Source organism: Moschus berezovskii, chromosome 22 (genome assembly GCF_049115385.1).
Source record: "Moschus berezovskii isolate FMDL1 chromosome 22, NW_MosBer_1.0, whole genome shotgun sequence".
NCBI classification, from domain to species: domain Eukaryota; kingdom Metazoa; phylum Chordata; class Mammalia; order Artiodactyla; family Moschidae; genus Moschus; species Moschus berezovskii.
In genome coordinates this window covers 17,591,579-17,713,474 of record NC_142481.1, presented here as the reverse complement: position 1 = coordinate 17,713,474, position 121,896 = coordinate 17,591,579, and the positions used below count along the sequence as shown (strand labels likewise).

At 49.5% G+C, this 121,896-nt stretch overlaps 7 protein-coding genes and 1 long non-coding RNA gene across 24 annotated transcripts; 5 read left to right on the top strand and 3 right to left on the bottom strand.

Moving 5' to 3' along the window:
* The first annotated feature begins 7,471 nt into the window (after positions 1–7,471).
* LOC148774367 (uncharacterized) lies at positions 7,472–11,942 on the top strand. Its single transcript, XR_016035949.1, has 3 exons — positions 7,472–7,730; positions 8,153–8,268; positions 11,850–11,942. It is a non-coding gene; the product is annotated as an uncharacterized LOC148774367 (long non-coding RNA).
* Positions 11,943–14,658: 2,716 nt separating this feature from the next.
* Positions 14,659–21,391, top strand: FXYD3 (FXYD domain containing ion transport regulator 3). 3 transcript variants are annotated; one of them, XM_055410998.2, is made up of 8 exons: positions 14,659–14,778; positions 17,767–17,829; positions 19,559–19,591; positions 19,698–19,721; positions 20,293–20,367; positions 20,450–20,486; positions 20,807–20,844; positions 21,186–21,391. In XM_055410998.2, the coding sequence occupies exons 2-8, from the start codon at positions 17,781–17,783 to the stop codon at positions 21,203–21,205; spliced, it is 276 nt and encodes a 91-aa protein (XP_055266973.1). In that variant the 5' UTR covers positions 14,659–14,778; positions 17,767–17,780; the 3' UTR covers positions 21,206–21,391. The 3 variants fall into 3 exon arrangements, with proteins under 3 accessions (XP_055266973.1, XP_088686892.1, XP_088686893.1); XM_088830766.1 differs by having other exon boundaries at positions 17,637–17,829; XM_088830767.1 differs by lacking the exon at positions 21,186–21,391 and adding an exon at positions 21,003–21,030.
* A 1,468-nt stretch (positions 21,392–22,859) lies between these two features.
* Positions 22,860–36,203, bottom strand: LGI4 (leucine rich repeat LGI family member 4). Of its 3 annotated transcripts, XM_055410823.2 has the most exons (11): positions 36,067–36,167; positions 33,097–33,126; positions 31,059–31,118; positions 30,582–30,774; positions 30,257–30,328; positions 28,821–28,892; positions 28,643–28,714; positions 28,243–28,412; positions 26,021–26,185; positions 25,433–25,938; positions 22,860–23,813 (listed from the first exon to the last, which is right to left on the bottom strand). In XM_055410823.2, coding segments are annotated over exons 2-11 (1,626 nt in total). In that variant the 5' UTR covers positions 33,098–33,126; positions 36,067–36,167; the 3' UTR covers positions 22,860–23,498. The 3 variants fall into 3 exon arrangements, with proteins under 3 accessions (XP_055266798.2, XP_055266799.2, XP_055266800.2); XM_055410824.2 differs by lacking the exon at positions 33,097–33,126 and having other exon boundaries at positions 36,067–36,203; XM_055410825.2 differs by lacking the exons at positions 33,097–33,126; positions 36,067–36,167 and having other exon boundaries at positions 30,582–30,653; positions 31,059–31,854.
* On the top strand, positions 35,483–39,964 carry FXYD1 (FXYD domain containing ion transport regulator 1). Of its 4 annotated transcripts, XM_055410997.1 has the most exons (8): positions 35,483–35,616; positions 36,788–36,852; positions 37,311–37,343; positions 37,884–37,958; positions 38,478–38,514; positions 39,432–39,481; positions 39,663–39,714; positions 39,832–39,964. In XM_055410997.1, the coding sequence occupies exons 2-7, from the start codon at positions 36,792–36,794 to the stop codon at positions 39,683–39,685; spliced, it is 279 nt and encodes a 92-aa protein (XP_055266972.1). In that variant the 5' UTR covers positions 35,483–35,616; positions 36,788–36,791; the 3' UTR covers positions 39,686–39,714; positions 39,832–39,964. The 4 variants fall into 4 exon arrangements, with proteins under 4 accessions (XP_055266972.1, XP_055266969.1, XP_088686891.1 ...); XM_055410994.2 differs by having other exon boundaries at positions 39,663–39,964; XM_088830765.1 differs by lacking the exon at positions 35,483–35,616 and adding an exon at positions 35,982–36,211 and having other exon boundaries at positions 39,663–39,964.
* A 119-nt stretch (positions 39,965–40,083) lies between these two features.
* On the top strand, positions 40,084–49,071 carry FXYD7 (FXYD domain containing ion transport regulator 7). 4 transcript variants are annotated; one of them, XM_055410991.2, is made up of 7 exons: positions 40,135–40,286; positions 44,811–44,840; positions 46,771–46,845; positions 46,987–47,020; positions 47,192–47,232; positions 47,474–47,564; positions 48,672–49,071. In XM_055410991.2, the coding sequence occupies exons 1-6, from the start codon at positions 40,262–40,264 to the stop codon at positions 47,557–47,559; spliced, it is 291 nt and encodes a 96-aa protein (XP_055266966.1). In that variant the 5' UTR covers positions 40,135–40,261; the 3' UTR covers positions 47,560–47,564; positions 48,672–49,071. The 4 variants fall into 4 exon arrangements, with proteins under 4 accessions (XP_055266967.1, XP_055266966.1, XP_055266965.1 ...); XM_055410990.2 differs by having other exon boundaries at positions 46,987–47,029; XM_055410992.2 differs by lacking the exon at positions 47,474–47,564 and having other exon boundaries at positions 40,084–40,286; positions 46,987–47,029.
* A 425-nt stretch (positions 49,072–49,496) lies between these two features.
* Positions 49,497–60,990, top strand: FXYD5 (FXYD domain containing ion transport regulator 5). Of its 7 annotated transcripts, none has more exons than XM_088830758.1 (8): positions 49,497–49,633; positions 50,357–50,417; positions 52,269–52,343; positions 52,953–53,051; positions 56,187–56,300; positions 57,393–57,422; positions 57,501–57,601; positions 60,691–60,990. In XM_088830758.1, exons 2-8 carry the CDS (start codon positions 50,357–50,359, stop codon positions 60,760–60,762), a joined length of 552 nt encoding a protein of 183 aa, XP_088686884.1. In that variant the 5' UTR covers positions 49,497–49,633; the 3' UTR covers positions 60,763–60,990. The 7 variants fall into 7 exon arrangements, with proteins under 7 accessions (XP_088686884.1, XP_088686883.1, XP_088686885.1 ...); XM_088830757.1 differs by having other exon boundaries at positions 49,533–49,688; XM_088830759.1 differs by lacking the exon at positions 49,497–49,633 and adding an exon at positions 50,059–50,267.
* A 46,156-nt stretch (positions 60,991–107,146) lies between these two features.
* Positions 107,147–112,599, bottom strand: LOC129546128 (protein FAM187B-like). The gene is made up of 2 exons (XM_088830741.1): positions 111,830–112,599; positions 107,147–107,548 (listed from the first exon to the last, which is right to left on the bottom strand). The coding sequence occupies exons 1-2, from the start codon at positions 112,597–112,599 to the stop codon at positions 107,161–107,163; spliced, it is 1,158 nt and encodes a 385-aa protein (XP_088686867.1). The 3' UTR covers positions 107,147–107,160.
* A 5,862-nt stretch (positions 112,600–118,461) lies between these two features.
* On the bottom strand, positions 118,462–119,178 carry LOC129546127 (protein FAM187B-like). The gene has a single exon (XM_055410966.1). It carries the CDS (start codon positions 119,176–119,178, stop codon positions 118,462–118,464), a length of 717 nt encoding a protein of 238 aa, XP_055266941.1.
* Positions 119,179–121,896: the final 2,718 nt, after the last annotated feature.

Sequence of the window (121,896 nt, the reverse complement as noted above, 5' to 3'; positions counted from 1 at the left end):
CCTAGCCCCTCACCTCTCCCCAGAGGAAGGCAGTGGGGATGGGACTAAAAGTTCCAAGCTTCTAACTATAACAACAAAAGCTCCTGATCTTGGTTTGATTTTTCAAGTGACCGGAACTCATCCAGGAGCCCACCAAACATTGCCTCGTTAGAACAAAAGACACGCCTAGTGTCCCAGGAATTCCAGACGATTTAGGAGCTCTGTGTACCAGGAACAAGGGTCAAGGACAAAATAGCAGGACGAAAGACGCTCCTGGCACCCCAATCACTCAGGAAATGCAAGTGTTTTAGGAGCTATGTGCCAGAAACTGGGAGCAGAGACAACATACAGCAAGTCCCCTACATATGAACCTTCAAGTTGCGAACTTTGAAAGATGTGAACGAGTGTTCATATGTCCAGTCACTTAAGTTAGTTCTATCTGAGAAGAATCTGTTAGCTTTTGAGGCATAGGACCCGAATGTAGAATAGGACTCAAAGTTTGCAGCTGCCATTCAATGCAATCAAGTGCTACCATGTCATCTATGACTCGAACAAAAGAGCTACTACCCACATATCACCAGGTCATTTTTTTCAAGAGAGTAGATAGAATTGAATCCAGCAAGGAACCAGAACCTGGGCCATCAACATCAGGAGTGAGTGAAGTGGCAGCTTCCCCCATCTCCTTTTCTGACGATCCTTCAGCTCTACCATCTCCTACCTCCTCTCCCTCCTCCGGTCAGAAACTCTTCTCTGTTCACTCAGTTCCAGCCCCTGTGTGCCAGCTGTTGTACTGAACTACTGTACTATTCAAGGTACTGTACGGTAAGATTAAATATATTTCTTGATTGTCTTTTATGTATTATTTGTGCGAGAAGTATTATAAACCTATTACAGTATGGCACTATACAGCCCAATATGTCATTGGGTACCAAGGCTAACTTTGTTGGACCTACAAACAAATTGGTCTTAAGAATGCACTCTTGGAACAGAACTCATTTGTGTGTAAGGGACTTACTGTATGTATTTCTGAATATGTCACGGGTGCCTACCTGTATGTGAGCATTAAAAGGTGTAAATTGCCTAGGACAGGGTATTTAGTAAGGGGATACAATGCTTGATAAATAAATAAAACATAACTGCAAGGGCAAACCAGCTTCCTAGTGGTGCCCTGCCCCCCACTGCAGGCAGAGTAAAATGCAGTCTTTAAAACTCCCAAGTCAGGTCATAGAGGTCCTATCGCAAAGCCCTCCCATGGCACTGTCTTACCTGGAGGATAACTGTGATCCATGTGACCCCACAAAACTGGCCTCTGTGACCTCTCTGACTTTACCTTCTCACATTTGCCCTCTTACTCACTCTGCTCCAGCCACACCAACCTCTCTATTGCCCCTCCAACACCTAGGCAGCCTCCTGCCTCAGGGCCTTTGCACTGACTGTTCCCTCTGCCTGAAACACTCTTCCTTAAGAGCCTCACATAGCTGACGCTTTCTTATTCTTCAGGTTTCAGCTCAAATGTCACTTCCTCTGAGAAGCCCTTCCTCACTACCCCCATGGAAGGAACCACCTCTCTCAAGTCTCTATTATAATCCCCCATTTTCTTTCCTTCAGAGTAATTTGTCCGTATCTTAAATCATCCTTTCTATTAATCATTTCTTTGTTTCATGTCTGTGTTCCTCTTGACTGGATAAGAAATCTCCAAGGGCAGGGACTTTGTTCATTTTGTTGAATAAATAGACAAAAATCCGAGCACAAAAGTAAACTTCTAGTACATCAGAAGGTGATATAGATTGTCCTGTAGACAAATTAAGCAGGAAAGGAGACAAGAACATGCAGTGGGATATTACACTTTAAGACAGAGGACAGGAAGGCACTGGGGCAGAGACATGCAGATGAGGGAGGGAGTCAGGTAGCCATAGCAGGGAAGGGAACCAGGCAGAAGGAACAGCCAGTGTAAAGGTCCAGAGGTTGGAACGCTGCCTGGTGTGCAGCTGGGGCAGGGTGGGCAAGGGGGTGAGTGAACGATGATGAAAGAGGGGTGGCAGAGGCTGGTTTCACAGGGCTGCACAGGCCATGGGGAGGAATTTAGACTTTATCTGAGTGTACTGGGGAGCCATGGAAGGGTTTGGAATAAGGGAAGGACAGGATCTGATTTTCTTTTTTTGCCTAAAGCAACAATTTATTTGGTGAATGAACAAACAAGGAAATATTCTCAATTTACTGCAATTATATATTCCCATTTCCAGTTTGCTTTTATCCTTATTAAGATGAAATTCCCTTAATTTGATTATATATGAAAAGATTTTCTGAATATGTGGCAGGAAGGGAGGTGGGGAGGTGAAATTGCCTTTTGTACCTTTTAGTACTTTTATTGAAGAGTCTAAATTAGACTCGTGACAAAGTATGAACTGAAAACTTTGGGCATAGCAATTAATGCTTTTGAAAGCAAGTTCCCGAAAAATAAGTTCTGAGTAATGTTTTGAATAACATTTTCCAGGATCTGATTTGTGATTTTTAAAGGATTCAGTGGATGCTACATGGAGAGCGGATCATGGGGACAGAAGCGGGGGGCCCAAGGGTGCTGGTGTCTGGGCAGGACTATGTCACACAACTTGGGTGCCCGGGTTCCAGGCCATCCTACCCCTTACCCCGGCTGGGGGCACACTCTGAACCTTCTCCCCATCCTCAGCCATCACAGTCCAGGCAGCCCCTGGCTTCTCTGTGGCCTTCCATGAATCCTGTGTCCTCTGGGTGAAAGTACCTGAGAACTCTGCCGGCACCTTCTATGGCCTGGCTGGGGACTTCCACACTGGTACTCCATGCGGCTCCTGTGGCTCCAAAAGCACGTGGCTCTCTGATACCCACAGCTCAACAATGGGCCTACACCCCTCTGTGTCCAAAAGACACAGACCTGACAAGGCAGCCCTGTTCCAGGCCTTCTGCAGATTGCTGGGCACCCACAACGGGCCCTATAGTGAGGACACAGAGTCTTGGGTCCACGTGGAGAAATGTGTCCATGAGCTCTGTGCCACACAGGGGTCAGGGCAGACTTGTGTGCTGGGCTGAGGAGCTATACCCAAGAATGCCAGAGACCAGGCCTCCTGATATAGCCCTGGACACACCTGATGGCCTGCAGTGAGTGGGGGTTGCCAGGAGAGGGTCCTTCTCAGCCTGCTCTCAGCAGCTGGCCCAACACCACCTCCAGGAAGTCCTCCTAGGTCAATGCCGCTCAAATAAAGTCACTGTGCACCCTGCTGGCAACTGTCCCCTGAGGAAGACTGCTTCATTGAAAACAACGGGAGACATCGAGTGGCATCGAATCAGCCAGGGTAGTCTAGGTCACGCTGCGGTAACCAAGCCACCTGACATCTCCATTCCTGAACATGCCCAAGGGTTAGTCTCTCTCCTACAAATTCCACAGAAGAGTCCAGGGCGCCATTCAAGTCCATTTCCATCCTGTGATACCACCCTGGTCACAGGTGCGCCCACCAACGCTTCAACCCTCACCTTGGAAGTCACAGTACTTTGGCTAGATCTTGTCGTGATTCCCTCCCCCACCCCACTCCCCTACAAGAGTGGGGTTGGGATGGGGCAGCGTGTGGGCCTTCAGTGACCATCAGTGACTCCACAATATGCATTGGCTCGTTCAGTCCCCATAACAACCTGCCGAGGGGAGGGTTAGAATTACCTCTGTTTTATGGATAAGGAAATTGAGGCACAAGGAGGAGTTTCTGTAACTTGGGCGAGGTCACTCAGAGTCAGCAAGATGTGTGCTGCTTTGATTCCTGCTCTCCTTCGGATGAAGTGCCAGCCCTTGACCGAGCACCTGAGCCCTCACGTGGACTGACACTTCTGACCCCTGACAGCTGCCTGTCACCTCTCTTTACACTTCAGGATCCTGCTATCTGCTCAACTATCCGTTCCGTTCCGTTCAGTCGCTCAGTCGTGTCCGACTCTATGCGACCCCGTGGACTGTAGCCTACCAGGCTTCTCTGTCCATGGGATTCTCCAGGCAATAATACTGGAGTGGGTTACCATTTCCTGCTCAACTATAGGTAGTTATTTTGACCAGGGAGATGATAATGACCTTGCGTAATTTCTGGCTAACTCAGTTTTCTTCAGTGAATTCAGGAAAAAATATTAATTTTCCCTGAGGAAACACAGATCAGAGCCTGGTGTACAGTAAGTGTTCAGGAAATGCTATTTCAGACCATCTTCAGGAGGTAATGACCCTATCATCATATCCATGATCATCTCCAACATCACCTCCATTATGATCATTACCACCGCTGTCCTCCTCTCCATCAGCATGATCTACACCATCACTGTCACCATCATTGGTACCCTCATCACTATCACCACCACTATCATCACCACCATCATGGGTACCATCATCATCGCTATCACCACCGCCATCGTCAGCATCATCAGCGTCACCATCATTGGTACCATCACCATCATCCTCACCATCATCACCATCACCATCATTGGTACCATCACCATCATCCTCACCATCACACTACCATCATCACCATCATCAGCAACAATATCATCACCACTCCATGACCTCCTGATTATGCCTCCACCTTCCTCCCTGCCCTACGACCTGCCCTTGTCCCCCTCAACTCTCTCTCTGCTCCCTTGGCCCTCCTCTGGTTGGATGTATTCCAGAATAGTAATTCTGGGCTAGTTATTAACTATTAATCTGTCTTCCTCCAGAGCTGGCCTGTCCTGCCCACAGCCACTTGAGCTCTGCGGCTCCTCATGTCCCAGTTCCTGTGCTGAGCCCGCCCTGCCTGACAGCTGTGACACGGGCTTTGTGCTCAGCAGCACTGACGGCACGCCCCTGCCCCCTCATGCCCTGCACGGCAGCTGCTCCATGGCGGGGAGGGGGCAGGTACCACCCGGCTGGGGAGCACAGTCAGCAGTTCTGCCGCTGTAAAAGCTTTCCACTTGCACTGCTCCCCCGCCTCCTGAGGGTCTGGGCATCTTGGGGTGCCACCTGCTCTCCCATGCACGTGCCAGGCCTTCAAGCACTCGAACATCACCATCTTTGATGGGAGAACTGCTGAGTTCCCAGGAATTTGTGTTTCTGTCTTTGCCAAGTCCCATGGCTCCTTCAGCTCATTGCCCTTTTTCAAAGTGGAAGTTGGGAAGGAGAACAGGTCCATTTCAAAGATTTCTATCCAAGTGAATGGGATGCAGATTTGTTTACAAGCAGAGGGCATTGGCCTGGTTGAGGTAAGCACTCATTGACCCCCGGAGACACTCGAACTGATTAAGCTAAAAGAAATGCTTTGGCTCAAACTCAGCAAAAATTACGCAACATATCTTAGTGAAAATGAAGTGATTCTGGGTCCACAGAATTTTTATGTATAACAATTTTGTTGGTTTTATTTATAATTAACAGGAAATATTATTAAAACTAACTCAAACAGGTCAAGATTTTAGATTGCATAAAATTCCAGAGGGAGAGCAGACATGGCTTGATCAGGGTGCAGACTCTGTTTATCAGCATTTCCCTTGGTTTGTGGTCTTCCATAGTGTTAGCTTTGTCTTCAGGCTGGCTTTTGTGGTGGTGGCAAAATGACTGCAACTTCCAGGTTTCACACGTACTTCCTCCACTCTCCACAGCAAAACCCAAGTCTTTCCTGCCCTCAACTATGAAACAAAATCCCAGTGCTTCACTCTAATTGGATCCCTTGTGCCAATCATTGTGGCCCAGGGATTGTCTTAAGCTTATCTGGTCCTAGCCTCAGGAGCTATAGGTAAGAGAGGTCCCTCCAACCCTCACAGCTGCTCACTGCCGAGAGAAGGGTGCTTTGGAAGCCCACTCCAGTGGGCTCATATTTCCAAACCAGTATTTCTTGTTACAACAATCTCCAAAAAATGTAAATGCCCTGGAAAACCTCCCATTTGAGACCTGAGACTTTTGTCTGAAACCCACAGGGGTGGATGTGTTTTCCATGCCTGAGGGCCCCTGCCTACAAGAGTTCCATTGTTGCCTGTTGGAAAACACACAGCTGTGCCCCTCCCACTACTACCCACCCCCCCACTTCCAGGAAAGGAACCCGCTTTCAGAATTAGTCATGCTGTCAGCATCCCACACAACAACCCCATTGAATCCAAAGGGCAGCCTACAGGGTGAATTCTATTTTTAACCCCATTGTATAGATGGGGAAACTGAGGCCCAGGGAGGAAGAATTGCTTGCCCAAGGTCACACTGGGAGGAAGAGGCAGAGCTATGATTGGAACCTAGGCTTTGAACCTCTGCTCTGAGTTCCTTCCCTCTCTACTTGTGGGTTTGTGCGCCCCCTGAATGTGACCTGCTGAAGGAAAGGCAGGTACCTGATTCATCTGTTATGGAGCCTGGGATGTAGTAACACTCAAGAATGATTTTCAGGTGGTCCAGTGGTTAGGACTCAGTGATTTCACTGCCAAGGGCCTGGGTTCAATCTCTGGTTGGGCAGCTAAGATCCCACAAGCCACGTGGCCAAAACAATAACAACAAAAGAAAAGGGGGAAAAAAATCAGCCTCCATGAATCTTCAGGACTTCCCTGGTGGTCCAGTGGTTAAGGATTCACCTTGCAATGAAGGGGACATGGGTTCAATCCCTGGTTGGGGAACTAAGATCCCACAGGGCTTGGGGCAACTAAACCCATGCCGGGCAACTACTGAGCCCGCAACTACAGAGTTCTTATGCCACAATGAAGATTCTGCTTGCTTCAGCTATGACCCCATACAGCCAAATAGACAAATAAATGAAGTATCAAGCTTAAAAAAAAAATAGTTTTCATTCATTCACTCAGCACATTTTATTCAGTACCTATTATGTACCAGACTTTGTGTTCAGTGCTGGGGACTTGCAGGGAATGAAACAGCCTAAGAAGGTCCCTTCTTCCCAGAGTTAACATTACAGAAGTGGGAGGGAGAATAAATATAACCAACAAGTGTGTAATTATTCAGTATGGCAGGAGGCGATATATGCTAGTGCTACAGAAAACAAAAATAGAGAATCAGGTGGGGTGCAGTGGTTTCCAGATGGAAAAAGTAAGTGATTTTAAATCAAGTAGCCAAGGAAAACTTCATGAAGATGGTGACATTTGAGCAAAGCTCTGAAGGAAGGAGGTGAGGGGAGTGACCCATGTGACATCCGTGAGAAGGGTGAGTTTGGTAGTGAGAACAGCAAGTGCAAAGGGCCTGGGGCTGGAAAGGCACCTAGTGGGTTGGAGGAGCAGCAGAGTTGTTAGGGGGAGCACACAGACTGAAACCACCCACCCTGGCCAGGCACCATAGTAACTACTCGCGTGAGTTATTTTAAAACGGGAGGTCCTGGTGAGGAACTCGGAACTAATAAGCCATGACCAACTGGAAGAGTTTAGGAAAGGTCAAAAGAAGACTCCGTGTGTCCTTCCACCTCCCAGAACCCTTCTCGTTGGCATCCATCTGGGCTGAGCAATGCGTGAGCCATCAGGAAGAACCCTGAGTCAGAATGATTGGCCAGAGACAACCGGGAAACTTATCCTCTCACCATAAAACCTGAGACTTCGAGGCAGGTGGCAGAGCCGTTCTCCTGGGTTCCCTTACGCTCCTGCTCTCCCCGCCGGGCGTCCCTTCTCAGTAAAGTCTCTTGCTTTATGAGCACGTGTGTCTCCTCAGACAATCCATTTCCAAGCATTAGACAAAGCCCTGGAAGCAGCCCCCTGTTCCTGCGATAGGGCAGCCAGTGGGACTGGAGCTGGGGAGTGAGTGAGTGAGTAAGGGGTTGAGGGGAAAGAGAAGTGATGGGGGGCCAGGCAGGGGAGTGGCTCACAAGTTGTGGGTCCTGGCGAGGATCTGGCTTTTTCCAGGAAAGAGATGCAGCCAGAGGAGGGCCCTGAGCCAGGGGGGCCCTGACCTGACTCAGGGGTTCACAGGTGCCCTTCTCTGAGTGTGGGGAGCAGGCTGTAGGGGATGGGAGGGAGCAGGGAGACCAGGGAGGAGGCTGTGTGATGGTCCAGGAGGAGAGGATAGAGGCAGGGCCAGGGTGGGGGCAGGGAGGGGAGTGGGATTTGGTGCTGGCAATATTCTCTGGTGTCTAATTCCCTCTTCTAACCTGCGTCTGTTCTTGGGACCCTCAAAGATACGTGGGACCCGTGGCCCTTTTGTCACCACTCCCCTGCCCCACACGCACAGGGTGTGGAGTCAACCTGCCTTGGAATCCCAACTTTGACCCTAAATGACTCGGGAGGTGACTGAACCCCTCTGCACCAGTTTTCTCCACCGGTAGAACAAGGCCTGCCCAGCAAGTGGTGAGTCCTGCAACCACACACGCTGCGGGGTTGTTAGTTGACAATAGAGAAGGGGTTAGCAATAGTAGCTGATGACTCAGGGATGTACCGGGGCGTGCCCTTGGCTCTCTGCACTGCCTTCTTGGATGCCAAGGTGCAGGGGGAAGGGGGATGGGAAGGCTGAGATGTCAGGGCCCCTGGTTGCCAGCGGGCTGCCTGGTCAATGCCTCCCCAGGGCCGCGGGCACCGGCCAAGCTCTTAGAACTGCAGACTCATTTCTCTGCATCTGCAGCCAAGCAGGAGGCTACCAGCCCTAGAATCTGCCTCAGAGCCTCAGGGGTCCCCCCAGACTGGGCTGGGCAGCCACAGCAGGATGAGGCACCCACAGCTAGGGAAAGGCAGAGCAGGGTACCCACGAGTCAGGGAAATGATCCGCAAGAAGGAAAAGGAAGCTATTGGGGGAGGGCAAAGAATGAACACAGGCTTTTATCTAAAAGGGGAAAAATGTGTGTGTGTATATATATATATATATGTATATATAATGTATGTATTTTTATTATACATATATAAATGGACTTCCCTGGTAGCTCAGTGATAAAGAACCCACCTACGAATGCAGGAGAAGCAATCCCTGGGTTGGGAAGACCCCCTGGAGAAGGAAATGGCAACCCAATTCAGTATTCTTGCCTGGGAAATCCCATGGACAGAGGAGCCTGGCAGGCTACAGTCCATGGGGTCGCAAAAGAGTTGGACACAACTTAGTAACCAAGCAAACAATGAACAAATACACATAAATACATGATAGCCAAAGTTCAATTAAATTCTGTTTGACGTTTAGATTACCCAATTCTGAATTTATTTTTTCCTCCATTCTATTGCTGTTGTTTTTGACCTTGTGTTTTGTTACTTTGTGTAAATGTTTATTTTAAAAAGTTTTTTTACTGATTTCCCCCAACTTTTCTTTTGAATTATTTTTAACTACAGAAAAGTTACATAAACCAGTACAATGAACCCAAAAACCCTTCAGAGAGATTCACTAATTCTTGGTAGTTGGCCTCATTTCCCTGTCTCTGCCTATGTTTATGATTTCTTTCTGAGTTCCTGCATCTCAGAAGTCCTCTCTGGCCCCTTCCATGTGCAGGCATTTCACAAGGCTCAATTTCTTCCGATATTAGTTGCCTGTCAAAGGCTTTTCAGGAGGAAGTCACAAAATAAGACCAGGCTTTTTGCTAATCATGCCTTTTCCCCTGACAGCAGGCAAACAGCCCTGGGGATCTTTCCTGCGGGACTGTTCCCATTACATTCCCCAGGGGTCCACCACCTGGACATGTGTGTCCAGGGTCAGTGCTGTAATAGTGGTCACGTAGGAAATGGCAACCCACTCCAGTGTTCTTGCCTGGAGAATCCCAGGGACGGGGGAGCCTGGTGGGCTGCCGTCTATGGGGTCGCACAGAGTCGGACAAGACTGAAGCGACTTAGCAGCAGCAGCAGCAGGCAGAGGGTGGGTCTCAGATGGAAGGTGATAGGAGCAGGCCTGGGGCCAGAGCAACCGTGGATCACCCACTGCTTCTCTTCCTCCCATGGAACCTCCTATCAGGGGAAGATAGGGCCAGGGTCACCCCGAGAAGACAGACCTGTCCCTCCAACAATTAGTGCCAAGGAGGGATGTGGTTCAGTTAAGCCAGATCTTCCACTAGAAGCCTAACACGTAGCTTTATGTTGAAATATCCTGTTTAAATGTTGACAGCTATAAATAGTTGCAATACTTTTGGAACTAAAGCAAACACTACAATAGTTGGGCTGGCCCAGGGGCCACCGATTTGAGATCCTCGTTTCAGGGATTGAGACGGGCTGGGAGGAGGCTGCGGGGTGTCCGCCTTGAACACCTAGTCCCCTCTCACACGATAACTCTTACTCACACTCAGGACCTCTAGCCATCAGCCCACGCCCTCACCCCCAGAGATGAGGAAACTGATCCAGGCCTGTCAGCAAATGTGGTCCGCCTGCTCACCTGCCTCCACTAGCAGCTCTGCCCTCACTACCCCCGCCTCACTGCAGAAAGACTTCTGTGACGGTGAGGGGAATCATAAGAGTTCCTTTCTCTTACTATTTAAGAAATACTTCACGAGCACCACGATATGCTCGATGTATAATTCAGATGAAAATTTGGGGGGAGGAGCTGATGTGCCAGCAGGGGAGGCAGATAATCAAAAAAGCAAAGAGAAGTTTCCTAGAATATGCTTTGAAGATAGATAAATCAAGAGGGAATAGAAGGACTTCCCTGGTGACACAGTGCATAAGGATCAGCTTGTCAATGCAGGGGACATGGGTTGGATCCCTGGTCCAAGGAAGATTCCACATGCCATACAGCAACTAAGCCTGTGAGTCCCAACTACTGAGCCTGTGTTCTAGAGCCCATGAGCTGCAGCTACTGAAGCCCAGGGGCCTAGAGATTGTGCTCCACAACTAGAGAAGCAATGAAAAGCTCACACACCGCAGTGAAGAGTAGTCCTCACTTGCCACAACTACAGAAAGCCCGCACAAAGCAGTGAAGACCTAACACAGCCAAAAATAAATAAATGAATAAAGAAAGAAAGAAGGGAATAGAAAGGGCAAAGGTGGAGACTTTCCTGGTGGTCCAGTGGCTGGAACTTCATCTTCCAACACAGGGGGTGCAGGTTCAATCCCTAGTCAGGAAGCTAAGATCCCACATGCCTGGAGGCCAAAAAAACTGAAAACATAAAACAGAAGCAATATTGTAATAAATTCAACAAAGACTTTAAAAATAGTCCACATTAAAAAAAAAAATCTTAAAGAAAGGTGGTGAGAGGGTCAGGGAAGTCCACATCTTCAGCCAGGATTTGAAGAAGGTATCAGAATGAGCTCTTACCTAGTAACAGGCAGAAGAATCCCAGGCAGAGGAAGCAGTTGTTGCAAAGGCCCTGAGGCAGAAACATGCTTGGGGAGGGAGATGGGGTGGCAGGTGGTGGTCCCTGACCCTTCCCCAGCTTGCCTAGTCCCTAAGATGGGGACTCACTCTAGTGACCGTAGGGCCTGATCCAGCCTTGGACACATTTTACTTACTCCACAAAGTGTTAGGGAAATTAAAAGTCAGTTACCAACATTTAAAAAAATCAAGAGGTTTCATCCTAAAAATCAATGTTTCCGGCTTCTTTTGGTGGGAGATGACATCCGAGAAACTCGTGCAGACCTCTCTCTCACATACACACAAAAGAGCACAAACCTCCAGGTAACAATATGTGTGTGTGTGCTCAGTTGCTCAGTCATATCTGACTCTTCGCAACCCCATGGACTGTAGCCCACAAAACTCCTCTGTCCATGGGGATTCTCCAGGCAAGAATACTGGAGTAGGTTGCCATGCCCTCCTCCAGAGATCTTCCCGACCCAGGGATCGAATCCATCTTTCTTGTGTCTCCTGCATCTCAGGCAGATTCTTTACCACTGAGCCACCAGGAGGCCCATGAGTCACCCTGTCTGGCACCTCACGTGACTCCTGGAGGCCAGGCAGACAGCAACATGCCCACAGCCACACCCCCAAAGTGGCAGGACAGGACTTGACAGTTCCCACTTTTCTCCCACAGGTGCTGAATTCTCATGTCACAGGGAGCAGCTCCACAAAGCCCCAGGAGGCGACATTCATCTGTCCATGGATATCTCTGATCCCAGGCTTCCCCCATGACTCTGCGGTAAAAAAGCCTGCCTTCCAATGCAGTAGACAGGTTCGGTCCCTGAGTTGGGAAGATCCGCTGGAGAAGGGAATGGCAACCCACTCAAGTATTCTTGTCTGGGAAATCCCATAGACAGGGAAACCTGGCGGGCTACAGCCCATAGAGTTGCAAAGAGTACACACACACACACACACACACACAAACGTATTTGTGTATAATGATATATACATAATGCACACACATATGTAAATAAGCGGACACACTTTAAATATGACTAAAGTCAAATCAACCTGGAAGACTCATCCCCCAAAAATTCAAACCCCAAAGGATGAAAGCAGTTACATGCACTCAACTCTCTACAGACTTTCCCCAGGTTCTCAGTGTTTACATCTGTTCCAACCACACAGGGGTCTCAAGTCCTGCCTTTCCCCACCCTTAGCCCCAGCCCCAGCTCAACACCCACTTGGATGGGGCACATTCTAGTCCAGCCTGCTTTGGGTATAGCCTTATAAACATCTGTCTATCCAAATGCAAGACCACGTGATTAAAACTTCAGGGAACAAAGCTGGCAGAAGGCTCCAACTGGTGGTCCCCTCAGGCTGAAACCAGCCCTTAGATGTGTTTTGTCTAACCTGCATGATTTTTTTTAAAAAAAAATGGGAGCTAACTTTTAATACAGAGAGTGCTGCATAAAGATCCAGGTTGCTGACATCTTTCGAAAACATAGAAGCAATTGGCTAGAACTGTATAGAGGTTATCCTGAAATTCTTTTCACTAAACTTTTTTCCTCAAAGTAGTACATTTGCAGGATATAAAATTCAGAAGGTACAAGAGGCTGTATGAGGATAAGTGAGTCTCCCTTCCCAAGCATTCCCCCAGCCTCTGGGTCCTCCTCTTTAGAAGCAACCATGAGTGCCAATCTCCAAAGATACCTCACTCATTCATAAGTACATGGATATATATTCTTTCTCCCCCTTACAAATGGTAGCATACTTCTCAACACCTTGCTGTTTTTCCCCCATAACAAGACGTCTGGGAGATACTTCAGTTCTGTTCACCAAGTTGCCATCGTGACTTGTAGTCTCACACTTGTCTTGCTTTACTTGTTCATGATTCTTGTCTGGCCCTTTTGGCAACTGAGTGTGCAGACTCTGGCACAGGTGAAGGATGGCCCATCCTTCCTAGCCACCCTGCTCTGGTCCCCACTCAAGTTTGGGTGCATGCAGTTCCCTGACTTACCAGCAGAGGGAGACACCACTTCATCCCCAAGACCACCAAAGGGGTCTTAAAAGGGACATGGCAATCTTGAAATGTCTGGGAAAGAGATGTTGTCTGCCCAGACACAAAGACCCCCTTAGCTGGACTGGGATCCTCCCCAAATCAGGCCTCCCTTTCTCTGTTTCTGTCTCCCTCTGAACCTCCTGCTTTGACTGAGCCACTTCCTGAGCCCTGCTCTTTGTAGGGACTGGCCTCTCCTTGATGAGAACTGGGGGGAGAGCTTATCTTAGTCTAGGGCCTGGGATTGAGAATTTGCCTGAGGGAACCACATAAAGAAAGTATGTATCTGGGCGGTATTCCTTGCCCCACCCTTGTACTTCCCTGCTGAGAAGTCGGTGGGTCCTTTCTCCCTGCCCGCAGCAGACAGCCTCCAGCAGAGCATTGACCTCGAAACCTCCTGTCCCTGTCCTGCCCTCCAACACTCGCCATGGCACCCTTTCTCTGGCCTGGCTCCAGCGGCCTTCTTCCCACCCCCACAATGGTGTTGGGGGTCGCCTGGAGTCCAGCTGGTGGCCAGCGCAGAGCCACCCCTTTCTTGGCCCTGCCCCTCCCCATGACCCCAATCCTCTGCCAGCCACTCAAAGGCGCCTTGTTCTCCATCCAGCCCCCAGACAAAAGTCCCTCTGTCTAAAAAGGAGGAATTGGGGGAAGGGGGCACCCCAACGGGAACCAAGTGGGGGCCTGCACAGACCCCAGCCGGAAGGAATGCCGTGAGGAGGAGGGGCTGGGGGGGCAGGAAGGGAGGTCGGCACAGTGCAATGGCCTTATCCAGGGTAACAGGCAGCCACCACCCCAATGCCCACTGCAGAGACATGTGTCTCCCAGGACCCTAGGGAAGAGCCCTGGCTGGGAAGGTCTGCCTTGAGCTGGGATCACATCCAGCTCCCTAGGCCGTGATGGACAGGATAGGGGAGAGGTCATGGTCTAAGGCCCAACAACCCCCACCCCACCCCCACCCTTACCCCTTGGGCATCCCACCCCCACCTCATGACCTTGGGCCTATTGGCCCATTTTGTTGACCCTCCAACTGTGTCAACAGCAACAAGTAGCCCGGAGGGGGACCTTAGATCTCCCACAATGGCCACCAATCCCTCTTCCAAGGACAATGCTCAGTCTAAGTAAGAGAGATTAGGTTATTACAACCAAAGCATGGCCTTCCCCAATCACCCCGCCAGGCAGCAGTTCTGCTATGAAAGACTGGAACATCTCTCCCTTCCCTGTCCTTTTCTGAGGATCAGGAGATTGGAGAACGCACCCTCCCTGCATGTGAGGGGCCAAGTTCCAGCCCTCATCCTGTTCTCCTTCTGCCCTGCCTAAGGTTGCTGTGATCTTGGAGACCCAGGGGAGCTCCCTGCCACTGGAAGTGGGGGTGGGGGGTGAGTGGGAACTGTCTCTTTAAGAGCAGGCATGAGGTGAGAGAACCCCTGGGCTTTAGGGAGTCAGACTAGTTCTCTACCTGCCCAGGTTTGCTTAGGGCGTGGTGGCTGTGGATAAAGGCAGGACTGAGGCTAAGCAGCCCACTCTCCCGGAACCCGATCCTCCAAGCAGCCTGGGAAGCACGCAGGTGAGGGGCTGGGGCCCTCTCCCTCCGATTCCTTCTTGGCTCTGCCCATCTCTCTACTGCTTTCTGTTAAAGACCCCTAGGACCTTCCCACATCAAGGTCCTTCTCTGGGCGAGCAGATTAGAGAACACCCTCCCTCCCCATCAATCTCTGTACAGGAGGCTGAGTGAGCCAGCTGGGGTGAGGGTAAGGCCCACAGATGGGACAGGGTGTCTGGAAGACTGGTGGGTCTGGGCAGATCGGGGTGTCTGCATAGACCCCAGACTGGATTGGGGGATCAGAGGAAATGGATGATGGTGGACTCTGGGTGTCCTCGTGTTGGGAATATGCGGGTCCTGAAGACCTCTAGGGAAAGGGGCTGGAGGCTTCCTGGGGAAGCTGTAAAACAGGTGGGTAGGGAGGAGATTTCAGGGACACGAGGGAGTCATTTTGCTCATGCCTGAAGGGCCTGGCCACTATCATGGAGAAACAGAGGGACAGACGGTAGGGGGTGGATGGCGGAAACGGTCCTCCCCCCACCACTGGGATCTCTGGGGTCGGGAGAGAGCAAAGAGGGGGGGGTTCAGCCTCCACTGCAGGCTGCCTTCCCCTCCAAGTCTTCACCCTGACCGCAGTCAGTTCTGGAGCAGTCGGGGAGACCTCTTTCCACAACAGCCTGAACAGGGCAAGGGAGGGCGCATGCCCAGACACCAGCTCCCAGCGACCAGCAGTGTGGGACAGTCAGGTGGCAACGTGCAGGGGCTGGGGTGTGGCTGAGACCACCCAGCAGTGCCCCCTGTGCTGGGCATGCTGGGAGATCCCTGGGGGTGGGGCCTAGGGAGCCCCCCACCAGACAGGGGGGTTTGGAGGCTCCCATGGAAAGAAGCTTAAGCCCCAAGACTCTGAGTCCTGCAAGACAGTATAGAGCATGAAACTCAGTTCACAGGGGTTCTAGGGTTGTGACAGCAACGTGGGCTAATCATAGTGCCAGTTTCATCAAGCTGCCAAGATTATATGCATGAATAAGTGCAAAGAGCTGAAAAGTGTGCCCGGCGTGGGGTAAACACTCATCAGACCAGCTCTTATCACCAGCATTAGTGTTACCATGGGGGGACAGAGCCCCACGTGTTCATTTTAGACAAGTGTCCTTCCACGGACCTGAGCTGGGACCCCCTAAGCTGTCCTGCCTACACACCCACTCCAGCTCTGCCCTGCCCCCTATTTGGGGGGAGGTGTCCTAAACCCCTTAATAATGTATCCCAAAGTGACAGGCCCTTTTCTTGCAAGAAATGGATTTTCAGACTGACATTGTGGGTCTGGAATACAGGATAAACGAGGAAGCTGAGAGGGCTTCCCAGGTGGCTCAGTAGTAAAGAATCTGTCTGACAGTGCAGGCCACATGGATTCAACCCCTGGGCAGAGGAGGTCCCCTGCAGAAGGAAATGGCAGCTCTCTCCACTGTTCTTGCCTGGGAAATCCCATGGACAGAGGAGCCTGGTGGGCTATGGTCAGGGGGCTGCAGAGTCGGACACGACTGAGCAACTGAGCACCAACACAAGGACGCTAAGAAGGTTCCCAGGACCTGGGGTGGGCACAGAAAATAAAGGCATCTGTAGAACATGCTGGAAACAGGAAAAGAAACTCAGGGTAGGGGTTCTATGGAGGTTAGAGGAAGTAGTGGGTGGGGGGTCATCCCAGGTGGCTTATCGGTAAAGATTCCACCTGCCAAGCAAGAGATACAGTTTCAATCCCTGGGTTGTGAAGATAACCTGGAGAAGGAAATGGCAACTCACTCCAGTATTCTTGCCTGGAAAATTCCATGGACTTAGGAGCCTGGCGAGCTACAGTCCATGGAGTGGCAGAGAGTCGGACACGACTGAACATGCAGAGAGAGAGATAAACAGGGCTCCGTCTCCAGGTGTGCACAGGAGCAGAGCAGGGGATGGCAATGGGCTTCCTGCCAGGCTCAGGGGAGGCGGGGGTATGCTTTGCCATCTGTGAAATGGGGTCTCCAGGATTCTAGGGAGGTTCCATGAGTGAAAACCCAGCAAGGTCATTTGGCGGAGCCCAGCAGCGGGTGGATCTAAGTGTTAGCTCTTGCTATCAAGATTGGGACAAGCTATGCTGTGCTATGGCAGTGGGGCAGGGGGAGGGGAGGGGACAGGGGGACGCACGGGGGACTGAACGTGAAGAGGAAGGGGATGGTGGAGTGTTCTTCGTGCTGGGCAGACCTACCTGGGGAAAGAGGAAGTGTTTGCTGCCCCAGGAACTTGGTGGGAGCAGAGGCAGGGACAGGGGTTGGGGCTGGGACTGGGGTAGAGACAGGACCCGAGGACCAGGGTGGGATGCGCAGGGGTGGGGCAGAAGCAGGATGGTGGGGTGCTGGCAGCGTGGGAAGATAAGGCTGGGGCTGCAGCCAGGCAATTCTTTTCCAGGCCTGCCCCCCACCCCTCCCTGAGTTCTCTCTACCCCATATCCTGCCCTGAGCAGCCCAGGCTCCAGCCCTGGCCCGGCAAAGTCTGGGCAGGGCGGGCATGCTCCAAACTGTCTATGGGAGACACTCCCGGATACCGGGCCTCCTGCCACCTGGCTCCCAATGCTCCATTCCCCACAACACTCAAGGCCCTGAGAGAGTCAGCCAGGTCTGGTTTAAATCCCGCCTTCTGGCAAGGTGACCTCGAGCACCCACTTTCACCTCTGGACCTCAATGTCCCCATCTGTAAGATGGGGATAACAGTGGGCAGCACCATCCTCATTTGGTTTCCAGGGTGATTTGCTTAAAGCCTCCAGTCCACATCCAGTGAGTTATTATTGCTCCTCCCTCTTCCGGTCTGAGTTCTCACCCAGCCCCCACTGCACTTTCCCACTCCTTATCTCTCAGCCCAGTGAGTTTCAAGGCCAGGCTTTCTGCCCTGGGGTGAGCTGTGTACCCTGGGTGGGGAGCAGAGTAGCAGGAGATTGGGAACCAGAGGCCTCCGGGGGGCCCTTCTGAAGCTGGTCGCTCCCCCCAGACCCCACCAGGCCAATGATCTACATGCAAGAGGTGGCCCTGAGCCTGCTCGTCCTCCTGGCAGGTGAGTGTCCATTCCGGACTGCCTCTCCCCACAGCCCCTCCGCTGGGTGGTGATCATGTGTGCATGTTACTCTCACACTTTCTGCCTCCCCCACGGGGTGGGGAGCTTCAGGACAGTATCTCCTAGAGAGGAGGGAGTGTCACACTGGTGATTTTAAGGGACACGTAAAGGAGGACCTCTTACAGCCAAGGCTTACACAGCTCATCATCGTCTTAATGTCTCCTTGATGACATCTTGGAGAAGGCTCGGCCCTGGGCTACACTCCTAAACACTTTAGTACGAGTACGAAGAGCTTCGTGGTTATGTGGCAATTACCAAAAACCCCCTGGGCCTCAGTTTCCCCATCTGGACAATAGCAGCACCTACTCAGAGAGTCACTATGAGGATTAAATGAGTTACAATTTGCAGAGCACTAAGGGTAGTGCCTGGGACAGAATAAGCACCATGTGTCTATGCTTTAAATATAATTTTAAAAATATGAATATCCCTTTAACAAAGGGTGAATAGAGCTTAGGCCCAAAGTTAAACAGCCGACTGCCTCTAGCCAGAATTCAATCCTAGTCTTTTGCTTTCATTGTGTTTATTTTTATCCATTATATCAAGCAAGACTGGTATTCCATTCAGGATAGTGATATAAAGTTCTTTTTTAAATAAAGTGTATTAAGTTTAAGGTGTACGGAGTTTAATAAGCTCCAATACTCTTGACCACCTGATGCAAAGAAAAGATCCTGAGGGCAAGAGAAGGGAGTGACAGAGGATGAGATGGTGGGATGGCATCACTGACTCAATGGACATGAGTTGGAGCAAATTCAGGGAGATGGTGAAGGACAGGGAAGCCTGGCGTGCTGCAGTCCACGGGGTTGCAGAGACATGATGTAGCAACTGAACAACAAATTATGTATGGATGTGAGAGTTGGACTGTGAAGAAAGCTGAGCGCCAAAGAATTGATGCTTTTGAACTGTGGTGCGGGGGAAGACTCTTGAGAGTCCCTTGGACTGCAAGGAGATCCAACCAGTCCATTCTAAAGGAGATCAATCTTGGGTGTTCATTGGAAGGACTGATGCTAAAGCTGAAACTGCAATACTTTGGCCACCTCATGCGAAGAGTTGACTTACTGGAAAAGACTCTGATGCTGGGAAGGGTTGGGGGCGGGAGGAGAAGGAGACGACAGAAAATGAGATGGCTGGATGGCATCACCGACTCTATGGACATGAGTTTGAGTGAATTCTGGGAGTTGGTGATGGACAGGGAGGCCTGGCGTGCTGTGATTCATGGGGTCGCAGAGAGTCAGACACGACTGAGCGACTGAACTGAACTGAACTCACTTTCAGGGAAATGGGGGTTGGGATGTGGTTGTGGCAGACCCAGGAGATGAGGGCTGAGAACACCTGGGAGTGGAAACCATCTGTCATCCCCACGAGACTCTTGCTTGTTTCTACAGGGGGTGTGGGTTAGTCAGGTGTCTGCAACATCAGGCCAAAGGCTGACTAGATGATCAAAAGCCACCCAAATGAAACCTACTTCAGGGGTGGGGCTGAGTGGGGGAAACCCTCACTTTCAAGGTGGAATGTGCAGAGATAACTAGTTTGGGGTTGAAACCCTGTGTCCTCAAGAGGTGAACTGTCCATCAGGGGACCCCTTGCTGAGGCCAAGGTTTCCATGGCCTTGCTCCCAGCTTTGCCGAAGCCAGCACCTCCATCTCTCTCCTTCCCTGCTTCTCCCCACCAGGCCTGCCTCCCTTGGATGCCAACGACCCAGAAGGTGAGCCAGACTGACTCCTCCACCAGTCCACCTCCAAAGTCTCCCCAACGAGCCCTGCATCCCAGCTCTTGTCCTGGATTCATGTTCTTTATTTTTTTCTTTGCAGATAAAAACAGTCCTTTCTACTATGGTGAGAGCCTCTGCCCCTCCCTTTGCATCCCCCACCCACCCCTCATACCTATTTTGTGCCAAGGGTCCCACACAGGTTGGGTGAGGGTCTGATGGGGGTGACCTCAGGGGTGAGACTAATGGTATATTGCTCAATGGCCCAGTTGAACAGTAAAAACAATGGATTAAGGGAATAAGATGTGCCAGCCTGGTCCTTGGGACTCCCCACATTTTCTTCCACATAGCCCCACACATTCCCTCCCTCTGCTCATCAGGTGTCTATTCAAATGTGCCCTTTCAGAGGAGTCTTCCTTCCCTGGCCACTCTCCCTCAAAGAACTCCTCTCTGACTTTCTGTCTCCTGGACCTACTTATTTGTCTACAGACCTCTTCTCTCTACCTAATACCACATTAAATCTCTGTTGCTTGCTGTGTGCAAACTGGAAAGTTAGCACAGGGGGCTGGGGGAGCCATCTGTTCTCTCCACTGCTATAACCCACATCAGAGATGCCCAAGGGATATTGTCAAGTAGCTGGGGACTCGGATGGGGAGGGCATGGACTGGCACCAAGGGCCCCCTCTGGGTTTCTCCTAGACTGGTACGGCCTCCGGGTCGGCGGCCTCATCTTCGCAGGGATTCTGTGTGCCATGGGCATCATTGTCCTCATGAGTGAGTGAAGGGGCTGGCGGGGTGGTGGGCAGGGCAGGGCTGGGGGTGTCCTCCCCTGACACCCCCCCTCTCCCCCTAACAGGTGGGAAATGCAAATGCAAGTTCCGACAGAAGCCCAGGTAAGATGGGTTCCCGGCAGCATGCCTGCCTCATGCTGGAGATGCCCTTCCAGGGTAAAGAGCTAAATCTCACAGGAAAAAAACAGGCCTCCGGGCCCTGCCCTGGAAAATTCCTGCTCCTAAGATTTTTCCAGGTTCATTCTTCAGAGCCATGAATCTTCAGAGGGCCTCAAATCCTGAAGTGCTTTTGGTCCCAGGGATGGTATAACCCTGTGAAAAAATAGTTAGGGAGCTGTGTCAGGACCAGTTGAGAATCCTCTAGCCTTGAGGGAGAGGAGGAACAGGAGGGATCAGAGATCTCACCGCTTTTCTTTCCCTAGCCACCGTTCAGGAGATGCCCCACCTCTTATCACTCCAGGTAAGACAGGGACAGAGTAGGGCTGAGAGGGACTCGGCGGGGTAGGGGGGAGACGGGGTGTGTGTGTGTGTGTGTGTGTGTGTGTGTGTGTGTGTGTGTGCAAGAGACGGTGTGTGTGTGTGTGTGTGTGTGCAAGCTGACCCTGTCACCTCTCCCAGGCTCCGCCCAAACCTGTTGAGAAGGGACTCGGCGGGGTAGGGGGGAGACGGGGTGTGTGTGTGTGTGTGTGTGTGTGTGTGTGTGTGTGTGTGCAAGAGACGGTGTGGGTGTGTGTGTGTGTGTGTGTGCAAGAGACGGTGTGTGTGTGTGTGTGTGCAAGCTGACCCTGTCACCTCTCCCAGGCTCCGCCCAAACCTGTTGAGAATGGATCAGCAGAAAGAGCTCCAAGGACCACTTTCTCCAAGTCCTGGCTCTGCAAGGGAGCCTGAACTCCAGGATGGAATTCTCCACTCCCTCCTCAGACCGCCTGGCCAAGGCTCCATCTCACCTCTCCCTGGAGGGGTCTCTGTTCAATTTTTACTCTAAAATGATTTTGTCTCATGCCCAAGCCGCCTTGAGACTCCCTATATTTGCATTGGGGTTTGTGGCGGGAAGGGTAGGAGAAGGTTGATGTGCATAGGGGCTGGCACGGAAGCTGGCAGCTGAATCTCTTCACTGGGATGAGACCACAGAACTGCTTCCGCATGACCTGGTGGATGGCATGGCGCCCGACCTCTGCCTCTGTGGCCATGGGAACCACACGTGCAATTTAAAATGCTCTACTTGGGGGATATTTTTGAGAGTGAAAGGGAGCTCCAGCCAGATGAAATACTGGATCCTCAAGTGGACACTGGGACCATCCCAGGAAAGCTAGGATGTGGAATGATCCTAGTACCCAGGAGTACCCAGATAGCTTGATTATAATAGTGAGGCCCTATGACCCTCCCAGAGAAGGAAATGGCAACCCACTCCAGTATTCTTGCCTAGAGAATCCCGTGGACAGAGGAGCCTAGTGGGCTGCTGTCCATAGGGTCGCACAGAGTGGGACACGACTGAAGCGACTTAGCCTGCATGCATGCATGACCCTCCCACTCACCTCAGATCCCACTTCATTATAGAAGATGCTTCCTAACACCCAAATGTTCCTATGAGAACTTTAAATTATTCCCCACGAAATCCCTAATAATATATAATGGCTACATGGTGTGAGAACCTCTAATCAGGCTTGAACTTCCTTACACTGTCTCCAATACCCAATAAGACTTCCAAAAAGTCCCCAAGAGCCACAAAAATGCCTAAAACCCTTCAGTTCAGTTCAGTCGCTCAGTCGTGTCCGACTCTCTGCGACCCCATGAATCACAGCACGCCAGACCTCCCTGTACATCACCAACTCCTGGAGTTCACTCAAACTCATGTCCATAGAGTCGGTGATGCCATCCAGCCATCTCATCCTCTGTCGTCCCCTTCTCCTCCCACCCCCAACCTTTCCCAGCATCAGAGTCTTTTCCAGTGAGTCAACTTGTCGCATGAGGTGGCCAAAGTACTGCAGTTTCAGCTTTAGCATCAGTCCTTCCAATGAACACCCAGGATTGATCTCCTTTAGAATGGACTGGTTGGATCTCTTTGCAGTCCAAGGGACTCTCAAGAGTCTTCTCCAGCACCACAATTCAAAAGCATCAATTCTTCGGCGATCAGCTTTCTTTACAGTCCAACTCTCACATCCATACATGACCACGGTAAAAACCCTTCAAAACACCTCCAAATATCTCCTGGAATACACAGACCAACAATAAGCCCATGACCTAACCCCCTAACAATGCCTTTATATCCCCTGCACACCCCACAAGGCCCCCCATATGAGCCCACACTCCTTAGAGATCTCGTGAAAGCTCACCAAGGGAAGCCAGAATGCACCCTGGGACACCTCCCCTCTCCTTAACACAGCTCCTGGGACACTCCTCCTCCTCCCCTAACCCAACCCCAACCCCAGGCCACAGGAGACACCTCCCAATAACCTCAGAACAACCGGTGGGGCGGGTGCACAGCGCGTTTATTGAGCCCATGCACTTTCCGTCCGCGATCGTGGCACCGACCCGGGAGAGGCAACCCTGGATCCCGGCTAAAATTCGCTCTTTCCCACCTATTCCTCGCGCACGCGCAAGAGGAACAACACGCTGGGCTTCCGCCTCGGCAGCAGGCGTGCGCACAAGCAGTAGAGGAAGTTAGCAGGCCCGGCAGGGAAAACTGCCCAACGACTGATGACGTCACGAAGGCGGGCACTAAAAGCGATTGGCCGGATTGAGTTTAGAAGGAAAAGGAAAGCTATCGCCTTCTCAGTGCTTTTACAGGGAACAGAAGGGGTGGGAGTGGGTTGAGGGGGGACTTCTCCAGACCTCGTGGAGCTCTTTACATTACCCACCCACCATGATTTGTCTACCGGCTCCATGCAGCAGTCCTGAGCCCCCAAGTCATCTTTGATGGGTGTCATCTCCCAGCCAAGATGTTGCTAAAGACTGAAAGGGCAGCTCTTGCCTTGAACTTGGCTTGTGGTCAGCATCTCACAGGATCAGCTGTCACTTCTGAATAGGGCCAGGAGGCCAGTAAAGGGGACATCCTGAGGCCCAGGAATCCCCATGCCAGCCCCCTGCCGGCCGTGTCTGGCGTCCCTTCCAGCCTCAGGCACTGAGGTCTAACTCATGATGCTGGTAGATCTGTGTGGGGCCCTTGAAGCAAGCAGCGAAGAGGAAGCGTCTGCCGGCCATGGTGATGTGGGCAAAGGCCCGAGGGGCCACTATCGCCGGGGGCCCCAGCTCCTGCAGTGGTTCCAGGAGCCCCTTGTCAGGTTCAAGGCGGAAAACCTGGCTGAAGGCGAAGTCACTGCCCAGGATGGCCAGCTGGTCCTTGGCAATGAGCAATGGCTGGAAGACGTGGGCCCCTCGAGAGGGAAGTTTCTGCAGCAGGCGAAACATGGAGCCATCCCAGCGCATGACCTGCGGGAGGAGGGCCGCTCGTTAGGGCTGGGGTCCCCAGGGCCAGGCCTGCTGGTCAGTGGTCCCCTAGGCTCCAGAGGCCTTAGAATAGCTCAGGAACAGAGGCCTGTAGGTCCACAGACTCCCACAGCTTTCTCATCTTCGTAAATGTCACCAACCGGCTGCTCAGCCCACAGACTTGGACTCGCTCTGGACCCTTCTCTCCTTCAGTCCCACACAGAATCAGTCAGCCCTGGAGTCAGTTAGTTTCACCTAAGACGGTCTGCACTTCTCCCATCTCCTCAGGCTGTGCTCCGGTCCAGCCACAGTCACCTGCCTCCTGGACCATCACATAAGCTCCTCCCTGGTCTTCTTGGTCTCCTTGCTCCTGTCCCTGTGCCTACAGTCTGCTCCCCATGCAGACACCCTGTGAACCCCTGAGTCATATCAATGCCTTTCAGGCTCAAAGCCCTGCCCCTGGCTCTATCTCGCTCCAGAGAGTGCTGGAGGGAGTGGGCCATCAGCCCTGAGGGTTCAGGGTGTGGTGGCTGTGGTTAAATGTAAGTCCTGGGGACTTCCCTCGTGGCACAGTGGATAAGAATCCACCTGCCAAGGCAAGGGACATGGGTTCAACCCCTGGTCCGGGAAGATTCCACACACTATGGAGCAACTAAGCATGCAAGCCACAACTAATGAGCCCACAAGCCACAAATATTGAGTGTGTGTGCCCCAGTACTGAAGTCCAGAGCCTAGAGCCTGTGCTCTGCAACAAGAGAAGCCACTGCAATAAGAAGCCTGTGCACTGCAATGAAGACCAGCCCCTGTTCACCACAACTAGAGAAAGCCTGAGCAAAAAGCAGCGAAGACCCAGAACAGTCATAAATAAAAACTTAAAAAAAAATGTAGGTACTGGAGTGTATCAGTTTGGGAGTAGAATCAGAATCTTGGGGCCGGTGTCAGTGTTGGGAGATGTAGAGTGGTTCAGGGTCAAAGGTCCATCTAGTCAAAGCTATGGTTTTTCCAGTAGTCATGTATAGATGTGAGAGTTGGACCATAAAGAAGGCTGAGCACCAAATAATTGATGCTTTCAAACTGTGGTGCCGGAGAAGACTCTTAAGAGTCCCTTGCACAGCAAGGAGATCAAACCAGTCAATCCTAAAGGAAATTAACCCTAAATACTCATTGGAAGGACTGATGCTGAAGCTCCAAAACTCTGGCCACATGATTTGAAGAGCTGACTCATTGGAAAAAGACCCTGATGCTGGGAAAGATTGAGGGCAGGAGGAGAAGGGGACAACAGACGATGAGATGGTTGGATGGCATCACCAAATCAATGGACATGAGTTTGAGCGAACTCCAGGAGATAGTGAAAAAAAGTCCATAGGGTCGCAAAGAGTCAGATACGACTGAGTAACTGAACAACAACAGTCTTGAGGGGTCACAGTCTTGGAGTTTGCACTGGTATAGGGTCAGAGCTCAAAGATCAGCATATTAGGAAGGTCAGCTGTCAGGCAGGTCAGCCTTCAGAGGCCAGCGTGTAAGGTTGGGTCAGTGCTTAAGAGGCCAGCCTGTAGTAGGAGTGAGCTGCTGCCAGTCAGGTGGGGCCTGTGCCCACCCCGTAGGACTGCACCCAGCCTCACCATGGAGTCCCCGATGTAGCGTGTCAGGCACAGGAACACATCCCCGCCGGCCTGGAAGTGGCGCGTGGCATAGACGTCCTCAGCCTCGGGGATGTCCGTCCGCCTCTCGAAGCGGCCCCCGAACCAATGGAAGAGCACGGGCCGCTGCGAGGCGGAGGCCAGCAGCAGATGGGGCCGGCCGTCTAGTTCGAGGGCCTCGACGTCCGTGTCCCGGTGCCAGGCATGCAGGCTCTGGCGCGGGTAGAAGCCAGGCCCATCCCGGCACAGCAGTGTTGTGCTGCCCGCCTTGGAGGCGTCGGCCACCACGAAGCAGGGCTGCCCATCCAGCCACAGGAGCTCGGCGTCATTGGGCCGCAGCAGCCGCAGTGGGGCCAGGGCCTGCAGTGGGGCTAGGCGCAGGTCGGGGCCGGGCCGGGACCACAGCTGCGAGCCTCCCCACAGGCGGGCGGCCAGCACGAAGAGGCGGGGGCCCAGCACCAGCGGCTTGCAGGACACCACAGAGGGCGCTGTGGGGAGCAGGGGAGCAGGGGCCCTGTTAGACCAGCTGGGCAGGCTACCCGGCTGGTGGGAGGATGGGAGGGGGCTTACCAGACAGCTCCTCCTCCTGACGGAAGCGCTGCAGGCTGTAGTCCCAGGCCAGGATCAGGCAGCGGCCGGCAAAGGGCTGTGCCAGGACAATGTAGGGCTCCTCCTGGTAGGAGAAAGCCTCTACGCCCAGCGCTGACTCTCCCACCATCTGGAACCAGGACAGCTCTGGAGGTAGGGGGAGGGGAGAGAGTCAGACAGGCCAGGGGGACCCCCAAGGGTCCTCATCACCTAGCCTCAGCTTGCGCATCTTTGAAGTGAGGACCGCCACGGTGCTGACCTCATGAGGATACACAGTGGAATCTTTTTATCTATGGACGTATTAACTCACAACCACACGGTAATACTCTATTTTCTAAGCTGCGCGGCATCATCAAATAATTCGAAACAGCACTTTCACCATTCATGTAACTTCACATGATCCCTGTGGGCTTTATTCTGTTATTATATCCACTTTGCAGAGGAGGAAACTGAGGCACAGGGAGCCAACTGTCCAGCCAAATCCATCCTTCCTGTTTTCCATCACACAGGGTTGCATCTGGCCACAAAGCCACCCAATCAGAGGCCGTTAGCCCAGCACCGCCCCCATGCCACCTCCTGACATGTGGCCATGAACAAGAACAGAGTGATGGTTCTAGTGCTCGCCTTGCTTCTAGGAGGACGGCTTGTCCTGGACTAGGTCCCTCCTCCTGTGACCTGGCAGGTGGATGGGGTCACGACTTGGTTTCAACCATGGAAAGCAGGATAACACCCAGGGGCTGCCCCACCAGCCTGAACTGCTCTCGTCAGACCCTTCTGTTTTCCTTGTTTCATGGTATTTAGAGCCTCTCTGTCACAGCAACTTAGCATTGATGGTAACAATTCACCCAGATTGCCCAGTGTGGTGGCAGTGGACTCCAGGTGACAATACTTCATTCTACATGCCAGGACCTACTTCTAGGGGCCCGGGTTGAATCAACGAACCAAACAGCTAAGGATGCCCATCCAAAGGGGATCTTTTAAAAAATGGCCATCAAATCATGTTACTCTGTCCTCAAAACCCTCCCTCTGTGGCTTCCCACAGTCCTCTGGATGAAGTCCACCTTCTTCTCTGTGACTTTCGAAGTTCTGCAGAGTGAGGCCCTTGCAGGTGAGACACCGCATCTGTGACCTTCCCTTCCTGACTCCTCCAGGCCAGACCTTCCTTCCATCCTCAGTCAGGACGAGCTCTGTGCTGCCTTGGGGGGTCGCTGCACATGCTGACCCCGTTCTCTGTCCTCCACTTCACTACAGTCACAGCTGGTGCTACCTCTTTGGAGAAGCCTTCTCCGATGCCCCAGGAAAGGTAGGACCACCCCCTACACTCCCTCATCATCCTCTGTGTTTATCACAATGGGTACCATGCATTTACTGTGCAATGTTTTATTTAATGTCTGCCTCCCCACCTCCAGGACTGTGACCCCATGAGGCAAAGGCCCTGGGTTATCTTGGTCACCACAGTGTGCCCATTGCCACTCACAGGGCTGGTCATCAAGTGGACCTCAGTAGATGTTTGTTGAATAACTGAACAAAGAGTGACTAAGTTAAATTTCCTTGTTCTATGAATTCTGAAGACCAAAAACTTGTCTTACATTTTGAGGATGATGATGTTAGTAATGATCTTCAGGTCTGAACTCAAAGTTTCACTCCTTCCAGACCCTCCAGCTATGCCTGGCCCCCACTCTGACTCGGGGCTCCCACATCTCCATGGGTTCTCCCTTCCAATCCTGGCCCTGACCCTTCTGTGCTTCCCCCATCTTAGCCCTGGTCATTCTAGGCCAGCCCTCTCTGCTTGCCTCTGGCTGTGGGCTCTGTGAGGACAAGACCCAGGGCTGGCTTCATCATTCCTGTACTCTCTGCTTTGCCCAGTACCCATAAAGGTACCAGAATATCTTTGTGGAAAAGCAAAGTCATCGGCGGAAATACTTTTTACATGGTCAATGTCATATTAATAACAACAGCAAGGAGAATGAACATTTATGAGGGCCTCCCCTCCCAGGCCTCTTGCCAAATATATCACTGAACTCTCTTGCAGGAATCCTGTGTCACAGTGTATTACCCCTACTCACAGGTAAGAAAACTGAGGCTCGGGGAGATGCTTGCTCAGCAGACTCTCAGCCAGGAACTGGCAGGGCAGGGAAGGAGGTGAACCCCTCAGCCCTGGCCGCCCCCTGCTGTCCCTCCCACCCCGCCGGGAAAGCCCCCACCTATGGCTCTGCACTTGAACGTCTTGGGGTCCACGTGGCGGAGCTGCATGTGGGCCAGGGCCGCGGGGCCGGCGCAGGCCCCGGTCCCCACGCTGGCGTTCACGGTGGGGATCCACTGCAGCAGCCAGAGCACGCGGCAGTCACACTGGAACGGGTTCCCGCGGAGGTCCCTGGGGCAAGAGGCCGGGGAGGGGCTGCGACCCGGCTTCCAACCCGCTGGGGGCCACACTCCCCTCCCCTTCCCAGGCAAGGGCTCAGGCTAGGGCCCTACCGTGGTGTGGAAACTATGTAAAAACCATTGCAGTCATACTCGTGCCAACCAGGAGTGGGCACAGATGCCCCCTTCCCCCACCCACACATTCCCAATCCCCCCAACCCTCCCAGTCCCCCTGGGCCTCACACATGAGTCAGGGTCTCCAGGCCCCGGAACAGGAACCTGGGGAGGGTCTCGAGATGGTTATTGGCCAGGCTCCTGGGGGAGGGAATGAAGGAGAAGCCATCAGCAGCTCCTAGGAGGAGGCCAGGGTGATGGGTGTGGGGTGCCCCCCAGGGCGGGCTGGCGCAGTGGGAGCACGCACAGATGTGTGAGTGAGCGAAGTCCTCTGAGGGCGTTCTTAGAGATGGAACCAATCTCATTGTCCTCAATAAAGCTGTGGAGGGAAGATGGGGTCAGGGGGAGGTCCCCCAGTTCCCTGCTGTAGCCCCACAGTGGTTGGGGAACTCGCCCCATGGCAGCCTCAGGCCACGGCAACATGTGGAATTCTCTCCCAACACCTTGCTTAATCCCAAGGAAAGACCTCCCAGGAGCCTCTCTCTTCACCAAGGTCCCAGCCTGCAATCCCAGGAGCCAAGAACCTGACCCTATGGTCCTTGCCAGCCTCACCAGGAACCATCTCCACCACAGCCACCACGACCAACACCAGTACTAACACCAGTATGACCACTCATACCTGCACCATCACCCGTTATGTCCAATGCCTCTACCACGGTCACCAGCCCCAGTTCCAAAAACTGCCATCGTCACCAACCACATACCACGCCACCACCATCACCAACACCAACATCACGCACTATTCCCATCATCAGTACCAACATCAATAGTGTAATCATCCAGCCTCACAGCAGCAGCACTGATAAGCATCGCCAAGAACATGTCCTTCATAATCAACACCAAAACCACCGCCGCCATCACCAACAGTGCCGCCATGATCATGAGCACCCGCACTGCCAGTCCCAACATCGTCACCCTCAGCGCTCACATCGTCACCTGCCATCGGCACCACTGCTGCCACAGTTTCGTGCATCTACCTTTACCATCACCACCAAACCCAATGCCAGCAGCACTGCCATTACACCAACATCCTACCCCAAACCGCTGCCACCACCAACACCAATATCATAATCACCAGTGTCCACAGCACTGATGATTATTGCTAACACCAGCCCTCAGACTTCATCATCAGTGTCCATCTGATGGTCCAAGAGCACCATCACCATCGGGCCCACCATTTTTATCAAAATCACCCCCACTCCGTCATCCTCAATAATGCCAGCACTTCCCTGTGAGCACCATCCCCATTATCACCACCGCCAACGCTACCGCTGACATTGTCATGCCGTCAACACCGCCACCACCATCAGTACCGCCGTCCCCAACTAACTCAGAGTCGCTGCCTCTTAGCTTCAAACATTTCCTTATCTCTGGCCTCTTTGTACCCACCCAGTCTCCTGAAAGTCAGGTAGGACCAGAAACAATCATGGGTTACCCAGGACTCCATGCAGCTTGAAACAGAGAGGGCCGTGGAGGCAGGCTGAGATTACACAGCTGAGCAGGACCCCCAACCCCACTCAAGAGGCCGGCCGTCTTGCCCCTCCGAGGCGATCCCTTGTCCAGACACTTCCTCCCCAGGGCAACAAGCTCCTCCCTTCCCCGCACCCTAGGAGCCATGGAGGTGCTCCTCCTTCCTCTCCCAGGCCCCCATTCTGCCTGCCCCCCTCTCCTGGCCTCACTCACAGGTACTGCAGGTGGGATAGGCCCGCAAACGCATCATCCTCAATCACGGAGAAGGAGTTGGATGTGAAGAGGCTGGCAAGGAGGTAAGAGAAATTTTTCCAGAGTCACTGCTCCCCACCTGACACGTTAACCTTGGCTGCCCCCAACCCCAGCCCACGCAGGCATGATCACACACACAGGCATGCAGTGTGAGGATGTGGATCACACAGATACTTTCACAGACATGCACAAACACGTAAGTGTGCACACTCGCCCCGCCCCCCGCGTGCATGTGCATGGACAGCCCCTCCCTCGGGTGGTCTTCACTCAGCCGGACCCCACTCACAGCAGGTGCAGTGACGGTACCCTCAGGAAGCTGCCGGCCTTCAGCTGGGTGATTCGGGTCCTAACGAATGAGCTGGGGACGTGGGCAATGGTGGGTGAGGAGAAAACCGCTCCAGTGCGCCACTCCCATCCCAGAGCCGGCTCCTGTCCGAGGGGGGCAGGAGGGAACCTGACCCTGGGTGTGTGTATTTCCCCTGCATTCCAGGGGAGACGGGCAATTGACCTCCTGGCTTGGCAAGGATCCTGGCAGCACTCTGTGCACCCGATGGTTCTCCCTCCCCCAGACTCCCCTCCAAGATGCCCCTGCCCTCTGGAATTCCCATCCCCACCCCTACTCCCTTTCAGATCCCAGGAGCCCCCTCCCAGGACTCCCAACATCCTTTGCTGCCCCCTCCCAAGATCCTGACGGGCCCTCCAGCCCCCCGGGGTCCCAGGACTCCCATCCCCAGCCTCAGGCCCCCAGAGGGCTGACACTCACAGCGACAGCAGGGTCGGGGAGAGGATCTCGGGCAGGTCCACGGAGCCCTCACACAGAGCACTGTCTTTGGAGCAGGAGCAACTCAGAGGACACTTTCCCTTTGGGGGTCTCCAGGCCTCCCCCACCCCCAGCCCAGCCAGCAGCAGCAGCAGCAGAATTCCGGCCCCTCCCATGCCCCCTGACCCCCGCCGAGGCAGCGGCTTCTCTCTGCCCTCCCAGCTCGGCCCAGGTCTGGGCCACTACATCTCCCATGCCAGGCGACCCTGCATGCCGCAGCTGGCACGCCGTGCCCCGGCCTCTCCTCTGTCTCTCTTCAGTCCGTCTTTCTTCCTCGATGTCTTCGGCGTCGAAATTTCTGTTTGTGTCTCTTCCCCTGTCTTTGCGTCTCTCTCCTTTTCCGTGTTTCTGACTGTTTGTCTGTTTCCCACTCTCTATCTCTCTCTATCCGAGTTGTCTTTCTCTTTCTCTCTGTCTGTCTATTGGCCTCTCCTTCTGCGTGTGTGTGTGTGTCTGTCTGGTGTCTTTATTTCTGTCCCTCTGCACCCCCCCACCAACCCTTCCAGCTCCCTGGAACTTTCTTCCCCTCCTCCCACGTCCCTTCCCCCCGGAGGTTTGGGAAAGGGACTCTCTGGGCACCGGGCGCTCAAGGCAAAGCAGGGAAAGGAGGCGGGGGTCAGAGGGCATAGGAAGAGCAGCCCCTGGGGAAGGGGCCAGAGGGCCCCATGGGAGGGGAGGGGCCACTGGGGGCTGAGCTGCCCTGGCTCCTCCCAGCCAGCCCCCTCCCCAGACACCCCACTCCACTCACGGAGGGTGAGGATGTCACCAGGGTGGGGACCGGATGGCTCTGTCGGCAGGAGGGGGAGTGGAAGGAGAGACCACTAGGGGCTGGAGCCGTCCAGGCCACTCCCAGCCAGCCCCCTCCCCTGGCTCCAGGAGTGTGCGGTGGGCGCTGGCCCTGAGGCTTCAAGGGACCAGCTCAGGTCCAGCTGCTCCCTCTGGTGGCGATGCTCGGCAGGACACCCACCCTGCTCCAAACCCACAACCTTTCTTGCCCCTCCCGAAGTTAACCCCTTGAGTGCCCACCACCCACTATGGGTAGGGAGTCAACCCAAGGAAAAAAAGGATGAGGATGCCACCCCTTTCTTTAATATTGACTCTGTACCATGCCGTGTCCTACCAGTTCATCTGTTAGCTCATGCTGCCTCACTACAACCCTCTGAGGTTGGGACGATCATACAGCTATTTTACAGATGGAAATACTGAGGAGAGGGGTCCAGTCATTTGCGATCTAGGTTATCTAACTGGAGCAAAGCCAGGGAGCAAGCCCAGGCAGCTGGCTCCATGGTCTCTCTTCCTTTGGAGGTCAGAACCTATGGATATTGGCTGTTTTCATTTTGGACCAAGCTTTTTAGCAGTCTGGATAGATTCTATCCATTAAATAACAAAAGGAAATAAATGACCCTTGTTACTCAACAAGCAATGTGAAATAGCAGTAATAATGCTCATTGAGAGCTTACTGTGCATCAGCCTTGACACGAATTTACTTGGCTCTCCCCCCTGCCAACAGCCTGTGAAGTGGGTAGTATTACTAACCCCCACTTTACAGATGAGAAAACTAAGGCATGAGGAGAACACAGCCTCTGTTGGCACTGCTGTACACACCCAGAACCCTTGCAGGACAAGGGGCTTAGCAGCATCTGCTCTGGTGGGGCCACTCAGATCTGGGTCCCTATCCTTAGTTTGCCCATCTGTCAAATGGGACAATTGTGGCATCCACTTCTCAGATGTGTAGAGAATTCAGGGAGAGGATAGAGAGGGTTTAGAGCAAAGTGGGTACCCAGAAGTTTGGGGTGAATTTTGGACCAAGTGCCTATCCAGCACCCGAGGAGCTCTGTGATTTGAGCAAGGCCCTTCAAGTCTCTGGTTTCAGATGTAAAGCAAGGATGAGAAACTTCTTTACAGGGTCTATGAAAGCTAAATAAAGAACTTAGGACCAGGGACACAGAGTAAAGACAGACAGGCTTAAATCCATACTCACTGAGTTCTCAGCACAGCTGGGCTCTTACTCCTGTCTACGATAAGAAGAATCACAAGGATGATGATGGTGAGAGCTTTTTTTTGGGGGGGTCACTTACTGTGTGCCAGACTTAACTGTATTCTAAATGTTTTCCACGGGTCATTTCAGATAATCATCCGGACCTCCCTCTGAGTTGAATACACTTATTATTTTCATTTCACAGAAGGAGAAACTGAGCCACAGAGAAGTTAAGTCATTGGTGCATCACCAGCTAGAAGGTGGCAGGGCCTTTCCTCTCTGGAGCAGCTGGTTCTGAGAGGGGAGGAAACCAGGTGCTGGCTACAGCTGGCCAGGTGTCCCCTCCCTCCTGTCCCCCTGACTCCTTTCCACCCCTCCCCAAGGCTACGTAAACATCAGGGTTATCATTACCCGGGACTGCTGGTGACCCTGGGGTACAGGGCCATCAGGGGCAGAGGTTCAGGCAGATGGGGACGAGAGAGCTTTTTGAAGCTGCCAGGGTCCTGTGAGGCCACGTGCACATGCGCACATGCGTGCGTATGTGTATTTGTGTGCGTGTGAGGGCCACTTGTGCCTGAGTGTGAGTACCTCTACCTGCTGCTGATCTGTGTCCTGCAGAGTGAGGTACCTGAGCCCAGGTCTCTTTCAGGCAGGGGCAATTTCTACCCTTAACCACCAGAGGGACCCTGGGAGAAGGATCTCCATTTTGCTAACCCTTGGTTTGCAGATCTCTAAAATGGGGTTAATAATAAGACAAGATCGGGTTCAGAGACCTCTGAGCCCAGCCCAGAGTGATATGTGTGGCCTTAGTGACGTCTCCTTTTTGTAGGATGGGAAACCGAGGCACGGAGTAGTCTCTTGAGCTGCTCAAGCTCTCTCACTCCACAGGGAATGGCAGAGTCCAGAGCTGATCCCCAATTTCTTGGTCACCAGAGCCTGTGAACCCAGCCCACCCATGAGGATGCCAGGTGCGTTGTCCTCCACAGGGGCCTAGGGGGCCACAAGAGCTCAGGGACAGGGTGGTTTGGGGCTAAACAGATCAATGCAGGTTTGGTGGCGTCTCTGAGTGTGTGAGCACAGTGTGTCAGCCTGTACATGTGTCACTGTGTGGCCAGCGGTGTGCCTGTTTGCCCATGCGTGAGGATGTGAACACAAGCATCTGTGTGTGTGTGTCTGTTTTTATGGTTATGAAACCACAGCATGGCTGCTTGTATGACTGTGTCCTTGACAGTGTTTCTGCTTCTCTGTGAGCCCACATAAATATGTGTGTGTGTGTGTGTGTGTGTGTGTACAAATGGACGCAGTTTGTGTGCCTTCACATGCCTGAGATTGTGTAGGAGGGCTGACCTTAAGCCCGGTGACCTTAAGCCCAGGCTGGGCCCAGTTCCTAGGGAGCAGCGCAGAAAATCATCGACACCCACCCTCTCACCCTAGCTCAGAAGCTGTAGCATGCTTTTGAATGTATTCAGGTGTAGTGTGTGCGCATTGGTGCATTTCTGTACAGACAGTGTGTATCTTTGTGACCATCTGTAAGTGTGCTTAAAGCTGTGTGGCCAGCTGGGTCTTTGATTGTGTCTCTAATGGCAAGCCACTCCAGTACTATTGCCTAGAAAATCCCATGGATGGAGGAGCCTGGTAGGCTGCAGTCCGTGGGGTCGCTGAGGGTCGGACACGACTGAGCGACTTCACTTTTTCACTTATGGGCACCACTTTAGTGAATATGTATGTGCTGGGTGTGTATACAGATGTGTCTGTCCTGATATTTTGTACTGGTGTAAGAAGTGCTGGTGTGTGTGTGTGTCTTTGGGCTTCTCCCTGGGTGTGTAGTTCTGAGTTTGTATTTATGTACCTGCATGTATTTGTCTTGTTTTGTGCCTGTTTATCTGGGTCTTTGGGTTTCTGTGTGTGTGTGTGTGTACCCATGTGAGACCTCATACTCAGCAGCAGACAACTTACTCACACACTGAAATGCCCCCCAGACAGCCCTGTGGTGCTGATGAGGGCCCTTCAGGGCACCAGGGTCAAGGGTCAGTGGACTCCTAAGCTCTTAGGCCAGGTGACCTTAAGCCCAGGCTGGGCCCAGGTCCTAGGGAGCAGCACAGAAAATCATTGGCACCCACTCTCTCATCCTAGCTCAGAAGCTCTCTGAGCTGTTTGTGAGGCTGGTGTGTGTGTGTGTGTGTGCATGCCTGCCTATAATCCAGCCTGCCTGCCAGCACCTCCTCTCCCCAGCTTTCTCCACCGCTGACAGCCTACTGTTCCTCCGTCCATCCGTCCATCCGAGCTGAGAGAGTTAACCTAGCGGGCCAGGGCGGTCTGGGCTGGGGGCCGCCCCCTGGCCCCCCTCCAGCCCGGCTCCAGTTACAGCCTCGGGTTGGGGAGGGTAGGGGTGGGGTGGGGCTGGGAGGGGAGACCGCTGAGGGCAGCGCGGCCAGCTCTGGGCCAGGGGGTCCAAAGTGCTCGGCCCCAGGGCACAGCCGGACGTTTGGGGGCCTTCTTTCGGCAGGGGACAGTCTGACTGGGGTGAGAGTCCCCTGCCCCTCCCCTCCAGGGCCTCACCCATGGCCTGGCTGGGCCGCCTATTTTGGGAGCAGGAGCCGCTTCCCAGACAGGCCAGACCCAAGAGGAAGGGAGTGTGGTTGGGACGTCGGGGTTCCCTCAGGGGTGGAAGTGTGGGTGCAGCTCTGCCCTGCCCCTGCTGTGGCGCGTGCACACTGGCGGGGTGTGGGTTTCGCACACTCATGTGTGTACGTTGGGTTGCGTCACTGATTGAGGGCACCGGAGGCCCAGATGGGGACTAATGTGTGCCTGTGTCTCCACCCCATGCCTTGCTCCAACCAGAAGTTTGGGGAGCGGGCGTCATCCCCATTGTAGCCCCACTGTGCGTCTGTGTGCATGTGCGCATGCGTGCATTGTCCCCGCCCCTGGCATCTGTCTTCTGTCTCAGCCCCACTGGCCCGGGCCTCATGTCACTTGCCTGGTGCTGTCCGCTGGTGAAAGATGTCACCCAGAGGCAGGCCAGGGGATGTTTTCCCTGTTCTCATTGCTTCCAGAAGAGAAGGGGTGGCCTTTCCCACGGGGGCAGCTGGTGGCAGTGTGGCAGCCCGGCCTCACCCGGGCAGGGTTGTGCATGACCCCCGAGTGGGGGGAGGAAGGCTGTTGCCATGGTGGCCTGTGTGAGGCAAATTCCTCCAGGGTGAAGTGGGAGATATTTATACCCAGGGTCAGGCAGAGAGCGGGCCAGCAGCCGGGGGCAGGAGAACCGGGCTATTACAGACACAGTGAGGTCGTGGTGTGCGGGCAGGTGGCCCTTGGGCGTTTCCTGGCTGTCTCGTCCCTGGCAGTGTCTGTCTCTCCACCTGGGTGGGGTGAGGCATCTGCTCTCCCCTGCCAGGGTAGGTGCGGGGAACCTGGGGCCTGCAGTGGGGGAGGCCCCGGCCTGTGGGAGATCCTTGTGGACTGTGTGTGCCTCACCCCTGTTCTTGCTGCTGGGTGACCCTCATTGTGTGGGTTGTTTTGGTGACGCTGTGTCCTGGTGAAGCAGGGGGCGCCTCTGTTTCTCAGGGTGACCAAGCCAGATGATAGATGCTTTTGGAATTAAGTCCCTGGACTGTCTCTGGCTTAACCGCTTGTGTTCAGGCCCCAGTGGTGGGAGAATGAGGGCACGCATTTCCTGACCTTTGGTATTCCCCAGGACAATGGCATCTCTCAGCCACATCTTGGTTCTTTGTGTGGGTCTCCTTGCCATGGTCAACGCAGGTGAGTCTGGGGGAGGCAGCCCACTACCACCTCAGCCCCAGGGGTGACAAGGGTAGGGAAAAATTCTGCAAGAGAACCAGCTGGAGCCTCCAGTCTGAACTGAGTCTCAGTGGGGTCTCACGTGGGGTGCAGTCACAGGCTGGTATCTGGGGGAGGGGAGAGGATGCCCCAGGTTGGGCAAAGGGGGAGGGTGGGATGGAGGCCAGCTTCCCGTGAATGATGGAATCATAGACAACCTGGAATGAGATGGAGAACTGAGGCAGTCAGGTGCCTCCTGCCCCACCTGGGACAGTGCAGAGGGGCAGCCAAGACCCAGAGAGGGTGGGCAGCCTACTCAGAGTCCAACAGTCCCCAGACTCCTGCCCCGAGAATGTAAAACCCCTACAGGGTCTCGTGATGCCGCTCTCTGTCCAGGGTCCCAGGAAGCATCCAACCCTGATTTCTTCTTCTCTTTCCAGAAGCACCACAGGAACACGACCCATTCACCTACGGTGAGGGGGGCGCATCTTTCTCTGGGTGCTGGGCTTGGTTAGCCTGCCCTCTTCTCTCTCCCTCCCTCTCTCTGTTTCTGTCTCCATCACTCTCGAGACTCTCGGTGTTTATCGCTTTGTCATTCTCATTCTCTCTTAATTCGGCTCTCTGACTCTGTCTCGATCTCCCTTTGTCTCTGTCTCTCTGTTTGGTCCCTCTCTGTCTCTCTGATTCTCTCACCTTTTACCTCTTAGTATCCCACGGCCCATCCTCTGTTGCCACCTGCCTTTCTCCTCTCCCTGCCCCCCTTACCCTCTCCACATCCTTCCTTACTCGATTGCTTCCTCCCTCCTCCTTGCCCTGTCCACCTCCTCCCTATTCTCCCTGATCCCCCTTCCCCAACATCGCTCCCTCCTCCTCTCACTGATGTCCCTTGTCTCCTCTTCCCCATCCTTCCTCTTTGCCCCTTCCTCCCCATTCTGCCCCTTTCCTATCCTTCCTCCTCCCCTCCCTGCATTCACCCTCCTCCCTGCATTCACCCGCCTCCCTGCTGCCCACAGACTACCAATCCCTGCGGATCGGAGGCCTTATAATCGCCGGGATTCTCTTCATCCTGGGCATACTCATCGTCTTGAGTGAGTCCCCCTACCCTGCCTTCAGTCGCTTCCGGCGTCTGCCCCAGCCCCGCCCAACCTCCCGCTCCGCCTTCAACCCCGCCCCTATCTGTGCCCTTGGCCCCGCCTTTGTTTCTGCCCATCCCACTTTCCTCTCTCGGCCTTGCACCTGTTCTGCGCCTGCCCTCAGCCACGTCCCAGTTTCCGCCCTTCCCCCATTCCCGCCTCCGGCCCCGCCCCGTTCTTATCCTGCCTGCCCTCGGGCCCGCCCCGCCTCTATCCCCGCCCCGCCCCGCCCCCACTTCTATCCCCGCCCCCTGCCCCGCCCTCACTTCGGTTCCCGCTCCCGGTCCCGCCCCGTTCCTATCCCCGCCCCAGACACGCCCCCACTTCTATCCCCGCCCTTGGCCCCGCCCCTGCCCCTGCCCCACCCTTATCCTCAGCCACTCCAGCCCCGGCGAGAGAGATCTGTGGCTCTCTGCGCGCTGTGAGTCTTAGAGCGGAGTCTCAGCACACTCCTCTCCACGCCCCCACCCACAGGCAGAAGATGCCGGTGCAAATTCAACCAGCAGCAGAGGTAAGAAGCCTCTCTGGACCCTCATCTCCTCCCGCTCTAAAGGAGCGTTGAGGGTGAGGCTAGAAGTTCACTCAATCCACAGCCAGACCAGACCCTTCGGCAAATATGTACTAAGCACCTACTACGTGCCCAGCCCCAAGCCAGGTCTTGGCACCAAGCCACGAGTTAACTGCCCTCTCTGTCTGTCTGAGCTTTCAGCCAAGTGGGGGCGGTGGCAATGGGTTCCAACAGACCCACAAATATAAAACCACAAAGCGTGATAAGTGTTGTGAAAGAGTCGCGGCGAAATGAGATCACCTCACTTGGCGGCCCAGTTTAGCTCAGAGTCCTGTTCCTAGCTCTTTGATTCATCGTTAAATAAAATTTTAAAGCCCAAGCAACCTATGAATATCTTCTTCCTATTAAGATACTTGTAGATGTTATCATAAGTAAAGGTAGTATTTTATTGTCCCACGTGCAAGATGCTATTTCATTATGTTATTTACCCCTCACACCATCTCTGTAAAGTAGGTGCTGTTATTAACCTCATTTTACAGATGAGGAAACCGAGACATGGGAAGGTGTTCACAATGCCCCAGATCATTCAACTGGAAGATGAGGGCTCTGGGTTTCTAACCTAGGCCGTCTCCAGGCAATCTGCCCTCAAGTCGCTTTGGCTATATACCTCCCCTTCCAAATTCTAGTTCCTTCCTCAGCACTCTGGGAGGTACTCGCTGTTATCGGCTTGGAGCGCCTCCTGCCAAACACTTGCACTGCTCCTGGGTTGCACTGGATTTTCTGGCGGCTCCAACCTGCTCCTTGCCCATCTGTGGTCTCAGTGGAGTCGTCTGTGAAATGGGTCCGGCATTGGGGTCTTCCGAGTGTAGCTGTCTCTCTCCTTTTCCACCCCCCAATTCCTGATGCATCTCCTTTCCCAGGACTGGGGAACCTGATGAAGAGGAGGGAACTTTCCGCAGTTCAATCCGCCGTGAGTTTGGGAAGACTTCGGGTGTTTGGGAATGCGAGTTGGTTCCAAGAAGCCCTTTGCTGGCCCTCCCTGGGCGCGGGGGGTCGGGGGGAGGGGCTTGACCTGCCGTGCCGTACCCCCACTTTTCAGAGGAGCTGGGGTGCCCCTCTTGACCTCCGGATTCTCTGTCTTCCCCCCTCAGGTCTGTCCACCCGCCGGCGGTAGAGACACATGGCGCGATGGACCCCAGCCAGATCCCGCAGCTTTAACTAGGCTGGGGGAAGGAGAGAGGAGGAGGAGGGGGCAAAGGGCTGGGGTAGCGGGCCTGGAAGGCTCTCCTGCCCCTCACCCTTTTCACCCCTTTTCACCAGGATTCCCCTGGCACTTGACGCTTCCCACCCACCTTCTGCACGCCCACCACCACCTGGACTGCCCTCTTCCCTAGCCCTGCCCCCACAGACTCTGCCGCTCAGATTTCCAATAAAACGTGCTTTTCTCTCTTGACAGGCTTGTGCGAATCTGTCGGTCCCTTCGCGGTGGAAAGCCTGGGTGCCCCCTTGGCCCCGGCAGAGGGCGCCCCCACCCTTGGGGAAGGGGCGGGGACGTCGGCAGTGGGCGGGGGCGGGGGCGGGGGTGGCCGGGACGGGGGCGGGCTCTCCGGGCCCCCATTGGCTACGGCCCCCCGAACACCAGGGCTCCCCACCCCATCTACCCCTGACAACAGTCGGTCCGGCTTCCAGCTGCTGCAGCCAGCGCTCCTTCACCGCCTCTACATCCAGCCGCCCCTTGCTCCGGCCCGGAATGGCGACCCAGGTCCCCACAAAGGGTGAGCGTCGCCTGGGGAGAGGGCGCAGCGGGGCTCCGGGATCTTAGAGCTTGACAGAGGATCTGGGGGAGAGCCCAGTACTGAAAAGGGAGGGGAATGGGGAAGGGGATGTCCCCTCCTCACATGGGCGGAGGCCCCTGCATTGCACCCTCGGTACTCCATGGGCACCCTCTCCCGGTGGTCTCGGTTCCTGTGCGGGACCGGTGGTTGGAGAGCGGCAGTCCCGGGAGAAAGGATGCTCAGACCGGTAGCTATAGCAACCGTGCAGCTGGTCCAGAGCAGCGGTGGTAGTGGACTCGGAGAAATGGGATTAGAGGGTGGGAGCCGCTAGGTTTGCAGCCGCGGGGGTTCGCCCAGATTTCATGGTCCCTGCGGAACGTAAGGGGACGGGGTCCATGTCCCTCTCCCCCCACACCCCCGCCCCTCTCTAGGGCTGGCACCTGTGGTGGGTGTTTCCTGAAATCTCTGACAGGCAGGTTCAGAGGGAAGCGAGGAGAAAGAGGGAAAGACAGGAGATGTAGGAAGTGAGAAATGGAGAGAGCAAGAGAGAGGGGACAGTAAGGAATATAGAAAGAGGCTGAGACAGAGCCTGAAAGAGATAGGGACCGAGAGACAGGGAGGCGTAAAGACTCGGGGGAGAGAGAGCAGGACCGACAGCATGAGACGGAAACGGGAAAGAGAAGGAGGGGTAGCACAGGGTGGGGCCTGCACCACCGCAGTGAGCCCCCAAGGGCGGGGATGGGTGGCAGGACCCTCCTTCCCAGCCCTCATTCAAGGGTGTTGTCCAAAAGGTGCATTTGGGTGTACACACAGATGCCTTCCCACTTCCCTCCAGCCACACAGAGATGGACATTTCACACCATTAGCCCGATTCGGCACCCCCTGAAATACTCGCTCCCCCCAACGGTCCCCCTTTCTTGAGCTTACTTCTGCAGAGGAACAGGGAGAAGAATGCTTTCATGGTGGGGGAGAAGTGGGCAGGGAAGGGGTTTCCAGCCCTCAGAGCAGGGTCAGGCAAGAGGCCATCATTGCTGAGGAGCCTCTGGCACTGGAGGGAACCCCGGTTCCACTCTGATCTCTCCTTCCCTGCCCCCTTTCCCGGCAGGCGGGGGCTGCTGCACTGAACCATATCTGCAGAATTTGAAGCAGGGCGGGGGGGGCAGTGGGGGGGCGGCTGCAGAGGCTGGAAGCCACCCTAGGGAGAGGGGGCAGGGTTGAGCCAGCAGCCCTGGCGGGAGCCCAGCGCTTCTTTTCGCAGAGATGGTGGTTAGCAGGATCGATGGCAGCAGACGGGCAGAAGTGGGAGGAAGATGCCCTGCCTCCCCTCCCCCCACACACACCCTTTCCCCAGTCACAGCAGGAGAGGGGACCGCAGGTCTTGGGAAACCCCGGGGGGGAGGAAACGCATGTTGCCTGTCATAAACTGCTTAATGAAATTAATTAACAGATCGTTAGGGAGGGGGACAGCTCCCTTGCACCCCTAGCCTCCACCCCCACCCTGTCAGAGAGCATGAGGGTGTGTTGGGGGCAAATAGAAAGGAGATGGAAAAGCACAACTGGGCCTGGGTCTCTATCCTTAAGGAGGACCCTCGGCTTGGCCACGAGCCAGTTGTTCAGGGGCAACAAAGGGAACAGAGGGAATCAGGGTTGGCCCCAGAGTCAGAAACCCAACCCTCAAGTCCCACACAGGACCCCATCCAACCTGGGGTGTTCAGATCCATCACCTCGCCTCACCTCTTAAGATGCTCCAGTTGCCATAGTAACCACCTCCTTCCTGATTCTCCCTGGCAACTGGCCAGGAGTGGTGCACTTTCCTTCTCCTGCCTCCTGGCACCACCCTTAGCTCAGTCTCGCCTTGAGGACCCAGATTGCTGGGACAGCAGGAACTAGAGAGGAACTTCTGCATGGAGCAAGGAGCACCCCGGGGAGGTGGAACCAGAGAGGAACCAAAGAGGATTCTAGGACAGGTGCTCACTTCTGGGGCAGGGCTTCTCAGATGGTTTGGGGAGGCAGGATGTGTGGAAACACAGGAGACAAAAGTAGGATAATTTGACTGTTCCATCTCTGATGCTGCCTAGCAAGGGTTCATTCACTCATCCATCCATTCATTCTAGAAAAGTTTTTTGAACAACTTTATAAATGCCAGGATTAACAGCATAGATGAGTCAAATAAATCTGCTCTCCATCTGGTAGGGGAGCTAAGACAGAGCAGAGATGATTCTAAAATAATATTTTCCCATCTTGATGCTTATGAGTACCACCTTCATGATTTTTGCCCTGTCCAAATGTTCCCCACAGTGATATTTAACATTTTTTCTTTCAAAGGATTAACTTTTAAAAAACTTTGTTAGCTTTATTTTATATCACCTCCACAAATGGAAAAATCAGGATTTTTATTTTTTTGTCTTACATTGAAAGCAAGTATTAAAATTACCTTAAACAACCAATTTCACTTTTCTGGGCCTCAGTGTTCCTCTTTAGTGGAAAGAGAATGAAGATAGTGCCTATATTGGAGAACTGCTGTGAAGATTAAGTGTGGTAATATCTGTAAAGTGCTTAGAAGAGAGCCTGGCATGGAATCAGTGCTATCAAAGGCTACTTAGATAAATAAATAAAGGAGAAAATCAAATAATGTTATAACAGTCTACTTAGATATTATTACCTGCTGAAGACCCTGAGCCCAATGCCTGTTTTCTCTTGAGAGAGTAACAAAGGTTGGAAGGTATGGAGATATATCAGCCTCCTTTTTAAGACTGTCTCTTTGAAGACTGGACGGGAACTGAAGAGGGTGAACTTACGGTGACAGTACTATTCAGGGTCTTGCATCAGTCAGTTTAAGCTACAGTATGCAGTACCAAGGGCTTCCCTGCTGGTTCAGCAGTACAGAATCCGCCTGCAGATGCAGGAGACACAGGTTTGATCCCTGGGTTGGGAAGATCCCCTGGATAAGGAAATGGCAACCCACTCTAGTATTCTTGCCTGAAGAAATCCCATGGACAGAGGAACCTGGTGGATATGGAGTCACAAAAGTGTCAGACCCAACTGAGCTACTAACCAACAACAAATGGAGTACCAAAAATCTTAGTGACTTCTGACAATCAAAGCAGATCTCTCACTTAGACTGTGTGTCCACCACGGGTTGACTAGAGGTCTCTACTTCCCAAAGAAAACTGGAGCAGCCACAATCTTGAACGTTCATATCACCAAGCCAAAGGCTAAAGAGAGCTCTTGCATGGGCAGTTAATGCTGCAGACCAGACTCACAGTTCACTGGCCAGAATTAGTCACATGTTCTCCTTCCCAACCTCAAGGTAGCCATCCTTGCTGAGCCTGGATGGGGGAAGGACATTAATGACAACATCTGGCGTCACCCTGGCACTCCCGGTACACCTCCCTCCCCTAGTGGGGCATGTTTTGCTGAATTCCACTCTAAACAAGGCAGGTTGTATGTACTAAAAGCTGTCAGTGTTTGGGGGAAGCAGCAGGATGGGTTTCGTGAATGGGAAGGATGTTCTGAGTTCTCCTGGAGGAGAATACCATTTGAGACAGGGAGGTGGGAGATAGGGAAAAGTAAATAGCCACACACACTCACAAAGACACACACATACATACACACATTAGTGAAAGTGAAAGTGTGAGTTGCTCAGTCGTGTCCAACTCTTTGCGATGCCATGGACTGCAGCCCGCCAGGTTCTTCTGTCCATGGAATTCTCCAAACAAGAATACTGGAGTGGGTTGCCATTCCCTTCTCCATGGGATCTTCCTGACCCAGGAATCGAACCCAGGTCTCCTGCATTGAAGGTGGACTCCTTACCATCTGAGCCACCAAGGAAGCCGCCATACACATTATCCATGTTAACATTTAGAAATCAGGGTGAGTCTTCTAGTGGATGAGTATGTTTTTATGATATATATACATGCACACATGCACACACTGGGGAAGTTACTACAAAATCAATTTTGAATCTTTAATTTGATGGTGTCTGAGAAGTAAGTAATATAGGGATAATATGAATTTCTGAACAGTTCCTCTCTGCTGGATTTGATGGCAGGAACAAATGGATGAAAGCAGCGGTCACAGTGCCCACCTTTTGGAGCGCTCAGAAGACTGAGAAATTGTAGGGAGTATTCAGGGGAAGCTGATACACTGACCAGTTAGTTCTCCCGTGGGATGCAGCATCATATGCAAAAGAGTGTATATGTGTCTCTCAAGAAATGAGTCCATGCTTGTATTAGACTTCCGTAGGGGCCTAGGGTCAGGACTGCCATGTACAGTTAGGTAGGTTGGGCATTGTATAAGGGAAGGTATTCACCAGTGGAGTGAGTTGGGGCTGGAATCCAGCTTATGCTCCAGTCTTTAAGTTTGGTGTCCTGCCATGAGGCTACATTGTCCAGAGCAAGGGGTCTCAATGATCTGATTTCTACACAGAAACCACTGGGCCAGTGGCCCCATTAGGATCCTCAAATAATTAAGAAGCCCAGTGTTGAAATGTTTTTTCCCCCTCTCTCTGCCTTCTTCCCACAGTTCCTCAGGATCCCGACCCATTTTACTATGGTGAGTGGCAGATTCTGCGACGAGGGTACCCAGGGGCTGGATGGAGGGGTGGCTGTAGATCCCCACAGATCACTGCTAAAGTGGCTTCAGCTATGGCTTACGTATTATGTGCTGGGTCACTGGCCACATGACCACGTGGATATAATTGACATCAGCTTGGCCTATGGAGGGTTGAATCAGACCTGGGGAGGGAGTACCCTCTATGGACCTTCCTCAGGCTTCACCAGCACTCTGGGTTAGTTTGCTGGGGTCATCAGAGAATCCAACAACTCTGACACCAGGCTGGCTGAATTTGAATCCTGGCTGATCTACTCACTAGCTGTGTGGCCTTGAGCAAGCAACTCTGTCTCTCTGGGCCCTTCTTTAAATAAGGAACACTAAGTTTTCACCCATAAGGACTATGGGAAAGATTTACTCGGATGTCATTAAGTCTTTCCATAGCACTGAAGCTCAAAAAGTGACTCCAAGTCTAGCAGACCTGACCCAGGTCCCTCTCTGTGTACCCTCCTACTCTCTCCCTGTGTTCACTCATGCTCTTCTCCATGTTCTAAGTTGTCTCCTGCCTCAGGACCTTTGCACTTACTGTTCCCTCTGCTGGAACACGCTTTCTCTAGCTCTCCACACAGCTAGCTAAGGCTCCCTTTTCTTCTTCAGGCCTCAGATCAAATAATGACTGTCAGGAGCCATATGTCAGGAGAGGCCTTCTTGCGTCCCCCAAGAGAAGCCACACATAGATCTAGGCATGGTCGCATGACTGAGATTTTTGGTTTTATTTTGTTTATCACAATATGAAAGACAACTCCCTGAGGGCAGAGGCCTGGACCACTGCTGATCCAGAGTGAATATTTCTATAGATATGTACTTAGATAAGAATAATTCTTATGAAGGAAAATAAAACAAAGCCTGAGGTTAAGAAATGTTGAGAAGAGGATGGGGAATTCTAAATAGGACAGCCAGAGAAGGGGTCACTAACATTTGAATAAAGTCCAGAAGTTGGTAAGGGAGGGATATTTGAGAGAGGCGCTTTCAGGAAGAGGGCCCAGCAAGTGCAAAGGCCCTGAGGTAGGACCATGCCTGAGAGGCTCCAGGAACTGCAGGGAGACCCGTGTGCTTGGACAAGGGAATTGAGGAGGAGAGTGAAGTGGAATGAGGTTTGAGAAGGGATCAGGACAAGGTGGTACAAGGCCTCATGGGCTGTGGGGAGGACTTCGGCTTTTCTTTGCCATGAGGTGGAGGTTAGAGGGGGTGGAGCAGTGTGCTCTGAGCTCAGGAGGACCCTGATCAGACTCAAGTGTTAACAGGAGCCCTGTGGCTGAGGCGCTGAGTGGGGAGATGGGTGATGGAGAGACCACAGACAAGGCTGTTTGCCGAAAAGAGTAAATATATGCAGTAGAACAAGAGTTCCCAATGCTTGGGCCAAGGACTGGTACCAGTCAGTGACCTGTTAGGAACCGGGTCGCACAGCGGGAGGTGAGCGGCGAGTGAGCAAGCCAGTGAAGCTTCATCTCTATTTACAGCTGCTCCCCGTCACTGGCATTACTGCCTGAGCTCCGCCTCCTTAGATTCTAATAGATTCAGGAACCCTATTATGAACTGTACACACAGGGGATCTAAGTTGCCCTCCCCTTTTGAGAATAATCCCAAAACCATCCCTTAAACCCTGTCCATGGAGAAATAGTCTTCCATAAAATCAATCCCTGGTGCCCAAAATGCTGGGGACCATTGCAGTAGAAGAAGGCCCTATCTATATCTATGGTTGATGAATCCAGAGTAGGGTAAAGGGAGCACTTAGTGTCCAAGGGCCATGTCTTTGATCCTCATTTGAACCCACAGGAGGAGCCTGAAGCCTTGAACTGAGGACAAGGCTCCGGGGTGGGGTTAGGGGCTGAGGAGCTGCCCCCACTTTGATGACTTCCAATGTCTTCCCTAGACTATGACACTGTGCAGACGGTGGGCATGACTCTGGCTACCATATTGTTCCTGCTGGGCATCCTCATTATCCTCAGTAAGTGTGACCCTTCCCTGAGCTCCAAAGCCCCTCCAAGAGGGCCCCTCGGGGTCCCCAGGCACCTACAATTCCCCTACTGGCTTTTGTCCAGACCCTTATGTCCTGTCTCCTTGTTCTGTTCTCTGTCTCTCCTAACAGGCAAGAAGGTGAAGTGCAGAAAGGCGGACTCCAGGTCTGAGAGGTCTGGCAGCAGATGGGAGAGCAGGGGAGGGGTGGGAACAGCCCGGGAGCCCCCAGGGGTGCTGCCATAACCAAAAGGATCCCAGGGCCAGCCAGGTGTTTCCCAGAAAGCCTGCTCAGTTGAGTCTCTTGATGCCTTTCTCTCTCATCTTTGCTTCCACAGCCCAACATGCAAATCCTGTAAGTCGGAGCTACCCTCCTCAGGTGAGGGTGTGAGAGAGTGTGGTTCTGGGAGGGTGAGTGGGAGTGGGGAGGAGAGTCCAAGGGGACGTTGTGCTGGATGTCCCTAAGAATGGGGCCGCCAAGAACGCAGCTGAGATTCCACACATCAAACCTGTGAAAGCATAAAGTTAGTGGGATGTAACATGGACTCCTAAAGAGTCCTTGAAGCTGCCCAGAAACAAGTACCTAACCTTATAAAAGCAAGGATGAACTCATTCCCCAGAGGAGAGAGCCACAGCCTGTGAAGAGAGGGGTCCCACGTGGGAAAAGAACGTTGGCAATCAGAATGAAGGCAGAGTTGAGCACTAGAGAAGGTAGGAAGATAGAATGATTTCTTGATTTTCCTGTTCAGTGAGGATGATCAAGTATGAAATGACTGAGAAAAAGGAAGGGAAGAAGGAAGGAAGCAAGGGGGAAAGGGGATGGAGGGAAGAAGGCAGACAGGCAGGCAAGAAGGAAGGGCTTCAGAATAAGCGTATCAAAAAAACAAAGGAGAGACATATAGAATGCAGATTTTAACAATTGATATTGGAGAAGAAAAGAGAGAATATGGGAGGGAGTGGGGTGGAGGGTGGTGGAGGATGGGGGTGGGGTGGAGGGTGGAGGCTGGTGGTTGGAGAGGGAAAGGCAGTGCAGGTGCACAGAGCCTATAAAGGAAGATGGAGAGAGATGCAGGATGTAGGAGCAGGGATAAGCACGTAGATGAAAGATTGTGACTCCTTGGGGGTGTTCCTTTTAATTATGTAAAAATATCTCGACCTGTTTTTGGTGGAACTGTGTCCTTTCCAGGGACTTTTAAAAAACCAGAGATGGGAATCTCTTTGGCTCTTTTGTTTTTAGAACTAAAAAAAAAAAAAAAATGAGCCTTGGGGTAAGCAATATTTGGAGGATTTGCTGTTGAATTTCATGTGTTTCATTTCATGTTTATTTCGTGAGATTTAAGAACATGAAGGGGTCACTTTGTGAAAGATGGAGGGGTTGGCCCAGACACCTGCCCACAGTCTAAGAGTATATATGAGATTTTGACCCATGACAGTTAATGGTCCCAAGTGGGTAGGAGACAGGAGAATTCCTGTTGTATACACAAGTTCCAGAGATGGGGTGTTGGGGTGTAGGAAGAGGTTGGGGCCTTGGCAGATGGATCGAGACTCTTCTTCTGGCAGGGGGACACCCCAGAAGAGCCCAGAGTGGGCCAGGGGTCCCCAGCTTCATCACAGGTGTCCTGTAGGATAGGACAAAAGCCACCAAGGTATCTCTATATGGACCAGACATTGGGGTGCAGGAAGGCGAGACAACATCCGAGGGCTAGCTCACGGGTGACAATCTGCAGGCCTGACCTCAATGCTGGGGATGAAGGGCCACCCCTCTTGCTGCCGACTGAAGCTCCCCGCCTCTGTCTTTCTCTCTCTCTCTCTCCCCAGCCCCCGGAGGTGGCGGCGTGTAGAACCAGTCGCGGTCACCTCCACTGCAGTCCCTGCCTGAGAGCGGGAGCCTGAGGATCGGGTGGAGGCGGTGGGGACCCCAGCCTGGCCCCCCCCCCACGCCGGCAGCGCTCCCCTGAATGAGCCGCCCCACCCACTCCAAGGCTGGAGCCGCTGCACCTCCCTAGGCCTTGGCAATGACGACCCCCTAGACAGCCCGTCTGCATCCCAGATCCGGAGACTCAGGCCTCCGTATCCTGGGGTCCTTGAGTCCACGCTCAGCCCCTCACCGTCCCGGGGTGCTGCTCCCCAGGACCACCCCGTCTCCTCTTAGGAGATCTGGTCCCCTGCACCCTTGGTGTCTATGTCTTGAGCTTAATAAATCTGCGTTTGGTTTTTCCCCCTCTTCTGTCTGTGTGTTCTCGTCTATGGGGAAGAAACGGGGGAGGGGGCAAAATCGAACTTGGGGAGCTATCTCCCCATCCCCAGACGTACCCCCTTCCTCTCCTTCCCCTCCGCCAGCTCCCTAGTGGCCTCCTCCTCTCTCGGAACCCCTCAAACTTCCCCTCCCTTCCCTCCATGCGCCCCCCCGCCCCGCCGCCCCCAACCCAGTTGCCCATCCCGGAGACCCCAGAGTAGAGCCCTTCCCCTGCTCCCCTGGCCTCCCGAAACCCCACCCCGCTTAGACCTGCCCGCCCCGCGGTTCCCACCCCCAGCCTCCCCTCGGCGGGGTGGGTGGAGGCCTCCGCCCTGCCTCTCACCCCAGGCCCCGCTTCGCCCTCAGCGTCTCCCCCTCCTGCTCCCACCCCGGCTCTGAAGCCAGGAAACCCAAGAGGAAATGACTGAGCCCGTCGCGGTCCCCGCCCGCCGGCGCGCTCCCCTGGCCACACCCTCCGCCTGGACGCAGCCGCCGCCGCTGCCCTCTCCGCACGAGGCTGCCGGCTCGGACCCCCGGCTCTGACGTGAGTGTCTCCTCCGACCCTCCTCCATCCTCCTCTACCCAGGCGCCGGGCTCAGGTGGGTAGAGACCATCCTCTCGGCGCCTCTCCGCCCCCCATTCATGCTCACTCTCCGTCCCGCTGTCTTGGGCACCGCCATGTGGGCACCGCTCGGCTTCTCCTGCCTCAGTCTCCCCAGGTCGCCTCCCTCCCTCTCACCCGCCCAGAACTGCCCAGCATCCCGCTCTATTGTCCCTGCTGGGAGGCCCTCACACCAACTCACTTTTTCCTCTGAGATCAGAAGCACATTACTCACTCTTCCTCTTTCCCCCTCCTTGCTGGCTCCTCGCTCTGGGGACAGCCCTAGGGGGAGGGCCGAGGCCCTCCTATCTCCTCTCCTGTGCCCCAGCGCCTTCCCCTTGCCCTGCAGGGTCAGTCCCAGCCGTCCGGTGGTGCTTCTCCACTTCATGGGACTGGGGGACTGCCCTGGGCAGTGGCTGCCTCTTGGAGCCTGGTGTAGACTGATGCTTTTTGTTATCTTTGGGGACCTGCAGAGGGAAAGAGGGATTGACTGCTGGGACCCTCCCCTTGGCCCCCTTCCCCACAGCCAACCATCAGCCCTAGCGGGGGTCTCTGAAGCCAGAGGGGCCTGCTCAGGGTAAGGAAGGGAGCTGCAGGGTCCCGGGGGTTGCCCTGGCCCTGCCTCACTGACATCGTGGCTGACCCCAGCTCTGATTTGCTCTATAGATGTCACCCTCTGGTCGCCTGTGTCTCTTCATCACCATTGGCCTGATTCTCCCCACCAGAGGTAAGGCCCAGCCCTTTCTTTCCACCCTGCTGCAGAGCCCCCAGCCCCACTTCAAGTGCGTGTGTTGCTGGGTGGCTGCCTGGTGAATCTGGGCTCTCTCTCCTGTGTCCTCCGTCTTCTACTGAGCTGGCACCGGGAAGCAGGGACCCCAGTAAGGGGGCCAAGGTAACACCCTGTTTAGATACCTCAGACCTGGGTGGCTGCTTCCAGTGAGTCTGGCCAGGGCCTGTCCTGCTGAGCATCCTCCATTTGACTTCCAAGAAGAACTCACAGAGTTTGATTTGGCGGGAAGATGGGTGTAGGTTTCCTACTTGGCAGCCAGGAACCCTCAGCACAGGAGCTTCCTGGATCCTCGGGTGATATGTGATTAGGGAAAGGGGATGAGCTGAGGCCAGTCCAGGAGTTGAAGACGTCTCACCCTTGCCTGTGAAGTGTTTTCTGAAAACAGTATCTATGGGGGATCCTTGCAGGTGCTTTCTACATGGCAGGTGCTTGTTTCAGCTTCTGCTCTAATCTATGATGCTATTATGCCCATTTTACAGATGAGGAAACTGAGGCTCAGTGAAGGAAAGTGCCCTGTGCCAGAGGCTAGTGTGTGGAGGGGCTGGGCTCTAACCCCAGAACCCAGAGCAAACTGTACTGAAGTTGCCCCATTTCTCTGGGATAAAACGGTTTTCGTGTGTTCATTCAGTCGTTCAACAAGCGTTCACTGAGCAGATCTTATTCTAGGCACTGGGGAAACAGCAAGGCATAAAACAGGAGCTCACATTCTAATTGGAAAGACAGACGCCAAATGCATTCAGTAACTTATATTGGGTTGGCCTATAACAGCTTATGGAAAAAACCAAACGAACTTTTGGGCCAACCCAATATTATATGCTAGAAGGTGAAAAATGCTATGGAAAAAAAAAAATAGAGGAGAGAAATGAGGCTTGCTTAAATAGAGTGATCAGGGAAGACCTCACCAGAAAGTGACATTCACCAGAAAGTGACATTCGGGTAGATACAAGGACAGGAGGGGATGAGCCAAGCAGGTCTGTGAGGAATATGAGTTCTATCTAGCCAGTGTGAGTGACAGCAGGCAGGCTGGGCCTGGGCTGGGCTGAACAAAGGGTGGGGTGGAAAGAGGAGAGGTCAGAGAGGTGATAGGAGATTGGGTTGGTGGGGGGGGACACTTATGGGCCAGGTGAGGGCTTTGGCTCTTACTCAGAGCAAGGTGGAGCCAGAGGAGGCACTCAGCCAGCAGCCTGATCTGACTCAGGTTCACAGGCTCCCTCTGGCTGTGTGTGGGGAGCAGGGAGACCAGGGAGGAGGCTGTGCAGTGGTCCCGGAGGGAGAGGATGGAGGCGGGGCCAGGCTGGGGGCGGTGGCGATTGACGGATATGATATCCGATATCCAGCACTGACTGCTTGTTAAGCAGCAGGCGAGACTCTTCCCACCTCCATCTCATTTCACCCTCTCTACAGTCTTGAGAAGTAGATTCAAGAATTATCTCCACTTTGCAGAGGGGGCAACCAGGGCTCGGAGGGAGGGGTTTCCCTTGCTCCAGGTCACACAGCAAGGAAGTTATTGGGAACAGAATTTGAGATCAGGCCCCTGACTGACTCTAGCGCCTGGGCACATTTGCCTTAACTGCCTCTCTCATCCCACAAGGATGGACAGGGAGAGGCGGCTGGAGGTAGGGTGCTGCGGTGTTAGGATTTCTTAAAACACTTCCACCAAAGCTGATCAATCAACTGCTGCTCCAGCAGCAGACCACCACGGTTTCAGAAGGGAGGGGAGGATGGGAATGTTGGTGAGAGAAGGGGGACCAAAGGCTCCCCCCTGACTTCTTATCCTTGATTTTCCAGGACAGATATCAAAGGAGGTCGTAACTCCAGCAGATCCAGCGACTGAAATCATTCATGTCGCTACTCCAGCCCCAGGTAAGGAACAAGGAATGGATCTGTCAACATCCTGTCACAGCAACAAAAATCTCAAGCTTGAACCAAATGGGAGTTTTTGGATTTGTGTAACTGAAAAGTCCAGGGATACACCTTCAGGCATGGCTCCATCTAGGCTAAGTTCATCCTGCTGCTCACAGCGCCACAGTGAGACACCTTGTCCCCGCCTCCTCGAGCACTTACAGCACAGATGAAGGGACAGTCATGGTTCTAAATACTTACCCTGCATTTGCTCACTCAACCCTCACATGAACCCTCTGAGAAAGAAATGAGCACTATCCTCATTTTACAGGAGGCTCAGAGTCACTCGCCCAAGGTGTCACCAAAAGTCAGTGACACGCCTGGGATGAGGGTCCAGGAACCTGGCTCTGAAGTTTACTCATGACCCTGTGGGGCACAGGAGCACCGACTTGCCCTGCCACCAGCGGCACGTGAGAGGGTCCCCCTTTCTCACCCCCACAGCGACATTTATCCGTGAACACCTTTGATTTTAGCCAGCCTGGTTCAGGGAGAAGGACCCTTGCTGTTTTCTGCAGGTCCCTGATTCACTCCTTTCTCACCCTCCCTGCCTTTCTCTTCTGCCCTGAGTAGAAGCAACACCGAACCAGATGGAGACCCAGACCCAGCAAACGACGGAAACGGAGGTGGTTCTAACAACAGGTCAGGGGATGGACAAGAGCACGACGCAAGGTAGACCTGGGACTAGAACAGCAACATACTTGAGTTGTGTTTAATTCTCCATCTAGGGCAGCATTTCCCTGAGTACGTTTCTCAGAGCATGCGTTTGGGGAATTAACACATTTTTCCAATTTTTTTTTTGGTTTGTGGTTAAAGATATTTGGGAAACTCTTGAGTTAAACACGTTTCTATCTGCTGTGACTTCTCAGAGTCATAATAAAGCTTATTTGCAGCAGGCATCCCAAGAGGGACCATCTGGTTTGCAGCATTTTCAAATTTGATAGACTCAGAAACCCTCTTTTTTTTTTTAATGTAACTTGATTAAATTAATTAATTAATTTTATTTTGGTTGCACTGGCTCTTGGTTGCAACTGGGTCTTTGTTGCAGTACTTGGACTTCTCTTTTTGTTATGGAACATGGGCTCTAGAATGCTTGGGCCCCATAATTGTGGCCCTCGGGCTTAGTTGCTCTGAGGCATGTGGGATCTTCCTGGACCAGGGATCAAACCTGTGTCCCCTACATTGGAAGGCGGATTCTTAACCACTGAACAACCAGGGAAGTCCCTCCAAGACCCTCTTTATTCAGGTCCCTTCATAGGGCTGGTGTGGAAAATGTGCCTGTGGGTTTATGCTTGGTGTAGATCTTCTTAATGTTAGAGCAGGAGCTTTTCAGTTACAAAATTCAGAAAACCCAACTGAAAAAAAATTATAAGCAATATATGCTTTGTTAAGTACAGAGGCACTAATGTCAGACACAGCTGGGTCAAAGAGCCCAAGCGCTGTCGTCACGACTTTCTTCCTCTCTCAGCTCTGCTATCTTCATTCTGAAGAGGTCTTTCCCCTCTTAGTGGCAAAGGTGGGCCACTAGTTCTAAGTGGCAGTTACAAACTCAGCAACTAGAGTGCCTCTCTAGCTGGAAGGCCTAGAGCTGACTCTCATTGGCCCAGGTGGGGGTCACATGCCCGACTGACCAAAAGGAGCCTGGGAAATGAACAGCTCCGATTGGTCAGGGCTGAGCTTTGTGCCCCATCATGGGGCCGGAAACCCCCATCAACTCTGTCTGAACCACTTAGACCAAGAGTAAGGGAAGAGGTGACTCACCACAGGACAAGTGAGTCAGTGTCACCAGAGGTAACATTTGGGAAAGGGAGATGAGTGGAAATAAAGGTAATAGGTCATTTCTAATGCCTGTGTGATGGTCAATATTTGAGAAGCAGCCCCCACTGGAAAGTCCTATAGCTTAGGCCACTCACAAGCTGGAATGCATGCATGGTTGCTCAGGTTGGGCACTGCACAAGGGCAGTACGTGGAAAGTCCTCCCCCTGTAGATTTTTTTTATTGTTATCATTGTTACAACTTCCCAGTGATGACAGTAAAGCATCTCTTGCTGACAGAGTCTATTAAAACAATTTTACAACAGATGGAAATACAGTGTCTTGGGGGAAGGGAGTTTTTTTTTATTTTGTACAACCGTGGGGGTGGGGGTATAGCAGCTGTTTCCACATTTTCCAGTTGAGAAAACATCATATTTCTGGATTCTCTTACTCTGAGTCCTTGCCAACCTGGGTTACTCTATGTGTTCTTCTATATCCCTGGTTATACATGATGAAAATTCAGCTGAGCCGAGGGGGTCAAGGAGCCAAGAGGTAAAAGGCACTGCTGAACCTCAAGCTTGCCCAGCCCCCACAGAGCCTCTCTCCCTCCTGCGTCTTTGTTCTCTCGTGCTGGAGCTTGTCTTTCACCTGGCAAGGAAGTGGCTCCATCACCTGCAGGCTCAGAACTTCTGAGTTTCACCCAGCATCTGCTGAAAATTTTAACTTGGAATTTGAATGGTCCCAGCGAAGGTTGGGGCTTCCCAGGTGGCTCAGTGGTAAAGAACCCACCTGCCAATGCAGGAGACATAAGAAATGTGTGTTTGATCCCTGGGTCAGAAGATCCCCTGGAGAAGGGAATGGCAACCCACTCCAGTGTTCTTGCCTGGAGAATCCCAGGGACGGGGGAGCCTGGCGGGTTACAGTCCATGGAGTCGCACAGAGTTGGACACGACTGAAGGCACTGAGCACTACAGGAAAGGATGAGGCTGGATCTCATGCTCCCCCTTGTGGCTGGGTTACCGTCGGAGCGGAGACGGTCTGGGGAAGCAGCAGCATTTCCCCCAGAGAAAGGGGGACTGTTCACAGAAGCGGGGAGTCGGAGCCAAGTAGACAGTACAACAGTGTGCTGAGGGTTTGCTCCATGCACTGTGCTGAGCTTTTACACGATCGCTCATTTAGTGCTGATCACTACTCTATAGGAGCTGTTGGTGCCCCATTTTACAGGGAAGGAAACTGAAGCCCAGAGAGGTTACTCGGCAGGCCTTAGACCACACCGTGCAAAATGGCAGAACCAAAATTTGAGCCCAGGCTCCCTCACACTGGAGGAGGGGGCGATGAGTCCTACATACCGCCGAGGCTATCCTTTTACATTTCCTGTGATCCTTCCATCTTTGCCCATAACTTTGCTGCTCCCTTTTCATGGAGAAAGCTTTCCTGAATATCTTGTAACCTTTAGTTGTTGGTTCATGTTTAGGAAGCAAGGTGCTGAGGCTGGCCTGGGGAGCCAGTCACAGGGCAGTTTCTCTGCTTGCTGACTTCACATCTGGGCATCTGTCAGGAGTGACCACCTTACTGGGGATGCTTCTCAATGCCAGAGGGGCAGGACTTTCCTTGGGGATATTCATGTTTTTACAAAGAGGAACCCTCTGATGTTTTTGGTCTGGGAGCAGAGATGATGTTCAACATGTTTTCTAACCAGTATCTCCAAGTTCTGTGACTGGGTCAAGATCCTGGAGGCCCTTGTCTGGATCTGACAGATGTTACCCTTTATTTCCGATCATGGGGCCATCCAGAAGGTCCTCCGAGAGGGACCAGGGGTTCCTCAGGGGTTAGCAAGCTAGTCTGGGCTGTTGGTCTTAATCAGGGTGAGCACCTGCCACTCCTGGCTGCCTCCGTGGGTTGGGGGGGAAACCTGTGCCAGCTCACTGAATGTAGGTGTGGGAGAGGGGCTACTCCCAGACAAAGATGACCAATGGTGTCTCCTGTTTCTCTCCCTGGTTCACTCCTGCCCTCCACTATCCTCTGGCTGCTCTCTCTGCTGATCCCACTCAAGGCTCTACGCCCTCCAAGACGAAATCCCCTGCCAATCCCACTCAAGGCTCCACGCCCTCCAAGACCCGATCCCCAAGCAGGCACGAGAGAAAGGACTCCATCCTCAGACAGCCTGGTCAGTAACTCCCTTCTCAGACTGGACACAGGCCATTTCTTATTCACTGTGTGTTCTTAGCACCTCAATACTGCCCAACGCAGAAGCATGCTCAGTAACCAGGTGTCAGGTGGATACCTGACTTCAGGGCCGGTATCCTGTGAGTGAGTAAAGGGTGGGCCCACAGTAAATGTCTGAATAGTTGAATGAATGTGTGAGTGTTGCACAGAGATGACTCCAAACCCCAGTGGCTTAAAATGACAATCATTTATTTAGCGCTCAGGTCTACAATTTGGAAGTCTAGTCTGGGCTTGGCTGGGTGCTTCTCTGGTCTCAGCTGGATTTAGCTGTGCATTGGAGATCAGTTTGGGGTCAGCAGAGAGCTCTGTGTATAGGGGCACCTTGATTCTTCCCCTCCTGGCCTTATCTTCCACTTCCTGTGGAGCCAGCCTCTGTGAACAGATGGAAATGATACAGCCACGGATCACATAGAGAGTTCATTCACTCATTCAAACAATATTCACTGAGCACTTATTGTGGGCCAGGCCCTCCTCTAGGTGCCAGGAGCACAGAAGTGAGTGAGACAGATGAAAATCTCTCCCTTCATGGAGCAGATGTTCTCATGGGAGAGAGACAATAAATAGGGATCATAATAACTATATATAATAAGTTAATGATAGCCATATATTAAGTTGCTATCAAGAAAAATGAAGGACAAGGGAAGAAAGATGCAGCAGAGTTAGGGTGAGAGAGTGGTCCGAGAGTATTTTCTGTAAAAGGCCAGGAAGACCTCACTGAGAAGAAGCTAAGAGGAACCATGTGGATGCCCGAGGAAGGGAGCTTCTGGCAGTAGAAGCGGCCAGTGCAAAGGCCCTGGGGTGAGCAGGGTTTCGCACAGTTCACCCATGGGGAATGGGGGTGGGAGTAAAGCACAGAGAGTAAGGGGATAAGCGAGGAGAAGAGTTTAGAGGTGATGGGAACCCAATTGTGTTCCTTGTGAGGACTTCAGGTTTTACCCTAAGTGCGCCAAGGCTGAGATCCAGGTGTCTGCTCTCTGACTCTCTCACTCACCGATTCGCTCCATAAACCTTTGCTCCCTTCTGTCCCCTCCAGGTTCAAAGGAGGATGACCCCTTCTTCTATGGTAAGTTACTCTTGGGAGGCTGTGGGGGAGGAGGCTGAAGACCCCTCTCATCACACTCCTCCATTTCTCTCTCTGCAGATGAGGACACTCTCCGGAAACGGGGGCTGATGGTGGCAGCAGTGCTGTTCATCACAGGCATCGTCATCCTCACCAGTGAGAATGGGGGCTGGGCGGGAGAGGTATCAGGACTGGGAGGGAGGAGACCTTGGCTTACACTCTGACCGGACGGGACTTGAAGGCCCCTAACAAGGTCATTTTAAAGGAGACATATCCATGTAAACCGGGCTTCACAGGTGGTTCCGTGGTAAAGAATCCACCTGCCAATGTAGGAGCCGCAGGTTCAATCCCTGGATTGGAAAGAGCCCCTGGAGAAGGAAATGGCAACCCATTCCAGCATTCTTGCCTGGGAAATCCAATGGACAGCAGAGCCTGGTGGGCTACAGTCTGTGGGGTTGCAAAGAGTCAGACAAGACTGAGTGACTGAGAATGCACATCCATGTAAACCACCCCGGAATTCAGTGGTTTAAGATGATAACCATTTACTGAGCTCTCATTTCTGCACTTTGTAAACATAGTCTGGGCTCAGTTGGGTGGTTCTTCTGGTTGCCGCTGGATTTATTCATGCCTCTGAAGGCATTTGCGGGTCAGCAGGGATCTGTTTGAATGGGAACCTCAGGTCTTCTCCTGGTGGTCTTCTGTAGCAGACTAGCCTGGGCTTGTTCACATGGCAGGGGAATGCAATGGTGCAACTCCCCAGGAGTAGCAACACCTGGGAGCTGTGATGCCGCAGCCTGAGGCAGTGAGGGGAAGGAGCAGCTGCACCAGGGCCTGGTGAGAGATGGAACTTGAGGAGGGGGCCCCAAACAGGAGCTGTGGCTCCAGAGAGAGGTTTCCAGCCACTGCTTCCTGGTAAGCTCCCCAGGAAGGAGCAGGGCAGGGGTTGAGAGGATCAGACACCTCAACCTGTTTCTCCTTTGTGCCCTCGTCTCTCCCACCGGGCTGTGCTCAGCCTCCCAGGGCCCAGTGTTAGGCAGGAAAGGGGGACAAAGGGGAGGATTTCAAGCAGAGAAACTAATTTTTTAATAATGCTACAGATTAAATAAAATACAAGGGCCACCAGTTTGCAAGCTCTCAGTTCAACTGTATAACCCACGCCAAGTTTTATGACCTCTCTTGTCCAGCTTCCTCATCAGGAAAAGGGGCACAGCCATATCTTTTTGCCTTAAGGTGGGAGGCAGAACATGGATAGAATTAAAAAGAGATCACTGACACGTGCCTGATCCGTGTTGAATAAGGGAGTCAAGCCCTGTTGCCTCAGTTTTTCAACTCGTGTGTATAGATCCTGACTTTGTGCCAGGCACTGTTCTCTCCGCTGTGGGAAAAGTGAGGCTCAGAGAGTTGCAAAGTTTGCCCAAGGTCACACAGCAGATAAAAATCAGGGAAGGGCTGGACCTATGTCTGTGTGAGGGCAGAGCCTGAATGTTACCTCTAGGGCTATAAATTGTTCCAGTGATGTTTGTGAGCACCTAAATGGCAACCCACTCCAGTACTCTGCCTGGAGAATCCCATGGACGGAGGAGCCTGGTGGGCTACAGTCCAGGGGGTCGCAGAGTCGGACACGACTGAGTGACTTCACTCCGCTCACTCTGTGCCCGGGCTTCCCAGGTGGCACTAGTGGTAAAGAATTCACCTGCCAGTGTAGGAGACACAAGAGATGCAGGTTCAATCCCTGGGTCTGGAAGATCCCCCTGAGCAGGAAATGGCAGCCCACTCCAGTATTTTTGCCTGGAAAAATCCCATGGACAGAAGAGCTTGGCGGGTTACAGTTCATGGGGTGGCAAAGAGTCGGACACGACTGAGCACACACGCACACTCTTTGTGCCCTCCTGTGCTGTGATGCTGGGGACCCTGGTCCCCACCATTAGGGAACTCACAGCTGGTGGGAGATCACAGTAAATAGGTCAATGCTTTCATGAGCAGTGTGAATACAGCAAAAGAGACTTGCGAAGAGGAAAATAAAGATGAGATTGAGAAGGATGAGAAGAGGCACTTCCTCTTAAGCAGACTGGATTCTGATGATGAGAAAGAGGATGTTAAAAACCAGGCAGAGGGAGCAGCAAGTGGAAAGCCCTGGAGGCAGGAATGAGCTGAGCTTGTTAAAATAACCAAGGGAAGAGGCGGAGTGGCTGGGAAGGTGTGAGAGAAGAGGAGTAGGAGATGAGTCCAGAGGGACAGGGAGGGGTAGGTAAGGGTGGCAGCTGGGAGATGAAAAAGGGCTGTTTTCTGAAGTGCCGTTTGTTTTCTTTCTTTAAAAAAAAAATTATTTAGTTGGCTGCTTTGGTGGCTCAGATGGTAAAGAATCTGTCTGCAATGCAGATCCCTGGGTCAGGAACATCCCCTGGAGAAGGGAATGGCAACCCACTCCAGTATTCTTGCCTGGAGAATCCCATGGACAGAGGACACTAATGGGCACAGTCCATGGGGTCATAAAGAGTCAGACATGACTGAGCGACTAACACACACTTTCACACGTTTTGGGTCTTAGTTGAGGCACATAGGATCTAGTTCCTTGACCGGGACTTGAACCTGGGCCCCCTGCACTGGGTGCAGAGTCTTAACCACTGCACCTCCAGGGAAGTCCCCCTCCTTTGTTTTCTAAGATCCCCCTCATTTGCTTTGGCCCAGCCCCCTGGCCTTCCGGCTCTCCTTTAATCCCTCCTGTCTACTCCTCCCTCACTCGGGGCCTTAGAACTGACTGTTCCCTCTGCTTGGAACACCCTTCCTCCAGATGCCCATGTGGCTTCCCTCTCATCCCCTTCAAATATCTTCGCCATGAGGATGTCCCCAGCTCCTGGGCCTCCCTGCCTCCTTCTTTGTTTTATTTTCCTCATAGCGCTCATCACTGACTCATCACCATCCGTACACTTGACTTAGGTCTTTTCCCATTGTCCATCTTCCGCACTGGCAAGTCAGTGCTCCTAGAGCAGGGATTTCCTCCATTCATGCTCCTCGCCATGTCCCCGTGTCCCCAGCGCTTAGGTCACTGCCTGGCCCAGAGTAGGTACACAGTAAATATTTGCTGAACATGTGAATGACCCCTGGGGACCCTTGAGCCAGCTCTTCCCCATCAGCTTCTTGTCACTTGCTCAGAGTTGCCTTGAAGCCTTCTGAGGGACAGGGCAGATGGGCCTCATCCTCCAGCATCCAGATCACACATAATAATCAGTATTGTTCTGACTCACGACTGAACTGTTTCTTTCACCCACAGGTGGCAAGTGCAGACAGTTGCCCCGATTGTGCTGGAATCGTGACAGATGAGTCCGTAGGAAGCAGGGACTGATGATTTGATGGGCACCTTGAGACTGAGCCCCCAGTGGCTCACTGTGACCTTGAAGGACCTACAACAAAGCCCAGTCTGAGAGAGAAGAGGTGGATGGAGCCAGAGCCAGGACTGATGGCCTGAGCCCCCTGCTCTCCCAGCCCTGCCTGCCTGAGGACTGCCTACCACCCCTCACCCCCCATTTATCCATTGTGTTCAGACAGGAAGTAAAGCCCTGTGTTCTCTGTCCCTTGTTCTCTGATCATTCTTGACCGGGGAGTGGAACAAAGTGGCAGGGGCTGGGGCAGGGCCCCCAGGAGTAAGATGGGAGGGTCACAGACTCCAGAGCCTAGGTGGGGGATACGGTGAACCCAGCCAGCAGGGGTGAGGTGGGCCTCAGGAGAATTTGACCAATGAGAGGGTCAGCGCTGGATTCTGCCCACGGCAGGTGGAGACCCTCAGCCAGTGCGTGTGCAGGGCCTGGTGTGCAGAGCCAAAGCCAGCTTGGCCCCTGATGTTGGGAGGTGGTTCTGGTAACTGGGCAATTACAAATGGAGGCCCCAGGCCCATGGCAACTGGCTTTTTCCCCACTCTGGGTACCTCCAGCGTGTGAGTGTGGACACCCCACCCTGTACATCCAAGCTCCTGCCATACTCCTGGTTCCCTCTTGGTTTAGGGTGTGTCCACAAGAAGGCCACTAGAGTGGGCTCAGAGTAGTTTGGTTGGGGAATTCCAGGGTCCTGGGGTCCCAGAGCATGGCCGAGAAGGGGTATAGGCCCCAGTGGGCACTTCCTGAAGACCCTTGGGTTCTGTTGCCTGTGGGGAGGGACTCAACCAGGTTAGTCAAAGTAGACCCTTGGAATCACAGGGCTGGGGGTGGAGACCTCTGCCCAGGGTCAAGGGTCATTGTGCCAAAGCAAAGAGACAAGGTCCGGTTCAAAGTGGTTGCATAACAATGTTTCACAAACTTCTAGTCACAACCTGTTCACGGGTTACAAAATCAGTTTAGTGGGCTGTGAGTAGCATTTTTGGAAAAAAAAAAAAAAAAAGAAGGAAAAGGAGTAATAGAAAAGAAAATATCAGAAAGGAAAATAAAATGATTTGGGGCTTCTCTGGTGGTTCAGTGGTAAAGAATCTGCCTACCAATGTAGGAGACAAGAGTTGGATCCCTGATCCAGGAAGATCCCATATGCTGTGGAGCGACTAAGTGCCACAGCTATTGAGCCTGTGCTCTAGAGTCCGGGAGCCACAACTCCTGAGCCCCACTGGGCAGCTACTGAAGCCTGTGTACCCTAGAGCCTGTGCTTTAACCAGAGAAGCCACTGCAATGAGGAACCTTTGAACTGCAACAAATAGTAGCCCCCACTCGCCACGACTGGAGAAAACCCCCGCACAGCAACAAAGACCCAGCACAGCCAAAAATAAATAAATTTTATAAAAAGAAAACAATATGACTATGTATATATATTTTCTTCTCAGTTTTTGCCACATTTTATCACACCTGTATTATTATTCATGTATTTAATAGAAGAACTCTCATTTTAACTTAAAACATATTTTAAAAAGCACAATAATATATGGAAAATCTGTACTGTTTCATATCAGTCATGTCTGACTCTGTGCAACCCCATAGACAGCAGCCCACCAAGCTCCACCATCTCTGGGATTCTCCAGGCAAGAATACTGGAGTAGATTGCCATTTCCCTCTCCAATGCATGAAAGTGAAAAGTGAAAGTGAAGTCGCTCAGTCGTGTCCGACTCTTAGCCACCCCATGAACTGCAGCCTACCAGGCTCCACCGTCCCTGGGATTCTCCAGGCAAGAACACTGGAGTGGATTGCCATTTCCCTCTCCAATGCATGAAAGTGAAAAGTGAAAGTGAAGTCGCTCAGTCATGTCCGACTCTTAGCCACCCCATGGACTGCAGCCTACCAGGCTCCTCCATCCATGGGATTTTCCAGGCAAGAGTACTGGAGTGGATTGCCATTGTCTTCTCCGATATAAATAACAGGTAACCCTAAAGATACATTCAATTAAAACGCATATATTGCATGTGATATATTTTGTATATATGTCTATATGTGACATGTGTATATGTATGTATAACATATGCACGCTATATGTGTGATATGTACATTATATGTACATGATACATGGTAGTAGCACTGTTGGTCACTTAGTCATGTCCGACTCTTTGCAACCCCAAGGACTGCAGCACGCCAGGCTTCCCTGTCCTTGACTATCTCCCAGAGTTTGCTTAAACTTATGTCCATTGAGTCGATGATGCCATCCAACTATCTCGTCCTCTGTCATCCCCTTCTTTTCCTGCCCTCAATCTTTTCCCAGCATCAGGATCTTTTCCAATGGGTCAGTTCTCATCAGTATTGGAGTGGAGACCTAGTACTCCTTGATATGGATAGAAAATAGCCATAAAGATAAATCCAATGAAGATAAACAAGAAAAAAGATACATTGTGTTTGAGCTGGATACTGAGTTGCTGACTGAGGGCCCTGAGTTGGAGGCCAGAGTCTGATCCATTGGAGGACACCATCAGGTGTCAGGGATGTGATCGTTACCTTACTGCCCAAAGATACTGCAGAACTTGGGAGGCCCAAGACCAACCTCACTTCTGATGCCAACTACAAGGCTGGGTGTGCCCAAGACCACCTTCAGGTTCAATAATTCACTAGAAGGACTCACAGAACCCACTGAAAGCCGTTATACTCACAGTTATGGTTTATTGGGCTTCCCTGGTAGCTCAGGCAGTAAAGAATCTGCCTGCAGTAAAGGAGACCTGGTTTCGATCCCTGGGTTGGGAAGATCCCCTGGAGAAGGGAATGGCTACCCACTCCAGTATTCTTGCCTGGAGAAATCCATAGACAGAGGAGCCTGGTGGACTACAGCCCATGGGGTCGCAAAGAGTTGGACACAACAAAGTGACTAACACACATACCCACACACCAGAAGAGTTCCAGCCGTGAAACTCCCAGGTGTTCTCTCCCGGTGGAGCAGCAGACAGTGCTAAGCTCTGGCGGCAGTGTGTGACAATACTGCCCATCAGGGAAGCTCCTGCAAGATTTGGTGTCAAAGCTTTTACTGGAGCTCAGTCACAAAGACATGACTGACCACCTGTGTGGTCACTTTACTTTCTGGTCCCTCTGGCTGATTCCTGTGACCCAAAGCTGCCATCAATCCCATTGTTAGGAACTGTCTAAGCTGGCCCAAGGCCCCCAGGTAAAGAAAGACACTCTTTTCAGGCAGGACATTCCAGGGGTTTAGACATTAACTTCCAGGAGCTGAGCACAAAAGCTAGCTGTCTGTACTAAACAGAGTTGTCTCTTACATCGTTAAAAGATATTCAAGGGCTTCCCTGGTGGCTCAGTGGTTAAGAATCCACCTGCTAATGCAGGAGATGCGGGTTCGAGCACTGATTGGGGAAAATCCCTGGTCCGTGGGCCACAGCTGTTGAGCCTGTGCTCTAGAGTCCAGGAGCAGCAACTACTGAGCCCATGTGCCCTGAGGGCCCTAGAACCTGTGCTCTGAAACCAAGCGAAGCTTCTGCAATGAGAAGCCACTGCAGTGAGAAGCCTGCATACCACAGCTGGAGAGTAGCCCCTGCTTACCACAACTAGAGAAAAGCCTGTGCAGCAACAAAGACCCAGCACAGCCAAAAACAAATAATAAATAAAATTATTTTTAAAAGACCTTCAAAAAGCAATTTGCTCTTGTGATGCAATTCAATGTGAGTTAATATTGTTTGGGGCCTAAAACCATTTCCTGTGCCACCACTGGAGCATAGCCTGGACTCGAGGAATCACCAGCTCAGGGGCACATTTGACTGCCTCTCAGGAAGAAGTAGGGCAGAGCTGACCTACTTCATTCATAACTAGGGGAATTATGTTAGGTGTTAGGTGTCCGTTCCCCCCTCATGCCATCTTCCCACGGGGTAGAGATGAAAAAACTGATACTGTGTTTTGAAGATGCCCATGATACGGAGTTTTGGATGAAAATTCAGCTCTGTCTATTGGAGGCTTTTATACAAAATTTGGAGGTTTCCCAGGTGGCTCAGTGGTAAAAAATCAACCTGCCAATGCAGGAGACACAGGTTCGATCCCTGGGTCCGGAAGATCCACCAGAGGAGGACATGGCAACCCACTTCAGTATTCTTGCCTGGAAAACCCAATGGAGAGAATAGCCCTGTGGGCTCCATGAGTCACCAAGAGTCAGACATGACAGAAATGACTTAGCACTCATGCATGCATATGAAATTTGGAAGGCCAAAGAGATCATCTTTTTGCTCAATTGGCTATTTCTGCTGGTAAGGAGGGTTGCCAAGGTGATGAGTTTGGGACCACATCATTCCAGTATCTAGTCACTAGCTTTGTGGGCATTAAGAGGCAGTTATACATGTGTGTGGACACACACACACACACAGAGGATTTCTAAATGGCCAATAAACACATGAAAAGATGTTCAATATCACTAGTCATGAGCAAAAAAGTAAATGAAAATAAGAATGAGACAGCACCACATGCAGAATGGCTAAAATTAGAAAGACTAACAATATCAAGTGCTGCAGAAGATGTGGCGCAAGAAGAATTTTCATACATTGCTGTAAATTGGAGTGTAAATCAGTACAGTCACTTCAGAAAACTATCAGTTCTTTAATCCTTATTTATTTGGCTGTGCCAGTTCTTAGTTGCAGCATGTGGGATCTAGTTCCCTGACCAGGGATGGAACCCGGAGCCTCTGCTTTGTTAGTCTGGATCCCTGAACCACCAGGGAAGTCCCTATCAGTTCTTTAAAAAGGTGAATGTATGTTGAACATATGATCTAACAATTCAATTCTTAAATATCTGTCCAAGAGAAAGGAAACCAGGTGTCCAGAAATGAGTTGTACTACACAAGTGTTTATAGAAGCAGTATTTATAATGGCGAAGAACTGGAAATGGTCTAAATGTCCATCAGCATAGGTGAGTGGATACAAACTGTGGCAAACTTAGTGATGGAACACTATCCAGCAATGGAAAGAATTACTGGTACACATGACAACATGAATGAATCTCAAAAGCATTATCAGAGTGAAAGGAGCCAGATACAGAGGAACACACACTGTATAACTTATGTGAAGTTCTAGAGTAAGCAAACTGAATTGATGGTAACAGAAATCAGAACAATAGTGACCTCCACTACCATCATGTTGTCTTTACTATGCAAGCAGGACGTTGATGGAGAAGGGATATGGGGGTACTTTCTTGAAGGATTAAAGTGTTCTATACCCTGACAGCAATACAGATCAACTGAATGTACCTATTGATCAGAATCGGCTGAGCCGTCCACTTCAGATTAGTGTATGGTGGTTCAGACAAAAAGAATCTGCCTGCAGTACAGGAGATATGGTTTCAATCCCTGGGTTGAGAAGATCCCCTGGAGAAGGGAATGGCAACCCACTATAGTATTCTTGCCTGGAGAAGTCCATGAATGGAGGAGCCTGGTGGGCTTCCATCCATAGGGTCTTGAAGAGTCGTACACAACTGAGTTACTATCACACTTTATTGAATACTAGACACACAACAAAATTGAAAACAAAAGGGCTATATCCTGGGCTGTGATGTCTTCTGGGTCCTAGATCAGAGATCAGAGATGGAGCTGTAAGAGTCTGAAGATGGCATGTACAATGGATCCTCTCTACTGGAGTGGAGGGAGAAGCTCTCCAGGTGGATCAGTTCAAAGAATATATATATATATATATATATATATATATAATTAGAAGGCTTTTAGGAGCTATGTGTGTATATATATATATACACACATATTTGATTTCGCTCCCAGTTCCTGGCACAGCTCCTAAAAGCCTTCTAATTTCCTAAGTGATAGGAAATTACATTAAGAGTATCCTTTATTCTAATATTTGGTCTTTGATCTCAGTTCCTGACATGGAGCTCCTCAAACCTTTGGAATTTCCTAAGTGATAGTAGTGTCTTTTGTTCTAATTAAGCTATGCCTGGTGAACTCTTGGGTGGGGGCTAGTCACCAGAAAGATCAAGCCACGGTTAGAAACTTAGAACTTTCAGTCCCACTCCCTATCTTGTGGCAGGAGAGAGAGGCTTAGAAATTAAGTTAATGGTTGATTATGAACTGTGGTGCCGGAGAAGACTCTTGAGAGTCCCTTGGACTGCAAGGAGATCCAACCAGTCCATTCTAAAGGAGATCAATTCTGTGTGTTCACTGGAAGGACTGATGCTAAAGCTGAAACTCCAATACTTTGGCCACCTCATGCGACAAGATGACTCACTGGAAAAGACTCTGAGGCTGGGAGGGATTGGGGGCGGGAGGAGAAGGGGATGACAGAGAATGAGATGGTTGGATGGCATCACTGATTCGATGGACATGAGTTTGAGTGAACTCCGGGAGTTGGTGATGGACAGGGAGGCCTGGCATGCTGTGATTCATGGGGTCGCAAAGAGTCGGACACGACTGAGCAACTGAACTGAACTGAACTGATGCCTATATGATGAAGAAGCCTCTATAAATATCCCAAAAGTACAGGGTTCAGAGAACTTTCAACTCATTAAAACATAGCAGGAGGGTGATGCACCCAAATTCCAAGGGGACAGAGGCTTCTGTGTGCTCAGGACCCTTCCAGATCTCCCCTTATGAACTTCTTCATCTGTATCCTTTATCACATTCTTTATTATATAATAAACCGGTCAATGTAAATGTTTTCCTGAGTTCTATAAGCTGTTCTGGAAACAACTGAATCTAAGATTTGGGGGAGTCATGGGACCCTCCAGTTAGTAACCAAATTGGACACAAGTTGTAGGTAACCTGAGGACCTGCTAGGGACTGGCATCTGAAGTGGGGCTCAGTCTCATAGGACTGAGCTCTTAACCTGTGGTGTCAGCATTAATTCTGGTTAATGTCAGAATTGAACTGAATTGTAGGACATCTAGCTGGTGACACAGAATTGCTTGGTGAGGGGGGAAAAAAACCCACATTTGGTATCAGAAATGTGGCAGTAGCTTGAGGATAAAGGAAAATGCAAGGAGGAATGTGTTTCTCATTACAGTTATGTTCTGAGAATCATTTGCAAAGTCTTAGCCTAGAACCCATGCCACTAGCCTTTTCTTTTCTTTTCCCACCAGCCTTTTCAAAGAATTCGTCAGTCCTAATTCCTTGTATCAAGTCAGCCCATTTTTTCCTTAAATTTGACAGTAATAAACAATCTCAAAATCTCAGTGACTTTCAACAATGAAGATTTTTTTTCTCACTTACATTGCATGTCCATCGTGGGTCAGCCAATAGCTATAATGTGACCTAAACTGATGGAGAAGCTATTATAGAAATATTCCTACTTATCATTGACAGAATGAAAAGAGGACAAGATGAAATGCATATTGGTTCTTGTAGCATCTGCCAGGAAGAGATACTCATCATTTTTGCTCAGATTTCATTGGCCAAAACAAATCACAAGACTATAGATGAGCTCAAGAGAGCAGGAAACTACAACCTTCTTATAGGGAGGGAACTGTGTATTGTTGAACAGTAATATAGCTTGCTGCACAGGAAGTTTATTATCTCACACGGCAAGAATTCTGAAAACAGAAACTGTGTTCAGTTGCAAGAGACATAAGCCAGAAACATCAGTGATGTAAACAAGGTAATTTATTTCTATCTCACATAACAGAACTCTGAAGCATGTAGTCCAAGGCTGGGGAAGGGGTTCCTTGAGGTCCTGAGGAACCAGGCTCCTATTGACTTACTGCTCTGTCATCCTCAGAATGTGGCTCTAATCCTCAAGATCACAAAATGACTGCAAGAGCCTCAGCCATCACACCACATTCCAGGAAAAAAAGCAAGAGGAAAAGAAATAGTTGGGGTTAACCACTTGGACATGTTAACCCATATTTCCCAGAATCCTCCCCGTCCCCATGTGCCTCTGATTAGGGTGGGCCATGAGAGATGTTCTAGTGGGAGAATTACAGGGTGGAGATTAGAGCAACAGCTGTTTTGTGGCTCACACTGGTTGTCACTGATTTGCCCACTCACCACTGATCAACTCCTTTAAAAGAGTCTTTTCAGGATCCCCACCCAAAGACTTCCACTACTTACCTCTTATTGGCCACTTCTATCTGCAAAAAGAAACTGGGAAACGTAGTCTTTTAGCTGAGTCTGGAACTCCAATACTTTGGCCACCTCATGCGAAGAGTTGACTCACTGGAAAAGACTGATGCTGGGAAGGATTGGGGGCGGGAGGAGAAGGGGATGACAGAGAATGAGATGGCTGGATGGCATCACTGACTCGATGGACATGAGTTTGAGTGAACTCCAGGAGTTGGTGATGGACAGGGAGGCCTGGCGTGCTGTGATTCATGGGGTCGCAAAGAGTCGGATACGACTGAGCGACTGAACTGAACTGAACCGAACCGAACAACACCCTGAATACCATCAGGGAAAATGATAGCCTGGAGGAATTGGTGAGAAGGAGGCTGAGCTTCTCATTCTCAACAAGGTGAGGGATGGGAGCTCAAGCAATTTCAATTCAAATACAAAAACAGAGGGGGACTCTGCTGGTCATCCAGTGATTAAGACTTTACCTTCCAGTTTGGGAGGTGCAAGTTTGATCCCCTGTCAGGGAGCTAGGATCCTGCATGCCTCACAGCCCAAAAAAACCAATCCACAAACAAAAACCAGAACATAAACAACAGAAGCAACATTGTAACAAATTCAGTAAAGACTTAAAATGGTTCACATCAAACAAAACAAAGCAAAAAGAGAGAGAGGGTAATTTTAAGACTGGCATCTGCTGAAACCTGGAGGAGATAGTAGCACTGAGTCTCAGACTCGGAAAAGACACCCAGAAACCTCTCCACTAGTGCCCCAGGGCTCCCCCAAAGGCTGTTATCTGCTGCCTGCACCCCTTCTGGCCCGACACCTCTTTCTGCTGTGCAGTATCTGAGTCCAAGCCTCACCCTCTACTCTGACATCAGGGGCGAGGTTTCTTGCCAAGAGCTAATGCAGTCGTTCTTGTCACACAGCCAGGCTCCTGAGTACAATACTGATGAGCTTCGGGTTCTGGGAGAATTAAGGCCAAGTCACAGTAACTGGAAGAGATCTACTTTGCTCATGTGAGACTAGACTGTGCTTTTCTTGGGCACCGGGAGCGTCCTCCAAATGCTTGCTTCAGGCAGGGGTGCTGCCTCTGAGGAGGCTGGTGAGTGAGTGAACTCTGGCTCCTGCTGGTGGGAGATTAAGCAGGATTTCAAAAACTCTCTGAGTGGCTTTGTGACGTGTCCACTTGGCAAGGTTAACCTACATATCCCAGAGTCCTCCTCTTCCCCGTGTGCTTCTGGTGAGGGTGGGCCACGAGAGACGTCCTGGGAGGGCTGCTGGGTGGAGATGAGGGCAACAGCTGTTTTGTAGCTCAAACTGGTTGTCACTGACCTGCCCATTCATCTCTTTGATGTCAGGCAGCAAAAGGGTCTGTGAGTGCTCCTGTTCCTCCCAACTCCAACTCCTGGGCCTGGTGTGTGTTTAGCCCTGTGATCAGGGGCACGCATGCACACCACCCAGGTCAGAGGTGACAAGAATGATGAGATTAACCTCCTACCCTGTTGGTGGGAATGTAAATTGGTACAACCACTATGGAGATCAGTATCGAGGTTCCTCAAAAAACTAAAAATAGAGCTGCCATATGATCTAGCAATCCCACACCCAGGTGTATATCTGGATAAAACTGTTACTCAAAAAGATACATGCACCCTTATGTTCATAGCAGCGCTATTTCCAGTAGCCAGGACATGGAAGCAACCTACATGCCCATCAGCAAAAGAATGGATAAAGAGGATGTGTGTGTGTGTGTATATATATGTATGTGTGTGTACATATATGTAAATGGAATGCTACTCAGCCATAAACAAAGAATGAAACAGTGTCATTTGCAGCAGCATGGATGGACTCGAGATTATCACACTAACTGAAGTGAGTCAGAAAGACAGACACTGTAAGATACCACTTCTATGTGAAATCTAAAATAGGACACAAATGAATTTATCTACAAAACAGAAACAGACTCACAGACGTAGAGAACAGACTCATGGTTGCCAAAGGGGAGGGAGGTGGGATAAGGAAAGACTGAGAGTTTGGGGTTAACAGGTGCAAACTATCATATGTAGACTGGATAAATAATAAAGTCCTACTGTGTAGCACAGGGAACTATATTCAGTAACCTGTGATAAACAATAATGAAAAGAACATGAAAAAGAATATATATATGTGTGTAAATATATATATTTTACTGAGTCACTTTGTTGTGTAGCAGAAATTAACACAACTTTGTAAGTCAACTATACTTCGATAAAATAAATTTAAAAAATAAAGAACAATGGGGTTCAGTCCACCTTTGTGGATTTCAGATTGTTCTCGCTCTCCCTGACTTTATATCTATCTGCCCATCCTACATCAAGAATTTCAAGTTCCAGCACCAAACACAGCAGCCTTGCAAAGACAGCTTACTCAGTTCCCACAAGGGGGAGAAGTGAAGTCCCTATAACAAATCGTGTGTGTGTGTGTGCGCGCGTGCACACGCGTGCGTGTGTATGTATCAGTGGTTTTGCCTTGCTGATATAGAATTGGATCTATAAGTGGTTCCAGAAGAACAGACCCTTAAGGATGAGTTTTGGGTTTTTCCAAAACTGGATCTCTGATCTAATCATATTTGAAGTTGTTAATGACCCTGATTCCAGCAGTCAATGGGCCACTGAAGTCCGTGGCATGAAGTGGCAGAGCAGTTACTCAGATCAATACTTGTAGTTTCCTGTATCAATTTCCATAGGAGACAAGGTTCTGTGTGACTCCACATTTGCTTCCATAGAACATTTCAGTAAAATGAGGGAGCGTGCTGGATTGGTTGATCGCTTCTAACTGTGCTGGAAAACATGGGGGAAAAGAAATGATGAGCTCAGAGCTTTAAATTCCTGTCAAGACCTGTATAAGGGACTTGGAAGCTTCCACAGTTTGCAAAAAAAGAACTTTATTTCTTGTCACAAGACCAAGCGTTCTGAAGACCAAGTTTAAAGTCTGATACTGTGGGTGACCAAATTATAACACAAATTGAACTTCCAACCTCATGGGGTCTTTTTTGCTAAAGTTAGGGCAATGCTTGGGAAAGACTGAAAAGTGAAAGTGTTAGTCACTCAGCTGTGTCTGATTCTTCCCGACCCTTTGCCCTGTAGCCTGCAGACTCCTCTGTCTATGGAATTCTCCAGGCAGGAATACTGGAGTGCATTGCCATTCCCTTCTCCAGGGGATCTTCCTGACCCAGGGATCAAACCCGGGTCTCCCACACTGCAGGCAGATTCTTTATCACTGAACCACTTGGGAAGCACTAGGATCCTGAAGATGGGCATTAGGATGTATAAGAAGATTCTAATAAGGCTGGGTACCTTCAACCCCTTAATGCTGCCATCTTTTTTGCCCAAAGCAGCAGCCTACACCCTACTGTACTGGTCTCCCCAAGGCAATTTCACAGTAAGACCCTGATAATCCTACTCAGAACCTACTCCCTTTTCTTGTTCCCAACACTTATAACTAGACTTGAGTCTCAACAGAACCCAAAGGATGAGATCAAAATATGACCCATGAGGAGGTGTGATTAAATACCAAAACAATCTCCAGTTTCTGTTTGCCAGTCTATATCAAGAGAAAACTGGAACATATGTATGGAAATGAGTCTTAAGAGAGGTGCGTCAAGGTGAAAGGATTATAAACTAGCTCAGGCCAAATGTATTGATATTGGTCCACTAAGCAGAGACTCTGCATTCAGAGGTTGAGGCTGAGAGGCTGGGAATTGCTCAGACAGTTGGCTTGGTTGTTTGGTGTGTGTTCCCAAAGATGGCCTATCCTGGCTGGAAATGTCAGAAGTTCCTTGGTCCCCCACAGAGCATGAGTTGGAAAACTTCTTCTATCAAAGGCCAGATAGTACACGTTTTAGGTTTCACAGGCCAGTGTCGGTTGTAACTATTCAAATTCTCCTGCCATAGCCTGAAAGCAGTCAAAGATGACCTGTAAATGGATAAGTATGGCTGTGCTCCAATGTGATTTATGAACACTGTCATTTGAGGTTCATATCATTTTTTGAAATGGCACAAAATATTATTTGTTTGATTTTAATTTCAATTAAAAATATAATAACCCCTTTTAGCCTGTGGGTCATACAAAGACTGTGGGCTGGAGTTGGCCCCTGGACAGCAGTTTGCTGACCCCTGCTGTGGGGGATGATATCCCAAGGCTTAGGCCCTGGAGGACACTATGCTAATAAAAGAAGCCAGACACAAAGAGACAAATGCTGCATGATATGACTTCTAAGTGGAATCTAAAAAAATCAAACAGAGAGTGGGGTGGTGGTTGCCAGGAATTGAAGAGTGAAAGAAACAGGGAGATGTTGGTCAAAGGGCATAAAATTTTAGTTATAAAAGAGGGATAAATTCTAGAAATCTAGTATACAGTGTGGTGATTATAGTTAATGATATTGTATTTATTAGAGTAATACTGAAATTTGCTAACAGAATATATCTTTAGTGTTCTCAACCACAGAGGAAAAAAAGGGTGACTATGTGAGGTGATGCTGGGCAAGACTGAAGGCAGGAGGAGAAGGAAACAACAGAGGATGAGATGGTTGGATGGCATCACCGACTCGATGGACATGAATCCGAGCAAGCTCCAGGAGTTGGTGATAGACAGGGAAGCCTTGTGTGCTGCAGTCCATGGGGTCGCAAAGAGTTGGACATGACTGAGTGACTGAACTGAATTGACTGATGTAAGATGATGGGAATGCTAATTAGCTTGATTTTGTTAATTATTTCACATTTTGTATTCGTATCTATCAAAACATCATATTGTACACTTTAACTGTAGACTGTTTTTATTTGTTAGTTATGCCTCAATAAGGGCTTCCCTGGTGGCTCAGATGGTAAAGCATCTGTCTGCAATGCGGGAGACCCGGGTTTGATCCCTGGGTCAGAAAGATTTCCTGGAGAAGGAAATGGCAACCCATTCCAAAGTACTGTTGCCTGCAAAATCCCATGGACAGAGGAGCCTGGTAGGCTACGGTCCCTGGGGTCACAAAGAGTCAGACACAACTGAGCAGCTTCACTTTCACTTTCATACCTCAATAAAAGGGCTTCCCAGGTGGCGGTAGTGGTAAAGAATCTGCCTGCTAATGCCAGAGATGCAAGAGACGTAAGGTGAGTGTGATCCCTGGATCACAAATATCCCTTGGAGTAAGAAGTGGCAACCACTCCAGTATTCTTATCTGGAAAATTCCATGGACAGAGGAGCCTAGTGGTCTACATAAGTCCATAGAATCAGAAATAGTCTGACACGATTGAAGTGACTTAGCATGCGGGCACTCACCTCAGTAAAACTGGGAGGAAAACTACACAGGCTTAGGCAGATTGAAATGTTAAGTGGTTTTGTCATTTAAGACTTGTGTACCCACACACACCTGGAGGGTCAAAGGGATGCAACTTTCACCATAGCTGTCAGAAATAAATTCATGATGGAGAGTCTGAGCATCCTTGAGGAGCTCTGGGATGGTGCTTCTGTGTAGGTCAGAAAGAAATTCTAGTGGAAATGGTTATGATTAAGTGGTATCTCTCAAAGCAATAGACATGCTAGAACCCAGAGGTAGCATGGATCCTGGTGGCACTTATATGCCAAAGATAAGATGGACATGGTTACCATAGTGAATAGTGAAGCCAAAACAGTAAAGAACACAGTGTGACAGGAGGAGATCTTCAGCATTCACTAGTTTATCACAGCAGTACCTGTAGAAATGAAATAAGTGGGGAACCTACTAAATAAACTCTTGCTTGATCTGACTAAGTGAAGGAGTTCTGGGTTTGGTGAACAGAAGCCTAAACTGAATGGTCAAAACAGAGAGTCACAAACCCTCAATCACCCCACACACATGAGCCCTTGATCAAAGGAGAGGCCACTCCCTGAAGAAGGGCCCTGTTATACTGCCAAAACTGTATGCTGTTAACCTTCCTTTCAGACGTCTCCAAACAGACCTGTGTCTATTCACCAGGAGCTTGTGCAATAGTGTTAATCATTTAGTCACGTCCAACTCCTTGAGACCCCATGGACTGTAGCCTGCCAGGTTTCTCTGTCCATGGGATTCTCTAGGCAAGAATACTGGAGTGGGTAGCCTTTCCCTTCTCCAGGGGTCTTCCCAACCCGAGGATTGAACCCAGGTCTCCTGCATTGCAGGCAGATTCTTTACCATCTGAGCTACCAGTGGAGCCATGTGCAAAAGGAAATAATCAAACTTTCTAAGGATTACTGGACACAGTAATTACTGACTCTAATTCCTAGGATCCCAAAGCATTGCTGTGGTCAGATGATTAGCGAAGTCTGGTGGCACAGACTTCTCACAGAGGGCCTAACTTGTCCCTGAATCCACCTTCTAGATATTTATTCAATGCTGAAATGCATCATTGAAATAGACATCTGGAGCAACTAGAAGAATCCCAACGTTGATTCCCTGACCCATGGATGAGGGATTTTATCATAGGAAAAGTCAGGTAGGAGCCACTGGAACTCTCTGTACCTATAAAAACACTAAACCAAAGGCAATACCACATTGTTGAAGGGATTGCAGAGAATGGCACCACCATTAAAGACCTTAAGGATGCAAGGGTAGTGATTCCTATCACATCCCCATTCAACTTGCCTATTTGGTCAGTGAAGAAAGTAAATGGGTCATTAAAGAATGGCACTGAATTATCAGAGACTTAACCAATTGTAGCTTCTGTTGCAGACGGAATTTTGTTGCTAGAGCCATCCACAAACTAAAGAGCCTCTTGATGAGGGTGAAGGAGAGTGAAAGAGCCGGCTTAAGACTAAATATTAAGAAAACTAAGATCATGGTATCCAGCCCCATTACTGTATGACAAATAAAAGAGGAAAAGGTGGAAGTAGTGACAGATTTCTTCTTCTTGGACTCCAAAATCACTGCGGACCATGACTGCAGCCATGAAATCAGAAGATGATTGCTTCTAAGCAGGAAAGTGATGACAAACCTAGTCAGTGTGTTGAAAAGCAGACATTACTCTGCTGACAAAGGTCCGTCTAGTCAAGGCTATGGTCTTCCCAGTGGTCATGTATGGTTGCGAGAGCTGGACCGTAAAGAAGGCAGAATGCCAAAGATTTAATGCCTTCAAACTATGGTGCTGAAGAAGACTCCTGAAAGCCTGTTGGACAGCAAGGAGATCAAACCAGGCAATCTTAAGAGAGGTCAACCCTGAATATTCACTGGGAGGGCTGATGCTGAAGCTGAAGTTCCATTATTTTGGTCATCTGATGCGAATAGACAGCTCATTGGAAAAGTCTCTGATGCTTGGACAGATCAAGGGCAGAAGAGGGCATCAGAAGATGAGATGGCTGGACGGTATCACTGATGCAATGGACATGAACTTGGGCAAACTCCAGGAGATGGTGAGGGAGAGGGAGGCCTGGCGTGCTGCAGTCCATGGGGTCTCAAAGAGTCGGACACAACTGGGCGACTGAACAACAACAACCAGTTGCAGCTGCTGTTCTAAAGGGAGTTTTGTTGCTGGAACCATCAGCACGTCTCCTGGGATCTAGTACGCAGTTATCGATCTGGAAAGTGCTTTTACTTTACACCTGTTAGTAAAGGAAGCAAAGGAAGAAGAAGCTTGTTTTTAGTTGGCAAAGGCAGCAATCCACCTTCACTGTCCCCCTTCAAGGATGCTTCAGTTCCGTATCATAATATGCCCTGGACTGACTTTCTCTTCCTTTTCCACAAGACTTTGTGCTGATCTATTACATCGATGATATTATGATGATTGGATCTGATGAACAAGAAGTAGCAACCCCTTTAGACATTTTTGAAAGACATTCACATGCTAGAGGTGGGAAACCAATCCCACCTACAAAAAGTCAGGGGTCTATCACTTGAGTGAAAGTTCTTAGGATCCAGTGATTTGAGGCATGTTGGAGCAGAAGAAAGAGTTGCTGCTCCTGGCCCCTCCTCACACTCAGAAAGAGGCAAAGACCCCGGGAGCCCTTTCGGATTTTGGAGTCAACAGATATTTCACTTGTTGTGTGATTTGTTTACTGAGCGACCTGAAAAGCTGCCAGTTTTGAGTGGGATCCCAAACAAGAGAGGGCATCCCTGGTGGCTCAGTGGTAAATAATCTGCTCCAGTGCAGGAGCCACAGGAGATGTGGGTTCGATCCCCAAGTCAGGAAAGTCCCCTATAGAAGGAAATGGCAACCCACTCCAGTATTCTCACCTGGAAAATCCCATGGACAGAGGAGGCTTGGAGGCTACAGTCCATAAGTTCGCAAAGAGATGGACACAGCTGAGTGACTGAGCATGCATGCATGCATGCAGAACAGGAGGAAACTCAGCCACAGATTCAGGCTGATGTGATGGTGTTTGCTGTGTTGGTGGAAAATAGGGATGCTGATGGAGACTTTGGCAGCCTCCACCTGCAGAATCACGGTATAGACCTTGAAGATTTGGAAGGAAGTCATGCCATTCACTGAAAATAATTACTCTACTTAAAAAAATATATTTATTTTTGGTTTCACTGGGTCTTCATTGCTGCACACAGGCTTTCTCTAGTTGCGTCAAGCAGGGATACTCTTCCTTGTGGTTGGCACACAGGCTTTTCAAGTGTGGCTTGTTGTGGGAGCACTGGCTCTAGGCACATGGGCTTCAGTAGTTGCACCAAGAGAGCTTAGCTGCTCCGAGGCATGTGGGATCTTCCTGGACCAGGAATGGAACCCATGTCCCCTGGAGAAGGAAATGGCTACCTGCTCCATTATTCTTGCCTGGAGAAATCCATGGACAGAGGAACCAGGTGGGCTACAGCCCATGGGGTCGCATAGAGTCTGACACAACTGAGCGACTAGCACTGTCACTTTCCCCTGCACTGGCAGGTGGATTGCTAGCCACTACCACCAGGGAAGTCCTAATCACTCTACTTTTGAGAAAGAGTTTTACACTTTCTTCTGGGCTTTAGTAGAGACTGAATGCTTGATCACAGGTGCCAAGATACCCTGTAATCTGAGCTATTCGTCATTATCTGGGTGTTGTCTGATCCAACAAGCCATAATGCCCGGGTGTGCAGAGCAACACTCTGTGGAAGTGGTTTATACAAGGCTGGGCTCTAGCAGGTCCTGAAGGCACAAGTAATTTGCATGAGGAAGTTGCTCAAATGTTCTGATTCATTGTCTTCTGTTTCTCAAAAGACATTGATGGCTCATGGGGTGTTCCCTGTGATCAGCTGACTGAGGAAGAAAAAACTCAGACCTGGTTTACATACAGTGCTGCTGGGCATGCCCGGACCACCCCAAAGTGGGCAGCTATATAGCCCCATTCTGGGACACCCCTGAAGGGCAGGGTTAAAGGGAAATTTTCCCAGAGGACAGAAATTTGAGCATTGCATCTGATGGTCCATTTGACTGGAAGGAGTAATGTCCAGAAGTATGGATCTACATCAGTTCATGGGAGGCCAATATGTCTGCAATGGAGGTTGTACACAGGCTCTCCAACAAGAGCTTCCACTTACCAAGGCTGGTCTGGCTGCTGCCACTGACAAGTGCTCCATCTGCCAGCAGCAGAGACCAACAATGAACACTTATATGGCACCATTCATTCCCTGGTGGCTCAGAGGGTAAAGAATCTATCTGCCTGCAGTATAGGAGACCTAGTTTCAATACTTGAGTTGAGAAGATCCCCTGGAGAAGGACACAGCAGCCCACTCCAGTATTCTTCCCTGGAGAATTCCATGGACAGAGCCTGGCAGGTTACAGTCCATAGGGTCGCAAAATGTCAGACACCACTGAGCAACAAATATTTTCACTTTACTTTTATTCTTCAAGAGGATAAACCAGGTGGAGGTGGTTGATTTCATTGAACTGCTTCCTTCAAGGAAAGAGCAACATTTTGTTCTTTTTTTGTAACAGCTTTATTGTGATATAATTCACATGTCAGACAATTCACATCTTTAAAGTGTACAAATCAATAATTTTTAGTATCACACTACTATATATAAAATAGATAATCAACAAGGACCTTTTGGATAACACAGGGAAATATACCCATTATTCTGCAATAACCTATCAGGGAGAATAATCTGAAAATATGTATCTATATATATACATGTATAGATATACCTGAATCATTGTGCTATACACCTGAAACTAACACATGGTAAATCAAATATACTTCAATAAAATTAAAACAACAAAAATAGAATTTTTAATATATTCACAGATATGTACAACCACCACCACCATCAATTTTAGACGTTTTCTTCACCCCAAAAAGAAACCTCAGGAGGATTCTTGGAAGATGGTGAAATACAAAACAGCAGCAATCTGTCTGTCTCCCATCTGGACAACATTGTACTGGCAGGCTCAGTCTGACACAGCTATTTTGGAACTCTGGAGTCTATTGAAGGCTCATCCAGGGGAAAGCTTGGAGGGTAAACTGTAGTTAATTTTAGCTAAAAGCGTGACTCTCTTATTACTCTATTTGGAGATTAAATATGGTTTAAAGAGGTGCATAAGTGCAAGTTGACATCGACTGCGGCAGCTTTATAATGATTTGACTCACTTAGATTAGAACTACACTTCCCAGAATTCCTTTTTCAGCCACAGGAGAGATTCTTATGGGAGATTTAAGGACCTGGTGGGGAGAGGGGAAGTAGCCACCAGTAGATAGCGCCTAATGCTAACTCTTTTCTGCTGGCTAACTCCGTTAGTCCTGCCACTGCTCCACCCTCCTCTGAATCCTCCTTCCTCCTGGGCCAGGTGTGTTTTTTTTTTCATTTTTCTTTGTTTGTTTTAAAAATATTTATTTATTTATTTGGCTGCATCGGGTCTTAGCTGTGGTACGTGGCTTCTCTCTAGTTGTGGCGAGGACTCTAGAGTGAGAGGGCTTCCATAGTTGCAGCTTAGTCACCGCACGGCATGTGGGATCTTAGTTCCCCGAACAGGGTCTCTTGCATTGGAAGGTGAATTCTTAATCACAGGACCACCAAGGAAATCCCTCCAGGTGTGTGTTTAGCCCCAAGGTGAAGGGCCTGGGGCTACAGTCCATGGAGTCACAAAGAGGTGGACAGGACAGAGCACACAGACACAAAGGGCCCTGACTCCAGCAGGACACCCACAACACCAAGGTCATCAGAGGTGGCAAGAACGGAAAAGGGGTTCAGCCCATCCTCATGGACTCCAGCCTGGGCTCTGTGTTCCAGCTTATTCTTACTCTCATCAACTTGACATCTATCTTTCCTTCCTGACTACCTGCCCTGTGGACCTCAGGTTTGAGCATCATTCAAAGACAACACCCTGATGGAGACTGTTTCATCTCTCCAGATTACATAAGATCAAATCCAGATACAAGTTCCTTCATAGATATTCACCTATCACCTGCTTCTCTGGTGAGTCCAAATTCTTATTATTTCACAGTCAGAACCTGAAACGTGGGCCTCACCCACTGGAAGTAAGAGAACCGTCAGAGGAGAGCTTCTAGTAGTATCTGACTGAAGCCTCAATCCAAAAAATAAATAGGAGGATAGAATTTCACAGGGAAGAGAGGAGGGATACCAGATTCAAAGTCTGAAGAGAGGGGATTGTAGGCGGAAGATTGAGAAAAGAATGAGCAAGAAAGAGAATCTTTCACTCCTGACACCTTCTTTCCCAAGAGCAAAGCGTGGGTGGCTCACTTCCCTTATGTGGTTCAAGGAGGCAAGAAAGGTGGATCAATTCATGCCACTGAGTCCTCCATGCGTGCTAAGTTGCTTCAGTCATGTCCGACTCTTTGCGACCCTATGGACTGTAGCTTGCCAGGCCCCTCTGTCCATGGGATTCTCCAGACAAGAATACTGCAGTGGGTTGCCATTTCCTACTCCAGGGGATCTTCCTGACCCAGGGATGGAATCTGCACATCTTGAGCCTCCTGCATTGGTGACTTAGTCGCTAAGTCATACCTGACTCGTGTGACCCCAGGCTACAGTCCATGGGATTCTCCAGGCAAGGATACTGGAGTGGGTTGCCATTTCCTTCTCCAGGGGATCTTCCCGACCTAGGAATCGAACCCGGTCTCCTGCATTGCAAGCAGATTCTTTACCAACTGAGCTATGAGGGAAGCCCCTGCATCCGTAATAGGGTTCTTTAACACTAGCGCCGCCTGGGAAGCCCTGAGTCCTCCAAGCAGATATCTATTCAACTGTAGGGGATAACTTTTGCATTCCCCCTTCCCATCAACCATTCTCTCCTCTTTGGGTAACAGCACCCATATTTTCCTTCGGGGAATCCTTACCCACATGTTCAGCTCCTACGGTTTTGCGTATGGCCCTCTTTCCCACCTCCAGGAATGGGCATATGCACTGAGCCTAGCCAGTTGTACCTCCGGCCATTGTCATTGTTTCTGAGATGGGTATGTGGTTATGCTGGACAAATGAGGCAATTCTGGGGCCTTTGCTGTTGTTTCGTCTGGGTTCCTCAGCTGATAGGAGCTGATCCTGAAATTGTCAAGGGCCATTGGAATCAGCCTGAGAAGGAGGTCAACACAGAGTCACATTGAGCAGGGAAAAGGAATAGAAACACAATTCTAGTGTGGTCCTCTGAGCACCTGCATCCAACTACATCTGAAGTCAAACACACCTAGACTTTTTAGTGTACCAGTAAGTTCCATCTCTTTTGTTGTTATTTTACGTCTATTTGAAAGTTGGGTTCTGATGCTGGCAACAGGGTCAAAGCTAACAAATTAATCTCTCAGTAAAAGAACTTGTTTGATTTGAGGGGAAAGTAAGGAGGGTGGAGATTCCACTAACGGTGGCAGCTAACTTTATTGAGCACTTATTATGTGCCAGATAATATACTACATGTATTATCTCTTATAATCCTCAGAACAACCCTATGAGGTGGGTACCAAAATGGCCCCCATGTTTTATTAATAGATGTGGTATGGAGAGCTTAGGCAATCACCTCAAGCTTACACACTAAGAAGCATCAGTTGGAAAGGAATGCCCATAACATCTTGACAACAGTGACAGAGGACTCCTCAGGTGTGACAAAAGTCACATCCCCTGATTCCGCTGGTACAGGTTAGCCAAGAGCAATGTCTTACGAGGCGGAATGGAAGGAATCCTGCCTCTGGCTGGTCAAGGAAGACCGTCTTAATTTTGACCGAAAGCAGCTTCCTTATATTGCCATCTGACAGCCCTCATTCTGCCCTCGATGGTCACAGGTAAGCGGGTTCCATGTCTACCACACCAGGTGCTCCCTGAAAGTGCTTTTCCTTGCGTTCTTTGTCTAGTTAAATCCTACCATCCTTCAAGTCTCTGATCAAATTTCATGTCTCCAGGGAAAACTTTTTGGAGCCCCCTTGTATATGCTCTCGTGAATTCCTAAACTTTCCCTTTCATAGCATTTACCATGTTTCTTTTTTTTGTTGTTGTTATTTCTGTAAACTTCGCTCCTCACTCTACCTTCTTTAGAACGTAAGCTCTGTCTGTGTGGGTCACTGTGTGGTCACTGCTGACGCCCCAGTGTGCTCGTGAATGTTTAACAATGGGATCTGGGGCAAAATTGAGGGGTGTGAGTACTGACTGATAGCATTTGCTGATTTCCACAGTGTAAAATCTCCCACCGTGGACAATTTCAAGCCACCAATGTGATTTCAACCAAAATTCCTGAAAAATTCACCCATCAGCTCTTGCCAGCTGCTAGGAGAGAGCTCCAACACACCACTGTAGCCGACACGCCGGTTCCCAGCACAGATTTGTTGAATGAGTGAAAGAATTAATGAAATTAGTCCCGCAGAATTAGCTTTCCCTATCTGTGCCTATCCATGGCACACTCTCCATCTGTCAGATTTTTTTTTTTAAAAAAAGCAAACTAGGATGTTTTCATTAAGCACAATGTATTCAGTAGAAAATAAACTTGTATACAGAATAGAAACAGACCCACAAACATAGAAAACAGACTTACAGTTACCAAAGGGGGAAAGTGGGGAGGGATAAATTAGGCATTTGGGATTAACATATATACACTACTATATATAAAGGAACCAGAGATCAAACTGTCAACATCCATTGGATCATCGAAAAAGCAAGAGAGTTCCAGAAAAACATCTACTTCTGCTTTATTGACTATGCCAAAGCCTTGGACTGTGTGGATCACAACAAATGTGGAAAATTCTTAAAGAGATGGAAATACCATACCACCTGACCAGCCTCCTGAGAAATATGTACGCAGGTCAGGAAGCAACAGTTAGAACTGGTCATGGAACAACAGACTGGTTCCAAATAGGGAAAGACGTACATCAAGGCTGCGTATTGTCACCCTGCTTATTTAACTTATATGCAGAGTACATCATGTGAAATGGTGGGCTGGATGAAGCACAAGCTGGAATCAAGATTGCCAGGAGAAATATCACTAACTTCAGATATGCAGATGACACCACCCTTATGGCAGAAAGCAACGAAGAACTAAACAGCCTCTTGAGGAAAGTGAAAGAGGAGAGTGAGAAAGTTGGCTTAAAACTCAACATTCAGAAAACTAATGTCATGATATCTGGTCCAATCACTTCATGGCAAATAGATGGGGAAACAATGGAAACAGTGAGAGACTATTTTTTTGGGGGGCTCCAAACTCACTGCAGTTGGTGACTGCAGCCATGAAATTAAAAGACATTTGCTCCTTGGAAGAAAAGTTATGACCAAACTAGACAGCATATCAAAAAGCAGAGACATTACTTGGCCAACAATCCTTCTAGTTAAAGTTACGGTTTTTTCAGTAGTCATGTATGGATGTGAGAGTTGGACTCTAAAGAAAGCTGAGGGCTGAAGAATTGATGCTTTTGAACTATGGTGTTGGAGAATACTCTTGAGAGTTCCTTGGACTGCAAGGAAATCAGTCCTGAATATTCACTGGAAGGACTGATGCTGAAGCTGAAACTCCAATACTTTGGCCTCCTGATGCGAATAACTGACTCACTAGAAAAGATCTTATGCTGGGAAAGATTGAAGGCAGGAGGAGAAGGGGACGACAGAGGATGAGATGGTTGGATAGCATCACCGACTCAATGGACATGAGTTTGAGTAAACTCTGGGAGTTGGTGATGGACAGGGAAGCCAGGCATACTGCAGTCCATGGGGTCGCAAAGAGTTGGACACGACTGAGCGACTGAACTGAACTGATATATAAAATACATAACCAACAAGGACCTATTCTAGCACGGGGAACTATACTCAATATTTCCTTATAAGGGAACAGAATCTGAAAAAATTAGATATTTATGTATGTATAACTGAATCACTTTGCTGTATACCTGAAACTAACACAACATTGTAAATCAAGTATGTTTCAATTAAAAAATTAAAATACAAAAAAATGTATTTGATATAAAAGAATATTGTTTGGGTCCAACCCCTCCACTTTGGCCTGGTGTTAAGCCATCCTTTCTTGCATGTAATTAGAGCTTTGCAAACTGTGGATGGTGACTCATTAGTGGCTCACAAGATCCATTTAGAAGGTCATAAGAAACATTAAAAAAATTAAAAAAGGAACCAAGTAGAAGGGAAGAGAAGTTTCAAAGTATCAGTGTTGTCAGGAAGTGTTATTTTGGGAGACTTTTGCTGTGAGCCTGTGTTCATTCTGAGTTACGATGTAAAGTGACTTTCTTAGAGTCAAGAAAGTTTGTAAATCACTGTGGTTGATAGCAATTTTTTAAATTAATAACCTTTTTAGAGCAATTTTAAGTTCACAGCAAAGTTGAACAGAAAGTAGAGCAAGTTCTCATTTACTCCATCTCCCCACACAGGCACAACTTCCTCATTATCAGCATCTCCCATCACAGAGGTCCACTTGTTACAACTGATGAACCTCCATTGATACATCATGATCACCCAAGTCCGTGGTTTACATTACAGTTCACTCTTTGTGTTGCACCTTCTGTGGGTTTGAGCAAATGTATAATGACATGTGCGCTTCCCAGGTGGTGCTAGTGGTAAAGAACCCATCTGCCAATGCAGGAGATGTAAGAGGTGCAGGTTTGATTCCTGGGTTGGGAAGATCCCCTGGAGGGTGGCGTGGCACCCACTCCTGTATTCTTGCCTGGAGAATCCCATGGACAGAGGAGACTGACAGGCTACAGTTCATAGGGTCACAAAGAATCAGACATAGCAGAAGTGACTTAGAACGCACACATAATGACATATATCCGTTATTGTACTATCATACAGAATGGTCAGTCTTCATTCTAATCCCAAAGAAAGGCAATGCCAAAGAATGCTCAAACTACCACACAATTGCACTCATCTCACACGCTAGTAAAGTCATGCTCAAAATTCTCCAAGCCAGGCTTCAGCAATATGTGAACTGTGAACTTCCAGATGTTCAAGTAGGTTTTAGAAAAGGCAGAGGCACCAGAGATCAAATTGCCAACATCCGCTGGATCACGGAGGAAGCAAGAGAGTTCCAGAAAACCATCTATTTCTGCTTCATTGACTATGCCAAAGCCTTTGACTGTGTGGATCACAATAAACTGTGGAAAATTCTGAAAGAGATGGCAATACCAGACCACCTGACCTGCCTCTTGAGAAACCTGTATGCAGGTCAGGAAGCAACAGTTAGAACTGGACATGGAACAACAGACTGTTTCCAAATAGGAAAAGGAGTACGTCAAGGTTGTATATTGTCACCCTGCTTATTTAACTTATATACGGAGTACATCATGAGGAATGCTGGACTGGAAGAAGCACAAGCTGGAATCAAGATTGCCAGGAGAAATATCAATAACCTCAGATATGCAGATGACACCACCCTTATGGCAGAAAGTGAAGAGGAACTCAAAGCCTCTTGATGAAAGTGAAAGAGGAGAGTGAAAAGGTTGGCTTGAAGCTCAACATTCAGAAAACGAAGATCATAGCATCTGGTCCCATCACTTCATGGGAAATATATGGGGAAACAGTGGAAACAGTGTCAGACTTTATTTTTTGGGGCTCCAAAATCACTGCAGATGCTGATTGCAGCCAGGAAATTAAAAGACACTTACTCTTTGGTAGGAAAGTTATGACCAACATAGACAGCATATTAAAAAGCAGAGACATTACTTTGCCAACAAAGGTCCGTCTAGTCAAGGCTATGGTTTTTCCCGTGGTCATGTATGGATGTGAGAGTTGGACTGTGAAGAAAGCTGATCGCCGAAGAATTGATGCTTTTGAACTGTGGTGCTGGAGAAGACTCTTGAGAGTCCCTTGGACTGCAAGGAGATCCAACCAGTCCATTCTAAAGGAGATCAATCCTGGGTGTTCATTGGAAGGACTGATGCTAAAGCTGAAGCTGCAATACTTTGGCCACCTCATGCGACGAGTTGACTCCCTGGAAAAGACTCTGATGCTGGGAAAGGTTGTGGGCGTGAGGAGAAGGGGACAACGGAGAATGAGATGGCTGGATGGCATCACCGACTCAATGGACATGAGTTTGAGTGAACTCCGGGAGTTGGTGATGGACAGGGAGGCCTGGCGTGCTGTGATTCACGGGGTCGCAAAGAGTCGGACATGACTGAGCGACTGAACTGAACTGAACTGAACAGAATATTGGGTTGGCCAAAAAATTCATTTGGGTTTTCTTGGCCAATCTAATACCCTCATCTTGGCCAGTCTCATTACCCTAAAAATCCTCTATACTCTATTCATCCCTCCCTTACCCCCTCATCACTGACAATCACTGCTCTTTTTACTGTCTCCATAGTGTGACTTTTCCAAATGTCATAGTCAGAATCATACAGTATGTAGCCTTTCAGATAGGCATCTTTCACTTAGAAATATGCATTTAAGTTCCTTCCTTGCCTTTTCATGGTTTGATATTTTTTTCCTGCTACATAATTTTCATTGTTGGCATGTACCACAGCTTGCTAATCCATTCATCTACCGAAGGACATCTTGGTTGCTTCCAAGTTTTGGCAATTATGAATAAAGCTGCAATAAACATCCATGTGGCTTCCCAGGTGACTCAGTGGGTAAAGAATCTGCCTGCAATGCAGAAGATGCAGGTAGTCGTGAGTTCAATCCCCAGGTCGGGAAGATCTCCTGGAGGAGGGCATGGCAACCCACTCCAGTGTTCTTGTCTGGAGAATCCCATGGACAGAGTAGCTTGGTGGGCTACAGTCCATAGAGCCACAAAGAGTTAGACATAACTGAAATGACTTAGCACACACAGCATGCAAACATCCATGTACAGGATTTTGTGTGGACATAAGTTTTCAACATTTTTGGGTAAATACTAAGGGGTACAGTTACTGGATTATATGGTAATGGTATGTTTAATTTTATAAGATATTGACAAGCTGTCTTCCAAAATACATTCCCACCAGCAACAAATTAGTGCTCCTGTGTGCCTAGTCTCGTGTCCGACTCTTTGTGACCCTGTGGATTGTAGCCCACCAGGATCCTCTGAGATTTTCCAGGCAAGAATACTGGAGCGGGTTCCCATTTCCTCCTTCAAGGGATCTTCCTGACCCAGGGATTGAACCCAAGTCTCCTGTGTCTCTTGCATTGCAGGAGAATTCTTTACCGCTGAGTCATCGGGGAAGCCCATTAGGAGCACCTCATTTTTGTTTTAATTTGCATTTCCCTAAGGAAAGTTATGACCAACCTAGATAGCATATTAAAAAGCAGAGACATTACTTTGCCAACAAAGGTCTGTCTAGTCAAGGCTATGTTTTTTCCAGTGGTCTTGTATGGATGTGAGAGTTGGACTGTGAAGAAAGCTGATCGCCAAAGAATTGATGCTTTTGAACTGTGGTGCTGGAGAAGACTCTTGAGTCCCTTGGCCTGCAAGGAGATCCAATCAGTCCATTTTAAAGGAGATCAGCCCTGGGTGTTCATTGGAAGGACTGATGCTAAAGCTGAAACTGCAATACTTTGGCCACCTCATGCGAAGAGTTGACTCACTGGAAAAAACTCTGATGCTGGGAGGGATTGGGGATGGGAGGAGAAGGGGACGACAGAGAATGAGATGGCTGGATGGCATCACCGACTCGATGGACATGAGTTTGAGTGAACTCCGGGAGTTGGTGATGGACAGGGAGGCCTGGCGTGCTGTGATTCACGGGGTCGCAAAGAGTCGGACACAACTGAGCAACTGAACTGAACTGAATTGAATGACATGTGATGCGGAGTGTCTTTTCACATGTTTATTTCCCATCTGTATGTTTTCTTTGGCGAAGTGTCTTTTCAGGTCTTTTGCCCATTTCAAAATCAGAAAGCAATGTTTTTTCATTTAGGATTTTGTTTTCCATGTCCTTACTTGCAAATTTTTTTTTTCAAAAGTAAGAACGCTATGTCTGGCCTGTCAGACCTCACAGTTTTGTTACATATTTTTAACAGTTTGTGGTGGGGGGAGGAACCCACCAATGCCTTAAAAAAACCAAACCACCTGGCCTTCCCAAGTTCTTGTCTTCAATCCCCCAGGGACCTAAGGGTTAAGACCACTTAGCTCTGAGTGAGAGAGAGAGAGAGAGAGGTCTTGGAGGCTGGGGAACTTCCAGTTCCCCTCCCCACCCCTACTCCCAATCCCCTTGGCCATGAGTGAGAACCTTTTCAATCCAGCTGCCCTCACCTGGTGACAACCTGGTCTAATAAGAGAGCTGGGATAGATACTTTATGCCCCTATCCTCCCTACATTCAGGGGACAACCCCTAGTTGATTCTTGAAAGCTGAAGTGAGGGGAGGAGAAAGATTGAAGGCGAAGGTCTTTGCTAAAGTCACATGTCCCATCAGGAAACTCTTCTCCAGATTATAGCTCTGTGCGTGTGTGCTGAAATGCTTCAGTCATGTCTGGTGCTTTGCAACCCCATAGACTGTAGCCTGCCAGGCTCCTCTGTCTATGGGATTCTCCAGGCAAGAATATAGCAGTAGATTGCCTTGTCTTCCTCCAGGGGATCTTCCTGACCCAGGATCAAACCCGTGTCTCCTGCATTTCTGCAGTGCAGGCGGATTCTTTACTACTGAGCCACCAGGGAAGATTATAGTTGGTAGAACAAATTACATCCTCCATCACTTTCCTTTTGCTGCCTAGAGCGCTGCACTAACTTGTCTGCATGAACTCATTAACCTGAAGAGCCGTGTGTGCGTGTGTGTGTGTGTGTGTGTGTAGGGGAGGGTGGGGAGTGGAGGAGCCTGGTGATGCTTCAGTGAGCCCCACTTTTACAATTAGAAAACGATCCTAGTGTGAGGTGGTTACTTCAAGAGGGGCACACAGTCAGGAAGCCCCAGTTGTGGCTAGAATCTGCCCGACTCCCTCCCACAGACTTCATAACAAACCTGAACTGCTAATAATAATAACAATACAGAGGCTCACTTGTGGGGGGCCTACTGTGAGCCAGGCTGCACATGCTCTGTGCGCTTCACATAGGTTGTCAGAGGTCACTTCTATTGCTATGCCCATTTCACAGAGGAGGAAACTGAGGTGCAGAGAGGGCACTGGCACGCTAAGAAAAACAGACAGGGAGCACAGAGGTGTTAGTTCCTGGCAAGGGGGCGGGCTCTGAGCTGCTGGATCCTGAGCGCTTGGAGCACCTACTGTGGTCCAGGGCACTGGGGTGACAGCTGGGACTGTGACAGGCTCACAAACAGGACAGTTTCCAAGAAAGAAAATGAAGTAGGTCGGTGGGATTGCGAAAGGGCTGTAGCAGCAGGGAACAGGTGATTCACTTGGGTGGTCCAGGTGGGCGGCTCTGAGATGGGCACACGTGGCTGAGACCTGAGAGCTAAGAAGGAGCTAGCCTCCCAAAGTGCTTGTGGAAGAGTGTTCCAGGCAGTGGTAAGAGCAGGCACAAAGGACCAGAGGTGAGAACAAGCTTGGTCTGTTTAAGGAATAGAAAAGGGGAAGTGAGGATGCTGTGGGAGAGGGAGAGAGGGAGGCGAGGGGAAGCTTTGCGGAGGAAGAGGGGTTCGGGGCAGCTGCAGGAGCCTCAGGAGTAGAGGGAGGAGAGTGAGACAGCATCTCCAAGGTGGGGTCCACTCTCTGCCCCTCCTCTTGGCTCTTGAGTCCAAACACCCCTTCGCCTCCTCATCGCAGGCAACATCTGCATGCCCCACCTCCCCTCAAGGTCTACAGTCCAACTCAAGCTCCCTCATCGCTACTGATTTCAGATGCGTGGGGCAGTAAGCTGTGGCTTGCCGCAAGCAGCAGCCAGCTGCAGCTGGAAGTAAGGTCTTTGTTTCCTAGACCGAGAGTCCTAATCACTGGACTACAGGAGACAGCAGTTAGGGCTAGAGTCTCTAGTCTTGCCTGCCTAGTCAAAAACAAATTTAGACGAGGAGGCAGAAGGCAAAGAGTAAAGCAAAAATTTATTGAAAAGAAAAACACATGCGAAAAGGCACAGAGAGTCGCGCCTTTGGGAACTTTGAATCCTTTATAAAGGGGCAGTTTTCTGGGTCTTCATCTTCCCTCAGGCCAATCACCTTCCTTTGTCCCCATCCTGGTTAACTTGTCTTAGGACCCTCCCTTGGGGTGCACATGCGTACCTTAGCCAAAACGGAACTCGAAGTGAAGGCTTCTGGGAGAAGTAAGACTCATTATAGCCTGGAATTCTCTGATTTTTGACTCTTAGGAGCCTTTCTGCGAGTGTGTAGTGTCTCCATTATCAGACAGGGTTTTTTCCTTTCTTTGTCCTTTCCGTGATTATTCACTTGAGGTAAGAGACTGGCTATTTACCCTGTTTTTGTTGGCTGTAAATTCCTCAACTTGAGCCTACCTATCTCTTATCTCAAGATATGCAAGCAGAAGGGTGACTGATTGTAATTTCCAACCTGAAGCCCATGTATCTCCTACCTCACTATGAGGGCTCATGGGCTCCTTCTGAGCAGAAAGATGAGCTCTCATATACAGTCCCCACCTATAGGCTTCCATCCATACATACATCCATTCCTGTATTTATCCACTCATCCATCAAATGTTGATTTCCCTCTGGTCGTCTGCCCTTGTAGGTCCCTTCCTCTGAAACACTTTCTTTTATCCCTCAGGGTTCTGCTTCCAACATCGACTTTTCCACAATGCCTTTCCTGACCACCTCCAGCTAATTTAGCCCCTTATCACCCTGTTAGCAACTAAACTGCTCTTCATGATAAAACAGGATGGTTTGGTGCCTCCAATGGCTGACTCTCTATATATATAAGAGATACGTTAGCCTCATGGACATTAATTCCCGTATCTCATCTCCTTTTGGGAATCATCCTTCCATTCTCTTTGTGTGATCTGGATGGGGCCAACCTCACCCCCCCAGCTTCAAAAATGAGCACATCATCCAAATAAAGTCACTGAGAGAGAGCTGTAGGACTTTTGTCAGAGCTGCTCAGAAAGCTGAGTTTTTGTTCTGCCTTGGTTACTTTTCTGGTAAGCTGTAAGGTTGCAACTACTGGTGGAGGAAAGGACCTGCCTGAAAATGAAATCAATATTGGGGAAAACAGGTGAGAGGAGAGAGGCACAGTCCTAAATCTACAGGCACCTGGATTCAGCCATGCCTGAAATCCAATTCCCCTTGGACTTCTCCATTCTTAATCTAGTTAAGAATCTAGTTACTTAATCTAGTGCTAACTCTAGTTACTTGCAACAGAAAGTCTGATTGATAATAAAGCCTCAAAGATATGCAGACAGTCAAGTTTAGGTACTTTCTCCTTGAGAGATGTGGGCAGGTACTTCCTTTACTCCTAAGCCACTCCTTCTTTCAGTTCAGTTCAGTTCAGTTCAGTCGCTCAGTCATGTCCGACTCTTTGCGACCCCATGAATCACAGCACGCCAGGCCTCCCTGTTCATCACCAACTCCCGGAGTTCACTCAAACTCATGTCCATTGAGTCGGTGATGCCATCCAGCCATCTCATTCTCTGTCGTCCCCTTCTCCTCCCGTCCCCAATCCCTCCCAGCATCAGAGTCTTTTTCCAGTGAGTCAACTCGTCGCGTGAGGTGGCCAAAGTATTGGAGTTTCAGCTTTAGTATCAGTCCTTCCAATGAACACCCAGGATCGATCTCCTTTAGAATGGACTGGTTGGATTTCCTTGCAGGCCAAGGGACTCTCAAGAGTCTTCTCTAGCACTACAGTTCAAAAGCATCAATTAGAGGCTCCTATTTTTTGAGGCCTGAGTATTTGAAGTTCACTCAACCAGAGGGAGAAAAGAAGAATCAGTGTCAGGGAACAACCCTAGGAGCAACCAGCAGCAGGAACTGGGAATCTGCATTATTAATATGCAAATCCATTTTCCTTTCTTCTTCTTGGTAGGCAGAGCCTTGATTTTATTAGCTTGTCTATTAGCCCTGTCCATGAATTCAGAAAAAATCAGTCTAAGCTTGTCATGGTGCTTGTCTTTTTGTTAGAGAATGGTTCTGAAAGGGGATATGACACACTACTGCCCAAGATAATATGAGGGGAAGTCGGTTGGGGAGTGGTGAGTGGAAGATTTCTGGGATAAACTGTGCTTCTCTTAAAAAAATAACACAGGGGAAACTTCCTTCTTCAGCCTCCCACAGAAAATAGGGCAATGTGAGGAGGCATTAATTGCCATGGGATTTGATTCTTCTAAACACTTAGTCTAAAGCAAAATCGTAAGAGAGTTTGTGTTTCGTTTTTCCCCTCCAACCATGTGAGATAAGAGGGGGGTGGTAATAACATTCTTCTGGTTTGACAAAGAAAAAACTCACAAATATTTATCCTTTTCAGAATCTACATGCCAACTTAAGTATTATTCTCAGGGAAATAAATTGTTAAGTAAGACAACAAATCAGAATTACAGATTTTGGAAGGTTCAAGTTTATCTTTCATGAGATATATTAATTGTCTCTGAAGTTCATATGGCCTACAAAGAATATTTTCATGAGGAATTTAATGATGCTGAGGAGGGTCTGATTTTCTGCCACATCAAAGAAAATACCTTTTCCACTTAGAAGAGCTAAGATCCTCAAAACCAAAGTCAAGAATTCCACTGGTTAGTATCAAGAGCAAAACCAGAGAGGCTAGACACTTCAAATATGCGAAGAAAGCAGGCAGAGTAGGATTTTAGCAAAATGAAGTGTGAAATTGTAATGTTTTGTATCTATCAGAAATAATGGCTGGAATCCTGGCAGCCATATTGCCACCTCAAGGGATGACATTGCCAACATGCCAGGAAATCCTAGTCCAAGAGGATACCATTCAACTCATGCATTGACATCTGTAGAGCCTCCCTACCTTATGGAACTAGTGTTTTGTCAAATAATAAAGGCTTTTATTTTTAAGATGTTTGGAACTTGTTCCTTCCTTATTTTGGCCAATAGCATCTTATGTAATACCTCCAGGATGAGTGATGAACACAAGACGGCACAGGAACTTCAACACTATGGCTCACTCAGGGCTCAGACCACAGCCCTCACCAGAATGGTCCTGGCTGCCAGCACTGCATCTCCAGTCCCAGGCACCACTGGTATCATGGTGTTGACTATGGTCTCCATATTCTGTAGAAGGGAACAGTGAATTTCTAGCCCCCAACCAACAAAATTTTTAATTAAGTTCACTCCCAGAGCATACATGTATCGACTTTAATAATTTAACAGTTAATGTATAAAAATATCAGAATCATGATTGCTTTAGGGGCTGGAGTGAGGGGGGGGCCGTAAAAAGAAGCTTTATGGGATGATGGAAATGTTCTTTATCTGAATAGGGGTTTGTTGGGCTTCCCTGGTAGCTCAGATGGTAAAGCATGTGCCTGCAATGTGGAAGACCTGGGTCCAATCCCTAGGTCAGGAAGATCCCCTGGAGCAGGAAATTGAAACCCACTCCAGTATTTTCGCCCGGACAATCCCATGGACAGATGAGCCTGGCAGGCTAAGGTCCATGGGGTCACAAGAGTTGGACATGACTTAGCGACTAAACCACTACCACTAGTCCACTACCACTATATATCACTACAATATATGCACTAGTCAAAACTCTGCACATATGTTTAAAATGTGTGCTTTTCATTTATGCAAAGTTTAGCTCATTTTGAACTGTGAACATTGAACCCTAGTGACTTGAATGCTAAAATGTTTAAGGGTTTAAGAGTACTGCTTTTAAATACTTCATTTTAACTTATTATCCATCAGAGGGGACTTCCCTGGTGGTCCGGTGGCTAAGACTCTGTGCTCCCAACTCCAGGGGCTCCAGTTCCATCCCTGGTCAGGGAACTAGATCCCACATGCTGAAACTAAGAGTTCACATGCTGCAACTAAAGATCCCACATGCCTCAACAAAGATGGAAGATCCTGTGTGCCACAACTATTTTCAAAATTCATCAGCTTAACCATATGGATCAATGAATGAATGACGGGAAAGACAGGTGTGTGTGTGCTCAGTCACTCGGTCGTGTCTGACTCTTTGCAACCCCATGGACTGTAGCCAGCCAGGCTCCTTTGTCCATGGAATTCTCCAAGCAAAAATACTGGAATGGGTAGCCATTCCCTTCTCCAGCAGATCTTCCCAACCCAGGGATTGAATCCCAGTCTCCTGCATTGCAGGCAGATTCTTTACTGTCTGAGCCACCAGGGAAGCCCAAAGACAGGTATATGATGAGGCAAACATGGAAAAATGTCAACAACTGCAAAATCTAGATGATAGATATATGCATATTACGGTAAACTGCGCTTAACTTTTCTGTCGGTTTGAAAGTTTTCATAACTAAATATTGAGGGAAATGTAAAAGCCTAGGCAACTTGTTCCACTACTGTGGCAGATACCTAAAGTAATCGTGGCTCAGACCAGGCAGAATTCTGGATGTTTCTCTGTGGCAGTCCAGCTGGCCCTTTTCTCCTGCTGCTGTGTCACCCAAGGATACTGTCCTCAGCAGTTGATGACTGTCCATGCCCCTTGACTGCCAGGCCCTCTGTCTCCAGACCGAGGAAGAGAAAAAGTAAGAACTGAAAATCTTTGTTGTTGAGAGTTATGAAAATAACTAACAGAGAAACCAAAAACAATGAAGGCGATTATAACAACAGCCAAGGTCCTGTTCTAAGGACGTCACATGAATGAATTAATTTACTCCTCAAGCAACCTCATGAGATTTGTTTGTTGTTGTTGTTGTTTAGTCGATAAGTCCCAGCAGGCTCCTCTGTCCATGGGATTTCCCAATTAAGAAGACTAGAGTGGGTTGCTGGAGAAGGAAATGGCAACCCACTCTAGTACTCTTGCCTGAAAATCCCATGGACGGAGGAGCCTGGTGGGCTGCTGTCTATGGGGTCGCACAGAATCGGACACGACTGAAGCGATTTAGCAGCAGCAGCAGCAGCAGAGTGGGTTGCATGCCCTTCTCCAGGGGATCTTCCCGACCCAAGGATTGAACCTGTGTCTCCTGCATTGGCAGGCAGATTCTTTATCATCTGAGCCACCAGAAAAGCCCGTCATGAGGTTAAGTTCTGTTATTATTCTCAGCTATGGATTCGGAAACTGAGGCCCCAGGAGGCTGAGTCCTATCTTCATATCAGAAGAGGATGGTGGGAATCAAATCCTCATCTTCCAGGGCAGGAAGTAGACAGACAATGGCTCTGTGGATAACACTGAGTTGAAAACCAGAGGCAGAAACATCTTGTTAAGAGATGTGGAAACTGTGAGTGGAGGAACCTCAGAATCTGTGACTACTGCCTCTGAAGGGAGGAAGTGGTGTGAGGAGCAGAAGCGGTGGGGGTGGGGACCGCAGCAACATCATCATGGGCCGGCAGGAAATGATACCGGAAGTTGTGAATCTTTGAACCTGGCAGCCTCCACTTCTGTGATCTCAAGTGATTGTACCTCTCATTCGTGTGAGTGTCCACACCTGACCGATGGTATCTGGGAAAAGGGGGCTACAACATGAGAGCTGATGATGGAGCTTTGGAGGTCCCCACTGGAAGCTGGACAGTCTGCCAGTAGGGAAGACTCAGCCTGGAAGCGTGAGGCCAGGAGCAGTCCATGTGAGCAAGCCCATAGGGCTTTGACTGGTGTTCTGCCTAAAGCTCTCCAAAGCCAGAATTGAATGACACCAGCATCAGCTACCACAACAAACACTGATGAAAAGCGTGCTGGGCCAGACGCTGTTCTAGGCACCACACACGTGTCAGTTCATTTGATCCTTCAAACAGCAAGGGGGAAACTGAGGCACAGAGCGGCAGCACCTGTCCCTCAAAAAGTCATCACACTGGGGACTCCTCTGTGAACCTCTTGCCACAAAGGATCACTACAGAGTAAGAATAAACCAAACGTCAGATTTCTCCAAAGGTGGACGCTTTCTTGATTCATTTCTGGTACCCTTGCTTTAATTTCAGTGACCAGATCATTGTCTGGGCAGGGTGCTGAGAGCATCAGTGGCAGGAAGGTGTGTGTGTGTTGTGTTAGTCGCTCAGTCTTGTCTGACTCTTTGTGACCCCATGGACTGTAGCCCGCCAGGCTCCTGTATCCATGGGATTTCCCAGGAGAGAATACTGGAGTTGGTTGCCATTTCCTTCTCCAGGGGATCTTCCTGACCTAGGGATCGAACTCACAGCTCTTGTGTCTCTTGCACCGCAGGCAGATTATTTACCACTAGCACCACCTGGGAAGCCTGAGGAGGGTGGCAAATTCTAAATGCATCAGGAGACATAGCCTGGGGGAGCCACCTTGGCATTCTAGTCGGTGTGGGTGGATTTCTCTGATATGAGCCTTGGGGCTACGAATAGCATTCATTAGAGAGTCGGCTGAGGCTGAGTGAGTCTCCATCTGTGGAGGGCTGAGGGCACCCCACCCCTCTCTAGTATTCCCTATTGTGTTATAATGATTGCCTTAATAAAAAGACATAAACAAGAAAGAGGAAAACATTTTAATATCAAAGAGAAAGGAAGAGTGTGGGGAGGAAGGGGTGGGTGAGGAAAGAGACAGTAGGAGGTGGTAAAATGTTTCAGATTCCCATGAAAAACTAAGACTTGTCCTCAAAGGAACTGTTGGCAGGGTCCTGATCAGGCAGCCCAGGTGAACTGTTGGGTGGGCTGAGTCCTCTTGGATTCTATTCCCAGCCTTGCCATGTCCCAGCTATGAGGAATGAGAGTGCCTCGGTTTCCCCAGGTGGTTATGAGAACGGATGAGCCCATGTAGCTGTCTGTGTAAACGGGGGTTGGGCTCGTCTGCATTCCGCTTGTGGGATGTTACTGCGCTTACCCAGCTCTCAACTGGCAGGCAAATTGAAAGGTTATAAATAGTCACCTCTCGGTTTCTCATCAATGCATTAAATGTGACTTGGCATCCTGCCCAGCCTCCCTCTTGGGGCAGTTGGTGGGCAAGGGCTGTTTTGCAGAGGTCTAGTGGGTGTCCAAGACACGGGCTCCAACCCCCAGCTGCCCTGTGACACCAGGTGTTATCCCTCCCACCCCATGCCCGCATTGGCACCAGCTCACACGGCCTCTCCGGGCCACTGCCTGTTTGTCTGGACTCAGCTGTCCAGCCCCAGCCTGCATTAGATCAGTCTGTTCACAAATGGGTTCTGGGAAGGCTGTGCCAGGCGGTGGGTGGAGGGGACGGGAGGGAGGGGCGGATGTGACTGGTGAGAGCTGGGCTGTCCCGGGACCTCCCTCCATTTCACTGCATCGGCTTCTCAAAGGCTGACCTCTCCCCTGGCTCTGAAGTGGGACCCTAAAGGCAGCAGATGCAGATTCTGAACCCCAGTCTCTGGGTTCAAGTCTCATTTTGCCCCACATGTGACCTAACAGTCATTGCCTATCTTCTCATTACCTCAATTTCCCCATCTGTAAAATGGAGATAATAACAGTGCCTACTCCATACGGTTGCTGGAAGGATTAAATGGATATTATTATTATTATCATATTCTGATGTTCCAGACAGTGTCAGAGTGCATGTGTGCTAGTCACTTCAGTCATGTCCAACTCTATGGGACCCCATGGACTGTAGCCCATCAGGCTCCTCTGTCCAAGGGATTCTCCAGGCAAGAATGCTGGAGTGGGTTGCTGTGCCCGCCTCCAGGGAATCTTCCCAACCAGGGATCGAACCCACGTCTCTTACGTCTACCTGCATTGGCAGGCAGGTTCTTTACCACTAGTGCCACCTGGGAAGCCCTAGTGTCAGAGTATCTGCTGTGAATAGGGTTGGTTATAATTACTACTTTCCCACCAGACTAACTCAATCGGTAAAGAATCTGCCTGCAATGTAGGAGACTTAGGTTCAATTCCTGGGTTGGCACGATTCCCCTGGAGAAGGAAATGGCAACCCACTCCAGTGCTCTTGCCTGGAGAATCCCATGGAAGAGGAGCCTGGCGGGTTATAGTCCATGGGGTCCCAAGAGTCGGACACAACTGAGTGACTAACACTTTCACTTTTTTTTTCACCAGACTAGGTAAGTAATTAACAGCAAAACCTCTGGAGCCAAACTGATTGGGTTCAACTCCCAGCCCCAGCATTTATTACCTGTGTATTATTACCTATTACCTTTAACATTATTTATTTATTTATTTCAGGCAGTGCTGGGTCTTTGTTGCTGCTTGGCTTTTCTCTATCTGTAGCAAATGGGGACTACTCTAGTTGCAGTGTGTGGGCTTCTAATTGCAGTGGCTTCTTTTACTGCAGAGCCCAGGCTCCAGGACACACAGGCTCAGCAGTTGTGGCTCCAGGGTTCCAGAGCACAGGCTCAATAGTTGTGGTGCACAAGTTTAGTTGCTCCACCACATGTGGAATTTTACCAGATCAGGGATCGAACCCAGCCACCACAGAAGCTCCCCTATGTACCCTTAGATATGGATCTTAACCTCTCTGTGCCTCAGTTCCCTTATCTGTAAAATGGGGATGATGATTATGCCTTGTAGAGTGTGGTAAGGAGTGATAAATTAAACTTGCCAAGTTCTTAGAACGATGTCTGGCACACAGTGAGTGCTCCATTGGTGCCGTTGTTACTGGAGGTCTGCTCTCTTTCCATCGAGGTTGCTAAGCTGCTGTGATATGATCTGGAGCAGCCCTCATCTCTTCTAAGGAAGCATTGCTTGAGGATTAAGGCAACACAGAAAAAAGTGGAGTAAGAGAGATGAAGGAAGGTGATACTGGAGAACATTTTTGGAGCACCCGGATCTAACCGTGCCTGAAGCAAGACCTGCCCCTGGACTTCTTGATTCCAGTTCAGTTCAGTCGCTCAGTGTCTGACTCTTTGCGACCCCATGAACCGCAGCACGCCAGCCCTCTCTGTCCATCACCAACTCCTGGAGTTTACCCAAACTCGTCCATTGAGTCAGTGATGTCATCTAACCATCTCATCCTCTGTCGAACCCTTCTCCTCCTGCCTTCAATCTTTCCCAACATCAGGGTCTTTTCAAATGAGTCAGCTCTTCGCATCAGGTGGCCAAAATATTGGAGTTTCAGCTTCAACATCAGTCCTTCCAAATGAACACCCAGGACTGATTTTCTTTAGGATGGGCTGGTTGGATCTCCTTGTAGTCTACGGGACTCTCAAGAGTCTTCACATAGAACCGATAAATTCCTTCTTAGCTTAAACAACTTTGCTTGGATTTCTGTTCAGTTCAGTTCAGTTGCTCAGTCGTGTCCGACTCTCCGCGACCCCATGAATCACAGCACGCCAGGCCTCCCTGTCCATCACCAACTCCTGGAGTTCACTCAAACTCATGTCCACAGAGTCGGTGATGCCATCCAGCCATCTCATTCTCTGTCGTCCCCTTCTCCTCCGGCCCCCAACCTTTCCCAGCATCAGAGTCTTTTCCAGTGAGTCTGTTGCTACTGCTAAGTCACTTCAGTCGTGTCCGACTCTGTGTGACCCCATAGACGGCAGCCCACCAGGCTCCCCCATCCCTGGGATTCTCCAGGCAAGAACACTGGAGTGGATTGCCATTTCCTTCTCCAATGTGTGAAAAGTGAAGGTGAAGTCGCTCAGTCGTGTCTGACTCGTAGCGACCCCATGGACTGCAGCCTACCAGGATCCTCTGTCCATGGGATTTTCTAGGCAAGAGTACTGGAGTGGCTTGCCGTTGCCTTCTCCAAGTGAGTCTGTTACTTACAGCTAAATCTGTTCTAAGACAGAAAGTTATTGGAGGGCTCAAATAACAGATAAGGAAGATAATAGAAGAAGTACGGAAGCTGAAGAGAGGTCAGAAGTGATACATCTTGAGAGGAGAAGGCTATGTGGAAGCAGTGTGCATTCCGGATTAGAATCCAGCTGTATTACTTACTGCCCTTGGTAGAGTGGTTACATAATGGTTGTAATACTTCACTCCTTTATGTACACATTCTGTATGTGGCTTTGTTAGTCTTCTCATCAAGAAATGTAGTCTATTCCCCTACCCCTTGAATCTGGGCTGACCTTGTAACTTGTTTTGGCCAACAGAACATGGTGAGAGTAATGCTGAACTAGTTCTAAGGTTAGGCTTCCAGCTCCTGTTTGCTCTCTTGGACTCTTGCCATGACCTTGTGAACAATCCGGGAGATTGGAGGTTCCCCACCCAAGGATCTTTTGTCCTCCAGAAGCAAAGCCATCTAGCCTCCTAGAGCTGACCACAGATGCATGAATGAGTCCAGCTAAGACCTGAAGAACCACCCATGTTAGCCCAGCCTATACTGGCAACCTACAGACTGGAGAGAGAAAGAAGCAATTGTATTAAGCTACTGAGTTTTGAGTGGTTTCTCTTCTTTAAAAAAAAATTTTTTTTCATCTATTTATTTAATTTTGACTGCGTTGGATCCTAGTTACAGCGTGTGGGATTTTCTTTGTGGTGTTTGGGCTTATTTGCCCCCAACATGTGGGATAGCAGTCCCCCGACTAGGGATCAAACCTGTGTTCCCTGCATTAGAAGGAGGATTCTTAACCACTGGGCCACCAGCAAAGTCTCTTGGGTGGTATTATGTGGCAGTAGATACCTGATACCTTGTCCAGGCGTCTTCCGCAAACCTGACCTTCAGGTTGCATGGCAAACCAAGGCCACCCTGTCCCAGTCCTGATCACGTACTAGTTCTGAGCCTGGACCTCAAGAGGCCTTGCAGCTTCTAGTTACTTTCTTGGACCCCTGCCTCCACCTTGTGGACAAGTCTGGGTTGGTCTTCTAGAGAATGAGAGATCACATGGAGGAGACCTCAGCTGCTCCAGCTGATGGCACCTGTCCAGCCTACAGACAGCTGACTCCTAAACATGTGAGAGAGCTCGGCCAAAATCAGTAGAGCCAACCCTAGCCCACTGCTGATCAGAGAGTCATAAACAATGGATCCCAGCAGAAACCAGAACTACACAATTGGTTTGCAGACTTGTAAGCAGTAATGAATGCTTACTATTTTAAATCTCTGACTTGGGAGTATTTTGTTTTGCAGCTATAACTGATCCACTAACTTTTCATGGGCAAGTGAATTCACCTCTCTGGCCCTCAGTTTCTTCTCGTGAAAAATAGAAACCACTACATGCCTATCAAAATGGCCAAAGTCGAGAACACTGAATCATCATTATATAAACTATGGACTTGGGAAGATTATGATGTGTCAGTGTAGGTTCATCAGTTGGAACAGATGAACCACACTGGTGGGAGATGCTGAAAATGGGGAGGCCATGCATGTGTGGGGCAGGAGTATCTATGGGACATCTCTGTTCTTTCTGCTACTTTGCTGTGAACCTAAAACTGCTCTAAAACTTGTCTTTAAAAAATTGCAATAGAAAAAGGAAAAGGTAGAAAGAGGATGGCTAAAAGTGGAATATGGGGCATGTTGTGTCTTACACTGCACTTGGAGGTGTGGGAAGAAGTGGTATTTTTCCTTCTAGGTGATGAAAGTTTCTCATTGTCCAGTGGGCTACGTGGAGAGTGGCCGTTACTCTGTGCTCCAACCTATGGGTTGCCCCTCCCCTACCTGTAAGGAGCTCCACCTGCCAGTATTTTCTTCTTCAATGGACATCAGATCATGTCCCTACAACTATTCAACAGCCTCCCATGGCACCCATCTCACTACAGTGAGTGAAAGTCGCTCAGTCATGTCCGACTCTTTGTGACCCTATGGACGTCTCACTACAAATAAAGTCTAAATCCTGGCCCACAAGCCCTACATGATCTAGCCCCTGGCTACCTCCTTGGTGTCCATCCCACTCTCGTCAGCTCCATCCACCATGGACATCCACCCAGAGCCCTTATGAATGCTTCCTCTGCTTGGAACTGCTTATGGTAGTAGGCTAAATAGTGTTGCCCCAAAGAGGGTCGCTGCTAACCCCCAGAACCTAGGAATATGTTGCTGACACACTGGATGGGGCTTTGCAGGTGTGACCAAGTTAAGGATCTTGAGATGGGGAGATAATTTTGGATTATTGGGTGGGCCCAATGTAATCATGGAGTTCTTCTAAGAGGGAAGCAGGAGGACTTCCCTGAAGGTCCAGTGGTTAAGAATCCACCTTCCAATGCACGGGACATGGTTTTGATCCCTGCTTTGGGAAGACTCCACATGCCTCGGGGCAACTCAGCCTGCACCTTGCAGCCATTGAACCTGCGCACTCTAGAGCCTGTGCTTTGCAACAGAAGAAGCCACTGCAATGAGAAGCCTGTGTACTGCGACTAGAGGGTAGACTGTGCTCACCGCAACTAGAGAAAGCCTGCTAGCAGCAACAAAGACCAGCCAAAAGGAAAATAAAAAAAAAAAGAGGGAAGCAAGAGAGTCAGAGAGAGAGAGAGAGTCAGTCAGAGATTCAGTGAAAATATAATGTGGTGGGTCTTCCCTGGTGGTCCAGTAGCTAAGACTCTGCCCTTCCAATGCAGGGAGCCCAGGTTCAATCTCTGCTCGGGAAACTAGATCCCATATGCTTCAGTTAAGACCTGCTGGTGCAGTCAAATAAATAAATAAAAATAAATATTAAAAAAATACAGTGTTGTTGGCTTTGAAGTTGGAGACACAGGCAAGATGGAGGATGCACGGAAATGAATTCTCCCCCTCAAGACTCCAGAAGAACTCAGTTGCTGACACCTTGATTTTAGCCAAATAAGACCCATTTTGGACTTCTGACCTTAAGAACTACAGGTTTAAAAATGTGTATTGCTTTAAGGCATTCAGTTCAGTTCAGTTGCTCAGTCGTATCTGACTCTTTGCGACCCCATGAACCGCAGCATGGCAGGCCTCCCTGTCCATCACCAACTCCTGGAGTTCACCCAAACCCATGTCCATTGAGTTGGTGATGCCATCGAACCATCTCATCCTCTGTTTTCCCCTTCTCCTCCTGCCCTCAATCTTTCCCAGCATCAGGGTCTTTTCAAATGAGTCAGCTCTTCACATCAGGTGGCCAAAATATTGGAGTTTCATCTTCAACATCAGTCCTTCCAAATGAATGCCCAGGACTGATCTTCTTTAGGATGGACTTGTTGGATCTCCTTGCAGTCCAAGGGACTCTCAAGAGTCTTCTCCAACACCACAGCTCAAAAGCATTAATTCTTCGGCGCTCAGCTTTCTTTATAGTCCAACTCTCACATCCATACGTGACTTCTGGAAAAACCATAACCCTGACTAGACGGAACTTTGTTGACAAAATAATGTCTCTGCTTTTTAATATTCTGTCTAGGTTGGTCATAACTTTCCTTCCAAGAAGCAAGCGTCTTCTAATTTCATGGCTGCAATCACCATCTGCAGTGATTTAAGGCATTAAGCTTGTGGTAATTTGTCACGGCAGCTATAGGAAACTAATATGCCCTTCCTCCAAGTTTTTTGTTATTCAGGCTCAATCTGAAATGTCGTCTCTTCAGAGAAACTGTCCCTGGCTACTTCAGCTTAGTAAATATTTTTTGAATGAATCATTGAAAATGATTCACTTGACCCTAATCAAAGTTGAAGCAAGAGCTCTCAAATTAACCACCATGGACTGAATTCAGCCTGCACATGTGTCTTATTCGACTGACACTGTGTTTGAAAACTTGAGACAACATTCATCAGTTGGACAGTTTCACTCAAACATCTCAATTTCCAGAATCACATGGGACTTTCAGAAGAACCAGGCCCATCACTCCGTGTTAGAACTCCCACATCACAGCAGCCTCCCAAGGCCTTTCCCCTGATTTGTGTTTTCTGCTTGGCTCAGGGAGTCACTGACTTGGCAACGTTGGTATCTCTGTTAAGGATTCCCTAAAAGCAAATATGAAAATACTGGGTTGGCCAAAAAGTTCATTTGATGTTTGCATTACTGTTGTTTTTCCATACATTCTTAAAGAAAAACCTGGACAAACTTTTGACCTAACCCAATAGAGTGTATCAACAAGGAGACAGAAGATACTATAAAGAACAACCAGATGGAAATGTTAGGGCTGAAAAATACAAAAATGAAAGTAAAAGGCTCACTGGATGGACTAAACAGCAGAAAGGAGATGACAGAGGAAGAAAGTGAACTTGAAGGCGGATCAGTAGACATTCTCCAACCTAAACAGTAGAGAATACTGGAGGGAAAATAACCAAGTCTCAGGGACCTATGAGGCAACAACAGGTCTAAATTTATGGCTTTGGAGTCCCAGGAGAGAAAAGGGAATGCGGAGCTGAAAAACTGCTTGAAGAATATTTTCTTGGCAAGCAGAATGGAGGGACAAATGAGGCAGGGTACAGGGTAAGCTGATAAAAGGTGCCCTAATGAGCTGATGCCTTCGAACTGTGGAACTGATGTCTTTGAACTGTGATGCTGGAAAAGACTCCTGAGACTTCCTTGGACAACAAGGAGATCAAACCAGTCAATCTTAAGGGAAATCAACCCTGAATACTCGTTGGAAGGACTGATGCTGAAGCTTAAACTCCAGATTTTGATTATCTGATGCAAACAGCTGACTCATTAGAAAAGTCCTTGATGCTGGGAAAGATTGAGGGCAGAAAGAGAAGAGGGCATCAGAGCATGAGATGGCTGGATGGCATCTCCCACGCAGTGGACATGAACTTGGGCAAACTTTGGGAGATGATGAGGGACAAGGAGGCCTGGCGTACTGCAGGCCATGGGGTCACAAAGAGTCAGACATGACTCGGTGACTGAAGAGCAACAAAGGAGCTGGCTGCAGCTATGCCCCCTGGGATCACTGGAGACCCTCTGAGAGGAGGTGTGGAATGTGCCTCTGAGTTGTACCATCCAGGACTGGGGAGGCTGGATGTCTACCCTCCCATTCCCACCCTTCGTGAGTAAGGATTGCTCCTGGGAGCACTGACAGTCAGGCTGCCAGCCTACCCCATGCCTGGCCAGCAGGTCCGAGCGAAGTTAGGAAGCCACTGCTGCATTCAGGAGCCATCCACGAGATAGCTGACGCTAGGACTTAATGGTGGGCTAGGGGATACGGCTGGGTGTGCTGTGCTAAATTGCTTCAATCATTCCCAACGTTTTTGTGACCCTATAAACTGTAGCCTGCCAGACTCCTCTGTCCATGGCATTCTCCAAGCAAGAATACTGGAGTGGGCTGCATGGCTGGGTGTTATCAGTTGCCTATCGCTGCTTTAAAAATTGCCATACATTTCATAACTTAAACAGCACAATTTATGATCCCCTAGTTTCTGTGGGTCAGGAGTCCGGACATGGTTTGTCCAAGTCCTCTACCCAGTCAAGGCGTTGGTCAGGATGTGTTCTCATCTGGTGGCTCAACTGGAAAAGAATCTACTTCCAAACTCATTCAAGTTTTTGGCAGAAATCATTCCCTTGCAGCCATGTGCTAGAGACTCTGGCTTTCAGAGGGCTTCACCCTCAAAGGGTGTTACTTGCATCTCCGAGAGGCTGCCCACAGCTCCCTGCCAAGTGGGCTTCCTCAACACAGCTGCCTGTTTCATCGAGCCAGAGAAGCCTCTCCTGCTCTACATGGCTGAGACAGAGTCTTCCATGATATAACCTAATCAAAGGAGTGACACTCAGCACCTTCATAATATTCTATTGTTTGGAAGCAAGTCACAATGAAGGGTGGGTAGTCACACAAAGGCATGGACACTAGGAGTTGGGACTCCCTCAGGTCACCTTAAGGTCTACCCACCACAGTAGGGCACTAACAGCCTTGGTGTGGGTTGTACGAACTTCAGTTCAGTGCTGTGCAGATCAGCCTGGGCATCGGACCCATGCTTGGCTTTGGCTGTTTCACTTTCAGCTGCTATGCAGTGAGCTGCTGTGGATACAGGGCACTGCAGGTTTCCTAGGAGCAGGTCTGGGGGGCACCCAGAGGTCTCCTTTCTCTCTCCCATTGCCAGCCCCTTCCCAAGTTCACTGTGTGACCTCAGGCAGCTTGCTTGAGAGTTCTGTGCATTAGCATTCTCGGCTACAAAAAACAGGTTCACAGTGTGGCTCATAGTTGGCTTTGAGGACAATAATGTTTGTGAAGGATGTGAGTTCTGACCGTGCCAGGTGATCCCCAAAATAATGACAAAAATAATAATTTTTTTTATTCTCTGCCTCTGCTTCCCAGCGGGCCCCCCTTTAGCTCTCCACAAACACTCCCCCTTTCTGGAAGTATCTTTGCCTCCCTGGGAACCATATGAATGAAGCCTTAGGTGTTTCACCAACAGTGTCTGGGGTGTGAGGGGTGAGCACTGCCCTCTTCTCGGGGACAGAAGTTGTGGAAGTTTCAGATCTGCCCTGTTGTTGTTCCGCAATGGAATATAAGGGCCATGAATTTTACAAGGCATTAATATTTATTTCTGACTCTTGCACTCTGTTAAATAGTGTATAACATTTCTGGAAATAGCCAGCCGGGCCTGGTGATTGCCACAGGTCAGCTGAGCCAGGCCTAGTGCTTACTGCACAGACGCCTGTCTCTCCTTTCTTGGGGTGTCTGAGGGAGCTCTCGCCATTGCAAGAATCAGGAGAGGGTGCTCATCTGCTAACTGGGCCACCACTCTGGTGGCCCCTCTAACCTGGGGAGCTATGGTGAGGCCTGGAGGCCCCAGGTGCCACTGAGACGGTGGGGGAGGCGGGGTGAAAGGAATGGGCAGGGAAAGGCAGCAGTCCAGTGCGGATCTGGGGGTCTGGGGTGACCCACTCCCATCCCCCATCCCTGCCCTTGTCCTTGGGAGAGTGTGGTGAGTGAGGTGGCTACAATTTACACACCCAGAGACTCACTCCCCAAATGGCCTCATTCCAGCCCTTCCTTCCTGCCTGTGAGGAGCACAAGGCTTTAGCCAGGCCACCTGGGTTTGAACTGGTGTACCCCCACCCCCACCCCACGGTAACCAGATAAGAAGTCTAGCCTCAGTTTCCTCACCTGTGGCGTGGGGATTATGAATGAGCTAACAGAGCAGGACGTGGGCCAGGGAGAGGTCAGTTGCCCTTAAATGCGGGCCCGTGTCTGTTTCGGCCCACACACACTCAGAGTGAGGTGTGGGTGAGCCCAGGGCAGCAGGACGCGTGGGGCACCGAAGGCACAGGAGGCCAGGTCTCCTGGACCCAAAGGGCTGACTTTATTTCACCAGCAACATCTTGTTTATCCTCCGGCTCTGGGAAAAGCGGAATTGTTTGAGCAGACACCCCAGCACAGCCAAGACCATGCCCACGAGTATCATCATGTTCAGTCCCTCAAGGACAGAGTTGGCTTTTTCTTTCCGGGTCGCCTCTGCCTCTGCTTGTTGTTTGGACTTTTCTGGGCTCAGGAACTTCAGTGGATCCACGCTGACCTTCGAGTTGAATTGAGCCATGAGCTCTTGATGCACGAAGCACCTGTAAATGGCCGGCTGGAAGACCTGCAGCCAGCTGCCGCCATTGGAGGTGTCCATGATGGTGCTGATGCTCTTGCTGGAGAGCTGGTCCTTCCATGTCAGGGAGAGGTCGTTGGCTTCCCAGAATACAGGCCTGCGAAGGATGACAAGCTCAGTTACAAAACCCCAGAGATGGAGAGGGCAGACCGATGTCTGAAAGGAGGTAGAGATGGCAGCACCCTTCTCCCCAGGAACAGCAAACAGAGCATCCCCCTCCAAGGAGAGCTATGCAGCAAAGAACAAGGGGAAGGTAGGGGCAGGATGGCTGGGAGCTCTCAGAGCCCACTTAACCAAATGCCAGGACCACTTAACCAAAGGCCTCTACCTCTGTTTCTTCATCTGAGACCTGAGAGTGTCATGACTGCAGTGACCTCAGAGGGTTATTTGGAGGAATTACCAAGACACTCCCTAACTGTGTGTGCACCTCTTTACCTGCCTGACCCTATTTCCTCTGCTCTCCCTCACTCACTCTGCCCCAGCCACACCTCCTAGAGGTTGGCTGGGCACAGTCCTGCCTCGGGATATTTGCACTCAGCTTGGACTGCTCCCCCTCAATGCACGCAGCTCTCTCACCTCCTCTCAGTCTTGGCTGAATGGCACCTTCTCAGGAACACTTTCTCTGCTCTCCTTGTTTAAGATTTTCACCTCCCTCACTCCCACTCTCCCTCCTTTATTGCCAACTAAAATGCTGGGTTCTCAACATTGTAAAAGCGATTATATGCCAATTAAAAAAAAAAAAGAAATACTGTGTGTTTCATTCATGTCATTGGTTTATCGCTGCATGAGAGCAAGTATCTTTTTTGGTTTTGTTCTTCATTGCCACCCTGGTGCCTAGAGTTTAGATGCTTGGTTTATAAATGCTCAGTGAAAAACAAGATCAGTGAACACATGAATCAGGGATATAACACACCCATCGTGGCTGGGAAAAAGGGACAAGCAACAGACAATAATGACAAAGTGAAAGATCATAAAAGCAATAGTAACACCTGTTAGTGTGTGGGACCCTGTCGTAAACGTCTTTACTGGCATTTGCTCCCTCAGGGATCACAATGACCCCGAGGCCAGGTCCCACAAGACCTCTGTACTCCCCAAATTCATGTCCTAACTGGAACCTCAGAATGTGACTTTATTTGAAAATAGAGTTTTTGCAGTTGTAATTAGTTCAGGTGATGTCAGATGGGAGTTGTGAAAGAGAAAGTCGCTCAGTTGTGTCCAACTCTGCGACTCCATGGACTGTAGCCTGCCAGGCGCCTCTGTCCATGGAATTCTCCAGGCCCCACTGGAGTGGGTATCCATTCCCTTCTCCGGGGGATCTTTCCCAGCAAGGTCTCCTGCATTGCAAGCAGATTCTCTGCCATTTGAGCCACCAAGATGGGAGTCAGGTGGGCCTTAAATCCACCAATATAACCTGTATCCATGTAAGAGAAGAGACAGACACAAGACACATGGGGAGAACACCAGGTGGTGACAGAGGCAGAGGCTGGAGGGATGCAGTCACAAGGGATGCAGGCCAAGAATTGTGGCCACCACCAGAAGCCGGAAAGAGGCGAGAAAGGATCCTATCCAGCCTCTCAGAGGGTACGTGGCCCTGCTGACACCTTGATCTGTCTGCAGAACTGGAAGAGAAGAATTCCCTGTTGGTTGAAGCCACCTGATTGGTGGCGTTTTGTTACAGTGGTCGTAGCAAATGAATACAGCCCATATTCTACAGATGGGGAAACTGAGGCCCAGAGAGGCCACAGGCTAAAGTCACACAGCAGGAAAGTGTCAGAGGCCGAGACAGTAACGTCACATGAAATGCCCTTCCCCTGGAGATATAGCAATTGTTGAAGCCTCAGTGACCTCTCTTTTCAAGTTACCTGTGATGGGCACTCAGGTGCCCCTTATTTGGCAAATGACATGGAATAGGTGCGGATCTAGATGGAACATGCACGTTCACATTTCTGAACTGTGGGCTTTTTTTTTTTTAAGGAAGCAGGTGTTACTTTTTACTTCAAGGAGGAGGAAGAAAGGAGAAAGGGAGACAAAAAGATATGAAACAGAGAAAAAGAGAAAGAAAAAGCTGGCATAAAACTCAGCATTAAGAAAACTAAGATCACGGCATCTGGTCCCATCACTTCATGGCAAATAGACGGGGAAAAAGTGGAAGCAGTGACAGATTTTATTTTCTTGAGCTCCAAATCACTGAGGGCAGTGACTGCAGCCATGGAATTAAAAGATACTTGCTCCTTGGAAGAAAAGCTATGACAAACCTAGACAGAATATTAAAAAAGAGACATGACTTTGCCAACAAAGGTCTGTACAATCAAAGCTAGGGTTTTTCCAGTAGTCATGCATCGGATGTGAGAGTTGGACCACAAGCAAGGCTGCTGCTGCTGCTGCTGCTGCTAAGTCGCTTCAGTCGTGTCTGACTCTGTGCAACCCCATAGAGGGCAGCCCACCAGGCTCCCCCATCCCTGGGATTTTCCAGGCGAGAACACTGGAGTGGGTTGCCAGTTTCTTCTCCAATTCATGAAAGTGAAAAGTGACAGTGAAGTTGCTCAGTCGTGTCCAACTCTTAGTGACCCCATGGACTGCAGCCCACCAGGCTCCTCTGTACATGGGATTTTCCAGGCAAGAGTACTGGAGTGGGGTGCCACTGCCTTCTCTGAAAATAAGGCTGAGCACTGAAGAACTGATGCTTTTGAACTGTGGTGCTGGAGAAGACTCTTGGGGGTTCTTTGGACAGCAAGGAGATCAAACCAGTCAACCCTAAAGGAAATCAACCCTGAATATTCATTGAAAAGACTGATGCTGAAGCTGAAGCTCCGATACTTTGGCCACCTGATTCAAAGAGCCAACTCACTGGAAAAGACTCTGATCCTGGGAAAGATTGAAGGCAGGAGGAGAAGGGCTGACAGAGGATGAGATGGTTGGATGGCATCACCGACTCAATGAACATGAGCTTGAGCAAGCTCCGGGAGACGGTGAAGGACAGGGACACCTGGCATGCTGCAGTCCATGGGGTCACAAAGAGTCGGACATAACTTAGTGACTGAACAATAACAAGAACAGAAGTCACAGCTGGGATGACCAAGGGAAAGAAAACCAGATGGAGGCAATGAAGCCAGGTTCCACAGAGCTGGTAGCTGCAGAGGTACCACAGAGCTGGTAGCTCAAGAGGTTGCTCAGGCTCCCAACTTGCAAGGAAAGGGTTGCCACTGGCCAGTGGGGGAGAAGGGCAAGGGGATCCCCATGGCCAAGTATATGTCATAAGGTCTGTGCTGCCACCTCTCACCATGGATTCCCCCAGGCATTCCTCTGAGCTGTAGTTTCCTCATCTATGAATGAGCCTTCTTGGAGTTCACAGCTCCTTGGGTGAGGGAAGAAGAATGGCAGAGGATGTGGTTTAAGAAGAACGTTTGCCTAGGAACCAGCCTATAGGGCAAGCGCTGCACTGAGTGGTTGCAGTTCTTATGGTTGGGGTAGTGGCAGTTAGTCGCTCAGTCATGTCCAACTTTGCTACCCCATGGACTGTAGCCCGCCAGGCTCCTCTGTCTATGGAATTCTCCAGGCAAGAATACTGGAGTGGGTAGCCATTCCCTTCTCCAGGGTATCTTCCCCACCCAGGGATCAAACCCAGGTCTCCTGCACTGCATGCTGATATTTTACCATCTGAGCCACCAGGGAAGCAGGTGGGCAGGGAAAAACGTGAAGAGGGAAAGATTTCCCAGGGGGTCCAGGCAGGAACCCTTAAGAAGGAATGGCTACCCACTCCAGTATCCTTGCCTGGGAAATCCCATGAACAGAGGAGCCTGGTGGGCTACAGTCCATGAAATTGCAAAGAGTGGAACATGACTTAGTGACTCAACCACTACCACCAGGCAGGAAGACAGAACAAGAATGGGAGCTCCCAGGGACACAGGTCATGATAGGCATCCATCCTCTCATCCCAGGCTTGATGATCATTCCACATGAGTTTGAGGACTCAAGAGTTTCACAGCTTCCTGAACTACCTGCCTCACAGTTCCATCACTTGCCTGAGCTTCTCCCATTCCAACCCTGACCACCCTGGTCCGACTCCCCGCCTGGACTAGGGGCTTCCTAAGGACCAGATGAGCAGCTACCTGATGACCACCACGTCCACAGCACCACCCAGCACAGGACTGGGCCTAGAGTCAGCCAAGTGCTCCCTGGGTACTAGCTGTCCTTGTTCTATCTGTGTGTGGCTCAGTGGACACCAAGAGGAATATCCAAAGAAGCCCAAGGAGAGAGACTGTGGCGCTGATTAGTGACATAGAATCCCTCCCTCTCTGCACAGATTAACCACAAAGGCTCCCAGATGGGGAGAGCCTGGCAAAGGGCCAAGGGCAGGGCTGGTACCCGATTCCATCACCTGTAGATAGATCCTAAGGGGCAGGTGAGCCTTGCAGATCCTGCCTTGTTTCTAAGCTGGAAGTTGTCAAAAATGACATATTCCACATCTGTGAGTGTACACGGGATGTGGCAGGTTTCCACCTGCATCTCAGGCCTCAAGCGGCTGGACCACAGCTTCTTATCTCCCAGATAGAGCCAGCAGGGCATCGGGTTTTCCAAGGACTTTTGGATGTAGCAGTACCCCAGGCGTTTGCGTTCACCTGGCACCCCACAGCGGTTACAGTCCTGCCAGGGCTCCCAGTGGGTGAAGACGAGCTCCTTGCTACTCAAACTCAGGCTCTCATTCTGCAGGGTCTTTTGGTCCAGATCTTTGTGTGTAATACGTAGGGTGAGGACATCTTGGAAGTCAATTTCATACCGCATCACTTTCTTGCCATCCTTGTCGTTGCAGTTATAAATGCCTGTATGGTAGGGTAGTGGATTTTTAATGAGAAGGCTGCCATTGAGCATCATTTCCATATTGAGATTAGTAGTGGAACTGCTTCCCCAGGTGCTCTTGAGTGACCTGAAGAATTGCCACTGTGCTCCAGGGGCATTGCAGTGCAGGATGATATCATTGTTTGAAAGCAGAGCCAGTTGACAATGTTTGTGATTAGGACAGCTGATAGAAAAGGGCGACTCCTGGACCGGGAGAGCAAAGCAGAGCAACAGCCATAGGGTAGTCAGCATGGTGGACCGGAACTGTGAGAGTGGGCCAGGCCCCACCCAGGACTTTGTGAGGTCATCCATGAACCTCAGGCCTCAGCCCTGATAGCAGGAAGAACGGTAATCCACCCCCATGGGGTGTGACGTCACAATTCCCACATCTGTTCTGTGACAAGTTAGCAATCCTATTTCATTTCTCTCCCAAGCCTTCCACTCTGCTGGAGTAGAAGGACACAACTTGTCTATTCAGGATTTTCTCTATCACCTCCCTATTTTGGTGTTAAAGTGACACATGTGAACATTCAACATATTTTTTTCTGAACATGTACTTTGTTTGGGGACCTCCCTGGTGGCTCAGGTGGTAAACAATTCGCCTGTAATGCAAGAGAACTGGGCTCAATCTCTGGGTTGGGAAGATCCCCTGGGGAAGGGATTGGCAACCCACTCCAGTATTCTAGCCTGGAAAATCTCATGGACAGAGGAGCCTGGCGGGCTACAGTCCATGGGGTTGCAAAGAGTTGGACATGACTGGGCAGCTAAGCACACATGCATGCTACTATGTTCCGGGCACACTTGCGAGTTCTGAGAATGGAGAGGTGAATAAATCCTCTCTGGTTCCCTTCTGACCTCCTACCCTTCCCCACCCAACTGCTCCAGCCATGCTGTCCCCTGACTGTCCCCTGAATATATCAGGCAAGCAAAGAACTCCTGCCTTAGGATCTTTGCACATGCTGCAAAGATATCTGCAAGACTCATTTTAAGCAAATATATTTTTTTCTTGGTGGCCCCTGTCCCAGATTCTTTCCTAAACTCCTCAGCCAAAAATAAATAAATAAATATTGAAAATCAAAATCACCAATAGAAACACAAAAATGCCAAAAACATGGCACCAAATAGACCATGAAGAGGACCATACTTGCTAACACAGTATGGGAGCTGAAACCAGAAGGCAGAGTGTCACCTTGTGTGGCCTTGGCTGGGAATATGCATTGTTGGGTGACTCAATTTTCTTGCCACTCTGTGCATGTCTACAAATGAATATGACTGTGCGTACCAACTTGGGGGTTACAAATAAATTCTAGTGAGTAGGTGAATTCACAAGTGTGGAATCCTTGAATGATGATGATCAGTCCAGTTCAGTCACTCTGTCAAGTCTGACTCTTTGAAACCCCATGGACAACAGCACACCAGGCTTCCCTGTCCATTACCAACTCCTGGAGCTTGCTCAAACTCATGTCCATCGAGTCAGTGATGCCCACCAAATATCTTGTCCTCTGTTGTCCCCTTCTCCTGACTTCAATCTTTCCCCAAATCAGGGTCTTTTCTAGTGAGTCAGCTCTTCGCATTAGGTGGCCAAAGTATTGGAGCTTCAGCTTCAGCATCAGTCCTTCCAATGAATATTCAAGAGTGATTTCCTTGCAGTCCAAGGGACTCTAGAGAGTCTTCTCCAACACCACAGCTCAAAAGCATCAATGCTTTGGCGCTCAGCCTTCCTTATGGTCCAACTGTCACATCCATACACGACTACTAGAAAAACCATATCTTTGACTAGATGAATCTTTGTTGGCAAAGTAATGTCTCTGCTTTTTAATATGCTGTCTAGGTTGGTCAGAGCTTTTCTTCCAAGGAGCAAGCATCTTTTAATTTCATGGCTGCAGTCACCATCTGCAGTGAGTTTGGAGCCCAGGAAAATAAAGTCTGTCACTGTTTCCATTGTTTCCTCATCTATTTGCCATGAAGTGATTGAACTGGATGCCATGATCTTAGTTTTTTGAATGCTGAGTTTTAAGCCAGTTTTTTCACTCTCTTCTTTCACTTTTGTCAAGAGGCTCTTTGGTTCTTTGCTTTCTGCCATAAGGGTGGTGTCATCTGCATATCTGAGGTTATTGATATTTCTCCCAGCAATCTTGATTCCAGCTTGTGCTTCATCCAGCCCAGCATTTTGCATGATGCACTCTGAATGTAAGTTAAATAAACAGGGTGACAATATACAGCCTTGATGTACTCCTTTCCCAGTTTGGAACCAGTCCATTGTTCCATTTCCGGTTCTAACTGTTGCTTCTTGATCTGCATATAGGTTTCTCAGGAGGCAGGTAAGGTGGTCTGGTGTCTCATTTATTTAAGAATTTTTCACAGTTTGTTGTGATCCACACAGCAAAAGCTTTAGTGTAGTCAATGAAGCAGATATTTTTCTGGAATTCTCTTGCTTTTTCTTTGATCCAACGGATGTTGGCAATTTGGTCTCTGGTTCCTCTGCTTTTTCTAAATCCAGCTTGTACATTTGGAAGTTCTCAGTTCACATACTGTTGAAGCCTGGTTTGGAGAATTTTGAGCATTACTTTGCTAGCATGTGAGATGAATGCAATTGTGTGGTAGTTTGAACATTCTTTGGCATTGCCCTTCTTTGGGATTGGAATGAAAACTGGCCTTTTCCAGTCCTGTGGCCACTGCCAAGTTTTCCATATTTACGGGCATATTGAGTGCAGCACTTTTACAGCATCATCTTTCAGGATTTGAAATAACTCAACTGGAATTCCATCACCTCCACTAGCTTTGTTCATAATGATGCTTCCTAAGGCCCACTTGACTTCGTATTCCAGGATGTCTGGCTCTAGGTGAGTGACCACACCATCATGGTTATCTGGGACATTAAGTTCTCTTTAGTATAGTTCTTCTGTGTATTCTTGCCACCTCTTCTTAATATCTTCTGCTTCTGTTAGGTTCATACAATTTCTGTCCTTTATTGGACCCATCTTTGCATGAAATGTTCCCTTGGTATCTCTAATTTTCTTGAAGAGATCTCTATCTTTCCCATCCTACTGTTTTCCTCTATTTCTTTGCATTGTTCCCTTAGGAAGCCTTTCTTATCTCTCCTTGCTATTCTTTAGAAGTCTGTATTCAGATGGGTATGTCTTTCCTTGTCTCTTTTGTCTTTTGCTTCTTTTCTTTTCTCGTCTATTTGTAAGGCCTCCTAAGACAACCATTGTGCCTTTTTGAGTTTCTTTTTCTTGGGGATGGTTTTGATCATTGTCTCCTGTACAATGTGACAAACTTCCGTGCACAGTTCTTTAGGCACTCTATTAGGTCTAATCCCCTGAATTTTTGATACTTCCACTGTATAATCATAAGGGACTTGATTTAGGTCCTAGCTTAATGGCTTAGTGGTTTTTCCTGCTTTCTTCAATTTCAGTCTGAATTTTGCAATAAGGAGTTCATGATCTGAGCCACAGTCAGCTCCTGGTCTTGGTTTTGCTGACTGTATACAGGTTCTCCATCTTTGATTTCAAAGAATATAATCAATCTGATTTCGGTATTGAACATCTGGTGATGTCCATGTGTAGAGTTGTCTCTTATGTTGTTGGAAGAGGGTGTTTGCTATGACCAAAGCGTTCTCTTGGCAAAACTCTGTTAGCCTTTGCCCTGCTTCATTTTGTGCTCCAAGGTCAAACTTGCCTGTCACTCCAGGTATCTCTTGACTTCCTACTTTTGCATTCCAGTCCCTATGATGAAAAGGACACCTTTTTTGGGTATTAGTTCTGGAAGGTCTTGTAGGTCTTTATAGAACCATTCAACTTCAGCTTCTTTGGCATTGGTGGTTGGGGCATAGACTTGGATTACTGTGATATTGAATGGTTTGCCTTGAAAACAGAGATCATTCTGTCGTTTTTGAGATTGCATCCAAGTACTGCATTTTGGACTCTTTTGTTGACTATGAGGGCTACTCCATTTCTTCTAAGGAATTCTTGCTCACAGTAGTAGATATAATGGTCATCTGAATTAAATTTGCCCATTCTAGTCCATTTTAGTTCACTGATTTCTAAAATATCAGTGTTCACTCTTGCCATCTACTGTTTGACCACTTCTAATTTACCTTGCTTCATGGACTTAATATTCCAGGGTCCTATGCAATACTGTTCTTACAGCATCAGATTTTACTTTTCACCACTAGACACATCCACAAGTAGGCATTGTTCCTGCTTTGGCTCAGCCCCTTCATTCCTTCTGGAGCTATTTCTCTGCTCTTTTCCAGTAGTATATGGGGCACCTACTGACCTGGAGAGTTCATCTTTTAGTGTCATATCTTTTTGCCTTTTCATAGTGTTCATGGGATTCTCAAGGCAAGAATGCTGAAGTGGTTTGCCATTCCCTTCTCCAGCGGACCACATTTTGTCAGAACTCTCCACCATAACCCGTCCATCTTGGGTGGCCCTATATGGCATGGCTCATAGTTTCATTGAGTTAGACAAACAAAACCTTGTACATAGCAGGACTGAGGGAAAGGAGCAGTGACCCCCACAAGATACTGAGCCAGACCTGCCGTTGGGTGTTTGGGTGTCTCTTGCTGAGGCATGGGTCAGCAGTGACTGCCGCGGGGACAGGGGTGCTGGCTGCAGCAGACCTGGGACGCATGGCGTGTGATGTAAGTCCTCTTGGAGGAGGTCGCCATCAGTGCCACCGCAGAGCCACTGAGCAGACCACCCACAAACCAGAGAACATTTATATCAAAGAAGTTCTCACACTGTTGCAAAAGTTCTAGGTTCCACAACATATTTCCCAACCTGGGGATCTGGCAAAAGGACTCAGAACCCCCAGGGAAACAGACCCTTGGAGCACACAACAAAACCTTGTGTGCACCAGGACCCAGGAGAAAGGAGCAGTGACCCCAAAAGAGACTGAGCCAGACTTGCCTGTGAATGTCCAGGAGTCTCTGGCGGAGGTGTGGGTTGACAGTGGCCTGCCGCAGGGTCAGGGACAGTGACTACAACAGTCCTGGGAGCTGTGGCATGCTGTCATAAATCCTTTGGAAGAAGGTCGCTATTACTGCCATCACCCCTACCATAGTTTGGCCAGAGAAGGGAACACAGTCCCACCCATCAGCAGAAAACAGGATTAAACATTTACTGAGCATGGCCCTGCCCACCAGAGCAAGAGCCAGTTTTACCCACAGCCAGTCCCTCCCATCCCATAGGGTCGAAAAGAGTCAGACAGGACTGAGCAACTTTCACTCAGGAAGCTTTCACAAGCCTCTTATCCTCATCCATCAGAGGGCAGACAGAATGAAAACCGAAGTCACAGAAAACTAACTAAACAATGCTGTATGTAAATACCAAATATATTTTTATATACAACAAGCAATTAGAAAATGAAATTTAAAAGATGCAACTTGCATGAACAAATCAAATACAAGGAACAGATATAATAAAATATATGTAAGACCTCTACATTAATAACTACTCGCTATTGGAAGAAATAAAAGAAAGCCTAATAATGGAAGTGTTTACAATGTTCATGGATTGGAAGACTAAATATTGTAATATATTGATTCTATCTTTAGATTCAATGATGTGCCAATTTAAAAAAAACAATAAGACTTCTTGTGGATGGAAACTACATGCTGATTTCAATTTTGTTTTTTAATAAAAAGTAAAGAATAACCAAGACAATCTTGAAGAACAAAGCTGAAAAATCTGTCCTATCAACATTGTGGCTTATTATAAAGGTATACTAATTAAGTTACTGCAGTGTTGGTGCAAGGCTGGATAGATAAATTGTATCAGTCAGAGTCTAGTGAGGAGATAGAAATCACAGTAAAGTCTATGTTGACATGAGCATGGGCCAGAATGTCTTGGTTTCTAGGTTCCGTATTTGGTCTACCCATGAATAACAGGTGCCTACGAGGGCAGGGATTAGGTCTTTGTTGGTCACCACTGTGTCCCCAACATCACCTGCTTAGGATGTGGCTCAGAAGCCACAGTTGGGGATTCTTGCTGAATGAACATCTGAACAAGCCAGTAAAGAGATCCCTTCCTGCACAGACTGACCTTGAAGGCTTATGGGCTGGAAGATAGACCCTGCTTTTCTATTGGAATGTAACCCCTGGCCCACGTGAACACAGGAAACAAAGCCTGGGTGAGGGTCAAAGGCAGGGCTAATGCCTGGGTCCAGTCACCTGTAGATGGAGGCCAAGGGGCAGGTGAGCTGCATGTTGTTGGTTGACTGGCCCAACTTGGAAATGTCAAAGGTGAAGAACGGCTGGAGGATCTCCTTGTTCTGGTTGCAGGGTACAAGGCAGGCTTCCACCTGCATCTCGGGCTGCAAGCGGCTGGACCACAGCCTCATATCTCCCAGATAGAGCCAGCAGGGCATTGGGTTTTCCAGGGACTCTTGGATGTAGCAGTACCCCAGGCGTTTACGTTCACCTGGCACCCCACAGCGGTTACAGTCCTGCCAGGGCTCCCAGTGGGTGAAGATGATCTCCTCTCTACCCAGACTCAGGCTTTGATTCTGCAGAGGGTTTTGGCCTAGTCCTTTGTGGGTAATATGTAGCATGGTGATATCTTGGAAATCTATCTCATATTCTACCACAAGGGCTGTGTTATTGTCCTCACAGCGATAGAGGCCTGTCTGGGAGGGTTGAGGTTTGTTCAATTGGAGGCTGCCCCCAGGCAGTTTCTTTATGTTAGGCAGTGAGGAGACCAAAAACGGATCTTCCCCCTGAAAGGAAGAAAAGTACCAGTACGCCTTGAGATGGTCACACTGCAGGACAACATCATTGCCCGAGAGCAAGGCCTGCTGGCAGAGACTCTTATAGGCACAGGTGACTAATACCTGGGCACACGAAGGAGGGAGAAACAGGCTAAGCAGCCACAAGATGGTCAGCATGGCTACCTACATACAGACTACAGAAGGAAGCTGAGAACCACGGGGGCATTGTGAAGTCACCCACAGAACTCAGGCATCATTCCTGGGCAGTGGAATGGACCCTGATCCACTGTACTTCCAGGACTCCAATTCAGTTCACATCATCAAATAATACCTTAGAGTCAAAAACCTCAAATGGCCACAAGAACTGGGCAGGAAACATGAGAGAACCTATGTCAGAACAAGTGAACTAAAAAGTCAAATTATTTATCCTTCACCTATTCACTTAACAGACAATGATGGAATGGGTCAAAATGCATTACTGAGAAATCACTGGTTTCCTATTTTGTAAATTGGGAGGGTTCCTTAATTAGCACCAAATCAGTTCCTTGAGGGGCTTCCCTGGTGGCTCAGCAGTAAAGAATCTGCCTGAAATGCAGGAGACGTGGGTTTGATCCCTGGGTGGGGAAGATCCCCTGAAGGAGGACATGGCAACCCATTCCAGGATTCTTACCTGAAGAATCCCATGGACAGAGGAGCCTGGTGGGCTACAGTCCAAGGGGTTGCAGGTGCAAAGAGTCGGACATGGCTGAAGTGACTGAGCATGCACCCACAGCTCCTTGAGGGTGGGGAACTTCCCAAATCTTGGTTCACTATGGCTTGTGTCTTCACTCGCCAGGAGTTATCCCCTTCTCCATGATCCTCCTCGGGTACATCTCAAGTGGCGCTGGAAGACGTGCCCTCCTTGGAACACGAGTTTCTCAGCCTATTTTCTGTGTCCCAAAGTGTGGGACCTAAGAATTCTTATAAGCCTCCAGTCAACTCCATGTGTTCTGTTCAGGATGTTCCTCATCTCTCTCTCATTGCATGTGCCTTAGACTCTATCAGGCATCCAGCGAAAGCCAGATTCTAACCCATTTTGTCTACCTCAGACTATCCTACATGTTTCCTGGGAGTACCTTAATTTATTTACAGATATTAACAATGGTTGAAAGTGAAAAGTGAAAGCTAAAGTCGCTCAATTGTGTCCAACTCTTTGCGACCCCATGGACTATACAGTCGATGGAATTCTCCAGGCCAGGATACTGGAGTGAGTAGCCTTTCCCTTCTCCAGGGGATCTTCCCAACCTAGGGATCGAACCCAGGTTTCCTGCATTGCAGGTGGATTCTTTACCAGCTGAGCCACAACAGAAGCTCAAGAACACTGGAGTGGGTAGCCTATCCCTTCTCCTGTGGATCTTTCTGACCCAGGAATCGAACTGGGGTCTCCTGTATTGCAGGCAGATTCTTTACCAACTGAGCTATGAGGGAAGCCCAACACAACAATGGTTAATAATGATTTAATTGGTACTAAAACGACGAGTTGACTCACTGGAAAAGACTCTGATGCTAGGAAAGGTTGGGGGAGGAAGGAGAAGGGAACGACAGAGAATGAGATGGCTGGATGGCATCACTGACTCTGTGGACATGAGTTTGAGTGAACTCCGGGAGTTGGTGATGGACAGGGAGGCCTGGCGTGCTGTGATTCATGGGGTCGCGGAGAGTCGGACACGACTGAGCGACTGAACTGAACTGAATCCTTGATTTTATCTTTGACAAAAGCCAGAGGTCTTCCCAATATGGGGCCAACTTTGGTCAACATTCACTCCTAGTGTCCTGCATTTCAACTGCTTCCCCTAAAGCTGCATGTGTCAGTAAGTATGTTATCTGTTTCCCAAAGTATCTCTCCATCCTTCTGGTTTCAAATAAGCTTTCCTGTTCCCTTTGCTTAGTATTTAAGCCAACGACATGTGTTTTTATTTTTTATTACATCAGCACCCCACTCTTGATTCTAATTTCTGTTATCACTCCAGACAGGCTATTTGCTATTATAATAAGCTTCACCCAAATCTCAATGACTTACAATCACACAAGTTTACTTCTCATTTGTGCTCCATGTCCCTTGTGAGCTGACATTATAATCACTCAGGCACACAGGATGATTGAGCAACAGCCATTGCAAACATTTCCAGTTTTATGCCAGAGGAGGAAGAAAGATAGCTCTGTATTATTTCATATCCATAATTAAAAGCTCTAGCCTTCAGTGACACATGTCATTTGCTCACAGACCATTGGCCAGAAATGATTACATGGCATCAGCATTTCCCAACACAGGAAATGAAATTCTGCTATGTCCAGGAAGTGAAGTGAAGTGAAGTTGCTCAGTCGTGTCCGACTCTTTGCAACCCCAGGGACTGTAGCCTACCAGGCTCCTCTGTCCATGGAATTTTCCAGGCAAGAATACTGGAGTGGGTTGCCATTTTAGTAAATGGCCATCAGTAATATCTTCTACAAGGAGTGTTATTTTATGTGCTATGCTGTGCTAAGTTGCTTCAGTTGTGTCTGACTCTTTGTGACCCTAGGGACTGTAGCCTGCCAGGATCCTCTGTCCATGGGATTCTCCAGGCAAGAATACTGGAGTAGGGTGCCAATCATAAAGTTAATGTCGTTGTTGTTCAGTCACGAAGTTGTGTCCAACTCTTTGTGACCCCATGAATTGCAGCATACCAGGCATCCCTGTTCTTCACTATCTCCTGGAGTTTGTTCAAACTCATGTCCATTGAGTTGGTGATGCTATCCAACCATCTCATCCTCTGTCATCCCCATCTCCTCCTGCCCTCAATCTTTCCCAGCATCAAGGTCTTTTCCAATGAGTCGGCTCTTTGCATCAGGTGGTCAAACTACTGGAGCTTTAGCATC

What these genes read in the sequence shown, in the direction of transcription:
- FXYD3 (XM_055410998.2), top strand. Translation starts at nt 17,781, where the DNA reads ATGATCTACATGCAAGAGGTGGCCCTGAGCCTGCTCGTCCTCCTGGCA. An exon ending in CCTGCTCGTCCTCCTGGCAG is followed by an intron (nt 17,830 to 19,558) that starts GTGAGTGTCCAT and finishes TCTCCCCACCAG; the next exon opens with GCCTGCCTCCCTTGGATGCC. An exon ending in AAGTTCCGACAGAAGCCCAG is followed by an intron (nt 20,487 to 20,806) that starts GTAAGATGGGTT and finishes TTCTTTCCCTAG; the next exon opens with CCACCGTTCAGGAGATGCCC.
- FXYD1 (XM_088830765.1), top strand. Translation starts at nt 35,997, where the DNA reads ATGCGTGCATTGTCCCCGCCCCTGGCATCTGTCTTCTGTCTCAGCCCC. An exon ending in CCTTGCCATGGTCAACGCAG is followed by an intron (nt 36,853 to 37,310) that starts GTGAGTCTGGGG and finishes TTCTCTTTCCAG; the next exon opens with AAGCACCACAGGAACACGAC. An exon ending in GGGCATACTCATCGTCTTGA is followed by an intron (nt 37,959 to 38,477) that starts GTGAGTCCCCCT and finishes CCCCACCCACAG; the next exon opens with GCAGAAGATGCCGGTGCAAA.
- LGI4 (XM_055410824.2), bottom strand. An exon ending in TCCCCGACCCTGCTGTCGCT is followed by an intron (nt 30,775 to 31,058) that starts GTGAGTGTCAGC and finishes CCTGGAATGCAG; the next exon opens with GGGAAATACACACACCCAGG. An exon ending in TCAGGAGGAGGAGCTGTCTG is followed by an intron (nt 25,939 to 26,020) that starts GTAAGCCCCCTC and finishes TGCTCCCCACAG; the next exon opens with CGCCCTCTGTGGTGTCCTGC.
- FXYD7 (XM_055410990.2), top strand. Translation starts at nt 40,262, where the DNA reads ATGGCGACCCAGGTCCCCACAAAGG. An exon ending in GGGCATCCTCATTATCCTCA is followed by an intron (nt 46,846 to 46,986) that starts GTAAGTGTGACC and finishes CTCTCCTAACAG; the next exon opens with GCAAGAAGGTGAAGTGCAGA. An exon ending in GTCGGAGCTACCCTCCTCAG is followed by an intron (nt 47,233 to 47,473) that starts GTGAGGGTGTGA and finishes CTCATTCCCCAG; the next exon opens with AGGAGAGAGCCACAGCCTGT.
- FXYD5 (XM_088830758.1), top strand. Translation starts at nt 50,357, where the DNA reads ATGTCACCCTCTGGTCGCCTGTGTCTCTTCATCACCATTGGCCTGATT. An exon ending in CCTGATTCTCCCCACCAGAG is followed by an intron (nt 50,418 to 52,268) that starts GTAAGGCCCAGC and finishes TTGATTTTCCAG; the next exon opens with GACAGATATCAAAGGAGGTC. An exon ending in CTCCATCCTCAGACAGCCTG is followed by an intron (nt 56,301 to 57,392) that starts GTCAGTAACTCC and finishes TGTCCCCTCCAG; the next exon opens with GTTCAAAGGAGGATGACCCC.
- LOC129546128 (XM_088830741.1), bottom strand. Translation starts at nt 112,599, where the DNA reads ATGGATGACCTCACAAAGTCCTGGGTGGGGCCTGGCCCACTCTCACAG. An exon ending in CCCTTAGGATCTATCTACAG is followed by an intron (nt 107,549 to 111,829) that starts GTGATGGAATCG and finishes CATCCTTCGCAG; the next exon opens with GCCTGTATTCTGGGAAGCCA.
- LOC129546127 (XM_055410966.1), bottom strand. Translation starts at nt 119,178, where the DNA reads ATGCTGACCATCTTGTGGCTGCTTAGCCTGTTTCTCCCTCCTTCGTGT.